The 121,896-nt window shown below is 37.0% G+C and overlaps 3 protein-coding genes across 13 annotated transcripts in view; 1 reads left to right on the top strand and 2 right to left on the bottom strand.

The window, feature by feature from the left end:
* The first annotated feature begins 4,047 nt into the window (after window positions 1-4,047).
* Window positions 4,048-70,773, top strand: fam131bb (family with sequence similarity 131 member Bb). Of its 9 annotated transcripts, XM_051866263.1 has the most exons (10): window positions 4,100-4,204; window positions 35,646-35,683; window positions 36,281-36,361; window positions 38,844-38,879; window positions 39,302-39,407; window positions 42,586-42,810; window positions 45,257-45,397; window positions 51,589-51,902; window positions 54,027-54,284; window positions 63,092-70,773. In XM_051866263.1, the coding sequence occupies exons 5-10, from the start codon at window positions 39,308-39,310 to the stop codon at window positions 63,320-63,322; spliced, it is 1,269 nt and encodes a 422-aa protein (XP_051722223.1). In that variant the 5' UTR covers window positions 4,100-4,204; window positions 35,646-35,683; window positions 36,281-36,361; window positions 38,844-38,879; window positions 39,302-39,307; the 3' UTR covers window positions 63,323-70,773. The 9 variants fall into 9 exon arrangements, with proteins under 9 accessions (XP_051722218.1, XP_051722216.1, XP_051722222.1 ...); XM_051866258.1 differs by lacking the exon at window positions 36,281-36,361 and having other exon boundaries at window positions 4,048-4,204; window positions 39,302-39,398; XM_051866256.1 differs by lacking the exon at window positions 36,281-36,361 and having other exon boundaries at window positions 4,048-4,204.
* A 647-nt stretch (window positions 70,774-71,420) lies between these two features.
* clcn1b (chloride channel, voltage-sensitive 1b) lies at window positions 71,421-112,045 on the bottom strand. The gene is made up of 23 exons (XM_051866524.1): window positions 111,947-112,045; window positions 97,588-97,807; window positions 97,354-97,485; window positions 94,137-94,265; window positions 93,517-93,650; window positions 91,606-91,683; window positions 90,540-90,618; window positions 86,484-86,609; window positions 85,630-85,714; window positions 85,328-85,429; window positions 85,049-85,133; window positions 83,380-83,535; window positions 83,211-83,280; window positions 82,825-82,935; window positions 82,459-82,672; window positions 82,121-82,254; window positions 80,916-81,097; window positions 80,652-80,733; window positions 80,371-80,447; window positions 77,451-77,495; window positions 77,206-77,310; window positions 74,174-74,260; window positions 71,421-74,068 (listed from the first exon to the last, which is right to left on the bottom strand). Exons 1-23 carry the CDS (start codon window positions 112,022-112,024, stop codon window positions 73,694-73,696), a joined length of 2,886 nt encoding a protein of 961 aa, XP_051722484.1. The 5' UTR covers window positions 112,025-112,045; the 3' UTR covers window positions 71,421-73,693.
* Window positions 112,046-117,416: 5,371 nt separating this feature from the next.
* The window catches only part of casp2 (caspase 2, apoptosis-related cysteine peptidase), an 18,478-nt gene continuing 13,998 nt past the window's right edge, over window positions 117,417-121,896 (bottom strand). For all 3 annotated transcript variants that reach the window (XM_051865835.1, XM_051865837.1, XM_051865836.1), the window contains one exon: window positions 117,417-120,005. In XM_051865835.1, coding sequence (XP_051721795.1) covers window positions 119,871-120,005 — 135 coding nt within the window. In that variant the 3' untranslated portion in view covers window positions 117,417-119,870. The remainder of the gene's footprint in view (window positions 120,006-121,896) is intronic.

Below are 121,896 nucleotides of genomic sequence, written 5' to 3'. Positions count from 1 at the left end.
GTCTGACCTCACTGATGCTCTTGTGTCTTGTTGAACATTTAATTTCAAAAGCGTGGCGAAAAGCATTAATCCATCCCTTTCGCTGCTATAACAGTTTCCACTCCTCTGGGAAGGTTTTCTACACCATGTTGGAACATGGTGGCTGTGGGGACTTGCTCCCATTCAGACACGAGAGCATCAGGGAGGTCAGGCACTATTGTCGAGCGATGTGGCTTGGCTCGCAGTCAGCAGTAAAATTAATTCCATAGGTGTGTCAGGTCAAGTTCTTCCACAATGGACTCAGTAAACTTTTTCAATATGGATCTCACTTGCGAATTAAAAGGACCCTGTTGCAAATCTTTGAAATCACATACTTTCATAACGATGTTGTTTAAAGATGTCCTCATCCAAATGAATCAAATTTAACTTAATTAAACTTCAAAGGGGGTGTTCACATATTTTTGGCTATGCAGTTCTGTGCAATGTCTGCTGGGCCACATCACTGACTAAGACTGGTTATAAGAAGAATATTAATAGGATATTACTTTAATAAGAATAAAGTATAGCTATATTATGAGTTCATGGTTCTGTGTACATTTGAAATGAAATTGGTTTGCTCATCCTTAGAATGGGCCCATTGGGTGGCCATGTTAGCATGAGATTACACACAGTGTGGGTCTCCCGCTCTCTGCCCTCAGCTCCTTGCTTTTCTGTGCTCTGACAGAGAACAGACATTAATCATAGCACACTGAGAGACTGTATGTGTTAGGGTACTGACATATTGTATGTTTGTACTGTATGACAGGCACTAGGAAATTTGGAAAGAATACTAGCAGATAAGATTAGCAGATAAGCAGATAATGGGGCTGGATCCCAAAATGTAGGTTGTTTTTTTTTATTTTTATTTTTTACTAATAGATTGATGCCTTATAGGTCAGTGTGTACTCTCCTAGACCTGTGTGGTGAAGGTTGTAAATCTGTGTAGTGTTAACATTTCCATTTTTATGAGTGTCATTCAAAGTGTCAAGCGAACATGCACTACATAACACACGTGAAACACATGTTTGTTGTTCTGTCATTGTAAGGACTTCCCATTAATTTGGTTATCTGTTTTTTCAACACTTTACAATAATTTTCTATTTGTTAACATTAGTTAATGTATTAATGACATTATGAATTATCAATGGACAATACTTTTACAGCATTTATCATTCTTTATTTCCACATATACTACATTTTTAAAGGGTTAGTTCACCCAAAAATGAAAATTCTGTCATTAATTACTCACCCTCATGTCTTTCCACACCCGTAAGACCTTCGTTCATCTTCGGAACACAAATTAAGATATTTTTGATAAAATCCAATGGCTCAGTGAGGCCTCCATTGACAGCAAGATAATTAACACTTTCAGATCCCAGAAAGCTACTAAAGACATGTTTAAAACAGTTCATGTGACTAAAGTGGTTCTACCTTAATATTATAAAGTGACAAGAATACTTTTTGTGCGCCAGAAAAACAAAATAATGACTTTATTCAACAATATCTAGTGATGGGTGATTTCAAATCACTGCTTCATGAAGCCTCGAAGCTTTACGAATCTTTTGTTTCGAATCAGTGGTTCGGAGCATGTATCAAACTGCCAAAATGATTTCAGTAAAGTGTGACTTTGGCAGTTTGATACGCGCTCCGAACCACTGATTCGTAAAGCTTCGAAGCTTCATGAAGCAGTGTTTTGAAATCGCCCATCACTAGATATTGTTGAATAAAGTCATTATTATGTTTTTTTTTGGTGCACAAAAATTATTCTCGTCGCTTCATAACATTAAGGTTTAACCACTGTAGTCACATGAACTGTTTTAAATATGGGCATCTTTCTGGGCACACTCTGAAAGTGTTAATTATCTTGCTGTCAATAGAGGCCTCACTGAGCCATCGGATTTGATCAAAAATATCTTAATTTGTGTTAGAACAAAGATGAACGAAGGTCTTACAGGTGTGGAACGACATGAGGGTGAGTAATTAATGACATAATTTTCATTTTTGGGTGAACTAACCCTTTAATATATCAAGCTGTATAAATTTATATTAAGTATATGTATTGTAAACAAAAACAAACTAACAATAAACAATATTTATTTTAATATTTATTAATTATTAATCACATTGATCATTAACTAGTATATTGTTTTATAATATTTATTAATTAACGTTTACTTAGATTAACAAATGCTAAAAATGTGTTTATTGTTAGTTCATTATACTATGTTAATGATTTAAAGCTACTGTAAAAGATTAGATTTTCTGTTTAGATTTGTTATTAATTAGTTTTCTTATTCTTTAGGGGGTATTTGGTCCTCACAATGTAGGTAACATCTGACACACACACACACACACACACACACAGAGAGAGAGAGAGAGAGAGAGAGAGAGAGAGAGAGAGAGAAAGAGAGAGAGAGAGAGAGACAGAGAGAGAGCAAGAGAGAGAGAGAGGTTGAAGAGATCCTGCTTTCACAGTCTAGCAATTAACATATATTATTGTCTACAGATCCAATAGAAAATTCTAATTAATTCGATCAGGACTAATTCATTGGCTCATACAATAGGGCATGCTGATTTTCAAAGCCATACTGCATCACATTAGAACACACACACAGATAGTATAAGAGATGATAATCTATAAATAGCCAGGGCACAGTCAACTCTCCAGGATTGGGTAGATTACAGCTGGACTGCTGCGTCTAGCCGTCTTTTTGTGTACATACAGAATTAACCATCCCCCTCCCTCCCTCCCTCCCTCCCTTCATCCCTCCATTCATCCCTCCATTCATCCCTCCATTCATCCCTCCATCTCTCCATCTCTCTCCCTTTCTCACTCTCTCTCTGCTTAAATTTCCTCTTATGCCTCAACTCCCTCCCCCACCTCTCATTCTCTCCTCCTTTGTCCCTTTCTCTTACTCTCTTCTACTTTTAGTCTCATTGTTTCACTTTGAATACTAATTTACTCATCTCATCGTTAAACAGTTCGGTTTGAAATCCTCAATCCCTCCATCTCTCCCTGGCTGAACTCAAGGAAAAAAGGATTGACCCTCCATATTTATACCCAGTCTGCATCACTGAGCTTATGACAAATACACAGAGAAACAGCCCAGAACATGTATTATACATGAGAAAGAGAGAAGCAAAGATAAAGACATCACCTCATGGTAATTAAACGAATATGCCGGTCAGGATGGAAAGAAGGACAGGAAAAAGCAGAGTGAAAGAGATAGAGTGGGCGGCAGTGATCTCCAGATAACAAAGCCACTCCTCCTGTGTGTGTTTTTGCCACCAAGACAGAGGGAGGGACCAGAATGAACAGAATGACAGGAGAGAGAGAGAGCTTTCAAGTTTTGAGAGCCTTACAGGAATATCCTGTGGCGAGATCTCATGATTTTCCAGTATTGTGGTAATGAGTGTTTGTGCGGGTTTGGTTCAGTGGTCAGGGAAAGAGAGAGAGAGAGACATCTGTACTGCATTGTGAGAGCTCTAGTAATACAAGACAAAGAATCCCAGCCAAACAGGAGCGCACAGTTGCGGCAATAACAATGGAAACCTGCGCAACACACACGCATAATACATACAAATAAAAAAAACTTTCTTGCCATTTCCAGTTCTCTGTGAGGTTATATAATAAGATTTTATAGCATTATCTATTACAATGCAAAATTTATTTTTTCAAAGTTGTAAATAAAAGCTTACTGGACTATGTTTTAGAAGAAAATACTATTTCTGTCCTTCTGCTTCAAAATTTCATGTATAATTCAATGATTCTTTGTAATTATTTGTGAAATTTACTAGCATTTTTTTTTCAGTGTACAAATACACCTAGATAAAATGTTTACACATTTTCCAAACCTTATTAATTGAATAAAATGATTATGATACCCATAATCTGTGATTATAACTACATCAGTGTCGTAATAAGTGATAATATCGTTCATTTCTGATACATTGACTCACAGGCTAAAAGGTAAAACTGCACAAACAGAGAGAGAATGAGAGGAGGAGAGAGAGAGAGGGAGAGAGAGAGGGAGGGAGGGAGCAGCATGAGTGGAGAGAATCAGCAGCCAGAAAAGAGAAAGGAGAGAGAGGAGGAGAGAATGTATGGTGAAAGGCTAGCGCTTCCTTGCTTGTATCCAGGGCCTTTGTGAATAAACCATGGGATGTATCGGCTCCCGAACCCTCAGTAAGACCCTCTTTTTTTCTTCTACTTTCTGGCAGGGTGCACGTGAATGGGTGTATCAAGTGTTAGGGGTAATTATCGTGCCGGGAAGGGGGTTGCTGGTGTGTGGCTGGCGATTTTCGCTGCACGTTTAAGATGTGTGAAACGAATTTGGTGGAGGGAAACGTCAAACATCCAAGCTGTCACATTGTGCGTTTGCTGGCGTGTGCGGGCTTGCATGTGTGTTTGTGTGTGAGGATTCCAACCCACATCTCTTGATTTATGCTACTGCAAGGTCTCTGTGTGTGGGAGGCAGAGATGATGGAGGGATGAAATGCAGTGATAGAGCTTGTTTACGGCAATTACAGAGAGTGAAAATTTCTATTGTTGGAGATGCTCTTGTGGTATCGTGTTGCACATTGAAATCAGCTGGAAAGTGAGAGGGAGAGATAGGAAACATGCTGAATTTCATTGCAGTGAGAGGGAGATGGAGAGAGGTGTGGAGGGAGGGGTGGTACATGCAGGAGAACTGAGAGAAATGTGTGAGGGAGAAGAGGGAATCAGGTTGGGACCATCCTGAATCCGAAACACACTTGACGAGTAGTTCAGATGAATTATCAGTCCTAGCTCAATCGGTGGTACGTTAAAGGGGTAGTTTACAAAGAAATTAAAATTCTGTCATCATTTACTAACCCTTATGTCATTCCATAACATAAAAGAAGGTATTTTGAAAAATATCTTAAATATTTGTTTTTTTGTCCATTCAATGGAAGTCAATTGTTACCAAAACTGTTTAGCTTCAAAGTATCTTCTTTTGTGTTCTGCAGAAGACAGAAAGTCATACAGGTTTTGAACAACATGAGAGTGAGTAAATGATGACAGAATTTTCATTTTTGGGTGAACTATCCCTTTAAATACAGTTTAAAGTCAAATATAATCTTATTTAGAAAGAAATAAAGTACTTTAAAAATACGTTAGGGGATTCTTGAGGAGAATGGTTGGTAAATGTAGGCGAGACATTAATAGAATCATTTATTTTCCACTTAGTATTTCCTACAGCCTGCAATAAATCTGCTTTTAAACCAGATCACAGCATTCATTTGGTGCTTTTCCTTAAAAGGTTTGTGGCATCAGATTCTATATTCTATAGGTCTAATAGAAAATGTTTCAACAGCAACCATCCGTTTTTTGCTGTCCAAGAAATATGATCTAATATATGCTTCAACTTTTCATCTAATATATACCTCAACTTTAATTCTTGTTATGTAAGTTTTTTTTACTAAAACTTTTACTTGGTCAGACTTATTGATGAGAGAAGGTGAGCAATATAGCAGCTAAATTCTTCCTAAATTTGTTTAAAAGTTTACATTAGAGAATATGAAAATGTATTTTATATATATATATATATATATATATATATATATATATAGATATTAGTATTTTTCCAGTTCCTTTTAATGTGGGTAATGTGTACACGCAAGAGAACACTCATAACTATGTTGTTTATGAATAAACTGAGTGTTAATATTATTGTACATTTAATTTATAATATTTTAGAATACTGTATCATAATAATAATATTGTCTAATATTAATTGATTATTAAGGATAATGATTAATGATATCCATATAAGTAAGCAATAAGGGAAGAGAGGCTGTGCTGTATCGTGAATAAGTCACGGCTGAAGGGCATTGTTAGGCTTTGCGTCGTGCCTAACAACACCCTTCAGCCGTGACTTATTCACGATACAGCACCAGCCTCTCGTACCTTATTGCTTTTATAAAACGGTTACCACACAATACAAATATTAAAGACAAAAAATATATGTATCAATGCAACTTTCATGAAGTAAAATCACTAAAAGCTTTCCTTCCGCCGAAAAAAATAGTCCCTGACCGTGAACAGCAACAGAAGTTACATTATTACGCCATTAGATGGCAACAAAGACTGTCTTTATGAGTGTGTCAGTCAGAAGCGAAGACTTTTAAATTGAAAAGACTGAATTGTTGTGAACACGGAACAAGACGCAACTGACAAATGCTTTGACTAGCGCTGTCAGTCACGGGAAAACCCCTTAACTGTTAAAAGAACAAGATATTGCAGCGGACATTTAAACAGATTTTTTTTATTATGAACATAGGACCTAATGGAAAATGCTAAATCTGAATGCAGGTAATAAACTCGCTCACTCAATCTCTTTCTCACAATACTCTTCTACATAATACAGTAAGGTTCAATAAACAATATCAATTGAGAACAAACAGTTTACATTGCTAAGAGTGGTTGTTAGGATGTTGTGTAGTGATACACAGAACCGTTGAGTGAAGCGGTCACAGCCGTGTTTTATTGTGAATAAAACACAGCTATTGACCAATCAGAATCAAGGACAAGAACTAACCGTTTTATAATATGATTTCAAAGTGACATATTTCCCATTAGATGTTGACGAAGGGGTACTTAAGCCTTATTGATGGAGCTGTGGATGGGAAGCACTGCTTTAGACACTTTTTGGCACAGTTTGAGTTTCAGATGCGTTGTATCATGAGAAGTGGTGCAGAACAAACTAACTTTGTCCCAGAACAGTCACGCACATGTTCAACATCAGCACTATAGTACATTAAACCTCAGATGCAGAAACTGTGTCAAACTTCTCTTGCTGGGCCACCTGCCTCACATCCATGCAGAGAGAAGGAAAGAGAGCGAGAGAGAGGCAGAGGGAGGAACGGAAGAGAGGTGGGAGGGTTTGATAAATAGTGTTTATAACGCAGCGCAGCACTAAAATGGAGGTCAACACGCTGTGCGGGAACGGTACACATTCTGTTTTGAGGTACATAATCAAGAGCCGGAATCAATTCAGTCACACTACTTATGACATACTGTGAACCTCATTTAAATATGTGTTTCTGTACTGTTACATAAAAATGCTTTTTCCACAAACATTAATGGGTCTAAGTTTGCAAAAGAGGCTTCTGCATTAAATTTCACTAAAAATCATAATCTAAACAACAAATCGGTCATCATAACTTTTAAAATAAAATAACGAATAAAAAATATTATACACACAGTTATGTCACAATGCCTTGGCGAGTTTTCACATACAGTAAACACAGTCGGTTGTCTTAAATAAATGTTAAAATAGTTGTGAGAAACACAGATGTGCATCAATGTATTGGATCCATGGGTCTTAAAGTGACAGCAGCCTAATATACAGTATCTGCTGCTGTCTTGTTAATGTTAATCAAACAACAAAAGACAAAGATAAATTCATTCGCTGCTCTTGGCTGAATAACTTTTGTAGCTTTAAAAAAGATCAATGTATATTAATTCATACAGTGAAGTGTTTTATTTTACATTTGATTTTTCAATTGAATCTTTACTAAATACTTAAAACACCTAAAACATTAACATAAAACACTTTTTATTGCATTTGTATTTTTGACCTATTGTTTGCAATTTGCTTCTTTGGTCATATTTTGATTAAAAAAAAATAAAATAAAAGTTGTGTAAGACAAAAATAAACAAGATTTCGCCATTTTTTTTCTTCTGTCATGTACAGTGGCAAGAAAAAGTATGTGAACCACTTGCAGAATCTGTGAAAATGTGCAAAATTTCAACAAAATAAGAGAGATCATACAAAATGCATGTTATTTTTTATTTAGTACTGTCCTGAGTAAGATATTTTACATAAAAGATGTTCACATATAATCCATAAGACAAAAAAATAGCTGAATTTATTAAAATGACCCAGTTCAAGTTTGTGAACCATTGATTCTTAATACTGTGTGGTTACCTGGATGATCTACGGCTGTTTTTTGTTTTGTGATGGTTGTTCATGAGTCCCTTGTTTATTCTGAGCAGTTAAACTGAGCTCTGTTCTTCAGAAAAAATCTCCAGGTCCTGCAGATTCTTTAGTTTTCCACCATCTTTTGCATATTTGAACCTTTTACAGCAGTGACTGAATGATTTTAAAAATCCATCTTTTCACGCTGAGGACAACTGAGGGACTCAAACACAACTATTAAAAAAAGGTTCAAACATTCACTGATGCTTCAGAAGGAAACACGATGCATTAAGAGTCGGGGGGTGAAAACTTTTGAACAGGATGAAGAGGTCCAAATTTTTCTTATTTCACTTGAATATCAGTTTTTTTCATTTAGTACTGCCCTTCGGAAGCAACAGAAGATACTTGCATGTTTCCCGGAAGACAAATTAAATACAATTTACCTTGATCTTCAAATTTCAAATGTTTTCACACCCCATCTATTAATGCATCATGTTTTTGTAAATGAAAAGCATCAGTAAATGTTTGAACCTTTTTTAAAAGTTGTGTTTGAGTCCCTCAGTTGTCCTCAGTGTGAAAAGACGGATCTCAAAATCATTCAGTCACTGCTGTAAAGGGTTCAAATATACAAAAAATCCTTGAAAACTGAAGAATCTGCAGGACCTGGAGATTTTTTCTGAAGAACAGAGCTCAGTTTAACTGCTCAGGACAAACAAGGGACTCATGAAGAACCATCACAAAAAAAAACAGTTGTAGATCATCCAGGTAACCACACACAGTATTAAGAATCAAGGGTTCACATACTTATGAATGGGGTTATTTTAATAAATTCAGCTATTTTTTTTGTCTTGTCGATTATATGTAAACATCTTTTATGTAAAATATCTTACTCAGGACAGTACTAAATAAAAAATAACATGCATTTTGTATTATCTCCCTTATTTTGTTAAAATTATTAACATTTTCACAGATTCTGCAAGTGGTTCACATACTTTTTCTTGCCACTGTATATCCAGTGTCATACATAATATGGTAAATATGGAATCCTAATTATTAAAAAACATTGCAAATTTTCTGCAAAATTCTGGAAAAATCAGTCATTTTAATGGCAAGGGAAAAAAGAGAGATCCTGGTGGGATTGACTGTATAAAACAGGGAAATTACAGGTTATGGAGAGAATTCTGGGTCTAATTACATTTGGACACTTGGACAAAAGTTCAAGATCGAGTACTCTTTGGCCAGAAATATGTCATATGTGTGTATGTCAGTTAAAGGTGAAGTATTTTTTCTTTTTTCAGTGTTAAAATACTTCATCTTGTCCTAGCTTAATATGCTGACTTAACGTTAACTAGCCTGACAGAAGCACTGGCTCACAAACCCTGGGGGTTTGTAGGGGAACTGCAGGGGATTTGATATTTGATGAAAAGCTAATAATTAATTAAATCATTAAAAATGCTAAATTTAAATAATTTTTAAAAAATTAAACAATTTGTTTTAATTAATAAACTATTAAAACAAAACACATACTAAAAAAGATTCAATATTTTATTGTCATGTGACCAAGGCATTTGGTCCTAGAAATATGGTCCTGAAACTTCAGCCTCCAGTACTCAACATAAACATACAAGACCAGACAAGAGTATCAAACACCCGAATCATGTACTCAAGACACAACATAGAGCATGAGTATCCGGATCCCGACACTGAACCAAAAACCACTCAAAGCCGCAAAACGCACACAAAGACAGTAGAAGGCATGAGTGTCAGGATCCTGTCACCAAACTAAGAATCAAGACCAACCGAAACACTGTCCAACAGCGACACCACAGCGGGAGTCTGCGTCTTTCTTGCCTCCCCTGATCCCATTGATTTTAACAGACCCCCTAAAGTGTGTGTGGTGCGTTTGATGGCGAGTAATTGAGAATGAATGGGGGAAAGTTACGTGAGATGGGGTAATGCCTCCATCTTGCTATGATTGGATGTGATTGGTTATGATTGGTGAAATTAAAGGTATATCTTCATGTCTTTGACCAGTGTTTACCGAGCTTGATGACTGATCAGAAAATAAGTTGACTATTAAAAAGAATAGTTGAATATCAGTTCACAAATAAAATATATTGTTTAAATTGTTACTGCCTTTAGTTATTGTTTTGGAATAAATGTAAAAATACTTAAAAACACTAACTTGATGAGATTGATACTTGGTTTTAATAAATAGAACATTGTTCATGTAAAAAACTAAATAGATTTTTTTTTTTTTGATGTAATGTAAATTAATGTTTATTTAACCAGGAAAATATACATAGAAATATATAATATATATAAACAAACATTTAAAAAACTGAGGACTTTGCCTCATTTTAGAACACCTACATGAATAACTACATAAATGTTTACACAGGTACTTTAGTAATAATGAGGTAAAATCTGAACAGAGTCAACAGAGTGTGTGGCTCTTCATACACTATTACCGGGTAGAGTAAAGCAGACAGAATAGTATGAGACATCATCATCTGTATCAGTGAGTGCAGTGTAGGATTCTGGGTGTTTACCACTTTCTCTGTCCAGCTCTATAGCCGAATATCGATTTGTAAAGTGAAGCCTTATGATATGAAGCCAGTGGACGCCATAAAAGACTGGACACACTCTCATCCCGGATCCTGCTGAGATCACTATAGTAAATGATTCAAAACAAACAAGCAAATACAGCTTAGTACTGCGATAATGCAAATAATGCTTCATAATTTTGTTGCAGTAACAGATTTGGAGCAGAAATGTGTGGGCTTATAAACTGCCTTGAAAAGAAGTGCTTTTGGTTTTTTTGCGTCTATTATCACAGTCTCATCACAAAGGCTCAAAAGCAAAAATCACTATTCATCTTGGTACCAATAAATTAGGTTCTCACTTATTTATAAGATATGTGATCACAAAAAAACATTGTCCTGGATGCTTATTGATTTCATCATTTAATAGCACAGCAGTATTTCAAACATGCAATTATCTGTGTAACAGAGAGAAATAACTTTTCATTACTTTGAAAGCTTGTTCAATGGCCATTTTTGCATTAGTTTCTGCATCATCTCTGGTTCTAGTTTATTGTTATGTCAAAAATCACTCGACAGTATGTCTGTCTCACGGTTACGTTAGTTTCTTCGTGTTTTACTTTGGCTTCCCCTGTTTCTGTTCGCCTCTTCTTATTTCTTTTGTTTCTATGGACACTGATTATGTTATACACCTGTTTCGAATTCTGTTCATTAGCTTTCTTGTGTATTTAAGTCCTTAGTTTCCTCTGTTCATTGTTCCGTGTCATCTTTGTATTACGTGGTTATTTATATTATTCCTGGCATTCTTCTACGTGTTCCCTTTGTGGATTTATTATTAAAGACTTTTCTTGAATCTCCATCGCACTCAATACTACATCCACAACACGTTACAGAACATGGAACCCCACAACAAAACTTAAAATGGACTTACCAGCAGTCCGCCTGCTCTGCCTAGAGCAGGAGCAGCATAACCTCGAGGACCACACAAGGGACTTCTTAGACCTGGCGTGCTTCACACACAACCCAGATCACTCATTTTGTGTGTTCTACTTCACCAGCCTCAGCGAGCGCCTACCTGGTGATGGTCCTCGGGGGAATTTCACCGCATTTGTGGAGTGGGTGCTGGTGAACAACAGATCTCCTTTACCATCTGCCCCACTGAGGAGGACATCACCAGACCCACTCCAGACCCAGAGCCCAGCCAGACTTCAGCCACGCCCACCATGAAGACAGCACCAGAGCCGAATACTGACGCCATCTTTGTCCCACATAGTGTCTGACCAGGTGTGTGATCATTTTAGTGGAGTACAAAGGGCATAGGATGGAGCCTCGCCCATACTCCCACCGCTAAGGTTAAGCTACATTTGGCTTCTGGGAATTATTTGGAGGATTTGGAATAGGATATTCTCCAAAGTCTCCCGTCGCAGATGGTCCTGCATCTCTGCTGGTCCCGCCCAGCTCCAAGTCTCCTGCTGGTCCAGCCCAGCTCCAAGTCTCCTGCATCTCTGCTTGTCCCACCCAGCTCCAAGTCTCTTGTGTCTCTGCTGGTCCTGCCCAGCTCCATGTCTCCTGTGTCTCCATTGGTCCTGCTCAACTCTAAGTCTCCTATGTCTCTGATGATCCCACCCAGCCTCCCTCTCCCACTTCCTCTACCAAAGACAGCAAGTCTTTCGGCCCTGGCTCTGCTAGCTCTGTTGACTCAACTCTGCTGCATTGATTTGCCTCGGGTCTTCCAGTCTGCAGCTCCTCCTTGGCAAAGGGATCCCTTGGCTCCACCACCAGGTGCTGATTTCATCACTCCACCTCGGACCGTCAACCAGTCAGCTCAACTTTAGCTCCTCCCTCCCTTGGCTCCACCTTGGACCATTGTCCTCACGGTTCCACCGGGCTCCCTTGTCTCTCCGGCTGCACCTTGGTCAGTCACCGCTCTGTCTACTATGCCATTGACTTCCAAGCCTTTAACTGCACTTCGTTCCTCCACCCCTTTAGCTATGTCTTCCCTCCAGCTTGGTCCCCAGTCCCTCTGGCTCCGAATCAGTCCTCTAGCACCAGGGCTCCACCTCAGATGCTCCTCGCTGTGGCTTACCGATCAATCACTTGCTCCCATCAGCTCTTTGGCTCTGCCTCCACCTCCATTAGCTCTTTCTCAGTCTGTCATCCTCCTGGCTCCGTCTGCCAAGTCTCCACCATAACTCCTTCTTCCCTCGACTCCACCATGGGCCTGGCTGTCTTTTGGGTCACATGCATCCTTCCTCTGTCATCGCCTCCCTGGCTCCTCCCTTCATCATCTCCGCATTTCCCTCTGCGAGCCCCTCCTTGGTTTCATCCTTCACCAGCTCCGTGTCCTCCACTGGAATCCCCTCTGTACTCTGCTGAAGTATTATCAGTAGCACGAGGACACGCCTTCCAGGAGTTTGTTTCTATAGACACTGATTATGATTCCTTGTTTATTTCTACGGACACTGATTATGTTATGCACCTGTTTCAAATTCCATTCTTTAGGCTTCTTGTGTATTTAAGTCCTTAGTTTCCTCTGTTTATTGTTCTGTGTTGTCTTTGTATCACATGGTTGTTTTTTATAATATTCTTGGTGTTCTTCTACGTGTTCCCTTTGTGTATTTATTATTAAAGACTGTTTCTTGAAACTCCATCGTCATGCTCTCATTACTACAGCCACAACATATTACAGTCTGGTTTGTTCTTTGGCATCAAATAAGTGTGCTTTCTACAATATCTGCTAAATAATTCTGCACATCCTCAGTTGTGACCCAGATGTCAGACCGTAAGGCTGGAATCACACTGGAAAGGTGCTTTATAAAACAACCGAATCAGGCTGAAAAAACACATTCCTCCCTCTGTGAAATAACTCGCTCTGATACTCAAAATCTTTTAGTCAAAAGCCATTTAAGTTAGTGCCAAAAAGTGAAATCGCATAGCATAGTAAAATCGTATTGCATGCTACACGATAGTTAGAGACATCTTGAATCAAAGGCATGGGAATTCTTCTCAATTTCTATTTGCGCTATGGATGATTTTAGGGTAAACATTAATAAAATTATATTACTGAGTGAGCGAACAGTGTTCAAAGTTCACCAAGGCCAAAAATAATTATTTATATTTTGAGGTCAGGTCATCCTTCCATGTTTGTCATGTCCAAGAGTAAAGAAAAGAAGTTCTGGCTGCAAATGTTTTTTGTCTTGTATGACTTTCGCTCTAAGCTGCAGCAAAAGCACTGGAGTTCTGATGATTTGTGCTACCTGCTCAGATTGTTAAGTTAGAGTTAAAACAGTAGGTAGCACATTTTGACAAGGAAAAATGCTACCTATCAGATCTGGTTTCAGGAAACCATTCAGGCTCGGAGTCAGCATGGCGAGTACCCCTGTAAGTACACAGAGACCTATCATAAACTACAGGAAAGTTGCTGACCGCTAAAATTAACTTCTGCACTACAGGATAGTGACAGATCATATGCGCTTCCTTGACTTTATTCCTATTGGCTGTCGCTCCCAAAAGTTGCTCTTCATTTGCATAAAGTTAAACATATAGTATCTCAACTTTGTCACATCGCTGGACACGCTATCATCCTGTCTCCAACTGTCACTGTCACTTGTGTTGCCTGAAATCACCAGCTCTCCATTGAAATTAATGGAATCATGTCGCTTTGTCACTGTGATGCTGGTAGTGTAGTGTAGTGTAGTAGTGCAACATCAAAGTGATTGAGAAACATCATTCGCAACCAATTTTACTTTTGTAATGTGGAGTGAAACTGGGTATTTAGCAAGAAATAATGAGTGGGGCTTGGTTTTATTCATGAGGAACTGATTCAGAATCAGAGTTAGAATGTGGATTTGATAAAGCAGTACTTTGGCTATTGGTTCAGACAAAAATGAAAACTTACCCTCGTGTCATTCCAAACCTGTATGACAGTCTTTCTTCTGAGGAACAAAAAAAGAAGAAATTTTGAACAAATAAGATTGGAACCCATGTGCAAGTGACATCAGTGGACAAGGATTTATTTCAGAGGAAGGTGTATCAATGAATCACACAATAATATTAAGAAAATAAATCATGTTAACTTAAACATGCACAAAAAACTTGTACATATATCTTAAACAAAGCGTGGAAACAATTAACTGCATTAACACAAATTCCTTTATACATTGCCAATTTAAACAACAGAAGCCTGCACAGAACTAATACGTTTTAACCACATTAGATGATACCTGAGACTTTAATGTATGGATGAGCAGGGCTGAGTGAGTGAGTGAGGCCTGTTGTGCATCTGGCAGGTAAGCTCAGCACTTTCTGAACTCAGTGCAGCATGCCGTGGGCTTTGGCATGAGTCCGCAGCGAGAGCTTCATAATGATCCCCTTGCTGCTGTGTCTCCAGCTGCCTGACTCAGCAAATAATAAAGCAAATAACACACGCACACATTCAAAACCCAGACTGGAAATATGTTTTGTAAAATGTTCACTATAGTAAATAAGTGAATGAGTGTGACTCGGGCATGGAGCTTAAGTGACTTGTAGTAATGTTGTACTTGACATGCAGAGTGTGGTTTATTCCCAGGACTAAACTCTTTGCAAGAGTGGCATTGTTCCTCAGGGAGTGTTATGACTCCTGACTGGGTTTGCATGTGTGTAGAGCAGGTTTTTATATTAACCCTGTAATGTCTGCCAATAGTCAGAAAAATCAAAATGGTCTTTTCTTCTTCTTCTTCTTCTTCTTCTTTTTTTTAAATTTTAGACAAAAAAAATTTAAAATTCAATTTATAAAAGTTCTGTTTGTTTAAGTATCATATTTGATACATCAGGCTTTTGGCTCATATAGTGAGAATATGGACCTCATTCTCAGGGAGGAAAAAGCACAGTTTAGTTTTATTCAGCAAAAATATGCAATTTAGCAATTGCTGATATATATATATATATATATATATATATATATATATATTGCCAAAAAGTAAGATGAAATCGATAAGATCTTTATAACAACTACCTATTTACATAAAATGCATATAATTTGTTACTCTATATCTTCCAATAATATGTAATCTAAGCTGATATTTAAATGCTTAGCCAAAGCTCTGTAGTTTGTATTATAGGGCAAGAGACATTTCTCAAAGGCCTGAGTTTATCTTAATCTATAGTTAATCTTATTCTATACTTTATAAGGTGTGCATATTTACAATTATACTAAAAGGCCTTTTACTTGCTAAAAAAGTATAGACTATCAAATCACAGGACAGAAGGCATGTATACTGTAGTAGATTGTTTCAGCAAAGTTTGTAACATATGGCTTTGCTGAATTTAGAGACCTTAGAATTTGTATAGGGTTAATTACAGGAGCTTTCTAAGCCATTAATTATTAATTGATTAATTTTTGCCTGTTTTTTTTGAGTTATTATTGCTGACTTCTTCACTTTATGGTAACATATAGCTTTAGAGGCATTCTACAGTTGTGAGTGCACCTCAGGAAATAAAAAAAAAAAAACTTTTGTCATGTCCAGATGAAGCCATAAAAAGTTAACATGAAACGCCCTTCACCGCTTAATTAGCTTCTGCCACGTGGATTTTCAACTAGAAAAAAAATATTTATATTGGGCAGAATTTTTATCCATTGTGAATTGATTGGATTGTGAAAAGTGAACAATGCGTGAATAGAGCCAGGTGGCTGGAGGGGAGGGGGTGGAAAATAAGATGGATTCTTAATGTTATCCGAACAGGAGAATTAAGCTGAATAAGATTAACAAAACACTCAATTTTTAATTAATTAGTGATTTTTACACTCAAACCGCCCTGCAGCTGCTTCTAAAGATTTAACTGGTCATCATGCTATTCAGTGCTGATTGCCTGCACAATGTTGAAACAAATACTAACCCCGAACCCTGACTTACACTATAACTTTAACCTTAGCAGAGTAGGTTGCACATCCTGATAAATAGTTTAATAATTTGTGACGCCTCTGATCCATCCAAAATTTTTCTGAACTGAATCCATGAAGTATGACCTTTTCTTTACTGGTGACTGCTTGATTTAGTTGACCAATAAAATTGGCTGTGGAATGGATGCGCTTAACTGCTTTGGGGGTGTAAAACGTGGTTACTGAAATAAAGTGCGTAGTCTAGTATTTGGCTGTGACGTCGCCCATCACCTTGAGGGGCAACCAGTCACCCTTATATAGTATGAAATTGATTTTTTTTTTCTCTAGGCCACTGATCTCCATGTGAGAGCAAATATTTAGCACAACAATTGTAAACTAAAGCAATAAGCCCTGAGAAGCAGTGGTTTACAGTGAATTTAGAAGAGCTAAGGGGCCTTGTTCGGAGTGGATTGCCTAAACCCCCCTTTAGCTGTTCTAAATTCACTGTTAATCACGGCTTCACGGGGCTTATTGCTTTTATAAAATGGTTATTCCACATACCTGGCAAGGTTCATTTTCTTAAACCTTGCAGTGACGCAGTAATACTGATGTAATGCGGTCACAGGTGTATGTTTTTAGAGTAATTTACAACGTCTTCGAACACACCTCAACCAATCATAATCAAGGACCAGAACTATCCGTTTTATAAATTGTGTTTTACAAACACTATACTTTAAAGGATTAGTTCACTTTCAAATAAAAATTTCCTGATAATTTACTTACCCCCATGTCATCCAAGATGTCCATGTCCTTCTTTCTTCAGTCCAAAAGAAATTAAGGTTTTTGATGAAAACGAACGCGGCACCAGTTCCATTTTTTCCGTAAGTTGAAAAGGGAAGGCGTAGGACATTTAGCGTAAGCTTTTTGAAGAATACGGAATCGCGTTCTGGTGGAAGCACTTGTGATGCGATCATTTGTGCCTATATAAAGCATATACATTTTTATTTTTTTTTTATAAAATGACCAATCGTTTCGCTAGATAAGACCCTTATTCCTCGTCTGGTGTCGTTTAAAGCCCTTTGAAGCTGCACTAAAACTGTAATTTTGACCTTCAACCGTTTGGAGACCATTGAAGTCCACTATAAGGAGAAAAATCCTGGAATGTTTTTATCAAAAACCTTAATTTCTTTTCGACTGAAGAAAGAACGACATGGACATCTTGGATGACATGGGGGGTGAATAAATTACCAAGAAATTTTTATTTGAAAGTGAACTAATCCTTTAAGTAGCATCTAAATTTACATCATAAATCTATTTGAACTAAGATAACACATATCTGAATTGTTTGAAGGTTTTATCTTCTTATTTCTTCTATAATTATGACAAAGCTGTTGTTTCAACAGTTATTGAGCGGAGGAAATATAAACATGATTTCTTAAATTTATCTATAATTTTAGTTTGATTTGTTTAATGTATTAATAATAATATATTATTTTGAATAATTTTAAGTCATCGTAGCTTTTTGTGAAAGTAAAAGGTCTGCAAATGTTCAAAGATCAAAGTGCACAACAGATGTTATTAAAGTTATTGTCTCCCAAAAGAAAGAACCGATTCTGAACTGCCTGAAAAGAGTAGTCAGTAATTCCCGTCTAACTTCCTACACAAACCTATAGGTCTGTAACAAATTTGCATAATGCCAGCATATGGTTTTCATTTGCTGCCTGTGATCGTCTATTTTGACCAGCCCTCAAACACTGTAGTTGTAGATGAGACTGGAAGAGTTTGGTTTGTGTTGTCAGCATGTCGAGAAGACACTGTTTTCTGCACTTTCAAAGGATGAGGACTCTGATACGGCAAAACCACCGCCATATACTGTTCATATCACTGTGTATACAAGCGATGAGGAAGCCTCCGGAGCTGAAAATTCAGATGTGTTAATGGGAGTTTTGTTTATCTCAGAAAGGAGGGGCTTGGAGAGACTGAATCGTTTATTGAGCCATTTCAGACTCTGTGGGAAAAGAGGTGCTGTATATAATGATAAAATTAGTGTTTTTTGACCTTGAATGCATGTAAACCTATTGTAGGGGACCTCCAAAACAAAATTAAGAACCTTTAAAATGGCTAATAGGGGTAGCCTACTTTAAGACTATAATTTTTTTTAAATATTTACCTAAATCATAAAATATATATAAAAATGCTTGTTTGAACTAAGTCAAGCACTCATTTAACATTCAGAAAAATAACAGGCAGCAGTGAGTGGCCTTTAACACATCTCTCGCCTCCATTTGGTTCGACTGTATGGCATCTGTGATATTATGTTACTAAGGGACACCCACTTAATGATATATGATTACTAAGAGCACTTTCTCTCATAGACACACAAAACTAGCCCATCTTTTCTATTGTTGTCAGCATTGAATAACAACGCCCTTACAAAAGAAGCTTGACTTAAACCGAGAGCCTTGAGGATTGAGGCAATACAAAGAATAAGTTCCTCAAAAGGAGACTCCAGTATTCCCATCATTAAGAGCTGCAGTGCTCTTCTGCAGTCACACATACATCGCGTGAATAACCGCAATATGTTGTTTAAAGAAATAGATTAATCGTTGTGCTGCAGAAATAGAGCCTGCTGCAGGCAGACAGACGGACAGACATTAATTACACAGGGTCACACCCCTCGCACGGGTCGCGTGAGTTAGCTGATAATCATCAGCAGCAGCATCCAGTGCAGGAGCACAGCATACAGCAGCCATGAGCAGCTGGAACCGCCGCTTTCTCTCTCAAACACACACTTCAGTGTTGAAATGAGCTGACATTCACCGAACCGTCCTATGTTGAAGGAATTCCTCTCAGTCAAGGGATATTCATAGATTGGCAGAGGCGGATAGCGTCTTTCTTTGCGGCGGTTGTCATAATAGCTACAGCTGCAGGAGACGCGATGTGGCTGATGCGGGTCCTTCGTTCCGCACGGCCGCGCTTCTCTCTGTCTCACACACATTCTTCTTTTTCTCTCTCATCCCTTTCTCTCCTCTTCAGCTTTGCGTCGTTACTAGCAGAGCTGCGCCATGGTTTGGCCGCAGGGGAGGTATCAGAGAAAAAGAGAAGCGCTGGGGAAAACGAGCCGGCTCATTGTACAGGATCATATGCTCGCATGTTATTGCTCCATATGCAGCAACTTTCTGCAGATTTCATTGACAGATTTAATCCCAATTTTTTCGTAGGCGAGGATTAAACTTCACTAAAAGCAAAAACAAAGATTAGAGGGAAAATAATTCGTTTTGGATGTCATTTAATGCATGAGTGGGAATTTGTTGCAGTAATGATGCGGGGAATGCTTTAGATTGGATATCATTAGCCTCAAGCAGTGGTGTTGTTGATAATACTGGGAATCCCAGTGGAGGTTTGTAAAATTAGAATATAGAAAGCATATTACTAGTTTAACTGGTTTGTTTATGGTCTGGCTGTGGTTGTTATGGAAGAAAAGAATCCTGTATGTAGGTTATAAATGCGGTCACACGATCCATTCACTTTCTAACGCAGAAGAGTTGAAAATGCAAGTGTATGTGAAGTTATAGGTGTTATAGGTGAATATGTGAATGCTTTTCAGTCAGAATCTCATAATTACGGTGATTTCGGCATGGCACTCACCTTAACATTAATGACACAGACGGCAGCAGGTATCCATCTTATTCCAAATAGCCTAATGCGTTTCGAATTATGGGTTGCACTTCCGGTTTGGGGAACTTCCATTTAAAAAGACTGAAACGAATCGTTTCAAATCATAAGGTTGCCCTACAAATAAAGCTTATCCGTCAGTTTGACTGAATGAGCTGTCAATTTTTCTTTCATATTTTATTTTCAGACATCATGAGAATAACGCTTGGTATTTTATGTTGTAACAATGTTATAATCTTTTCAGTTGCTGCTTTCTATCCTCGTATTTATTTTCTTTTGTACCTTTGCATAACTGTAATAGAATGAAGGACAACATATACTGCACATTTGTGGTCTGTTCTCCCGACATAATTTATGATATGTCCCATTAATAATTCACTGGAATGCAAGAAGAATCTCTCGTTTTTCTCCTCAAAGCCTCACGTCTCTTTCCAGGTTTGTTTTCACAGGTAAATAAAATTTATTATCTGTAAAAATGATGGAAATCACTTTGAAATAGTATCACGCAATGCTGAAGTTCATGAACATTTTTTATTAAAGGTACAATATGTAATATTTTTGCAGTAAAATATCCAAAAACCACTAGGCCAGTGTTATATATGTTGTTCACTTGAATACTTACAATAGATGTTTCCAACTATTTGGAAATCGTGAGAAAATTGCAATTTTAACCAAGGCTCCGGGACGTGTGAGGAGTCGCCTGTCAATTGCGTCATACCCGCGTTACCCTCGGTTTCCGGTTTTATTTTGTAGAAACCATGGAAACACCAAAGACCCTTTAATAGACAAGGGAACAACTGTTTTGATATATTTATAGACAGAAAACGAATTGTTATATAGCTCAACACGTTTAGTCTTATTGTTTAAATCAATTTTCTTGATTTTTTTCGAGTACCATGATTTACCATGCCTCAGAGAAAAACACTATTTTGTCAAATAGCTAACATAGCATAATCAGATGCAGCTTTATTTTTATTAACAGTAATACATAATTTTCTCCGTCATACAATACGTTTTAAAATTAATTGCATGCCATTTATCAACACAAGACATCCAATATTTGATATGATATTCTAAAATCGATCTATCTTACTGCAGTGTGCAACAAGTGTCTCACAGCAGCTGCCGAGGGAACGCACAGAGTAACGTTATAACATCATTTTCAACACACACAAATGTATCTAATATGATACACAGAGCTTTGTTACCTCATACTCATGACCGGAGAAGCGGAAGCGGCGCCGGCGACTGTGTCATAATAAAAGTTCTGCTGCTCGTGAGGCGTGTGTTGCGCAATCACTAAAGCGGCCTCGTTCAGCTCCAACAATGCTCGGCCCTGCTCTGCTTCATACTACAGTAACGTTAATAATCTCATCCATGAACATGAGTTCTTCCTGACTCCAATCCCTATTCTTTTGCACCGTCCGTTGAGGTGGAGACCACATGTCCCAAGATTCCGCTCTAAAACCTGGCGTCATCAAGCTACGCCTTTGTTTTGAATAGGCTTCTAGCGATCTCTAGCGGACAAAATTATTACATATACATAATTATTACACCTTTAAGGCAACGTATATTACAATACAGATATATATCACTATAGTTATATTTAACCCGTCCGTTATTGCAGTGGAAAGAATCGGGCTTTTTCATGGCCTGTTGAAAGTCCTTTGTTGATGCTTTTGCACTTTTAATTGTCCTTTTAATGTTCTATGGTTGAAGGGTGAGTAGAATAATGTCATCTCATTGTACCCAGTTTAAAAAAAAAAAAAAACGTATTATTGCGTTCATAGAGCGAGCCTTTCACTGACTGTTTACAGCTTAACGGAAGTTACAACCATAATTCGTGCAAAGCGTCATGGGGCATAGGAATAAGGTGGATAGAGCTCCGGCAGTCACGTGACCCGTTCTGTTTACACCACCATGCTGCCAGGCAGGGACAGCCGGGAGCAAATATGAAATGAATGGCGCCAGCATCAGTTTCAAGGCAACAGAGTTCACTGTGCACTTTAATTAAAAAAATATAGACATGTACATAGCAAAACATAATAATAGATCCCTATAATGCCCCGGGGTGCTTTTAACGTGTATCGATAAAGGAACGGATAGCTTTTTTGACCTGCAGTATCCTGATATGTACAACTACCTAATCAACTTTCCCCCGTCCTACTCTGGAGACTCTTTAAAAGCATACAAAAACCTGGAGGGGTACAAATGGTCACAATCTAATTTTGTGATGGATGTTCAACTTTGGAGTCTGCCGGCTAAAACCTGCTTCGTCGTCATTGGAAGGGTCAACTGTGTTGTTAGGTAACGTAATCGGCCCTAGCTGTCCTTGTTTGTAGGTATAGCAGCATAGCTATATCACCGTGAGTACAGTAGACATCATAAATGTCATGAAATCTTAACCCGTTCAATCCCAAATTTTTCCTAGACATGAAAATATCCAAATGAGGTGCCCCCTTGAAATAATCAATAATTATTTTTTGAAATTTTTATGGAAATGTGTGTGAAAAATTGTGTTTTATGTTTGGCCACAATAGAATAATGTGTAATGTTACATTACACTGAAAATTCTTATATAGCCTCTCAGCACAGTTAACACATTTTAAACCCTTTCATATCATTTTAGGATTACTATTAAACATAAAAACCCTTATACAACACTTATAGGAATACTGAGATAAAAGACAAAAAAAATAAAAATACAAATACAACCATCTGTTGTTTTGGTGTTGGTTAGCGTTTTATTACTGTGAACCATTTCAGTCGTCTATGGGGATCCTTAGGAATACGATAAAATGATTTCCCCTTCGCTTTCCCATGCCTGTTCTGGCATCCTGGCGTACAGCAGCTGTCCACCATATTGAAATAGTAAGGTTTGTAAGGTCTAAACAGTCTGGTTTTAAATTATTGTTCGACCACTATCGATACCAATGCTACAGCTGCTCTAGCGCTCTCCTGATGGCCTGCCAAAATGGTGGAGTTTAAATTGCGTGACGTCAACCTCCGGAGCTCTTTATTAGGCTGCTGTCACTTTAAGTTCTGATGGACAGATCCAATAAACTGATACACATCCGATTTTCCACCAACTGTTTATGTGGATACTTCGTCCAGTGGACATTTTGACATGTGTGTGTCAGGCAGCGCAAGTACCACATCAAGTTATTTTTTATGGCCTACTTGTGCTTAATAATTCTTTTTAACATCATATTCGCAGTTTGGGAATCTGGTTGTTTGTGAATGGAATCTGTGTGTTGTCTTGGTCACATCAGCACTCCACACACTATAGGAACAAAACTGTTAAATATGATTTTTTATTATTATTATGTTAGTAGTCTCTCACATTTTGATAATCTGATAAGTGTGGGCCAACAAACTGGTGACAATGTACAACAAATCATTTATTATTTCACAGTTTTTTTAAACTTGTTTTTTGTTTGTGAAACAAGAATTTATCAAGTGATATCGGTTGATTTTCAAAAGGCAGCTCTATAATACTTTTTATGCATCAAAGATGGAATGTCTATGGCAGGAAAAACAAAATAAAATAAAATCTTCTGGATTGTTTCAGATCTGACTCATGACCCTTAACTCTATCTTGCAATGGCTGAAACAACATTCATTAGTATTTCTCCTATTAGCTCTGAAAACCTGTAGGCAGAGGCTGATATGTTTTTCTGTAACAAGAACAATACAGTATATGCCTGGAGAGGACATGAAGGATTCAATCCATTTATGTTTTTGTCAAATCCTTATAATTGCAAGTGAAATGTTTGCTGACAGGACCATTTGTGCATTTGAGCTGACCACACATAAGCTTTATTGAAAACATGTTTTTGAAAGGATGTTGCTAAGGGTGCTAATCTCTAAGTATTAACTTGTTTGCTGCCTACAGTAACTCATCCTGGACTGTTGCTAAGGACATGAATGACACATCAAATAATAAGTCTTGTTGAGGAGAGGTTGCTTTCATATAGGCTAGCTACAAGACTGTATACAAAAACTAAAGAAATTGAAAAAGAAAAAGAAACGGCCCATGCAAAATTAATAAGAGCTGGTTTGAGCTTGGTACGCACCTCTTACATGAGTGGCACGTGAATCACCATAGGCGCGTTCACCAGCGCGCTCCAAAAGTGTGATAAGATTTGCTCAAGCTGTCTCTATCGCGACACTAATGATAAAATGTGCACCCCATTTGAATTCTATTGTGAATGTAACACTTTACAACTCCATGGAGAAGTCAAACATGATCTAAAGCAGTCACATAAACTAAAAAGACTGAAGAAAAGAGGGGAAAACATCAGTACCAACATAAATTAGAATGCTTGTCCACCTTAACTATTATTTATTGCGTTATATTGTATTAACTGTGTTAAATTTTGACTAACTTGTTATAGCACTGTAAAAAAAAAAATCCTGTAAAATTTACAGTAAAAAACCAGCAGCTGTGGTTGCCAGAACTTTACCGTAAAAAATAAGGTAGCAACATTATAGGTTTTATGGGACAGCAGTTTACTGTCTATTTTACAGTTCAAAACCGTATAATTTAAAGGTTTATATTGTAATAATTACAGTTCATAACTGTTTATTTTACACACTGTAAAAAAAATTCCTTTAAAAAAGCCCGGTAGCTGTGGTTGCCAGAAATTTACTGTAAAAAAAAAAAAAAAAAACGGTAGCAACATTTTAGGTTTTACAGATTTAACTTAATATTAGAGTAAAAAAAGTATTCCATTAACTGATATAATGTTAATTTACCATCCTATTGAAGTACTAATATCTGTTTTGTACCTTTGTAATACACTGACAACCACCAAACACAGAGGTGATGAGAGTCACATGATGAATTATAGCTCATCACAAGCAGCTTTTCACACAAAATTCACAGTGTCATTCACACAAACACTAAGCACCATCATGGTAACACACATGCCATTTTAAAAATGCAATAAACATTAATTTAACAACATTAGATGTAACATAAAACCCTAATGTACATGAACTGATTAGAAAAAAACTAAGAAGAAATTTCAATGAAAATACATCAAATGTGAAGTGTCACGCAGGGAATTGTGGGAATGTCGATTTACTTTTTTTTTTTTTTTTTTTTTTTTTTACTTTTTATGATATCTAACTGTAAAATTACATTAAATGTACTGTTAGATCTATTACAATTATTCAGTGCATATAGTAGGGAAACTTTCTGTAAACCAATTAACTGTTTTTCACCACTCATACTTTTTCATTAACTGTTAGCATTTTTACAGTCTTTTACTGTTAAAATCACAATCATTTAGATAATCTGTTAAGGGAGCCGATTTTTCACTAAAGATTTATATTACAACTGTGGCATGTTGTAGCTATAATTTCTAAATGTGCAAGTTGTTATTTTTCATAACAAATGCTATAGATAAAAAAAAGAAAGAAAAAAGTTAACATTGGCCTATGCATGATGAGGAGTCATCAGTGGTCTTACCTGTAATTATATCCTTATTGTAACAAATGCTATAGTTAAACAATTACAAGAACTGTTACTTTTTCATAAAGCCAAGTACAAGTTAGAATCAAGAGCTTTAAATTCTGGACCTTCTTGAATTACTGACTAAACAATTGGTTTTCCCATGTGTAAAATGTGCTCTGCTAATCATGGCAGATATTCAGAAAAACACGGCTTTTAGATATTCCAAGAGATGACAGGAAATTAACATTTTCAGTATAAGAAAATTTGAAGTAAAGATAGTAAGACTTCCCATGGCACTTTGTAAACAAGTGATTTTTAAATCAAAAGTATGCCCTTGCAACAGAGGGAGGTTGAAGGAAAATGGGTAAATGAAAAGATCTGAGTGACTTTGGCAAGGGCCAAATAGTGATGGCTAGTCGACTGGGTTAAAGCATCTTAAAAAAAAAAAAAACTTGTGGGGTGTTCCCGGTATGAAGTGGTTACTTGGTACCTACCAAAAGTGGTGCAAGGAAGAACAACCGGTGAACCTGTTAACCTGGCAAATCCAGCTGTACAATGACCTTGTAAACATGACTTCAGAGGTTGCATAATGTCAGCCAATCAGATTAGAGCTTGCCAGATCAAGAAGTTGCTTTCCAGTTTTGTTTGCTTGGACAACCACACAAAAATCCCTTCAGAAAACCTTAGCAGACACCACTCAGGGTTCATTTCCATGATTTAATGGAATTTGAAGGAAGAGATGGAATGATTTCAATTGTTTTAGCCATACATATAAAAGAGAGTGGCGGCATGTTTCCCTACAGTACTGTTTATGTGATTGTATAATTTGTACCTTTGTTATCCTATTTCAGGATTCTCCGTTCAGCGCCGACATTCAGTAAAGCAGCTTACTAAAATACACATTGTGCCAGGAAACCTGAAAATTGCTCAGTAAGCTGCAAGTTCCAACTCTGTTTGGCATGATTAAAAAAAATCTAACACGGAAGCTTAGAGAGATTTACAAAACCTCAACCTGAACACAGTGAGAACAAAACAGAATGTTTCTAGCAACCGATGGATGTGATCGTGGAGGCAATATAAATCCACAACAAATTTATGGCATATGGTTGATATTATTGTGAGTAATTCAAATCCCAGTTTGCAATGCTCACAAATACAAAAGTGTGAATGCTGAGTAACACTATTAGGTGTGCAGTCACTTTTGTTTAGTCTTTATCCAGATAGCTGATCTTTAGGGCCATTAGACAGACAGTGTGTGTGAGAAAGATGTGTATAAAGTCTGGATAAATGAATCCCAAACGTGTGTTACTATGTGTGTGTGTGTGTGTGTGTGTGTGTGTGTGTGTGTCCATGCTTGTATTTTTATCCAGGGCACACACTGCCTTGGGCACCTTAAGATTTACGTCAAGAAAATATGTTTTATCTGGAAGAGGTTATTAATTCAATGCACAGGTGAAAGGTGAAAGGTCAGAAGTCAAGGAGGAACCAGAAAATCACAATCGCTATGTAATGAGGAAGAGATGAATAGGGATTAAGTGCTGAGAGAGGAGAAGAAAGAGAGCTACTACAGACAGCCCTGCAGAGTCAACAGGCTCATAATGAATATTAATGCTTATATTTCTGTGGTTTTGGTGAATGATAAACAGTCATCAGGACTGTAAGTACCATGGGAGTTTACCATCAGACATCCAGGTCACAAAAACAATGGGACAAAAAGTGATAGAATCATCAACCTGGTTCAGTGCAGGTTAGCTGAGTTCCTCCAAGGTCATTGAGGGCATCTGCCACATTCACAGCTTGAACTGAATTGGCTGCTGTATTCTAGGGTGCTGAGTGAACGGAGGCCATTAGATGCTGCAGGACCCTATTATTATTTCTTCAACTTCAGTGACATTTAATAATAATTGCCGGTCATTATCAAATCATATGGTCAGTTGCTTAGTGTGTTTATCTCCAAATAACGTTTGAGTTAGATCAATTAAAAGCATATAATCAGGGGTTAAATTATATTCTAAAAAGAAAAAAATCTATTTCGTTGTCAATTTATCCCATTTCCTGTATGCTAGAGTCTCTGTGTTTGATCCAGTACACACATTCCATTTTCATTTTGATGGAAGTCCATTCTGCCTCAGAGCTTAAAAAAAGGTAATGGTGACAATATTTCTCACAATTGGGACTTTATTTATCGTAACTGCGACTTCATATGATTTAATATTTTACAATTGCAACTCGGAGCTCGAGCCGACTTCGGGCTCGAGCCTCCTCCGCAGACAGCAAGCCAAGTTCGTTTTACTATTAACCGTCAAGACTGAATGGGCAGGCGAACTCATGAACTGTATATTGTTAAATTTTATCAGTATTTCTCATAATTGCAACTTCATATCTCCCAGTGTGTATTACTAGAATAATTAGTGCAACTAAAGATATGACTGATGTTTGTGTTATACAGAGACTATCGTCTCTGTCAAGGTTACGCTCACGTGAGGTTGCTATGCCGCGCGGTCACGAAAGATTATAATTTGCATGAGTTTTTAAGCATTGCGGTTTAAAAACAATTTGTTTTAAACCGTTTAAGTGCAATTAGCAGCGAAAGACAACTCATTTCAGCATAGGTATGCACGCGCTCTCTGAAGAGACTGTCTCTCAGCGCCGCCTGAAAGACATAATAAAGAAAACTGTCCTTAATGTGTTAAATGTTCCTTAATATATATATATATATATATATATATATATATATATATATATATATATATATATAAAGTAATTACATTCATTTGTGTATGAAGGTCTCATGCATTACTAGAATAATTAGTGCAACTAAAGATATGCCTGATGTTTGTGTTATACAATGAAGATGAAGAAACAGAAAGCAGTGCAGTTAGATATTTGAGAGGGGAACTGTTAGTTGATCTCTCTGTCTGGATGACAGAGTAGCTCTGTGGTCTCTGAAGTGATGGCTAACGTTGTGACACACTGACCTACTGATACACTAACGTCAGCCATTTTATTCTGTCCCTTTAGAGATCACTCACTGTCTTTGTCAACATCAGGAGCCAGACATTATGAAGTGATATATCTCTTTGTTAAGCATATAGGGACAATACTATAGAAAGGAAAACTGGATATACTTTAGAGTAGACAATGTGCAGCTTGTATAGCAGTACAGATTTACTGTCCTCTAAAAATAACTCAACATACGGCCATTATTGTCTAAGTAACTGGCAACAAAAGTGAGTACACCCTAAGTGAACATGTCAAAACTGTGTCCAAAGTGTCAATATTTTGTGTGAGCACCATTGATATTTAGCACTGCCTTGATCTGGAATTCACCAGAGTTGTTGCTGGGATCCTCTTCCACTCCTCCATAACATCACGGAGCTGCTGGATGTTAGACACATGGTGCTTCTCCACCTTCCGCTTGAGGATGCCCCACAGGTGCTCAATAGGGTTCAGGTCTGGAGACATACTTGGCCACTCCATCACCTTCACCTTCAGCTTCCTCAGCAAGGCAGTTGTCATCTTGGCGGTGTGTTTGGGGTCATTATCATGCCGTTCGGCCCAGTTTCTGCAGGGAGCATCATGTTCTACTTCAGAATGTCACAGTACATGTTGGAATCCATGTTTCCCTCAATGACGCAGAACTCCCCGGTACCAGCAGCAATCATGCAGACCCAGACCATGATGCTACCACCACCATGCTTGACTGTAGGCAAGACACAATCTTCTTGGTAATCCTCACCAGGGCATCGCCACACATGCTGGATACCATCTGAGCCAAACAAGTTTATCTTGGTCTCATCAGACCACAGGACATGGTTCCAGTAATTCATGCTCTTGGACAGGTTGTCTTCAGCAAACTGTTTGCAGGCTTTCTTGTGAGCCAGCTTCAGAAGAGGCTTCCTTCTGGGACGACGGCCATGCAAACCGACTTGTTGCAGTGTGCGGTGTATGGTCTGAGCACTGACAAGCTGACCTTCTGCTTCTGCAACCTCTAAAGCAATGCTGGCAGCACTCGTGCGTCTGTTTTTTGAAGCCAGCTTCTGCACCTGACGCACAGCACAAGGTCTCAACTTCTTTGATTCAACTTCTTTGGCCTGTTCCGTGTAGAACCCATCTTGGAAAACCTCTCTCTATGACCCTGGCCACTGTGTTGTAACTCAGTTTCAGGGTGTTACCGATCTTCTTATAGCCTACGGCATCTTTTTGGAGAGCAACAATTCTAATTCACAAATCCTCAGAGAGTTCTTTGCCATGAGGTGCCATGTTGAACATTCAGTGATCAGTATGAGAGAATTGTACTCAAAGCACCAAATTTTAACTGCTCTAATACAAGATCCACACATTTGTATGGTCCTGTCAAGCAGACAAAAACATGAACATGATGAATAGGACATGTGGCTTTGCCTGGTTAAACAACATACAACTGTTATCACTTAGGGTGTACTCACTTTTGTTGCCAGCTATTTTGACAATAATGGCTGTATGTTGAGTTATTTTCAGAGGACAGTAAATCTATACTGCTATACAAGCAGCACATTGACTACTCTAAAATATATCCAAGATTCATTTCTATAGTATTGTCCTTTGAGAAGATATACTAAAATGGTTGCTGAAATGTGAGGGGTGTACTCACTTTGTGAGATACTGTATATCGTCATATCGCACAGCCCTACGCATGTTTATAGGATGAAATTCCTGCCCTCAGTTCAATAAGTTTTTTTTTTTTTTGAGTGCATTTAGAGCAAAGATTTTTTTGAGTGCAATGTAGAGCAAATAGTTAATTAATAAGGTAAATTCACCTTACGTATTAAGTAAACTGCAAATATAAATTTTATGTAACAGTGACAAATTCAAATGATTTGTATTTACACAAGAAATTTTATCAGCTTTACTTGAATTTCTTTGTTTATACAACTACATTGTTATTTGTACAAATTACTCAATATACATTAGTCAACATTTGAAGTGGGCCATTAAAGTTAATTAAAGTTGTCTTAAGAACTAAGTTGTCCTAAGAAGAAGGTTTTAGGACAACTTTGATTAAAGGTTTTGATCCACTTCAAATGTTGTGGCAAAATGGCAAACTATAGTTGCATGGAACCACTTGACACTGCTTTTTTTAAGTAAATCCAGCAATTCTTTTTTTTTTTTTTTTAGTGATCTTAAAAGGTTAGTTCACACAAAAACGAAATTTTGTCATTAATTACTCACCCTCATGTCATTCAAAACCAGTAAAACTGACAGTCTACGCAACTACCACTTTCAAGGCCAAGAAAGGTAGTAAAGACATCATAAAAGTAATCCATGTGAATCCAGTGGTTCAACCTCAGTTTTATGAAGTGAGTTAATGAGCGTTTGTTTGCGCAAAAAAAACAAAAACAAAAAAAAAAAAACATTATTTACCCCTTTATTTACAATATATTTTATTTACGATGCATGCGTATTGTGTTACCAGAAGAGCGGATATTGTTAAGTGAATGAACATTAGAGATTAATATTTTGTAAATAAAGTGGTAAATTATGTTGTTGTTTTTTTTGTTTTGTTTTTTGCACAAACAAAGCACTCGCGTCACTTCATAAAATTGAGGTTAAACCACTGGAGTCACATGGATTACTTTAATGATGTCTTTACTACCTTTCTGGGGCTTGAAAGTGGTAGTTGTGTAGCTGTCAATGGAAGGACAGAAAGCTCTCAGATTTCATTAACAAGATCTTCATTTGTGTTCTGAAGCTGAATGAAAGTCTGTGGGGTTTGGAACGGCATGAGGGTGAGTAATTAATGACAGAATTTTCATTTTTGGGTGAACTAACCCTTTAAGTGTGTAATGTTGCTGTTTAAGCATGAAAAAGGTCTGCAAAGTTTGAAAATCCACTCCAAAAGGCAGTTATTCCTCTATCAACAAGACAGTAAGCACTGTTTCGGGACTCCCTGAAACGCCTTGGGAACTTACACCGCACAATAATTCCTGCCCAATATGCAAAAAAGGGGGCAAGGCTTTGCTTTACTAGTGAGTTGAAACTCATGATTATTTCCTAAACACAGAAAGACCAATTACAACACACTGGCCAGCCGACCAATCAGAGCACACTGCGCTTTTCGAAGGAGGGGCTTCATAGAGACTAGTACTAAACAGTGTCCCTGCATCATAATCTGCATACTATCCACCCTATCCGCCCTAAATAGTATTGAATATTACGTCACATACTATTTAGGATGGATAGTATACACATTGAGACGCAGGCTGTGTTTCAGACAAACTCGGAAGAGAGGTGCTGCAATAATGTAAAATATGTGAAAAAATAATGTGTTTTTTGAAAAATCAAGCATGCACATCTATTCTAGTAGACCCCCAAAACAAAATCAAGGCTTTCATTTTTTTAAGGGCATAATAGGTCCCCTTTTAGGAGAACATTAAAGGCTTTAAAGCTAACAGATATGGATCTCAATTTAAAAAAAAAAAAGGTCTGAAATCAGTTTAATAGCACTTATTTCAATCTCATATTTATCCACATTGTTTAATTAATTCAAATTAATTAGTGCAACAAGTGCATCTACAACCATTACACCATCTCTGAAAAAGAAAGGTCACCAACACCAAAATCCTTTGTAAATATCCCACATAATTAGCACAGTGTAAGGTTACACACTCTAGCCCATGTCAGGGCTGACTATGAAAGAATATTACTCATTTAATAATGTGAGAAATCACCCTGAGACCAAAGCTGTATTTAAGCTTAATTAGCACAGGGCCTTCAGTAATTAAGTTTCTGTGGAATCAGGATTAGTCTGTGTAAGGAAGGAGAAAAATAAATAAATAAAAGGATAGGATTCGTTAATCATTCAGAGAGAGGCCTGAATACAGGTGACCTGTTTTCCACTGTATCTGTTTTATCCCATCATTTTTTTTAGGTGATGGACTGCATAATTATTTAATTATGTTATTAGGACACTTATGAAGTTATCCAGTGCATGAGAACTAATGAAACCTATAACAATGTTATGCTGCAGTGGCTGGGGGATAGAAAAATTAGTTTGTCACTCTCTTTTCTGTTTACTTGAATTCCTGTTTAACTCTCCCTTGCCACCTCCACATGTAGTCTCCTTCTCTCTCTTTCTCTATTGTTGTAGTGTTTTACCAGTAGGTCAAGCTGTGCTTATAATGAAAGAACAGCATGAATGTAGGCAGGTGAATGGTGTTGGGATCTGATTCAATTATGCTTTCAATGCAGTCATTTTCTGCTGTTGATGGCTCTAACCATTTTCTCTCATTGCTAGTGTTTCTCTAAGTTGCCTTTCGATCACAATAATCTTCACAGTGCAGGAAATGACTTAGATGGAGCATAACGTCTTGTACCTATAGAGATTAACTGTAATAAGGTGATGTCCAGTGATATGTGGTTAGGTTCCCAGCATGCACTGCAGCAGGTTTTTTGTTTGTTTTTGTTTTATACTGTTCACTGGTTTAATTTGCTATTGCATATATACACTCACCGGCCACTTTATTAGGTACACCTTGCTAGTAATAGGTTGGACCCCCTTTTGCCTTCAGAGCTGCCTTAATTCTTAGTGGCATAGATTCAACAAGGTGCTGGAAACATTCCTCAGAGATTTTGGTCCATATTGATATGATAGCATTACGCAGTTGCTGCAGATTTGTTGGCTCCACATCCATGATGCGAATCTCCCATTCCACTACATCCCAAAGGTGATCTATTGGATTGAGATCTGGTGACTGTGGAGGCCATTTGAGTATAGTGAACTCATTGTCATGTTCAACTAACCAGTTTCAGATGACTTCAGCTATGGTGCATTATCCTGTTGGATAGATTGGTACACTGTGTCATAAAGAGATGGACATGGTCAGCAACAATACTCAGGTACGCTGTGGTGTTTAAACAATGCTCAGTTGGTACTAAGGGGCCCAAAGTGTTCAAAGAAAATTTTCCTCACACATTACACCACCAACAGCAAGGCAGGATGGATCAATGCTTTCATGTTGTTTACGTCAAATTCTGACGCAAATGTCACAGCAGAAATCGAGACTCGTCAGACCAGGCAATCTTCTATTGTCTAATTTTGGTGAGCCAGTGTGAATTGTAGGCTCAGTTTCCTGTTCTTAGCAGACAGTAATGTCACCCGGTGTGTCTTCTGCTGCTGTAGCCCATCTGTTTCAAGGTTCATTCTTCATCAAGGCATTTTCGCCCACAAAACTGCCGCTCACTGGATATTTTCTCTTTTAAACCCTAGATTGTTGTGAATGAAAATCCCAGTAGATCAGCAGTTTCTGAAATACTCAGACCAACCTGTCTGGCACCAACAACCATGTCACGTTCAAAGTCACTTAAATCACCTTTCTTTCCCATTCTGATGCTCAGTTTGAACGTCAGCAGATCATCTTGACCATGGCTGTGTTCGTAATTGCCCCCCTATATACTCATTCACTACTCCCTACATTACTCCACAATAGTCCACTTGAAGGAGTGAATTCAGATACTGAGTGCGCCGGAAGGGCTGCCGCTTTTGCATATAGTTTGTGCTTGCTGTTTAATAATCATCAAGATTTATCTTGAACTCTGTCATGGAAACTAGCATGTGTAAACCTTAATCAAACAATTTAATAACCAATTAAAAAGGAATTTATTCCTGTATGATATTACGCTGTGCCCACATTGCACCAGTGGTTTGGAAAATGGATGGGATGGATGATTCAGCTGCAGGCGCCATCTTCTGGTGAGATGCGAGAATTCATTTGGCGCGAACCTCACAGTGCATCATGGTTATTCTTTAGCAGTTGAGCATACGTTGGTTGTAGAAGCGTTATTGCGGTGCATTGTGGGATTGAATGAGTGCACTCGATAACGTCCACTATGGTTTCGGACACCACTACAAATGGCTGTCCCCACAAATTGTGCCCTATTTTAGGGTATAGGGGGCGATTTCGGACGCAGGCCATGTCTACATGCCTAAATGCAGCCATGTCATTGGCTGATTAGATATTTGCCTTAATGAGCAGTTGAACAGGTGTACCTAATAAAGTGGCCGGTGAGTGTAAATTAGATAGCAGTTGCTATATGTTATATATGAGGGTTATCAATCAATTAAAATATTTAAACTAATAATTAATTGCACTTAATGCTAAAATTCACAATCATATATGTTTACACATCGAACCCCCCAAATTAATGTAGACATCAACATAATCAACATAAAAAAAAAAGTATATTTGTTTAGTCTTTTTACCAAGTACTATCATGAATAATATTGTATATATTGACACCAATACTGATAGTGATACCTCAATTAAATGGATTTTCAAATTCTGTGAATAATTATAGCCATTCTACATTATATTTGACAACTATAATTTTAAAATTGAATAGGCCTAAACTGAAAATTATCAAATTATCAGAGCTCTGCTAATGTTTAATGTGAAATAATTGCTGAAGATGCTTTTCTGTTTTTGTCATTACTGTATTTGCTCTCTTTGTGTGAATGAGAGCTGTCTGTTTTTTCTTACATCAAAGCTTATATTGTGCATTCATTTTCAAGTTGTATATGTTACAGCATTACTGGTTAAACCCTTAGATAATTTCTCTATATGCAACATCAGTATTGAACGTTTTGTTACTTATTTCTGCATTCTGTTTAATGGGTTTCACAGTAACGGCTGTGTGCATTGTGTACCCACCTTCCTTAACTGTTTATAAAAGGTTATATTATTTCTGTACTATCACATATTAGATTGCCATATAGTGTAGATTGCATGTTATGATCATGTTTAGTCAATCTAATGATTAGCTTAGTTTCTCCTTGTACCACAGTGCAACCCATTATGTTCTGTAACACTGTTATATTGGCTTGGAAAAAGTTAATTAGAAGTAAACAAGATCCAAATTCTTAGCAACACTAATCACCATAATGGTGACTTCAAATTAAACTTTTTCCCCCAAGTAATTTAGGAAGTAGTCATAGACTGCATTAATTAAATTAGTAAATTCCTCAAATTATTTTTACATTTTATTTTTTTATTTATATTGTAACCACATACTCTTCCAATAACAACATGTATGCACTTCTTTTGCTTTTCCTATTTGAGTCTTAAGGCACCCTGCTATAATTTCCTTGTATCTCCTCCTCTCTCCAGCAGCAGATGGAGTTCCCGTGCAGAAGGATGGGGAACAGGTAAGAGAGCTGCCGATTACATTCATACTAAATTAACCAAATTTCTCAACAGCGCTTACACACTATGACACCCCACACCACAAATTTCTGTTTAGGGGAAAATAGCATCCTGCTCCAAGATGGAGGCCAAGGTGTCCAGAACAGGAAGAGATTATCTCAGTTAGGGAAGTGAGCCAGCTCTCCTCCGTAACCGCAGAAAAGCATTGCTAGCACATTAGCCTAGTTAACAGCATGTATGCTTACCAGAACTGGCTCGTAGTTTTTCTGTTCTAATCGTTAGCATTTATTTTTGCCTAAGTTTGTGTGTTCCAATGCCTCACAATCTTAAGAACTGACCCAGAAAGCAGGCTTATAGTATAGTATTTGCCTTCAGCTGCAGTGACACTGACTGATTCTGGGTCTGTGCTTAAGGGTAAGATAATGATTTTGTTCAATGGATGCTCAGTATCACAAATGACACATCACATTGCTTGCTTTTATTTCTTCGTCTACTCTTGTCTCTGTCTTCATACATACTATTTGAACGAGTAAGCACATTCATTTTATCTCACACAAAGCATACATATGAGATTTCCTCCCTCTCTCTTTTTTTCTAAGCTTTCAAGCTGATTCCATTATCAGACACGGGGTTTGCTACATGAAGACAGAAAATATGAAATTCAAAAGGTCTCGTCATGAGTACGTCCTTATCAATAAATAAATACACACACCTCTCTGTCATCTGTGTCACCCCTTTCTGGTTCTGAAGTACCTGACTGAATATAAAAATAAGAAAACAAGTGATATTAAGTGTGACAAGATTTGAGGTAGATATTACATACAGACTTAATGACAACAAACAAATGACTTTAGATACGTAATGTGACTTATTTCTGAATGAAACAGGATATTAATTTTATATCTACAATTATTGTTAAATACTTACATTGTATACACAATATTGGTGGTTACTTTGTCTAATTTTGCTCTATTAAAGGATGTTCAATTTCAAATAAAAATTAGCCCAAGCTTTACTCACCCTCGAGCCATCCTAGGTATACTGCATATGACTTTCCTAGGTGTATAAAGGCCTTCTGAAGCGAAGCGAAGCATTTGTGTAAAAAAAATCCATATTTAACAAGTTACGAAGTAAAATATCTCAATATCTCGTATTCAACTTATGAAGGTCTGCGAATGTTAAGAAAGTAAATAGTGTTCATTTTGATTTTGTGTTTTAAATTTGTTCTCACCAGGAGGTTCTCAAATTAATGTTTTTATTTCATATTACTCAGCATCTAATTCAGTCCACAAATACCATGACAGCACCGAGAGCAAATCACCCCCTAAGAATATCCTCCTGTCGAAAAGACAAAATATCCACAGGCTTTTGTGCAAGAAATACAAAACATCTCATCTGTAGCAAGTAAGCACAGCTCTCTGGGACTGATCTCAGCCCTTGAGCCTTCCTGCCTAGTGTATCTCTTTACCATTGACACTGGTAAAAATAGTAAGTTGACTGTACTCGACAGTCTATTACAGCATTCACTCTCTGCCCCACTATGTCTGCAACACAGACTGACATAAAGTGTTCTCTTTTTTATAAAAAAAAAACATACAACAGTTTCTTTTTTATAGGCTTTATAGTAATAGTCTTGCTCTCAGCATGCTCTGCTCATTTCTTTTATCTGTCGTCCCTTAGTCTGTCTATGCAATGGGTGTGAAGCTGTAGTTTTTCATGTAGAATTTTTTTCTAGAATGCTTCTGTGTCTGCCAAAGCAAATTTCACTATTACTATTGCTCATACTTATGGTTATGGATTTGAACAAACCCTAAACCTTAGGTATTAAACTTTGGCATGTAACTCATTCTGCACCATTTCTGCTACTACAAACATGAATGAAACGTCAAATCTTGCGGCTTGTTGAGGAGAGATGTGCTGTTACTTTTCTAAACAATCGGATGTTTGAATTTCACCTGGCAGACAATGAAACTGATAAAACTGTCATAGACTTATTCGAGGAGGGACCTGAGCTATATCTAGGGACCAGGATGTCATAAAGACTTTACGATAGGCTTTTCTGACTTGGACCACCTAACAACCATCCAGAGCATGCTACTAACTCCATAGCAATTTGATGAAACAATTCAGAATAACTTTGCAACCACATATAAACCCAGGCAGCACCTTTGTGGCTGTGATGTTTTAGCAGCTTTCATATTTTCATTAGCAAATGTTAAAATCTAGTTATTCTCTTGCCACTATCAATCTGCCATTGATAGTACAAAGACAAATTAAACTAAACATTCACCCAAAAATAAAAATTCTGTAATAATTTACTCACTCTCTTATTCCAATAGCTCTTTTTTTTTTAAACAAAAAGGAGAAATTTTAAAAAAATCTTCTGGTTGCTCTTTTTCATATGACAATAAACATGGACTGAAGCTTTCTTTTATCTTTGTGTGAACAGACCAAAATTTGTTAAAAAAAAAAAAAAAAAAAATTATTATTCTCTGAAAATCTTGACATTTGCTCTAGCTTTCTTTGGCGCCTCCGTGAAAGGTCATGAAAGAAGTTAGTAATGTCCATTTTATGTTTCTTTTGAGTCAGATCTTTTCGATGAATCAATTGACTCAGTTCACAAAACCATTTTGAATGAGACTGGTCCTGTTCTTGTTTGTCTCATTGACTCTGATTTGGTCTCTGGAAAGGAAGTTTATAAGTAAATACATTTTGGTCTAGCTATCATGCAAAAGACATTTTAGACAGTTGTGTGGACAACCTTTATGATACTTTAATGGTGATTGAAAGCTTTAGTTCCAGTTCATTGTAACTGCAGCTACCAGTACATTCTTCTGAATTTCTTGTTTTGTACTGTAAGGTTCGGATGAATCCGAAGATGAGTAAATAATGACTGAATTGCCTTTTTTGGCTGTACTATTCCTTTAATCACTGCTTTATTCCACCTCTAGTCCGGCCAAGTATTGGCTTCTCAAAATTCGATTTCCTCTCTGTTCTTTTTTATTTCTCTATTTCTCCTTCAACTTCACATGTTTTTAAAATGCCTTGTTCTGTCACGATCCCCCTCTCTCTCCTCCTTTCTCTGTGGCCGTCTCTCTTCTCCTCTTTCCCCAACTATCCCCATCCCTTTCTTTCCCCATCCCTCCTTCCTCTCTCTCTCAGCATGGCCGAACAGACTTTTCATGGGATGGAATCAATGTAAGTGTTGTGAATATCATTCCTCCATTCCTTTCCTTTTGTTATTTCCTCTGAATCACAGTAGATGTCTTCTATCTCACACCCCATTCCTTCGTTTGGTCTGTCTCTCTTTTGCGATGACTTGTCAATGTGCTGTAGTAGTTAGACTTTATTGCGGTCGTAAATGACTACACTTCCCATCATGCAAATGGACAGAGATTAAGGCTGTTGGGAAATGTAGTTTCACAACCTCTAGCAACCACTGTGCTAACTTTCTGCCTAACTTCTCTCGTCACCTCTTTCCTTCCCATAAAATGCCACACTCAAAATTTTGCATTTCATTTCTGCTCTGGGCACCTCCTGCTCCACCAAAACCATCTTTTTCTTCACCTTTCCTGTTTTCTGTCCCATTTTTCTCTCTTGAATGCCTTCCTTCATTTCAGTTGTCCATGGAGGACACAACTTCAATCCTCCCTCGGCTGAAGAAGCGGAACTCCAACGCCTATGGAATCGGCGCTCTGGCTAAGTCCTCTCTGACAGGTGTGTCAGGTGTGTGTCTGTCCTGTGAAATGGTAAACTGACCCCATGTTGACTCCAGACTGAGCTGGAGGAGTTGGAGCCAACATGGACCCTTGTGGGTTTCCCTTTTCACCACCAGTTTCCATTTACAACACTCTCCAATGGCTCGTGCCATTGGTGAATTCCAAGCTCCAAATAAGAATAGATCCCTGACAAGTAAGCGATATGCTTCCCACAATGCATTGTCACATGGCTTTCCATTTTATCCTAAGCGGTGGTTGATGGGAGAGGCAGGTTTTTATATGTAAAGTGTTTGTGGAGTGAAGTGCGGAGATTCAGTCAGTGTGTTGTCTTTTTATATTGTCGTTCATAGACTCTTGTATCTGTGTTTTTGTACTGTTATGTGCAGTGCAGTAGACTTCTCTGAAAGATCCTGTTTTTGAACATTAATAATTCATGTTCATCATTTCATTAGACGTTACCTAAGAGGTTAAGAGATCTCTGAATTAGCTCTGTATGTTTGCAGTAATGCACTGGTTAAAAATATGTATACATAGTAGCAAAGAGCAATTGATATTTTTTTTTTTTTCTCTCAGTATCCTATATAAGGTCTCCACACAGAATTTACTGGTTATCAAACAGATCATTACAGCCCAGGTTTAGTCTATTACAGATGTAGCTTCATTTAATAAGCTGGAACTAATAAAAGAGAAAACGCAGGAGAGAGTGTAGGCTATTATTGTGTGTATCTTCATTAGTGTGGAAAGATGTCTTTTCCAATTTCCATTCCTGTCCATTGTCACTAAAACTTGATTATGTATTTTTTCCATACCATAACCATCTACATCTCATTATGGAAGTCATTTTCATTTCCTTACCTCAAACAAAATTCTACACATACTTTATCATCAGCAGAAATTTTATAACGATTATATACAGATTCATAAAGATTATGACACAGCACACTGAGAGACTGCATTGGACATAAAAATGTCTGCCATTTAGATCATTAAACTCATAATTAAAAATGCTTTTCATAATTTTAAAAGAAAAAAGAACAATTTTAAATGTAGCAAGTCGATTTTCATTTTACAATTAATATCTTTACATATTTTCGTAGTTTTAAAAGTGAGATTTCTAGAAAATTCATGCAAATTAATAAAATCTTAGAGCGCCATTTGAACATTTTTATAATTAATATACATTTTTCTAAAATATTTTAGGGTATAAATTGTGAATGAAAATATTTTCTGAAATTCTTATCCTTAATCCTTATCCAGTAAATCATAAGACTGGAAAGCCATGCAAACTCATGGGTTAAAAAAGTGGCATACCTGATGAATGGTCTTTGCCTTTGAAATGTAATTTTTAATTACTGAAAATATTAATATTGGTTAGCCTATATCTGCGGTTTTCAATCCTGATCCTGGGGGCCCATCGCTCTGCACATTTTGCATGTATCTTTTATTGATAATCAGTTCATTAGGTGACAGCTTCATGAACTGAACTAAGGAGCCGTTTACACTACACCATTTTCAACTAAAAACTGAATTTTTTTTTGAAAACAATATCGTCTCCATGTAAACTACAAAAACTCGAATTTGTGAAAAAAGTGACATGCACATGTTTATTACATTTTCAGTTTATAGGCACGTAGTGTTTCTTTACAAAGTGACATTGCCAACTACTGGCCTGGCAGCATAATACAGTGTTTTTTTAAGGGCCCTATTTGAGGATCTAAGCACATGGTTTAAAGCACACGGCGCAAATGCACTTAGGGCGTGTCCGAATCCACTTTTGCTAGTTTAACTACGGAAAAAATGGTCGGCGCGCCCGGCACATGGTCTAAAAGGGTTGTCCCTATTCTATTAATGAGTCATGGGTGTGTTTTGGGCGTAACGTGCAATAAACCAATCAGAGTCTCATCTCCCATTCCCTTTAAAAGCCAGTTGCGCTCGCGCCATGGTGGTTTCCCTATTTACATGGCGGAATTTGCAAGCGAGAAAACTGAACGCTTGTCTAGCAAGGAAACGCGACATCTACGGGACAAGCCAGATTCCACCAAAGCATTTGGAAGCCCTTCTTCCATTTTATTCTATCTAATCATTTGTAAGTGTGAACTCCTGAAAGCGCTCTTTAAATAACAAAATAAATATTGTGCCATTGACTTTAGACCATGTTTCAGTTGGTTAATGGCGCAGTCTATTTTAGTAGCCTCAAAATAGCAACACGCCAACAATGCGCCTGAACACACCTCATTTTCAGACCAGCACTCCAATGGGCGCACAAATTTGCTATTTAAACAACGTGACGCAGGATGTGAAAATGATAACTGCATCTGGCTGAAACTAGCAAAAAACACTTTGCTGGTGTCGCATTGATAGGGCCCAAACTGTTTTCTCGGATCCGAGTAAACGGGGATCATTTTGACAACGTTGTTGTCTGACCAGGATTGAAAACCACTGGGCAAGTGGATGACATACTTCTATATAATAATCAGCGAAACTAAAACAATCACGACAGATAAAAATAATAGATAATGACAGGCACTTTATAACTCAGTCCTTAAGAGTGGCTAACAGATCATGATTATTTGTAGTGCAACCTCTGAGCACCCTAATCTATTCCCAATTTCCATGTTACATCAACCCAGATACCTACGCAGCGTCCGAATATGCCTACTTCCATACTATATAGTAGGTGAAAAACAGTATGTGACCTGAGTAGTATGGCGAATTTACAGTACTCATAAAAAAGTAGGTAAAAAGTATCTACTACTGACCTACTACTTCCGGCAAGATTCTGAAGTGCGCATTCGATGGACACTTTACTATCCCATGAGGCCACAGGAGAGGATTTGTGAATGGAGATGAAGTGACGCAACCGATGCCGTAGGTCACATGACAATGACAACATGGCACATGTAGTACATCCGAATTTCATTCATACTACACACATTCATACTATATAAAAAGTACTTTTTTAACAGTTGCGAAGTACGTTTCAAATTAAATGTAGTAGCTACTATACAGTATGCGATTTTGGACGCAGCACTAGTCTCTGAGCAGGTGCGATCTTGTACTGTAAAGCTACTTCACTTAATTTCCTCTATCTTTTTTTTCCCCTCCTTCTCTCCCTAATCTAAAAAAACTTCCTCTCACTGTCTTTTTATCCCATCATCCACCCTCTGTCTATTCGTCCACTTCAGGAGTGTCTCGCTCCATGAAGGACAAGGTGACAAAGCCAACAGCGATGGCCCAGGGGCGTGTGGCTCACATGATTGAGTGGCAGAGCTGGGGCATGCAGACGGTGGGCGCAGGGGGTACAGGAACGGGACGCACCTCCAGTCTGCACCTCCAACAAGAGCGCAAGCTGGAGAATGACGCATACAGCGACCTCAGTGACGGAGAGAAGGAGGCTCGCTTCGCTGCAGGTGAGAGACAGACATAGTTTAATTGAGAGAATTAAGGCCCACACAAAATCTAGTGCTCAGAAGTAACAATGAAAGTCAAAGGTAACCAAAACTGTTTTATTACCAACATTCTTCAAAATTTATGTTTAACGAAAGCAAGAAAATAATACATGTTTGGACTGACATGGGAGTGAGTAATTGATGACAAAGCTTTCATTTTTAGGGGACTATCATTTTAAGGGGGTTTAATCAATATATACAGTATATTGAAAGTAATTTAGAGAGTTGAATGGTAGTCCTTTTTTTTCAGCTGCTTTAGGGATAGAAATAAAATTTTCACATCATTTTATTGAGCAATTTTAACAAATATACATTTGTGTATACACAGTGTCACTATAAGTCCCTGACAACTGCCATGTTGGCTATCAACATAAATATACAAAAATACTGAGTGCACCTTTTACAAATAATCTGTTGTAAACCTTTACGCTTCTTTTGACATTGCTATAAAAGGATGCTGTGTTGAATATGCAGTCTTGTTATTTCATACAGCATCAGGTGTGAGAGGCACTATCCACATTAAGCTCACCTGCTCCCATCTGCTGCTGAATGCAGTAAATCAGCCTGAATGTTTCATCATACCTTATTTATGACTATGAGAATGCCAGGAATGTGGCTGGGATGTTTGCCGCTATCTCTTATTCATGACACCATATCTGAGATGACAGAGTTTCCCTATAGTAGCCTATTTCCACCATCAGGTGACAGAGATTAAGGCTTAGGTGTGAGAATAACTGATGGAATCCAATTATCATCTAATTATGTTAAGATGTATTCACCTATAGGATATAGTAGTAAGATATCTTTTAAAAACATCTTTTATACAAATTTATATTTATTGTTTTTCTTAGGTTTAATGTAATAGTTTGGGGTTGGTAAGATTGGGGAAGTCTCTTTTATGCTCACCCAGGCTGAATTTATTTGATTAAAAAAAACAGTAATATTGTGAAAAATTACAACAATTTAAAATAACTGTTTTCTATTTTAATATATTTTAAAATGTAATTAATTCCTGTGATGGCAAATCATTACTCAAGTCTTCAGTGTCACATGATCCTTCAGAAATCATTCTAATATGATGGGTTTTTTTGCTCAAGAATTTTTTTAAAGTATCGAAGTTGAAAACAATTGTGCTTCTTAATATATATATATATATATATATATATATATTATGTGAAAACCATTTTTCTCAGGATTCTTGGATGAACGAGTTCAAAAGAACAGAATTTATTTGAAATAGAATTTTTATGTAACAATGTAAAAGTCACTTTAAAAAAAAAAAAAAAAAAAAGTGTCTTTACTGTCACTTTTCATCAATTTAATGTGTCCTTACTAAATAAAAGTATTGATTTCCTTAAAAAACATGACCCCAAACTTTTGAACAGTAGTGTATATTTTAATTTATATAAATTAAATGGCTTAAAGGGTTAGTTCACCCAAAAATGAAAATAATGTCATTTATTACTCACCCTCATGCCGTTCCACACCCATAAGACCTTCGTTAATCTTCGGAACACAAATTGAGATATTTTTGTTGAAATCCGATGGCTCCGTGAGGCCTACATAGGGAGCAATGACATTTCCTCTCTCAAGATCCATAAAGGTACTAAAAACATATTTAAATCAGTTCATGTGAGTACAGTGGTTCAATATTAATATTATAAAGCGACGAGAATATTTTTGGTGCGCCAAAAAACAAAATAACGACTTATTTCGTGACGGCTGATTTCAAAACACTGCTTCAGGAAGCTTTGGAGCATAATGAATCAGCGTATCGAATCATGATTCGGATCGCGTGTCAAACCGCCAAACTGCTGAAATCACGTGACTTTGGCGCTCCGAACCGCTGATTCATTATGCTCCGAAGCTTCCTGAAGCAGTGTTTTGAAATCGGCCATCACTATATAGGTCGTTATTTTGTTTTTTTGGCACACCAAAAATATTCTCGTCGCTTTATAATATTAATATTGAACCACTGTACTCACATGAACTGATTTAAATATGTTTTTAGTACATTTATGGATCTTGAGAGAGGAAATGTCATTGCTCCCTATGTAGGGCTCACAGAGCCATCGGATTTCAACAAAAATATCTTAATTTGTGTTCCGAAGATTAACGAAGGTCTTACGGGTGTAGAACAGCATGAGGGTGAGTAATAAATGACAGAATTTTCATTTTTGGGTGAACTAACCCTTTAAGTATAGGTGGTTTTAGGGGCTAAGGGTCAAATTAATATTAGTAAAAAAAAATAGTAATTAGCCTAAAATACATAGCTGAATAGCAGTAGCATCATTAGCATCTGCAAGACACAAACAACAAGTATCAATACACAAAATTTATTCAACAATTTAACTGTTGTATTCTCACTTATTCTTACTTTAAAACCTTAAATTTTGAATTCTGTCAGGTGTGCTTCAGCAGTTTGCAATCTCTGAGGCGACGTTGCTGGCCTGGAGCTCTATGGATGGGGAAAGCACAAGCGTCGGATCTAATCAAGGGAGTGTAGCCCACCTGAGTGAGGCCAACCAGGAAAGCATCACCAGCCGAGGTACTCACTACATTTCCCAGCATGCACTGTAAGCTCAGGGAATAATTGTACCACTTCCTACTGGGCTTTAGGCTGGAAACTTAGGAATAAAATCAATTTAGTAACAAAACTTCCATGTCACATTGTGAGCCCTGATGAGTGTTGTAATTATTCAAGCAACTTGCTGTCATAAACTGCAGTTAAACACTTTCTTTCAACAACTTTGCCTATCTTTCCATCTCAGCTCAAAGAATATGTTAGAGGATATGGTTGAAATCCCTGACTAATTCCTTAACAACTAAAAAATTAGACATTTTCTTTTGTTTTCTTTTATTTAGGCCTATGCTAAAAGGTTTCTATAAGAAGAAAGCTTTCCATTGAAAGCCCCCTAGAGTGAGGGTGGGATTATTATATTGCAGCTTATTTGGAATGCAGTGCACTTTGGGTTTTGAATAAATGAATAACTAAAGGTCAGGGACCCGTGACTCTCAGGAGAACAAGAACTAATCCACTGAATAGTTCAGTACAGCCGTACAGACTCACACGAGAGCTCAGAACAATGAAATCCATCTGCATGCCAAATGACAAAATGTTACAGACAGATAATGTGATAATTATGTCATATGCTAAGGCAGAGGTGTAACATAACTGTAACTATTTCACAGCCCTGGAGGTTTTGAACATATAACAATAAATAACCAGTAAAGAACCAGTCATAAAAAGGCTTGAGTAAAAAGGTGAGTCTTGAGAAGAGATTTAAAAGTATGGAGTCTATCACTATTGCGAATATCAAGGGGGAAACATTGTGAATATCGATAAGTTCTAGATCCCATGGTGGTCAGGCATATATGTGGTAAGACAGGAGAAAATGAGAGCGTGCGAAGGGATGTAGATGTGAAGAAGATATGTGAGAGATGGACGAAGCGATTAATATTATGTAGATGAAAGTATGCAGCACGCATGATGTTATTAACATGGGCTTCGAAGGATAGAGTGCTATCGAGCATGAAAGACTCTTAACCTGCGGGGAAGGAAGAATTGTAAAGCTTTCAATAGCCACAGAAAAGCAATCAGATTTTGTCAGAATAGATTTTGTGCCTACAAGGAGGGCTTCAGTTTTACCGCTATTAAGTTTTAGAAAATTACCTGAAAGTCAATCTTTAATTTCAGCTAAACAGCTGGACAGAGAAAGTGGAGGATAGGAACCTGAGGGCTTGGAAGACAGATAGAGCTGGGTGTCATCAGCATAGCAATGAAAATGGATACCATATTTCCTAAAAATATAACCAAGAGGAAGTAAGTAAATAATGAATAGAAGAGGGCCCAAGACAGAACCCTGAGGAATACCACTGGTGATTTTAGATGATTTTGATCTGAAATTTTTAAGTTGAACGAACTGAGTGTGACCAGAGAGATATGATCTAAACCAAGGCAGGGGGTGCCAGTAATTCCAGCGGAAACTAACCTGTCAAGGGCTGCTTCTAAAAACTTAGGCAGCTGACTTGTTGCCTCGCTGCCCTATCAGGCAATGACTTTGCAGGCAGCGTTTGCGCTCAAAGGCAATTCACGAAACCGATTTCAGACAGGCAGTGTAATGGTTTTCAGATGCCTTCAACTTTTAGATGCCATCTTTATTTTTTAGCTCAACTGTCACAGAATGGAAAGCATAGGATTGTGGGAAATCAAAGGCAGTGAAGGATACATCTATGCTGCCTTCAAAAATTGATCAGATGAAGGCATCTTGTGAGACAGGAAGTGAAGCTAACTTTGGATTCGGGTGTGCCTTGATGCCTTTCTACCTTGGAATGTGTCCTCCAAAGGCAGCATTTTTCAGTTTTCGGATGCAGCCAAGGAGTATATTATGTGAGATGTTTCAAAGGCCGCACTCAGATCAAGAAGGACAAGTTTAATTAATAAACCTGAGTCAGCTGCCAGCAACAGGTCATTGGTGATTTTAACAAGACTCTGTGCTGTGGTGGGGATGAAATAGTAGAGAAAATAGTAGGGATTGCCCCACTGATTTTTAGAGCATATACTGAGTAATCCAAAAGAGAGATTGTTTTTACCAGCATTGTTGCAAGCCAATCTGACACAAATCAGTCTGTAAATTTTAAAATACACTGTCAGTCAAATGTTTGGACACACCCTCTCATTTAATGTTTTTTTTTTTTTTTTCATGAATATTTACATTGTAGATTCTCACTGAAGACATCAAAACTATGAATGAACACATATGGAATTATGTAGTAAACAAAAAAGTGTGAAATAACTCTAGATATGTTTCATATTTTAGATTCCTCAAAGTAGCCACCCTTTGCTTTGTTGACAGCGCTGCAAACCCTTGGCCTTCTCTCAATGAGCTTCATGATGTAGTCACCTGAAATGATTTTCACTTCACTCATTTATGGAATTTCTTGCCTTCTTAATGGGGTTGGGACCATCAGTTGTGTTGTGCAGAAGTCAGGTTGGTACACAGATGACAGCCCTATTTGACAACTGTTAGAATTCATATTATGGCAAGAACCAATCAGCTAAGTAAAGAGAAACGACAGTCCATCATTACTTTAAGAACTGAAGGTCAGTCAGTCCAGAAAATTGCAAAAATTTTAAATGTGTCCCCAAGTGCAGTTGCAAAAATCATCAAGTGCTACAACAAAACTGGCTCACATGAGGACCGCCCCAGGAAAGGAAGACCAAGAGTCACCTCTGCTGCTGAGGATAAGTTCATTCAAGTCATCAGCCTCAGAAATCGCAAGTTAACAGCACCTCAGATTAGAGCCACACAGTTCTAGTAGCAGACACATCTCTACATCTCTACACATCAACTGTTCAGAAGAGACTGCGCGAATCAGGCCTTTATGGTCAAATAGCTGCTAAAAAAAAAAACACTACTAAAGAAAAGCAACAAGCAGAAGAGATTTGTTTGGGCCAAGAAACACAAGGAATGGACATTAGACCAGTGGAAATCTGTGCTTTGGTCTGATGAGTCCAAATTTGAGATCTTTGGTTCCACCCTCCGTGTCTTTGTGGGATGCAGAAAAGGTGAACGGATGGTCTCTACATGCATGGTTGCCACCGTGAAGCATGGAGGAGGAGGTGTGATGGTGTGGGGGTGCTTTGCTGGTGACACTGTTGGGGATTTATTCAAAATTGAAGGCACACTGAACCAGCATCGCTACCACAGCATCCTGCAGCGACATGCCATCCCATCCGGTTTGCATTTAGTTGGACCATCATGGACCACAATGACCCCAAACACACCTTTAGGCTGTGTAAGGGCTATTTGACCAAGAGAGTGATGGAGTGCTGCGCCAGATGACCTGGCCTCCACAGTCACCTGACCTAAACCCAATCGAGATGGTTTGGGATGAGATGGACCGCAGAGTGAAGGCAAAAGGGCCAACAAGTGCTTAGCATCTCTGGGAACTCCTTCAAGACTGTTGGAAAACCATTTCAGGTGACGACCTCATGAAGCTCATCAAGAGAATGCCAAGAGTGTGCAAAGCAGTAATCAAAGCAAAGGGTGGCTATTTTGAAGAATCTAAAATATAAAACATGTTTTCAGTTATTTCACGCTTTTTTTGTTTACTACATAATTTCATATGTGTTCATTCATAGTTTTGATGTCTTCAGTGAGAATCTACAATGTAAATAGTCATGAAAATAAAGAAAAACATTAAATGAGAGGGTGTCCAAACTTTTGACTGGTAGTGTATATTTTAAAGAAATCTCTAATTCTAACCAAGGCTTACTTATTTAAATTTATTTAAACAGTTATTATTAAATATTATTAAACAGTAAACATCTGTGAAATATGATTATAATAATACGTTTCTTATTATTATGTATGTTGAAAACAGTTGAAACTGTGATACATTTTTTTCAAAAATGTTTAGAAATGGAAATCTTTTGTAATATTATAAATGTGTTTACTGTTACTTTTGGTAACAGTATTAAAGGGTTTAAAAGTATTAAAGGGTTATTTCACCCAAAATGAAAATAATGTCATTTATTAGTAGGCCTCTATTGAGAGCAAAGCCACTGAACCTTTCAAGATCCATAAAGGTACTAAAAACATATTTAAACCAGTTCTTGTGAGTTCATTGGTTCTACCTTAATATTATAAAGAGGCGAGAATACTTTTTGTGTGCCAAAAATAAATAAATAAAAATAACGATTTTTTTAACAATATCTAGGGATGGCCGATTTCAGAACACTGCTTCAGAGCTTTACGAATCGAATCAGTGGTTCGGAGCGCCAAAGTCACGTTTAGCCGTTTGATAGGAGATCCAAATCAATAATTCGAAACAAAAGATTCGTAAAGCTCAGAAGCAGTGTTATGAAATCGGCCATCACAAGATATTGCTGAAAAGTCGTTTTTTTTTTTGTTTTTTTGTTTTTTTGGTGCGCAAAAGTATTATCGTCGCTTTATAATATTAAGGTAGAACCACTGTACTCACTCTTAATTTGTGTTCTGAAGATGAACGAAGGTCTTACGGGTGTAGAACGACATGAGGGTGAGTAATAAATTACATAATTTTCATTTTTGGGTGAACTAACCCTTTAATTTCTTCAAAAAACTTTATATATTATATTATATTATATTATATTATATTGTATTATATTCACAAAACAGTGTGGCTTTACAACACCCATGGCACATGACAAACTCAACGATCACTCAGAAAAACCACAGGAGATATAAACAAGTCTTACCACACTTAAACATAAACATAAACAAGACCAAACCAAGAACTGAGGAAACTAAGGGCTTAAATACACTGAGAGATAATTAACTAGAACAGAAACAGGTGTGGGATTAATTAACAACCAGGAAAACCAACAAGGGAGCTGAACTCAGGCAAAGCAGAACAGGGAACAGAGTGAAAATGAAATCAAAGGTCACATGTATTGAAATCAGTGCTGCCAATTTAGTGATTTTGTTCGTAAAATTAGCGACTTCCCAGCCGCTTTTGAAACTTTTTTTCAAAAGCCTAGCGACAAATCTAGCAACTTCTTGGACAAACCTTATCTAGATTCCGTGACTCGACCACAGATCTATATTTATATTAATATAGATCAGTTGACTCACCAGTATGACGTCATAGCAAAATTTAGAGACCAGTTTTAGCTACTTTCAACTGAAAGTAATTGGCAACACTGATTGAAATCATTTGTGAGTGAAGTTGTTTGCTGTTGAGCACAAATCATTTATGTCATTTATGAGTTACCATTCCAGTTAGGATGCTGCTATAGAAGGTCCTATAGAGAGAAAAAGGGCAAGAGAAGAATAAACTCAGTGGGCAGTCTGTGTACGAGTGAGTGTTGCTATGATACATTACAAAAGCCATTTCCTCGGTAAATAGAGAACCTCATTTCTGGTGAAATGAGTGAACACTCATTTTAATTTCACAATGATGGCCATGGGGTATGCTAAAGCCAGAGATTTCAATGACAGAAATAGAATGTGCAGTTATTATTATTCAACATTGTTTTATAATCAGACATGATTTAGATAAAATATCTTGCTGTTGTATGCAGATGAGGCTGAAAAGTCACAGAATCTGACTCAAAAAAAAAGGAAATTTCAAGGGTTTGTTATGGGCTCAAATATATTAACATCTGCACATTGTGTCCTATCGAAGCATCATAAAAGTTCTGAAGTGCTTTGACTATAATATTATAGTGAATCTTAAAGCAGCCAAATGATGAAACTTAAAACAATATAATAGATTTTACATCTTCGGTGTACTTTGACAAAACCTTTATTACTGAAGAATATATTACTTTCCTTTGTATATATTCATAAGTAATCTATTTGTAAGACACTCATCAATAATAATGATTATAACACAGCTTTCTGGAATACTTGATTCTGATTGGTCAGTCGTGACCAGTCATGGAAATATTTTTGTGTAATGGCCACTAAACCTCGGCAACTCATTTCCTTCATATTGTAGCTGTGCTATAGTCTCATTTCTCTCATGTCACTCTGGGTTCTCTTTCTTCTAACATAATAAAAGAATTTCAACTCAATATTTCATGTCCATTTATTTATTTATTTATTTATTTATAAGTACCCGTGTAATAATCACCAGATGACAACTCAAATCAGCACAGGCTGTGTGAAAAATGATTTTGTTTGTGAAAAATGGTGTGAAAAGTTTTCATTTGTAATTTTTTCTCTCTCTTTCTTTTATATGTTCTTACAGACCAGATAATGCACCATTCCTCTGCAGAGGTTTGGCCCCACAACTACGTCTCCCAGGGTCTTTACTGCCTTTCTTCCTCTGATGCTTGGGAGCCAATTAGTAATGAACAGTCAGGTGTCGCCTCTCCTGCCACTGGTTCATATGTCATGGCAGTCGGGACTGAGGGTGGATACGACCCAAATACAGCTGCTCACTACCTGTCCCAACAGCAACAGCAACAGCAGCAGTATCAGAACCAGTTACATCAGTTCCAGCAACTGCAGCAGATGCAGCAATACCAGCAGCAACAGCTCCTGCAGTATCAACAGCAACAGGTGAGTGAGAAAACTACAACTGCCATAAGCCTCTGGAACAACTGCAGGCGCAGTACAGGTGAGTCATCAAACTACAAATCCCATGAGGCCTGTTTCACACTGCACATGTAAGCGGTGCTGTGCATATTTATTTCATCATCCACATTAACAGGTCCAGAAGTGTTGGTAGGTCAAAATCATGACACTATTTTTGTCCGGATCTATTAATTTATTAAAATAAAAATATGTCAAAATTTTTTACGAGGCATAAAGCCAAAAATATTAGAGTGATGCAACTCTCTTATAAAAATACAACTTGTTAATTCATGTTAGCTCATGTTAATTAAATAATATTTACAGATGCAACGTTTGATTTTAATAACGTATTAGTTAATAAAACTAAGATTAATAAATGCTTTAGAAGTTTTTTCTTTTATCACTTTTTCATGTTAAAGGGATAGTTCACCCAAAAGTGAAAATCCTGTCATCAATTACTCACCCTCATGTCGTTCCACACCCGTAAGACCTTCGTTCATCTTCAGAACACAAAGTAAGATATTTTTGATAAAATCTGATGGCTCAGTGAGGCCTCCATTGCCAGCAAAATCATTTCCTTTTTCAATGCCCAGAAAGCTATTAAACATATTTAAAACAGTTCATGTGACTACAGTGGTTCAACCTTAATATTATAAAGCGACGAGAATACTTTTTGTGTGCCAAAAAAAAAACAAAATAGCGACTTTATTCATCAATATCTAGTGATGGGCAATTTCAAAACACTGCTTCATGGAGCTTCGAAGCTTTACAAATCTTTTGTTTTGAATCAGTGGTTCGGAGCGTGTATCAAACTGCCAAAGTCACGTGAACTATTGAAGTTTCGAAACACTCATGATGTAACAAATCCTTGTTTACTGAAATCATGTGATTTTGGCGCTCTGAACCACTGATTCGAAACAAAAGATTCGTAAAGCTTCGAAGCTTCATGAAGCAGTGTTTTGAAATAGCCCATCACTAGATATTGTTGAATAAAGTCACTGTTTTGTTTTGTTTTTTGGCACACAAAAAGTATTCTCGTCACTTCAAAACATTAAGGTTGAACCACTGTAGTCACATGAACTGTTTTCAAAAATATCTTAATTTGTGTTCCGAAGATGAACAAAGGTCTTACGGGTGTAGAACGACATGAGGTTGAGTAATTAATGACAGAATTTTCATTTTTGGGTGAACTAACCCTTTAACAAATGGAACCTTATAAAATGTTACCAAAAAAAATTAACAAAATGACCCTTTTAGAAATTATGGCCATGAAATTCTCAATATGGAAACCCAGAAATCACATTATTTTCTGTACAGAGCCATAGCTTTGTAGCAGAAACACTGTCAGTCTGAAAGTAAAATGTGAGGCTTCATCATTTACACACTGCTTATGCGTATGGCATAAAAGCAGAAATTAAATAAGTCTCTGCACCATCATCTGCTGTATTAGTGACAGAGGAATCATAAAATGAATCCTACATATTCCTCTGCAAAAACAGTTCTTGGCGCATTAACATAAGTCTCCCATAAGACTATATTAGTATCAACAGGTGAGTTACAAAATTACCATTCCAATTAGCTCATTTGCACGTTCTGCAACAACATCTCTTGCTCTGCTGGCTATAGCATCATGTTGGTGTTTAAATAGTACAGGTCCCAGTGGTCAGTTCAACAACGGCTTCGGTATCAGCAGCAAGAGCAGTAAAAACTTAATCAGGTTCCGTCATCCAGCCATTAACCAGAAGCCATTGATCGTTACAGTAATTGAGGTCTCACTGGAGCAAATGGGCAATCTAATACTACAAATCCCATCAGCCATTGCAGGGGGGTGGGTTGGGCATTGTTGTTTTAAACCACAATAGAGCACAAGTCGGGTTCTTAAAGTAAAATCTCTCAAGATCTACGCTTATCACTTTTTTGCTGTTATCAAAATTTGTAATTTTGGTTGCTGTTTGCTTTAGCTCTTGAATTAGAATTTATATATATAAAAAAAAAAAAATGAATTGGAGAAAATTATTGGGAAAACAGAGGGAGCTGAAAGAGTGGGCTGTCATTGTTGCGCTCTGTTACTGCAATGGAAACTTGAGAAGTTTTTCTCTCTATTTGCAGATGTTGGAGCAAAGACTACACAGTGCCACTCATTCTTTACAAGCTACTCCCAACAGCACCGTCCACAGCCTGCCTCCTCGTACTCACCCCCCATTAGTGGATCTGTGGGGGGCAGCACAGACAGAGACCTATCAGGCAGACTTGGTGGGCTACATGGGCATGCCTGTAGCAGTAGATGGAAATCTAACAGTCCCCACAGAGGAGGTGACGACAGATCACTCACCTTTACTGGAAGCCCAGGAGGAGGAAGAGATCAAAGTGAGTGGGAAAGAAGTGAAGTGGCCCTTAAATGACACTTAAGCCACACTAAAATATCTCTGAATGTCACTGCACCAAAAGTAAAATAGCAAGTGATATCTGCAAGCAATTGATGTTTGACCTTTTCTCAAAAATAACTTCATTTTCCTAGTTATTTGGAAATGACTTTTAACCAACTGGTCCCAACATTTAGTAGATGTATGAAGTCAAGTTCACACAGGTGCAGAGTAACCACAGGTGTGGTTCATCACATTAACTATGTGATCCACTTACAACTGACAATCACACAGCGTCTGAGGGTACATTTTCACAACAATGAAGTACTAAAAATGGAAAAGTTTTTCCTTTGCATTTTTCATGTACAGCCAACAATGTTGTCAAAATAATCCCCGTTCACATGGATCCGAAAAACGACTTAAACCATGTATTATTCACACCAGGCCAGTAGTTGGCGATGTCACTTTGTAAAGAAACACTACGCATCTATAGACTGAACACGTAATGCGCATGCGGATATTGTCATCATTTTCACAAAATTGTGTTTTTGCAGTTTACACAGAGATGATAACATTTTCAGAAACTTGCACTTTGAAATCTGTTTTCAAAAGTTTGCGTTTTTTCAGGCCCTCAAAACGCTGTTCTAGTTTTGGCCCCTAAACTGAAGGCATGATAAACAAACTCAACTGACTCAACTAGTGGAACAACGAGGACATATTGATACAAATGGACTAGTCCACATTACACACAAGAAGGGAAACAAAACACAAACTACAAAGTACAATAACAAAATAAACAAAATACTTAAATGATTGAAATACAGAAGCTCAGAAACCTCCGCTATTCTCCATACAGCCCACACCACTGTAACTTAAACTCAAAAGAAAACAATATTAACAGAAATATACAGCACAGCGAACTAAATTGTATGAATTCCAACTAATTAACATGTACTGATATTTAATAAATTCTGAATGAAAAATAAACTGAGACAGTTGGCTGTAGTCCTCTCGGTGTGTTGAAGTGCAGCTTTTTTGCCCTGATGTCGCTAGTTTCTTGGTGACGGTTTGGTGTGCCCCAACCTTTAGACTAATGGTTGATTCAATGTTGCTGCAGGCTGGGTTATGTTTGTTACTTAAATATGTTTGCAAATTCCGTCATCACCAGCATAGTTTCTGAATTTTCTGAAACCATGATTCCATGAAATTTGTGTGGCTGGAATGACAACTCCCGACCTGTACATTATATATCATTCATTCAATTTAAATATACAGTGCATCTGGAAAGTATTCACAGTGCTTCACTTTTTCCACATTTTGTTATGTTACAGCCTTATTCCAAAAGGGATTAAATTCATTTTTCTCCCCCTCAAAATTCTACAAACAATACCCCATAATGACAATGTGAATTTTTTTTTTTTTTGAAATCTTTGCAAATTTTTTAAAAATAAAAAATCAAAAAAAGTATTCACAGCTTTTGACATGACACTCAAAATTGAGCTCAGGTGCATCCTGTTTCCACTGATCATCCTTGAGATGTTTCTACAACTTGATTGGAGTCCGCCTATGGTAAATTCATTTGATTGGACATGATTTGGAAAGGCACACACCTGTCTACATTAAGGTCCCACAGTTAACAGTGCATGTCAGAGCACAAACCATGAAGTCCAAGGAATTGTCTGTAGACCTCCGAGACAGGATTGTATTGAGGCACAGATCTGGGGAAGGGTACAGAAAAATTTCTTCAGCATTGAAGGTCCCAATGAGCACAGTGGCCTCCATCATCCGTAAATGGAAGAAGTTTGGAACCACCAGGACTCTTCCTAGAGCGGGCCGCCCGGCCAAACTGAGCAATCGGGGGAGAAAGGCCTTAGTCAGGGAGGTGACCAAGAACCCGATGGTCACTCTGACAGAGCTCCAGCGTTTCTCTGTGGAGAGAGGAGAACCTTCCAGAAGAACAACCATCTCTGCAGCACTCCACCAATCAGGCCTGTATGGTAGAGTGGCCAGACGGAAGCCACTCCTCAGTAAAAGGCACATGACAGCCCACCTGAAGTTTGCCAAAAGGCACCTGAAGGAATCTCAGACCATGAGATCAACAAAGATTGAACTCTTTGGCCTGAATAGCAAGCGTCATGTCAGGAGGAAACCAGGCACCGCTCATCACCTGGCCAATACCATCCCTACAGTGAAGCATGGTGGTGGCAGCATCATGCTGTGGGGATGTTTTTCAGCGGCAGGAACTGGGAGACTAGTCAGGATCGAGGGAAAGATGAATGCAGCAATGTACAGAGACATCCTTGATGAAAACCTGCTCCAGAGCGCTCTGGACCTCAGACTGGGGCGAAGGTTCATCTTCCAACAGGACAACGACCCTAAGCACATAGCCAAGATCACAAAGGATTGGCTACGGGACAACTATGTGAATGTCCTTGAGTGGCCCAGCCAGAGCCCAGACTTAAACCTGATTGAACATCTCTGGAGAGATATGAAAATGGCTGTGCATAGACGCTCCCCATCCAACCTGATGGAGCTTGGGTGGTCCTCCAAAGAAGAATGGGAGAAACTGCCCCAAAATAGGTGTGCCAAGCTTGTAGCATCATACTCAAAAAGACTTGAGGCTGTAATTGGTGCCAAAGGTGCTTCAACAAAGTATTGAGCAAAGGCTGTGAATACTTATGTACATGTGATTTTTTTACTATTTATTTTCAATATATTTGCTATTTATTTTCAATATATTTGCAAAGATTTCAAACAAAATTCTGTTACGTTGTCATTATATACAACACTGTACACACTGTACATACATTTCAATCTATATATTTTAGCATATCAAACAGCGCTATTTTTGAAGAGTGTGCATAAATGTGAAAGGCAACCCTGGAGTGTGAGGTAGGAGGGAACCTGCGCAGATCCAACATCAAATAAATCCAAACAACGTGGATGAAAAATAGTGAAATAATCTTCACCGCATTCATATGGGAGTAAAGTCTACGCCAAATACATATTGCTTGCTAACATGATAAAAAAATGAACAGCTTTCTGTTGTTTGTGTACATTAACTAGAATAATTTGACATTATTTGTGACCTTGAATCGATTAATAAAGCAGAAGTTATTTTTCCACCACCTTCGCATGACGTCATTAACGTCAGTCCTATATTGGTGCCATGGATGATCCTATAGTTACTCTTCTACAATCAGCTTCACCAGGGACGAACTGCTGAACATCTTTTACCGGTTTTTGATTATTCTGACATTTTGCTGGACATTGTAGTTGGAGGGGCAGCGGTGCTGCACAAGCACTTTAAGACGCAAAAGCATGGGAATGAGCCGGCGCGCTAGTCAAGCCCCAACAGCGCGGCTTTATAATGAATGAATGAATGAATGAATGAGGCATTTATATAGCGCTTTCATATGTACTACTGTACACCCAAAGCGCTTTACAATCATATCAGGGGTCTCTCCTTATCCAGCACCAGTGTGCAGCATCCACTTGGATGATGCGACGACAGCCACAGTACAACGGCGCCAGTGCGCTCACCACACACCAGCTGTAGGTGGAGAGGAGAGAGAGTGATAGAGCCAATTCAATGGATGGGGATTATTAGGAGGCCATGATTGGTAAGGGCCAATGGAGGGAATTTGGCCAGGACACTGGGGTTACACCCCTACTCTTTACGAGAAGTGCCATGGGATTTTTAATGACCACAGAGAGTCAGGACCTCGGTTTAACGTCTCATCCGAAGGACGGTGCTCGTTACAGTGTCCCCGTCACTATACTGGGGCATTAGGACCCACACATACCATAGGTTGAGCACCCCCTGCTGGCCTCACTAGCACCTCTTCCAACAGCAACCTAGTTTTACCAGGAGGTCTCCCATACAGGTACTAACCAGGCTCAGCCCTGCTTAGCTTCAGTGGGCAACCAGTCTTGGGCTACAGGGTGATATGGCTGCTGGCTTATAACCGCGTTGCTTAGCATCCATCTGGCAAACCTCCTCTCCCTCCCCAACAAAACGGACAAACTTCTTCTCCTGTCCCGAACAAATAAGGACTTTTCAAACTCTGCTGCTCTGTGTTTCACGGAAACCTGGCTGAATGATGCCATTCCGGACAGCACGCTACATCTGCCAGGCTACCAGATGTTCAGCTGGCGACGCAGAATGAGCAGGGAAATCGTGAGGCGGTGGGACATGTTTCTACATCAATGAAAAGTGGTTCACAGATGTAACAGCATTGAAGAAGATGTGCTTTCCCGATCTAGAAGTGCTCTTCATCAACTGTAAGCCTTTCTACTCACTGTTGGACTGTCGGACTACTCACATTCCTCTGTGAGTGTGTGAACGCAGCACTGCAACAGCTGGCTGATCAGATCACAGACACGGAGCAACAACACACGGACTCTGTTATAATCACTCTCAGGGACTTTAATAAAGAAAATCTCTCCCGTGAACTGCCAAAATACAGACGGCATGTTACATGTCCTACCAAATACAGTAATATACTGGACCACTGCTTGTCAGGGTTCTGTCACTTTGGTCTGTTTATTCTTGGTTTGGTGACACTGCTATTGTCTTGTCTCGTCATGGTGAGCGTGCAGTTCCGAGTTCGCTCAGATCATTCGCTCTTCTATCCACGTGAGTTGTTTTGTGTGCGGAGCGTGGTGTTCAGATCCCGGCACTTCGGTCTAGTTTTGTTTCGCTTCTGTGTCGGTATATGGACATTCATGTTCTGTGTGTCTGTCTTCTGTTGTGAGTGCACGGGATAAGCATTTGCTCATTCTCCATGCGCTGTCTTGTTGTGTGAGCATGCAGTCTCAAGTTTTCTCAAATGCTCCACCATCATCCCCATCCCAAAGAACCCCAAATTCACAGGACTGAATGACTACAGACCTGTTGCTTTAACGTCTGTGGTCATGAAGTCATTTTAAAGACTGGTGCTGGACCACCTGAAGGATATCACTGGACCCTCGCTGGACCCCCTGCAATTTGCTTATCAAGCAAACAAGTCTGTGGATGATGCAGTCAATGTGGGACTGCACTACATCCTGCAACATCTCGACAGACCTGGAACTTATGTGAGGATCCTGTTTGTGGACTTCAGCTTGGCTTTCAACACCATCATTCCAACACTCTTCCAGACCAAACTAACCCAGCTCTCTGTTCCTAACTCCATTTGTCAATGGATCACCAGCTTTCTGACAGCTAGGCAACAGCTAGTGAGACTGGGAAAATTGACGTCCTACACCTGTACAATCAGCACTGGCGCCCCCCAGGGATGTGCTCTTCTCTCTCTACACCAACGACTGCATTGCAAAAGACTCCTATGTTAAGCTCCTGAAGTTTGCAGATGACACTACACTCATTGGCCTCATCCAGGACGGTGACAAGTCTGCTTAGCTGGCTGTTTGGTGCAGTCACAACAACCTGGAGCTCAAAATAGTGGAGATGATTGATGACTTTAGGAGAAACCCCCCAGCACTCCCCCCACTCACCATCATGAACAGCACTATGGCAACAGTGGATCCATTCAGGATTCTGGGCTCTACCATCTCTCAGGACCTAAGATGGGACACTCAGGCTACATTAATGACAGCCCTATATTGGCGCCACGGATGATCCTGTCTTTAGTTATTCTTCTACAATCAGCTTCTCCAAGGAAGAACTGCTGAACGTTCAGCAGTACACACCACCCAATCTTTTACCAGTTTTTGATTATTCGGACGCTTTACTGGACATTGTAGATGGCTTTAGAACCGAGTTGCTTAGTATCCATCTGGCAAACCTCCGCTCCCTCCCCAACAAAACAGACAAACTTCTTCTCCTGTCCTGAACAAATAAGGACTTTTCAAGCTCTGGTGCTATGGAAACGTGGCTGAATGATGCCATTCTGGAAAGCACGTTACATCTGCCGGGCTACCAGCTGTTCAGAGTGGAACGCGATGCAGAATGAGCAGGGCTCTGACACTGCTATTGTCTCGTCTTGGTGAGCATGTGGTTCTGAGCACTTGGGTCGTGCGCACTTCTGTCCACATGAGTTGCTTTGTGTGAGGAGCATGGTCTGTCTTCTGTTGTGAGCGCACTGGATGAGCATTTGCTCATTCTCTGTGCACTCTGTCTTGTTGTGTGAGCGTGCAGTCTTGAATTCACTTGGGCCGTACGCTCTTCTGTCCACTTGTGTTGTTGTGGACATTGTTTCTGCATCCTCGAGTCCTCGCCTCATCCTTTCACCCAACTCTGATGCTGCTACATCACAATAAAGGATGCATATCACTCTGTTCCATGTGCAGCTTTGGGGCTCTCTAATAACTGTCTGGTTCATCTTATACTTACCTACAGGCAGAAATTTAAATTATCTAAAGCTGTAGTAAAGACTGTAAAGAGATGGACATTGGATGGAGTGGGCATTACAAACTTGTTTCAAATGCACGACTTGCAGTATTTTTGAAGCTGCTGCCACCAATCTGGACAAGCTCACTGATACTGTAACATCATATATCAGTTTCTGTGAGGATATGTGCATTCCTCCAGGACTCATTTAACATACAACAATAACAAACCATGGATCACAGCTAAACTCAGAAAGCTTTATCGCACCAAAGAAGATGCCTACAGAGGTGGGGACAGAATCTTGTATAATCAGGCCAAAAACACACTGACAAAGGAGATAAGAGTGGCTAAGAGAAGCTACTCTAAAAAAAGCTGAAAAAACAGTTTTCAGCCAACGACCATGCATCAGTGAGGAAAGGCCTAAATAAGACATCACCAATTACAAGACACCATCCCCCAGTACTGTGTCAAATCAACAACTGGCTGATGACCTGAATGAGTTTTATTGCAGGTTTTAAAAACCCCGTCTCCCACCCCACACCCATTCTGACCTTCTCTCCATGCATTCATCAACACCTCCAGCAACCCCCTCTCCCTCCCTCCTGCACTTACCATCTGTGAAGAGGATGTGTGTCGGGTCTTCCCAAAACTAAACACAAGGAAAGCACAGGCCCAGACAGCGTTTCAACAGCCTGTCTGAAATCCTGTGCTGACCAGCTGGTCCCTATCTTCACAAAGATCTTCAACAGATCACTAGAGCTATGCGAAGTCCCTTCCTGCTTCAAAAGCTCCACCATCATCCTCATCCCAAAGAACCCCAAAATCACAGGACTGAATGACTACAGACCTGTTGCTTTAAAGTCTGTGGTCATGAATTCGTTTGAAAGACTGGTGCCAGCCCACCTGAAGGACATCATTGGACCCTTGCTGGACCCCCTGCAGTTTGCTTATCGAGCAAAGAGGTTTTTGGATGATGCAGTCAATGTGGGACTGCACTACATCCTGCAACATCTCAACAGACCTGGAACTTATGTGAGGATCCTGTTTGTGGACTTCAGCTTGGCTTTCAACACCATCATTCCAACACTCCTCCAGACCAAACTAACCGAGCTCTCTGTTCCTAGCTCCATTTGTCAATGGATCACCAGCTTTCTGACAGCTAGGCAACAGCTAGTGAGACTGGGAAAATTGACGTCCTACACCTGTACGATCAGCACTGGCGCCCCCCATGGATGCGTGCTTTCCTCACTACTCTTCTCCTTCTACACCAATGACTATATTGCAAAAGACCCCTCTGTCAAGCTCCTGAAGTTTGCAGATGACACTACACTCATTGGCCTCATCCAGGATGGTGACAAGTCTGCTTAAATACAGGAGGTTAAAGAACTGGCTGTCTGGTGTAGTCACAACCTCCCAGCACTCCCTTCACTCACCATCATGGACAGTACTTTGGTAACAGTGGAGTCATTCAGGTTTCTGGGCTCTACCATCTCTTAGGACCTAAAATGGGACACTCAGGCTCCATTGTGAAAAAGGCCCAGCAGAAGTTGTATTTCCTTCATCAGCTGAGGAAGTTCAACCTGCCACAGGAGCTGCTTCAGCAGTTCTACTCAGCAGTCTGAGTCTGTTCTCTGCAGGTCTGTAACTGTCTGGTTTGGCTCAGCTACAAATCAGACCTCAGAAGACTACAGAGCATAGTCCGGACTGCTGAGCGAATCAGTGGAACACCCCTTTCCCACTCTCCAAGAACTGTACTCATCCAAAGTGAGCAAAAAGACTGGCAAAAAGACCTCTCACATCCAGGCCATTTCCTCTTTGAACTGTTGCCATCTGGTCGGCGATACAGCGCACTGAGCATCAGAACAGCCAGACACAAGAAAAGTTTCTATCCTCAGTTCATCTACCTCTTGAACAGTTAAATGCCCCAACTGGGCAATAAACGTGTACAATACACAACACTATTTATACTCATATTTATTTAGCATACCATACCTCTTGTTCACATTCCCTTGCATTGTGTATAACATATGTATATTGTGTATTTTTTATATATTTATTTTTATTTACTTATTTTACTTTTTATTATCTGTACTGTCGCTGTTATTCTTTCTGTGCACTGGAAGTTTCTGTCACCAAGACAAATTCCTTGTATTTGTAAGCATACTTGGCAATAAAGCTCATTCTGATTCATTCTGATTCTGACTGTTGAACAATGTAGTTCAAACCATGTAGTGCAACCATGTTACTTCTTTTTCAGGAACCAGTCACTAGTTAATTTCTCCAACAATGCATCAAACTATGGAGGTTAAACACTTTTCATGAACTTAAAAATGACTTAACTGAACTACTACAAGTAATAATAAAACAACTTTTAACATTGGGCTGTTTATTTGAGTGTCACAAAACAAAAAACAACATTTGTTTTGCAATTTCGTTTAGTGAAATGACATACCCAGACTAATGTCCAGCCTCTTTTCCAGGAGGAAGACATAACGTTATGTATGGAACCAGAACAAGTGACATTAATTCCATCTCCAGTGACGCAGAGAGAGGAAGTGACCTCAATGGGAGGAAGCAGTCCAGGTCAAGCCCCTGGAGAATTTATCACAGAGCGGAAGGCGTCTGATGTCTCACCGTCTGTAATTGAAGAGCTTGAAGAAAAGGAGGAGGAGTCAGAATCCTCAACTGTAGACATCAAGGCACCCAATTAAGTGGCCGGCGAGAGACTTGAGCTGGTTTTGACAGACATTTCAATCAGCATAATCAAACAATAACAACTCCTATTTCAGGAATCAAACACTATTGTGATGGAATTCAAGTGACTGCTCGAACCCAAAGTGGAAAAGCAGAACTGAAAGTTACTGCACTGCGTACGTGAACACTATGATTTTTTTGTTTGTTTGTTTTCTTTTTGTTTTTTGTAAGCCTTATATTATGGATGTCTGAAAAAGGAAGGCACAGAATGAAGTTGGGAAGTCCTTGGGACTGAGAAAGGAGAGAATGAGGAAAACAAGTTTGGAACGGAGCGATAGAGATGGAGGTATATGTAATTCAGGAAGATGAATATGAAGAACATTCGGTTAAATATGTGCATGCTTTTACAAGGAGTGATGGCACTCGTTATTCAAAATAAAGACAATAAACTATAGTTAATAAACCATAATGATGCTAATAATACCATTATTTTCTAAGAAAACCACAAAAGAACTAAACATATAATTGTAAAATAGGCAGTAACACAAGCTTTTTCATGCCCTTCATGCCCTCAAGAACTTCAGTTCCCACACAGACACTTACCATTAGCTATCAAAAACACTCAAGTGTGCTTTGACAACAAATTCTCTCTTTTCCTCTTCAACTAAATTTGGCCTATTTTGAAAGTGTTCGGTTTATGATGGTATTAGGAGGAGCACAAGATCAGTGTTTCTGTGCTGTGAAATGTGGAAGTCCATCAATTGAAACAAGCCACAGCACAATCCACACAATTCTGCTGTTTATATTATAAGGTATTCAAGCCCTCATAGACTCAAATACACATACAGACAAGTGCATAGAGTTCAAAAGTTTGGGGTCGGTAATATTTTTTTGTTTTTGTTTTTGAAAGAACCCTCTTTTAGTCACCAAGGCTGCATTTATTTGATAAAAAAAAATACAATAAAAACAGTAATATTGTGGAATATTATAACAATTTAAATAACCTTTTTCTATTTTTATATATTTTAAAATGTAATTTATTCCTGTGATGGGAAAAGTTGAATTTTCAGCATCAGTACTCCAGTCTTCAGTGTCACATGATCCTTCAGAAATCATTCTAGCTGATTTGTCTGCTAAACTGTTGAAAAGAGACAATATTTTTGTGGAAACGGTAATAGATTTTTTTTTTTTTTTTTTCAGGATTCTTTGATGAATATCAAGTTAAAAACAGCATTTGTTTGAAATAGAAATCTCATTTACAGTCACTTTTTTCAATTTATTTACTTTAAATTGAACAAAGAACATGATATATTGTAGTAGCTTATACAATAGAAGGAACTATAGACACATACAAGAGAAGAAAAGAAAAAGAAAGTCGGCAAAATGCATAAATATAGTAATGTGTTACATAGATGAATTTAAGACTATTTAGTGTAATATAATAGTGATTATTATTATTTACATTTTTCTGGTACATTTATTACTGGTTATGTTATGGAGAGAAAAAAAATGGATATAGATATAAAAAAAAATCTTACTGACCCCAAACTTTTGAACGGTAGTATATATACACAACTATACTTGTGCTGTACGAAGGCCAAAATGCAGTAACTACACCAACACTTGAACCGAGAAAAATGAAATTGACAGATTGATTTGATTTTCAATTTTAATACTGTTTTGCCTTTGTATGGCGGCAGACTATCCTATTGTTCTTAAGCTAATTATAATTATTAAATCATATCCCAACCCCATTTTGATTCAAGTAGTACGAACTGTCACAAGTTGGTTTTTAGGAGATTTTACTATATGTTATGAAGATTAATGTTTTGCCTTCACAAGTGTAATGAAACAAGCTTTTTCATCCGCGTACATACACACAGATATATTTCATACTGGATTGTAACATAGCGTGCTTCCTTCTCTGTGTGTCGTTAGGCATGCATGATGTCTGTCGTTGTACTCTGGAGTCCTATACAACACTGTATAGATATTTGCACTGGACCTCAGTACTCTGAGCTGAGCCTGAGACTTACTCTGTGAGCTCTGTGAATTTAACGATTTGATTTGCGTTTGAAAAACCTTTTTGCACTTGCATTGGTTGTTGGGTGAAGGACAGATGCCTTTTTAGATTGGAAACTAATTGTTTTATGAGAAACAAAGTCACACTTTCCATTGTATTTGCAGAATCCTGATACCAAATTTCTCATTTTCTTTTACTCACATGGATTTTTTTTTTCTTTGGTATAGTCAAACCTTGGCTTTAGGATGGTTTTGAATTATCTAAAGGTGCAATATGTAAGTTTTTTGCAGTAAAATATCCAAAAACCACTAGGCCAGTGTTATATATTTTGTTCACTTGAGTACTTACAATATCCCAAACGTTTCCAACTATTTGTAAATCGTGAGAAAATTGCAATTTTAACCAAGGCTCCCAGACATGTGAGGAGTCGCCTGTCAATTGCGTCATACCCGCGTTACCCTCGGTTTCCGGTTTTATTTTGTAGAAACCATGGAAACACCAAAGACGCTTTAATATATTACATGTTTTAATAGACAAGAGAACAACTGTTTGGTTATGTTTATAGACAGAAAACTAATTATTGTTATATAGCTCAACACGTTTAGTCTTATTGTTTAAATCTAATTTTCTTGATTTTTTTGCGAGTATCATGCTTTACCATACCTCAGAGAAAAACACTTTTTTGTCAAATAGCTAACATAGCATAATCAGATGCAGCTTTATTTTTAGTAACAGTAATACCGCATTTTCTCCATCATACAATACGTTTTAAAATTAATTGCATGCCATTTATCAACACAAGCCACCCAGCATTTAATATGATATTCTAAAATCGATCTATCTTACTGCAGCGTGTCTCAAACAAGTGTCTCACAGCAGCCGCCAAGTGAACGCACAGAGTAACGTTATAACAACATTTTCAACACGCTCAAATGTATCTAATATGATAAACAGAGCTGCGTTACCTCATACTCATGACCGGAAAAGCGGAAGCAGCGCCGGCGACTGTGGCATAATAAAAGTTCTGCTGCTTGTGAGGCATGTGTTGCGCAATCGCTCCAGCGGCCGCGTTCAGCTCCCACAACACTCGGTCCTGCTCTGCTTCATACTACAGTAACATTAATAATCACGCCCATGAATATGATTTCTGCCCAAGTCCTATCCCGATTGTTTCCACCGGCTGTGATGTGAAGACCACATGTCCCAAGATTCCGCGCTCAAACTTGCCGTCATCAAGCTACGCCTTTGTTTTGAATAGGCCTCTAGCGACCTCTAGCGGACATAAATCCTACATATTGCACCTTTAAATGAACGTAAATCAAATTATTTGTTAACCTTAGCTTGTTTTCATAACAAATGACACTGAGATTAGAAATATGGATAGGTAATGCCTCATAACCTCAAAATAATAATTAGAAAAACACTACAGTCAAGGTTTTCCAGAACAGTCCTGCTGGCGACTCATACGCGTATTTTTTTTTTTTTTTGATAAGTTCTTGATGATTATTTTCTTTATAATAAAGCATGTCATAATTTCTTATTTAAAATATGTATTCCATTGCCTACAATTCTTTTCACTATATATCAAGGGGAGAATAGAACAGGACCTGGATCCACATACTGTAAATATCCTTTATCAAGATATCAAGGAAAATTGTCTCCGCAGAATGAGAATGGAAATGGACGTTGATCCGAGTTGAAAGTGACTTTATGAACAACTCAGGCCATTTGGAATTTTGAACTGCACAGGCGTCTTCCTGTTTGTCATGGTCACTGATTATTACAGTCACTATGACGCTACAAACTTTGTGTTGACTGTGTGTTTGTATGTAAACGGACGTGAAGCATATGCATCCCAAAGTCGGAGCAGTCCGGTTTCAGAAACAGAAGCTCATTCTGCATTGTGATGTCATGCATGATTCACCAAGGATTAAAAAAAAAAAAAAAAAAAAAAAAGACAACTAAGTCTACTGGTTATTATGACCGTTTCTTTGAAGGATGCGGTACACCTTTGATGATTGTGTGTAATACAAACTTGGTGGCGAGAATAGCGTTAATAGCTATATGAAGTGTATTGACTTGAATGAATTTATTTATTGACTGATTATTTATGCAATGTTGGGACAATGTTTATTTTTCTACAGAATTGTGTGCGCTCCCTCCTGTATATGTTGGGGTACATATTATTTCATTGCTGGGCTCTAGAGGAAGATCTGACCGATTTTTGTGTACAGTATAAAAAATTTCTTAAACATCTCATTGTATGTCATAAGGTTAATGTTTTTTTGTTATATAACATCACACAGTCATTACGTGTCGGAGTCCAAGCATAAAACAGCAGCATAACTGCTGAATTTTTATTCAGTGTCATAAGTTCTTATATTACGTGAAACATACAGAACTCCAAAAGTTGCTCACATGAAATAATATGTGCCCATTTATTTATTTAAGAATTACATAGGGGAGGGATTTAACTTTGAAGCCTGTATGATATCTATTTGTTATTTTGAGATAAATGCACCTTTTGTTGTAATGGTATCACTCTGGTTTGGTGAGAATATGTCATACATATTTTTTTTGTGACTCATGAAGCAAAATGATAGTCACACCTAAACGTTTCCATCTCTCACAGTTGTTTGCTAGTATACGGTTCCAAATTGAGGACGATTCTTTTCCACGAACTGGTTATTTAGGACAGTTCAGTTCAATGAACCGATTAAAAAATTGTTTGTTTACACAATATATCAAATATCCATGTGTAAGTGCATATAGCTAAATTACATTTTATTTAATTTATTAAGAATACCAGTACGTTTCCTGCATTGAGTTTGAGAATGATGTGCAAAACATGGAAGTTTTGCATGTCTAAAGAATAAAATGAATAAACTAGTCAATCAACTCATCTTTTTACAAAGAAACTTAAAGGGTTAGTTCACCCAAAAATGAAAATTCTGTCATTAATTACTCAACCTCACGTCGTTCCAAACCCGCAACACCGTGTCTACACCAGACGTGATGTTTTTCGCATTGCATCGCACCGCAACAGCTAAAAGCTGTCTACATTGAACGCGACAGACCGACTGTTACAAAGCACTTGGACTACGTCAAAAATTGAACGGGGAATCCGTTTACTATCAGGAATTTGTCGCGCTGCACGCATGCGTCATTCTGTTCTTGTGAACAGCGTCGGCCAATACCGAGCCGGCGTTCTGACGTAGAAAGTTAACAGCGTTGGAGAATGACACAGAAGAGAACATATTATTAAATAAAGTCATTATTTTTGTTTTGTTTTTGTGCAAAAAAAGTATTCTCGTCGCTTCATAAAATTTAGGTTGAACCACTGTAGTCACATGAACTGTTTTAACGATGTCTTTACTACCTTTTTGGACCTTAAAAGTGGTGGTTAAATTGCTGTCTATGGATGAGAAAAATATCTTAATTTGTGTTTTGAAGATGAATGAAGGTGTTACGGATGTGGAACGACATGAGGGTTAGTAATTAATGACAGAAGTTTACAATTCAGATTTTTTTCCCCTCGAAATTCTGAGTTTAGCCTATATCTAAATTTTTTTTTTTTAAATTGTGAAAAAAGTGCAAGAAAACATCAGAATTGTGAGATAAATGTTGCAATTAACTTTTTAATTTTTTTCCATGATGGAAACAAGATTCCGTTGATTTGGCATCATTATATAGAATATTAATCAAAATCCTGAGATATAAACTCTCATGTCAGAATTGTGAGATAAGTATAGTTTTTTTAGCTTCTGTAGTCTTGCCATCGATGTAGGCTAGACAGTTTATACGGATAACTAAAACTGGCGTTACTTTTGTGTATCTTTATCGCATCACAGACTCGCTCTTTCTCATTTCATACAAACACAGCTGGTGCCATCTTGCATTTCAGTTATCGATTGTATTGAAAATAACCTCAGAGGACTTCAGTTTTACTGATTAGTTGTTGCAGTGTTTGTCTTATTGCTGCACAGCAAAATCCCCAGAGTTAAATCAACTCTGCTCAGATTACATATGGTTTCTCTCTACATAGTGTTAAAGTAACACTGAAGCAGAGTTAAAGTTAATGAGATAAATAAGTGATTAATTAAGTTATGATTGAGCATTAGTGATGAACACCTGCTGTTAACAAGCAGAATCTCTGAAGAGAAATACAATAACTACAAATGACTTCCAGCCACAGCCTTAGATGAAATCAACTGAAGATAAAAGACATTAAATCTCTGATTAAACAACTCCACAAACAGCATATTATCTCATTAACTTTAACTCTGCTTCAGTGTTATTTTAACTCTATGTAGAGAGGGACCATATGTTCTCTGAGCAGAGCTGATTTAACTCTGAGGATTCTGCTGTGTAGACCGGTTGTTTTTTACGTTGTAGTGGAGGATTAGATAAGATTGTAAAATCATTTCAGAATCAAATTAATATTCAGTCAGCTGGACAACAAATAACAAAACCCCAACGCCCTGACTGTACATTATTAAGCATACATAGACGTTCAGTATGTCACCTGAGGGATTTTAAATGAACTTTACGTTCCTCGTTTATGATTCTGGATGATCTGACAACTGATTAATTCATTGTCAATTCAAGAGCGATTTCTTTATTTACTCGGTTGTGCCTGTAATCCCACTACCATATTTTCACCATTCCATCTGAAAAATGCCTCAAAAATTTCAACCATAATCACCCTATTAAACCAACATACCAATCACACGAAGCCAGGTAATACTACTGCAACCAAAGGAGTGATGTCATGTCCTCTTTTATTGCTTTTTATGTAAGATAAGGTATATACGAATGAATAAATAATAACAAAGCCAAATGTACTTAGTTGGATGTAGTTGTTTATCATTTGTGTTTACAGACTAATTTCAAATGGATTTTTTGTACGATTCTACTGCCATCTTTCACTACAAAACTGTCTGTTGGCATGATGCTGTAACCGGTCCTTTCTTCTACCTCTCTCCTTCTTTCTGTGAACTTGTCTACTTGTCTTTCTCTCCTCTCTCTTTCCCTTTGTATGTTATCTGTCTATTACTCAAACCCTGTGTTGTCTGGTGGAAGAATCATATTCAGAAAAAGTAATACTTTGGATAAGAAACAGTGTCATGATAAAATTTGTTTAACACTGAAATACATGGATTCAACATGTTCAACAAGCTATACAGACACAAATCTATTCATGTGGGACTGACTGAGCTATAAAAGGTGTGATATAAGAAGTGCTCTGTGACACGTATATCTATGCATGCTTTACTGAAGGTTATAAGATGGTTCTTCCAATGTGCTCTTCCTCCATCGAACTCTCTCTCTTACCCATCTCTTTTTCCTGCACGAACAAAACACCTACCTGACCTTCAAGAATATTGCTATTTGTTTATTTTTCCCAAAAAATAATGAAGAAACAAATAAATGAAGCAAACAAAGCATTGTTGCGCACTTTGTGTATTTTTAAGACGTGGCAAAAAAGTCTGCATGCTATTGAGACCATTAAAACACAATTATAGACAAATAAAATTCATCAGATATTCATCAATAATCAGAATAATCAAACAAAGATTCAACAATAAAAGTAATGACTTTGCAGCTAAAAGGGATAGTTCACCCAAAAATGAAAATTATTCCATGATTTACTTACCCTCAATGTGTGTATGTGTGTGACTATCTTCTTTCGGACCAACACAATCAGAGATTTAAAAATATCCTTAGTCTTCCAAGGTTTATAATGGTTGTGAATGGCAGCCCAAATTTTGAAGACAAAAAAATGCATCCATCCATAAAAAAATGAATCCATACGACTCCAGGGGGTTAATAAAGGCCTTCTGAAGTGAATCGATGCATTTGTATAAGACAAATATCCTTATTTAAAACTTAAAGTAAACGTAAAATAAAAAGGTTAATATAAAGTAATATAAAGTCAAATAAGCTTCCGGCGGGACAGTCACACGCATTCGACGTACGTCCAAAAAGCGTTAACTTCCGCAACGCAGTACACGTTGTTTTACTTTATAAAGTTTTAAATAAGGATATTTGTCTTACACAAACGCATTGATTCGCTTCAGAATTCGCCTTTATTAACCCCCTGGAGTTGAATGGATTGTTTTTTTTTTTTTATGGATGGATGCATTTTTTTGTCTTCAAAATTTGGGCTACCATTCACAACCATTATAATCCTTGGAGGACTAAGGATATTTTTTAAATATACCTCTGATTGTGTTCGTCTGAAAGAAGATAGTCATATACACCTAGGATGGCTTTAGGGTGAGTAAATCTTGGGATAATTTTCATTTTTGAGTGAACTATCCCTTTAAATTATGTAGTAAACAAAACAGTTTTATAATGAATGACTAGTGATTAAAGGAATATTCCAGGTTCAGCACAAGACCAATGGACACAATTTGTGGCATAATGTTGATAACCCCCAAAATAATTGAACTTTTTCTTAAATAATAATAATAATAATATTATAATAATAATCTGTGTTACAGTAAGGCACTTACAATGGAAGTGAAGGGGGGCAATGCATTTAAGGGATAGTTCACCAAAAAATGAAAGTTCTGTCATCATTTACTCACCCTCAAGTTGTTCAAAACCTGTATGAATTTATTTGTTCTGCTGAACACAAAGGGAGAAATTTGGAATTTTTTTTAGTAACCAAGCAGATCTTGCCCCCCATTTACTACCATGGTAGAAAAAAAAATACTATGGTAGTCAAATAGGGGGCGAGATGTGTTTGGTTACAAACGTTCTTCCAAATATCTTCCTGATGACAGAATTTTCATTTTTGGGTGAACTATCCCTTTAATGTTAATATATTCACTATTATAATATTATAGCCATATGGTGTAAAAACTATGCATTAACATGATTTTAGTGTGGACAAAAATCACCTATTACAGCTGTAACGATTATTTAAACAACTTTACAGCTCAAAAAGTACACAAGCTTAAAGAGACAAATTAATGTTAGTGCTTTTATAAAAGTACAAGCTACATATTTCTACTTTTAAATCCAAACATTACAGTACCTCACTGTAACACTGATTTTTACTTTTTATTTAAAGAAAATGGACAAATTTGCTTTTTGCAGTAATTAATATTGTCACAAATTCTGTTCATTAAACCAGCGTTATTTTAGTATTATACTATTATTATATATAATAGTATGTACATAATACTAAAATAACACTACGGCATTTATTAACATTTTGAATTAGCTTTTATATTTATATTATCAGTTTTAATTTTAATAAAAAAAATTTAAAAAAAATCTGTTTTTTTATTTTTTTTTATTTCAGTTTTAATTTGACTCATTTTAGTACTTCAACTTAAACATATCTGAACTTAACTTTTTCTTTTATTTTATTTCATCTTCATTTCAATTACCAAAAACAATATATAATAGATTTAGTCATAGTTAACAATAACAACATTGTATTGAACCTGGAATATTCCTTTAAATTTCACATCTACAATGTAAAAAAAAAAAAAAAAAAAAAAGGAAAAGGAAAAGGAAACCTACATGCTAATGCTGGGTTAAACCTAAATGCTGGGTTAAAAACAATACAAGTTGGGTTGAAAATGGACAGGTTGGGTTAAATGTTTGCCCAACCTGCTGGGCAGTTTTATTTAACTCAACTATTGTTTAAAAACATTTATTAATAAGCAATTTGATAATATTGTTTAATTATTATTAATTACACTTATTAAATATATATTAATAAATGTTCATTTCCAACATACTTTGGGTTCATTTTAAGAAAGCAGTACAGTAATTTTTAAACAGTAGTTGAGTTAAATAAAACTACCCAATGGTTGGGCACACATTTAACCCAACCGCTGGGTTTGTCCATTTTCAACCCAACTTGGGTTGTTTTTAACCCAACATTTTTTAGAGTGTAAAATGTGCTTCATGTGGCAACATTTAAATGAGCAAGACAAAATATTTAGTATGAATGAATTAACCTGAATGCATTGGGTTACACACCAAGATAAGAAGTTTTTAAGGGTCAGGTCAGGTATAAATAGCTTAAGGTAATAAATCTTTCATTTTTACAAACATTTTCACTTTTTTACAGAGATATAATATGAAGTACAGCAGACAAACACTGGGATGGATTGTCAATATTCAGTGAAATGTGTCAGACCGACTGTCCATATGTACAAATGTAATAGACAGCAAAAGAAACTTAACTGAATAAAAACATCTAGAAAGAAAGAGTCCTGTCCAGGAGAGTAGAAAATCAGCCAACAAGTCCGACGGCCCATGCTGGGCTCAAAGGCAGCACCATAATTTGGTTTGCCTCCCCCTGGAGGGCTGAATTTGAGTAAATTACAAAACAATAGACCTATAAAGGCTCCTCATCACTCTCTCTATCAGCATCCACCTCTGCTTCAGGCACAGAATGAAGAGAGGACAGAGGAAGTGTGGAAGAAGAAGGGGAAGGCAATTGCTCCTGAGAGGTGCTGACGGTACTTCTGTTGCTGTTGCCCATGGCGATATCACACTCTTTCTCTGCTGTCTGGATACAACTACCAGCTGACTCGTCTTTAGTCTCTCTTTTCACTCCCTCGCTCCACAGCTCTCTGTCCCGTGTGGGAGAGGACTGGATGGAAGGGGAATGAGAAGGCTTTTTGGCCTTGCGTCTGGCGTCTCTGAAACTGGCCAGAGGGGGACGCAGTCGCACTCCGCTACGAGTCGAACCCTCGATTGCTTTCTGGAGCTGGGTGTGAAAAAGAGAGAGGAGCAGAATTATTTACACAAACACCAGAATATGACAGAAAGAATGGAAATATACATATAGACACAGGCGGTAAATCATCTTTACCTCTTTTAGTGCGACCACCCCAATCAGTTTACCAATACTGGTTACATATGCATGACTGAGACCCAGCAGAGAGAACAGGGTGTGAGTCTGAAACAAACAAGCGAACACATAATTGTGTGTGTGTGTGTGTATATATATATATATATATATATATATACACATTTTTCTCTATTTCTGGGGATGAAATGAGTAGGCTAATTATAGCCATTCAACATTACAGTATGATTGAGATCCATCATTTTTAACATTTAAAGGCTTTAAAAAGCAGTGCCTTTAATATAGCAGTTATGAATCAGCGTGTCGAATCATGATTCGGATCATGTGTCAAACCGCCAAACTTCTGAAATCACGTGACTTTGGCGCTCCGAACCGCTGATTCGACGCGCCGATTCATAACGCTCCGAAGCTTCATGAAGCAGTGTTTTACAATCGGCCATCACTATATAAGTCGTTATTTTGTTTTTTTTTGGCACACCAAAAATATTCTCGTCGCTTTATAATATTAATATTGAACCACTGTACTCACATGAACTGATTTAAATATGTTTTTAGTACATTAATGGATCTTGAGAGAGGAAATGTCATTGCTGGCTATGCAGGCCTCACTGAGCCATCGGATTTCAACAAAAATATCTTAATTTGTGTTCCGAAGATGAACGAAGGTCTTACGGGTGTGGAACGGCAATAAATGACATTACTTTCATTTTTGGGTGAAATAACCCTTTAAGCCTGATTTTTTTGAAAACATTCACAATTGCATTTCATTGCATTTCAGTGTTTCTCATTGCTCTGTCCTCTTTTTCTTGTGTAATAATGACAAACAGGCTGCGCCAATGAATAACGGTCCAAGCCATTAGATAAATCAGCTTATAAGTTTAAAAATGATCATCTAGTCGGGTCATATTAGGCTCAAATAGACTATTTGTGATTTGTGAAATATTTCACAATACATTTTTTGTCAGTTCCTTGAGTGCTTAACTTCACTATTCTGATTTGTGAAATCTTTCACAATATAGTTTTTGTCAGTTAACCCTTCTCTGAGTCCCTAACATCACTATTCAGATTTGTGAAAACTTTCACAGTACAACTTTACAACTTACAGTTTCAACTTTCTCCGCTCTAATTCATCCCAAAGGTGTTCTATTGGGTTGAGGTCAGGACTCTGTGCAGGCCAGTCAAGTTCCCCCACACCAAACTCGCTCATCCATGTCTTTATGGACCTTGCTTTGTGCACTGGTGCGCAGTCATGTTGAAACAGGAAGGGGCCATCCCCAAACTGTTCCCATAAAGTTGGGAGCATGAAATTGTCCAAAAAGAGTTCCTTTCACTGGAACTAAGGGGCCAAGCCCAACCCCTGAAAAACAACCCCACACCATAATCCGCCTCCACCAAACTTTACACTTGGCACAATGCAGTCAGGCAAGTACCGTTCTCCTGGCAACCGCCAAACCCAGACTCGTCCATCGGATTGCCAGACAGAGAAGCGTGATTCGTCACTCCAGAGAACACGTCTCCACTGCTCTAGAGTCCAGTGGCGGCGTGCTTTACACCACTGTATCTGACGCTTTGCATTGCACTTGGTGATGTAAGGCTTGGATGCAGCTGCTCGGCCATGGAAACCCATTCCATGAAGCTCTCCACGCACTGTTCTTGAGCTAATCTGAAGGCCACACGAAGTTTGGAGGTCTGTAGCTATTGACTCTGCAGAAAGTTGGCGACTTCTGAGTACTGTGCGCCTCAGCATGCGCTGACCCCGCTCTGTGATTTTACCCCGCAACCTATCACGGTACCACTCTTGAATTCACTGAGCTCCTAAGAGCGACTCATTCTTTCACAAATGTTTGTAGAAGCAGTCTGCTTGCCTAGGTGCTTGATTTTATACACCTGTGGCCATGGAAGTGATTGGAACACCTGAATTCAATGATTTGGAGGGGTGTCCCAATACTTTTGGCAATATAGTGTATGTTAATAACGACGGAACTTGCGATCTTAGTTGGCTAACGATGCTTTTGGGAAACGCACCCCTGATTTGTGAAAGCTTTCAGTGTACAGTTTTAGTCAGTTAACCCTTCCAGGAGTACTTAACTTCTCTATTCTGATTTGTGAAAGGTTTCACAGTACAGTTTTGTTCCATTAACCCTTAGCTGCATCTTTAACCATTCTGATTTGTGAAATCTTTCACAGTGCAGTTTTGGTCAGTTAACCCTTCCTTGAGTCCCTAACATCACTATTCTGATCTGTGGAAACTTTCACAGTACAGTTTTAGTCAGTTAATTCTCCACTGAGTGCTTAACCTCACTAGTGTGATTTGTGAAAGGTTTCACAGTACAGTTTTAGTCAGTTAACCCTTCATTCATTCATTTGTGCAGAATAAAAGTAATAAAAGTATCCATTTATTTTTTTTAAATCTTACTGACCCCAACATAGTTATATATTTTATATTATATTTTATTAATTTTAACATTACTTTTAAAAATGTTTTATTTATATACACGTGTGTGATTTTATACTGTATATATAAATAAAAATGTTTTGAAAATCATGTTAAAATAATACTTAACATTTATATACATTTATAGTATAACATATACTAAATGTTATACTATAACATTTAACAACTAAACTAAACATTAACAATTAACAATAAATAAAGATAATAAAATATGTAAATAAAATTTCATTATATTTACAGAATTGTCATTCTAATGGAATCCTTAATAGAATCCTGTATTCTAAAAGAATACAGAATCCTTATTCTAATAATGCAGAATATAATACTGTTGTTTTTTTTAAATTGGAAAAAATATATTAACACTTTTTAAATGTCTTTTGGGGCCTATATATGTATGCAGGATATAATGAAGTTGTTTTTTAATGAAAAACACATTTCCCTGAGGGCATGAAATAATGAGAGCTTTCGACTGACATTCACATACAGATAAAAGACTAATTCATGATTCACTTGAAAAGACATAAATCCTCAGCATAATACACAGTATTTCATATGCGATCTCAATCGGATTGTGGATTACCTTATGCAAAGATGTTCTCTCAACAAGCTGAAAAGGTGAGGGGTCAACACGGATCTGATCAATGTCAATCGGCTTATCCAGCTCTTCCTCTTCCCAGGCTTTGATCTGAACAGCCCAATACAACATAATCAGGGTCAAGATGTCACTACGAGTGACTGACAGCTCACAGATCGCTCTGGAATTGATGTGCTAATTGTGGCCGTCTGTCTGAACTGCAGTGGTAATAAATCAATTCATCACTCTACCTCTTCAGGAGTCATGTTATCAGCTACAGGAGGAGCTGCAGGGCTCTACAGAGAGACAGAAAATACAGAGGAATGAGAGGTAGACGGAGTATCAGAAGTAGTACATGAATGTTTGGAGGATAACATCATAATTCACAGTAAAAATAACCCCTTAAATTTTTCATCCTGTTTTGCGACTCCAAATGCCCCACACAGCAAATTTGACGCCACCTGCCGGCGAGAGCTGATAACTGCTGATGTGAAACTGTCTTCTCAGTGAAGTGAAAAAGACAAAATGTGTCACAACCAGCTTTTAAAACGCAAGAATATAAAGATGCGAGATTTGTCTCCATCTACATTTAAAATGTGTTCAAATTTATTTAAAAAAATTAAAATCAATTAATTTTAAATACTAGGAGAGATGAATATTGTATGAAAATATAGATGATAATTAAATATCATGACTCTATAATGTTAGGCAATTATGTAATTGCTCTTTTTTGTTTGCTGGTTTGATTATTATTATTTATTTTTAACTATATTCCAGTGGTTTTATATATATATATATATATATATATATATGTGTGTGTGTGTGTGTGTGTGTGTGTTATTTAGGGCTGTCAATTTAACGTGTTAAGTTAATTAATTAGTTATAGGGGGAAAAAAGCGTTAAAATTATTAACGGATTTAACGCACCCGGTCTGCCCCAGACCTACGTAGTTCATCTTACATTTCATAAAATTGATTGGTGACGAACATAAAGAGAGGGGCAACAACTCACCTCATTACGATGCCGATAAAATGCAGTTAGAATGACACTAAAATTCAAGATATCCATTGTATGAGTTTTTGTTGCATATTTCTATCATGATATACACAAGTAATGAGTGCAATATCACATGAGTGCAAAATACATAGGAAGTTAATATGGTGTTATATTTTAGACACAATATTGTCTGCTCAATTTTGCCACCGAAATATTACCTATAAAGCCAGAGCAGAACTGTTGTGCGTTGTTGAGCGTTGCTTAATTTCTGAATGAATGCGTGTTTTGAGCGAATCAATCAGGTGAACCAATGATTCAATGGCCCATTCATAAAGAAAGCAGTTTACTTCATCCCTGAATTAAACAGCCATTGAATCATTAGGCTTGTTCGACTTGCGACGGTGCACAAACTGATCAGTGTATGATATCAAAGAACCGCGAGAGCTATTAGAGAGCAGATGGCTCCATATGCTTTTGAATCGCTATCGCGGTACTTCAATGTCATACACCGATTGGTCTGTGCAGCGCTGCTTTAAGTTGAACAAGCCTAATGACTCAGTGACTTAAAGGGATAGTTCACCCAAAAATAACAATTCTGTCATCATTTATTCACCCTCAGGTTGTTCCAAACCTGTATAAATTTCTTTGTTCTGTTGAACACAAAGGAAGATATTTTGAAGAATGTGGGAAACTGAACAGTTCTGGGGCACCATTGACTTCCATAGTATTTTTTTTCTGCTATGGAAGTCAATGGTGCCCCAAAGCAGCCTGGTTACAAATGTTCTTCAAACTATCTTCCTTTGTGTCCAACAGAACAAAGAAATTTATACAGGTTTGGAACTTGAGGGTGAGTATATGATGACAGAATTTTAATTTTTGGGTGAACTATCCCTTTAAGGGGCGGTCACACTGCACTTTTCGTTCCTTTGACTTCCATTCATACGCATGCGACTGCATCAGACCGGAAACGCAAGCTCATGCGAAAAAATTTGCATTTCGCTGTGTTCCAAAGTTCTAGTTTAGTGAACTTTGACCTGTGAATTCGCATCACGTGAAGACGTGACCAGTAGAAGATCGATACGTCAAGGCGTGACCCCTTGGCTGAATTAAAAGAACAATATTTTTTGCAGTAAAGTAGACTAGATTGTATATTTTTACATTTTGAATGTATTACTATTTTTTTATATATTGAATTCATGTTTATAAAAGAAGATGCTGCAGAGCGTGACGTCATATCATGACCGTTACAGTGTCCAAAGAAATTTCGGATGCTCAAAGTTTAGTGTGACTGCGGCTTTACTCATTTAGACATTTACCACCACCTACTGGTAGTTTTTGTTTCTTATTTAGAGTATCATTTCATTTTTTTCCTCATATTTCCGTATTAATAAAAAACCCCATTAAAGGTATAGTTCACCCAAAAATGGAAAATGGAAAATTCTGTCATCACACCCGTCATGGCCGTTGAAGCCTAAAAGTTTATGTGTAATAAATTCTACGTTGAATCAAATAAAATATTTTTTTCTAAAGCTACTTTTTGTAATGTCTATTTGATGCTTTTCTCATTTAACACAATAATGAATTTAACTTATCTTTTGGGGCTAATTTCTCAGCCAAATTTGATGTGCAATTAATTTGCGATTAATTAGATGAATTAATTAGCACATCATGCAATTAATTACGTTAAAAAATGTTAATCGCTTGACAGCCCCAATATATATATATATATATATATATATAAAAGCTCATCTCAACTGCTTGGTTTGTTTTGTCACAAAATGTAAACTATGTTATCGCCCAACTCTAATCTGCTAAATGCGACTATAAGGTATGCAGACATTAGGATATTATAAATATTAACATCATGATTGCCTGGAAAGCTGCTTTGAAACAATGTGTATTGTGCGCTATAAAAATAAATGTATGTACAACATAAACCCGATAAACCTGTGATGCGTTAACAGACTTCTATTGTAGGTCCATCACTGTACACAAGAGTTTGTTTGTTTAATGAGAGATAAAAAAGGGATCAGATTATTGTCTGAGGTAATAAACAACATATCATAGATGATTTTCTGCTTTAAAATGCACTCATGTTAACTTCATGTTTTCAGTAAGAGACACATCTCTAGGCTGTGCTGTCTTGGTAAGTGACAATCATGTTAAAAGACACACCTCTGGCTCAGTCTGCCCTGATGAGGAAGATGAGGAGAAAAGACGATGAAGTGTCCTCCTCATGGACTGCAGAGCACCTGTTATGAATCAAAGAACTAATCAATCAACTTAAACAGGCCAGTGTTGATATCACAAACCTCTTTTGGTAAACATTTAGCTGGAATGAATTAGCTCCATGAATGCGTTCTAACACAAAGTATGGCGAGTTGGTGTAGAGTTGGGTGTTGATTAGCTAAAACCTTTGAGAACTTGTTGCCAGGTAACAATGGGTATAAACTCACCGGATGTGGTGTGATTAGTGGAGATGTCTGTGGTTTTAGAGGACCCCAGTGGGCCGTTACACTCTTCAGAGACTGTGTTACCCTGTTAATCATTTTAGTAACAGTGTAAGATTAGTACACTCAGATAATTTGCTCAATTTCAATTTAGATCAGAGAACTTAAAATCCACCTCTGAGCAAAACAAAAACAAAAAAACAAAGACATTCTCTTAGGCGGCCTTCTAGGAACAGCAGTGTGTGAGAATACTTCTGGAGCTCCTCTCACCTTGTCTCCATTCTCCTCTCCAACCTCCTCATCCACGAAGGCGAAGGACTGCCAGCTGACCGGTGACCCCGGGCTCGGCACGCCCTCACCTCGGGTATAAACCCGCCTCTCGGCTGAGAGCCACCAATCGAAGGCGGCCTGAAGTTCACATCTCTCAATTGAGCCCAACAGAATCATTGACTCTGGGCATGGGAAAAGAATTGACATTTTTTCAACAATTTCAAATATTCGCAGGAATCATCACACCCCTACACATTACAAAATCCTGTTAAAAAGTCTAGCTTAGTTGGTAATCAGCATATATTAACTAGCTTTTTAATTAGGTAAACCAGCAAGGCATCTTTGGTCAACCGCTTCACCAGAAAGACGATGAGAAACAAAAAGGTAACTGCAACTTTATTTCTCACAATGTGACATCACATCTTGCAAGGTGACTTTATAACTCACAATTGACTCATTTTTTACGATTGCAAATATGACAATATGACTATTATTTTTAACTTAATCTCACTTTAACTTTATCTCGCAATATTTTTTATTTGTTACTTTGCGGCGAAAATGGGTTTCTCAACAAGGTGTTGTTGGACTCGATCTACTCAATCTATGTTTTGATCATCATTTTGAATCTGATTTTCGACAACCACACGATTTTCTCAGCTTTTTGTTCAAAATGTTGCTTTTTATTAAACTTGCCACATAAATGTTGATAAAAAAAGAATGCATGAAGCTAGAATAATTTTTTTCTGTGTTCTGTCTTTTGATATATTGGATGTTAAAATATTCATACAACAAAATATTCTGGGGGCCATGAAAATTTTCTGAAAATGATAAAAACAATAAAATTAAAATACTGGCGCTGGTGCAGGGAACAAGTTAATTGTAACTTTAAATTTGATAATGTGACTTTATATATCATAACTGAGAATGTATTTTTTTCTTGTAACTGACTTTATTTTTCATAATCTTCAGAGTGACTTTACATCTGTTTCTCCTGACTGCGACTATTTCTCCTAATATCGCACAATGTGACTTTGTATTTCACAACTGCAACTATTTCTTATAACTGCGACTTTATTTTTCGTACAATGTGACATATATATATATATATATATATATATATATATATATATACACACACACACATACATATAAAATATAATAATGATTTTTTTCCACATAATTGTTTTTGTTCACCCAACACAGACCTTTGGAGTCAACGAGCGGGATGGTTTTGAGAGACGTGGACTCCAGGAGTTCTTTCAGCTCTCTGTAAGTGGACTGAGGTGATAGAAACTTTATTTTCTTCACCATGATGTCTTCCACAAAGATATTATATTTACTGCCATGCAGAAAAAGAGAGAGACACATATTTTATGTCAAGAGCCAGGGTAGTTTCTGTCCATCATGAAAAGCAAAGTCATCCAATAAACCGCTAAAGAAATTATACTGTTTGAAAGGGAAACAAAGGTCAAAGATACTATCATCAATTCAGATCCAATATCGTATCTAAATATGCCAGTCTCCAGAGGTCTAGTAGCAGTACCTGATGTGGCCAATGCCGAGCTCTGGGAGATAGGGCAGCTTTTTGACCTGAATGATGGAGTCATAAAGAGAAGGCTGTAGACCCTGTGCCACCATGTTGGCGAGAATCACGGCCACCATCATGGGCAGGATGTGTGAGATTTGACCCGTCAGTTCAAAACAGATCACTGCAGTTGAAACAGTGTGTGTGACAGCTCCTGTCATAGCTGCTGCCCCTACACACACATACACACACACAGACAAGCAAAGGGTCCAATTTCGAAAATTTGAAAGGAGAAGCATATGAGAAGTATAAATCTGCTACTATAAGAGTAAAAACGGATTTTAGGGGTGTGAAGGATTGGCTGGAAGGGGAATATTTGCAGACCTATCACTGCGTAGCCTCCAGGCAGGATTTGGTACACGATCCCATCAAACAGAATTCCGTTCGGGAAAAGCGTGGCCATGATCTCACCCACCAAACGGCCGAATGCTGCTCCTGCTTGTTTCAGAACCATTATCATATTATCTCAGTCACATTACAATTAAAATTATGATATGTATTCTCATTATGTAATTATTTTAAACCTATACACAAATTTGACAAAAATGTCTAAAATCTGAGAAACCTGTCGTAACACAATCATCTACATGCCTTCTGTCCTCTGATTGATAGTTCATACTTTTTTAGCAAGTAAAAGGCCTTTTAGTATCATTCAAAAAACATCAAAAAGTTACATTTTTTGCTTTAAAAAAGAGAAAAGAATGACTGACCCAATATAAAAACAGGCATGAAAGCTCCAGAAGGGACCGGCATTGTTGTAGAGACTGCAGACATCCAGAACTATGTGTGAACGGGGGAGGAAAAGGAAATTAGCACAGCATACGTTATGCAATTTGGTTATAGAAATCTTTCCCTAGCAGTCAAACAATGGATAAGCACCTTCATGACAAAGAAGAGGAGTAGGATAACGAAGACGCTGACTTGTGGGTGGAGCCAAGCAGCAGAGCGACCCAATCCAGGAGGAGCCGGTGAACCCCAGATCTTTGTCCAAGTGAAGTTATCAAATAGTGAATTAATGCACTCTCTGGGCATCAGCTGTGTGGAAAAAGAGAAACCTTAAACAGAGACTCCACATACGAAAGACTACCTAAGGACTCTTTCATGATGAAGATGCAGATGTTTTCTTGCTCTATTGTGGCTCTTTAATGGCAGTGTTAACTGCCATTAAAGAGCTTATCTAGGCTAAATTTAGTTAAAATGAAGTTGACATATTCAGAAAGTAAAAATTTTTTCTCTTATAGAATGGTGTTGGAACTGCGCAAGGATGTACAGTAATCTCAAATTAAAGGTGCGCTCAGTAATTTTAAATTACTAGTTTTACACAAAAATATGATGAATACTCCAAATGAGATGAAGAATCTAGTGTTAAGCATAAAAGTAAATCTAAGTGAAGAAACAAACCAAACAATTTAACAAGCACAATATTCAGTACATACAACATAGCAACTAAGTAAGAGTCAACTTCAAGTGCCAAGCGCATACAAATCCATGAAAATGAACAAAACGGAGACCTATCACAAACAGGTTCGGTGTTAAAGGGTTAGTTCACCCAAAAATGAAAATTCTGTCATTAATTACTCACCCTCATGTCGTTCCACACCCATAAGACCTTCGTTCATCTTCGGAACACAAATTAAGATATTTTTGATAAAATCCAAAGGCTCAGTGAGGCCTCCATTGACAGCAAGATAATTAACACTATCAATGCCCAGAAAGCTACCAAAGACATAATTAAAACAGTTCATGTGACTACAGTGGTTCAATCGTAATGTTATGAAGTAACAAGAATACTTTTTGTGCGCCAAAAACACAAAATAACTGCCAAAGTCACGTGATTTCAGTAAACGAGGCTTCATTACATCATAAGTGTTTCGAAATTTCAATGGTTCACCACTTTGGCAGTTCGTTACACGCTCCGAACCACTGATTCAAAACAAAAGATTCGTAAAGCTTCGAAGCTTCATGAAGCAGTGTTTTAAAATCACCCATCACTATATATTTTTGAATAAAGTCGTTATTTTGTTTTTTTGCGCACAAAAAGTATTCTTGTCGCTTCATAACATTATGATTGAACCACTGTAGTCACATGAACTGTTTTAAACATGTCTTTGGTAGCTTTCTGGGCATTGAAAGTGTTAATTATCTTGCTGGCAATGCAGGCCTCACTGAGCCATCGAATTTTATCAAAAATATCTTAATTTGTGTTCTGAAGATGAATGAAGGTCTTACGGGTGTGGAACGACATGAGGGTGAGTAATTAATGACAGAATTTTTTTTTTTTTTTTTTGGGTGAACTAACCCTTTAAGTTCAGCAATCAAACTTGGTCTCAATATAAAAACAAACTACAAAGATGAACAAGCAAAGTAAAATATAAGAAAACCTTACTGAGAGCACATTTAAAATCTCAATTCTAAAGCAACACTATTACATCAATAATTTGGTGCATGTTCAAAAGCTGTTTTTAAAAAATTGTCTCTTGCAAACAAAAACTGGTTAAATTTGAGTAACACTGCTCTATGGATGTCTACTTAAAAATTAAATACACACCTCTCCAGCCATGAACTGGCCGAAGCCCGGAGGAAATGTGAAGGAGGATATAATTAGTGTCACGGCACCAGGGTAAATCAACCGGCTACAACAAACAAACAAACACACACAGATGTAATTAATTACTACTGTGATGGTGTGTTATAATGATGTTTTGAAGTTAATGTTGTTTTTAATGTCATATGCAATAAAAGTGAAATAGTGGAATAATAAGTAAGTATAGAACAATAAAAACATTTGATTAAAAAATAGTTTATTCATGTGCAATTGGTGACTTGCTGTTTTGTGAGAAAGCGCGTAAGAGCCGTTGGTCTCCTCATGATCAGAACAACTTGTCTGTTCAGATAGACAAAGAACGCCCCTAGAAACCCACATGAGATCCTATATACACACACACACATTTTGAAATATATCAGCTAGGGAACATAAATGGAAACATCTACAGTATTTGAAGATACAACATTTTTATAAAACATTTTCTATCAATGATATTTATGTTAAAGAGTTTTTTTAGGAGGGCAAGTACGCATATATGATATATAAACAAACATATATACATGCACATAAACTAACCCACACACCCGATTATTGCAAAAGCTGGCAGTTCCTGCAGGTCAAAAGGGAAGTCCATACGGAAGTTTGTACGAAACAGTGCTGTTATCGTGACTGTGGAAAAGAAAACGATTTCATATTCATATCCAATCCATATTTAAGCAAAATCACATAAGTGCTGATCAGTGCTGATATTAAAGGGTTAGTTCACCCAAAAATGAAAATTCTGTCATTAATTACTCACCCTCATGTCGTTCCACACCCATAAGACCTCCGTTCATCTTCAGAACACAAATTTTTTTTAAATTTAATTTGTGTTCTGAAGATGAACGAAGGTCTTACGGGCGTGAAACGACATGAGGGTGAGTAATAAATGACATTATTTTCATTTTTGGGTGAACTGACCCTTTCAGAACAACACTAAGATTGAATGTATGATATTGCTTTTACACATGAAATAGTTAAAAAAGTAATTTACATTTTAAACACAATATTGCCAGTTACTTTGTCTATTTTTGCTCCTCAAATGAAAACCATTCCAAATGAAGATAAAGTAGGATAATGATTAGAGTAGAGTGAATGATTCAGTGACTCACTCATCTACTGGTGTAACAAAGTAACCTGCAAATATTCCCCACCACTAATACACAGACTACAAACAGAGAGTGATACAAACGTCCCAGTGCTGCTGGATTGTACATCAGCACTTTTGAAACACTCCTTGGCTTATCAAAATTGAGGACCGAAACTAAATGTTGTATAATGTATTTAATTTATAGAGATCAGTAAGCAGTGGACAGCTTGACATATACCATGAAATTAATTTATTATTCATTTATCATATCTGCTTGTGTGTGTGTGTGTGTGTGTGTGTGTGTCTCACCGGAATCTTTGTTCCACACTGACAGCACTCGGAAAATGAAGGCACTGAATGTGGCAGCAAAATATCCTCTCCAGTAATTCCTCACTGCAAAATATGTTGACGTGACCTCAATACTGAACAACACACCTGGGAGACAGAGCAAGAATAAATATAAATAAAACAAAAGGAAGTTAAATAAAAGCAGAGAAAGCAATTTAGAGAACAGAAGGGTCCAAAAGAGGTGAAAGGTAATAACAACAACAATTCACAAATAATATTTAATACTTATTATAATAATTAATAATAATAAACCAATAAATAATAAATAGATTGTTAAATAACAATAATTCAAAAATATAACTGCAAGCAGCAACGGGGGCCAAGCTCCGAAGGCACCTCAAGCACAGCAACTGCAAGCAATGCAAGTATTTTAAGCACAGCAAGTACAGCAACCATAACAATCACAGCAAGCACATCAAAGTGGATCACACTAAACAGTCAAAGGCTCTACAATGTGAATCTCAAAAGCACAAAACACTATTAAGATTTTGTGTATAAATGCACTGCTTTTATTTTAAGCAATGTCTGAAACAGAAGCAACTTTTGTACAATTTCTGGCAACAGAACCTCTTGTGGTCTGGGCATGTTCCACACAGCATTCGAACCCATGACCTGAAAGGTTTTGGGCTTGACGCTTATCACAGTGCGCCACAGAGGACACACATTTTCCATATTACCGAAAAGAGGTTTCAAGGCAAGAATGGCATCAGTTAGCATGTTAACTGGTTAGCATGCTAAGCTAATTTAACCACTAATGCAGCTTATGGCCACATTATAAAGAATTTGCATGCTAAGCTATTTAGAAAAGGACAACAAACGCAGTGATGGTCGACTTCAGAAAGGTATTTATTGGAAACGAAAGCAAATATCAAAAATCTGTCCAGTCATTTCTGTGCGGCTCGGTCCAAAGATCATCTTGGTCAGATTTTGGGCAAAATTTGTAGGAGTAGCAAAAAAACAGTTTTCAATTACTTCAATATGGCGGACAGGCAAATTGATGGAAAATGACAAATGAGATATCGTTGGAATTGCCATAAACCAAAAACAAAAAACAAACAAAACAAAATTTCGACAATGTTTTCAGAAGTTATAAGCATTTTTGCAAAAAAACAAAAAAAAAAACAAAAAAAAAAACAAAACCATATCTCTGAAAAGCTAGGTGTGGTGCTGTATTCAAACTTCTCAGGTACCTTAAGGACATGCTGTCTACTGTATGATTGTGCCAATATATCAAATAGTTTAAATGATATTGCAATTTATGGGAAAATTCAAAATGGCGGACCGCTAGTTCGTCCGGTCCTGACAAAATCCATATCCACAGATTTGGCATGACACAAGGAATCCATAGAGACCAAGATTGTTCAAGACAAACTGTTCAAAAGTTATGAGCAAACATAGCAGTTTTTTTCAGATCTCATGACCTGTAGGTGGTGCTGTTCCCCAATTTGGCACTGACCATCAGAACATGGTTCAGATGAAGCAGACCGAGTTTTGTTTCGATTGATCAAAGACAGCCTTTGAACCAATTTTGGATCGACATCGTTAAGTTTATGACATCGTAACTTTTGAACAAAGATTAATAAAAAAAATTCTGTTCAGTCTTTGTGTGTGTGTGTGTGGCTCGGTCCAAACATTATCTGAGCCAATTTCCGTAAGAACTGGACAAAATTTGAAGGAGTAGCAAAAAAATGAATAAAAAAAAAGGCAACTACTGTAATGGGCAGAGTCTTAATAAGATGTTGAATATAATCAGCATGTTGAGAGGAATCAGGTGTCCTAGGTTTCATTTTTATAGAACAAAGGGTTCAAAACCATTTGAAAAGTGAATTTTTGAACTGGCTGCTGTGTCAGGCTGGTCAAGATGCATAAACAAACCACTATAGTAATAGACCTTAGTCAGGGTAGACGCCATTTTATGCGGATGAAAACAAGGCTGTGAGGGACAGACTTACAGTCTTTTACAATAGCATGCAATGTACAAAGGTACACAATCACTTGTCATTTTCAAAACTTTCAAAACTGTTTTATGGAGTGTTCCTCTACTGAAAGTCTTTTGGAAAGATGTTTCATCAGCTGAACAATTATGTAATTAAACAACAGTACAATCCATTGAACACACTTCTACACTTTAGTCTTGTTTTCATTTTTGTCAAAAATAAAAAATGGCACTACCCTGACTAAGGTCTAAAGAGTGCAATACATTCGGGTTCAGAAAGTAAAAATCCCATTCATTTTCTTAATCTTTTTTAACAATAACTTATAATCCTTTAAAGACAGACCTTCTATGAGCTACGAGGTTGTTAATCGATGGTATTTGCTTCTGTTGAAGCCACTAGTCTGCATTATTTCAACTTCTTTTATTCTTTTCATATCATGTTTTAAGTTTTATATTTTTCCGTTTTCAGTTAGAGTGTCTTTTGCAATGCTTCACGAGACTCTGGTTCTCTCATTAAAGCTGTTAAAAACATTCCTGTACATTTGTGTTTTGTCTGATTTTCAAATACTTTGCTGTGATTCACCTAACAGCTGATTGGTCTGGTTCATGTCTTTCAGCTCTTTAACAGATTTTTTTTTAAATCTCTATGGGAAAAATACTTCTGGAACCAAGGCCACTGAAAAATGAAAATATGGATGGTCACTGTTGCACTCTGTGATAATATTATAATAGTAATAATAAGAGTAATATTGCCGCCACAGTGTTTACACTGTTTTGGGAAATTCACCTACCAATTGTTTATAGATCTTTCTGGATGTTAAAGGGGTCATGAAATGGAAAATCAAAATGTCCTTGATATTTGCACGTATAAGAGGTTACGCTACAATAAATACATACTGCAATAAATACATACTGCCAAGTATCATACCTCAAAGCTAACTCCCCGTTTTAAAATATGAATTTTTGTTTTCCACCCTTCTGAAATGCCAGGAACACGATTTTCTCTCAGACACTCAGATACAGTTGTGAAATGTCGAAAAAGACCATCCAAAGTCATTCTGTCCCTGGATGTAGACAAACTGCACCTCCAAAAACTGGATACACTCTTCCAAAAGAACAAAGTATTAGAAATAGATGGCTGAAGTTTATTTTTTGTTTGTGTCATTTCACACCAGACTGCTTTCTTAATTATGCTCTATGTGCTGCCGGTTTTTCAAAATATTTTGTGCTGAAATCTCCGGCAGTGCCAAGTATTTTGTCCTCTGAGGCAATGCCGGTAGGTACATTTTTTATAATCTATAAGTGTGTTTGTAATAAATGTTTAGCAGCGTTTAACGCTATTATGAGACCAAGTGTGTCATTGAGTGTTGCTAATCAAATCAGTACATACATGAAAATAACAATGTTTTCTTTAGTTGAATTTTAATATATTGTGTGAAGAAAGCGTAGTCAAGTTGAATATATGTCGTAGTGTGTAGTTTATGCAGTATGTATATATACACATAGTTACATGGATACTGTGCAATTACAATCAACAATCATGGCAGTGGCCGTTTAAATGCATTTCTGGAAAATGTAAAATCCAGAGAGTGAAAATGAGGATAGAAAAAGATCATTTTTTACAAACATTTGAATTGTTGGCGCTAAAAACTTTGCTAACGTCATAAGCTAACCTCTAGAAACATAGTATAAAGACCTGAAAATGTATTTTATCATCATCAGAAAAAAGAAAAAAAAAAAAGAAAAAAGAAATTACACTTCACCTCAAAATTTTAACGAGAAAAAACAAATTGAGAGTTATGCAAGCTCAGAAGGAATTTACATTCACACATACACTTATAAAAATCCACATGCACTCTCTAAAGTACTTAAAATATTTTAGCACCCTCTTTATCATGCTCTCCTCTGAGTATACACACTGTTTAAGATACATAAAACATGCACAGCATATGAATTTATAACACACGGGTGCTTTTAACTGTGAAGAGTTGATGAGGTTAATTATTCAGCAGGCATCAAGCTGAAAGAGAATGAAGAGGAACTGAAATCAACAGGGACAGAAAGAAGGGGAGATTTTTTACCTCCAAGGGGAGTCCCAAAACAGCAGCCCACCCCAACAGCACATCCTACTGTCAGTATGTCTGTGTAACCATAGGGGTTCTACTGACACCAAGACAGAAGAGAGAGAAAGAGGAAAAAGAGAGAGGGAGTTTGAGGTGAAAGCAAAAAGGAGAACGAGGGTGTTAGAGGGGAGGGAGATGAAGGGATGTAAAGAGAAGAATAGATTTGGAATGTCAGCGGGTACATTGCGTAGGAGGGAGAGAGAAGTAAAGATGAAAGAGAAATAAGAAGACAGAGTAGAGCCGAATGTAAGGAGAAATAAAGGGAATGATGGATAAAAGGAAGCAAAGGGAAAAACAAAAGGATTAAGTGAATAAACAATTTTGTGGATTTGTTCAATGTGGCGAGGAAAGGCAAACCAAAGCTTTACACACATACCAACTAAGCACAAATACACTAAACAAGAGAAAGGAGATGAGAGTGAGATGAACATTATGTTTTGAATATACATATACATGGTACAATGCAATGCATGCTGGGTAAAAGTGGGCGTGACTTGCCTCCCACTGGGGCTGCGAAACAGGTGGCCACTCCCACCGCACAGGCACACACCAGCAGATCCTGAACATGGGCACTATTCTGGGTGATTTGGGTGGGGTTAAAATAACAGCATCAGGACACACAAATTCAAGACACATGCCAAAAAAACCAACACTATTATTACAGACAGACGAAAATAATGAGGTGTTAAGGGAGAGACAATGAGACAGGGATAAGATGAGGATACAGGGAATGGGAGCAGAGAAATATGCAATTAGTATGTCTCTAGAATATATTTAAATTCATGAACATTAATCACGCACACAGATTGTAATATTAAACCGAGTATAACTGTTGATCAGAGACCGGTTTTGGCATTTGTCAACTCACCTGTGATGGCTGTGGTGTGGAGTGGTAATTTATATGCCAATGAAAGGTAACTTGATCTTAGATCAGCGATTAAGGTCAGCAGCTTCTGAAGCTCACACATTCATGCCACACAAACACACACACACAGACAAAGAACTCACAGGGGCTGATTTTTACCTCATACACACCGGTGAAGATGGACATGACCCTGCTCAGCACTGCCGCACAAATACTGGCAATATGCACAAAAGGACCCTGAGGATTCAATGGAGGTTATTAATCAATAAAACTGCAGCAGATGAATAATGTACTGTATCTATGAAGAGAATTTATGTAACAAAATTAATTTCTCTGAATTCAACAAAGAGCTGCAATTAGTGATGCAACCAGTTAGCAAGATGTCTGAACTAATAGATGAAAAGGAGAATATGAGAATTAGAATATGGATGGATGGATGCACAGACAGACAGAGAGACAGACAGAGAGATAGACAGATAAACTATAGATAGATAGATAGATAGATAGATAGATAGATAGATAGATAGATAGATAGATAGAGATGCAGACAACAAAAATGAAAAAATAAAGTTCTGTCATTAATTACTCACCCTCATGTCGTTGCACACCCGTAAGACTTTCGTTCATCTTCAGAACACAAATTAAGATATTTTTGATGAAATCTGAGAGCTTTCTGTCCCTCCATAGACTGCCTATGCAACTGACACTTTGATGCTTCAAAAAGTTCATAAAGAGATCCTAAAACTAATCCATATGAATCAAGTGGTTTACTAATTTTCTGAAGAGACTCGATCGCTTTAAATGATGAACAGATTGAATGTAGGCTTTTATTCAAATATAAACACTGATCAGCAAACATAAACAGAAGCTCAACTGAAACTGCTTGACACACAAGAACAAACCTCTTCCGGACACTCAATGGTGCTGCGAAACACACAAGAATGAACCTCACTGGTTCTCGCACGCGTCAAGCAAACATTCTTGAGCTTTTGTTTACCACAACTGATGTGTGAGTTGATGAATGTTTATGTAAGGAATTATTGATGACGGGCTGTTGAATTATTAGAAAATAATGCACACCCGAGGTGGTAACGTGGCCACGATACGAAGCGAGGTGTGCATTATTTTCTAACAATTCAACAGCCCGGAGTCAATTATTCCGCTTATACTACAGTTACCACATCTCACTGTTCTGATGTTGTATTTCAAGACATTTGTCAGGTTTTTGCCCTTAAAACACTCTTGTGTGTGGGACTAATTTCTTACGCATTCCAACCCCAGCCTCCATTGCTAATTCCAAAACGTCATTTCAGAACTAGTAACGGAGGCTTGAGCCACTGATATCAGTGTTTTCAGGACATAATAAAACATATTTTGTGGCAAAAACCATTTAAGTTTTTATCCTATTGTTTACTATATTTATTTGCTTGTCAGTGTCGTTGTGGGTTTTTTTTTTTTTTGCTTTTGTAGTTTATAAGGACCTTTGAAATAACTGAAATCATTTGGCGAAATGATATGGAACTGTAATGCGGTCAAGACCTGCCTGGAACTACTTTTCCCTGAAAATAATTGCCTTAGAACCTTAGAGCGTTCGTCAACCAATCAGCATTCAACAGCCCTGTAGTATAAATGTGAATAAAAGCCTAAATTCAATCTCTTCATCATATAAAGTGATTGTGTCTCTTCAGAAAATTTGGACTAAACCACTCAATTCCTATGGATTAGTTTTACAATCTCTTTATGAACTTTTTGAAGCGTCAAAGTGTCAGTTACATAGGCAGTCTATGGAGGGACAGAAAGCTCTCAGATTTCAACAAAAAGATCTTCATTTGAGGTCCGAAGATAAACTAAAGTCAGGTTTGAATCAACATTAGGGTGAGTAATTAATGACAGAATTTTAATTATTGGGTGAACTAACCCTTTAACAGCAAGACAGACAGACAAAATCTTCATTAAGTTAATCTTTGTTACAGTAAAATAGGTAAATTAATTAACTTATAAAACAATTTCAAATTCAATAAAATGTTATACATTTATATTTAAAATAAAACAGAAGTAGAAGAAGTCCACCTCCTTTCCGATGGGCATACCACTGCCTAGACCAGCTGTAAGACCAATGACTTTAGCCACAAATGCTTTGAGCGTCAGATACTCCTTTAACACCACACCTCTGAGGATGGTCTTGAGCTCAGGGATCCCAGAGCCTGAGGGACAGATAAAAGATTTAAAGAGAGAGGGAACGAGGAGCGTGAAATTAATCTATAAAAACACAAACATAATTTTACACAGTGTAGATCCAGTCACGGTGATTATTAAAGATGAAAAAAGACTGCCGTGTATCCTCTAGTCTGATGCGGGGCACATGAAAAAGCTATCAAAACAATTGTGGCGTGGAGAGGTGAAAGGAAGCAAGAGAAAACGAGACCACGATGATCAAATTTTGGAAAGAGGGTAGGAAGATTTGATGTATTGTGGGTGGTTGAGGTGGATTGAGGACAAAATCTAGACAAAGACTGAATATAAAGTATAATAGCTATGAACAGATGACAGAACAGAGAAAAAGGCCTGATGGATTTGTGACACTGAACAGAGAACCAAAATAGAAGAGTACAAGTGAAAAGGACAGAGACAAAAAGAAAGAATATAGAGAAATAAAAGCAGGAATGAGAGGATGATGAAATGGTACATACCTATAGCTTGTGGAGCGACCAAATGGCAGAAGAGGGATGCAAAGACGACGAGGATGATAGGATATGAGACCCAGGCCAGATACTGCAGAGCCACATTCCCTTTCAGCTCTCCGTACATCCACTTATATGCTGTTAGAGAGAGGAAAAAGAGAGAGGTAGAAGAAAAGTTCTAGGACACTTTTTATTTTCTCACAAATAAGCAGGTCCCACTATAAGTGGGGAAGGAAAGAAGTTTAATGTTTAAAAAAAACAAAAAACGTTTTGACCAATATTTGTTATCTGATAGACAGAGTTACAAGTACAACTGAAAGTTATCATTTCATTCAATTAGCATCTCAGTTAAAAGTCATGAAAGACTTTCATTGCTAACTCCTAACCCGATAAAGCCTACTGTATCATATTTGATACACATATTTCTAAGGCCTAAATTATCATTAACATGATCAAAAACAATCTTGTACTACTGTACATGCCTTCTGTCATCTAATTGATAGTTTATACTTTTTTTTAGCAAGTAAAAAGCCATTAATATAATTCTAAAACTGTCAATCTTCAAGTCATGTTACATGCGTTCTTTTGCTGTGAAATCTTTACTGATTTTTATAAAGTAAACATAAGAATATATTTTATATTGTTAATAATATTCTAAGATGAATACTTACTGGACTAAAGCACTTAGGTTTACTTGATCATCCATACAATTTAGAAAAATCATGTTAAATGCGAGTATCAAATATGATACATCAGGATTTTGAGGAACATTTATTTGTTCATCTCTCAATCGTTTTGCCCCCACAATAAAATACTAAGAAATATTGGTAACACTTTACAATAAGGTTCATTAGTTAACTACATTAGTAGTAGCACTAATAATGAACTACACTTCTACAGCATTTATTAATCTTTGTCAATGTTAATTTCAACATTTACTAATACACTATTGAAATCTTGTTAACATTAGTTAATGCACTGTGAACTATCATGAACAAACAATGAACAACTGTATTTTCATTACCTAACGTTAATGAAGATTAGTAAATACAGTAACAAATGTATTGCTCATGGTTAGTTCATGTTGGTTAATATATTAACTAATGTTTAACTAATGAACCTTATTGTAAAGTGTTACCGAAATATTGTTTGGAGATATTGAGTGACAACTGATATTTATATGCATTTTGCAAGTAGTCTGCTATACTGTTATAGATCTCATTGATTTACATTACAAGCTATCAGAATTTCATTTTAAATTTTGGCCATATAAATATCAGTAACTGCATACAGTATTTTTGCTCAGTTTGGGCCTCTGAATAAAATTGAGCTGTTTTTTTCATCCATATTCTCCTATATCATACTATATGAGCCATACATCTTTTTAGATTTTGTTGAAAGGTTCAATAAACTGTCCCATTTCAAAAATTGTGACTATTATTAAAACTATTTTAGAAATTTGGACTATTATTTCACATGTCAGGCTTTACAGGGTAATTCTTTCATTTCCTTCAAACATGGTAACATTTCATGCCTGTAAATATAGGTATTCATAATGTAATATGTAATGCAAATTGTCATCTAAGATATTTCATTGTTTGTTCACGTTAGTTCACAGTGCATTAACTAATGTTAACAAGATTTTAATAATGTATTAGTAAATGTTAAAATTAACTAACAAAGATTAATAAATGGTGTAGAAGTGTAGTTCATTATTAGTTCATGTTAACTAATGTAGTTAACTAATGAACCTTATTGTAAAGTGTTACCGATATTTTTTAACATTTGCAATATAACAGTATTATAAGACATGATAACATATGACACAACAAATTAAAGTGGGTGTTGATTAAATTAAATTAATTATACTTCATTCAGTCGAAAACATTTTACTTCTAGGGTACAAATATGCAAGGAATAATTATGCATAATTAAGGCACATTGGCACCTTTGCGTACTTGATGTATTCAACCCTGTGACAAGGTGTTGCACCCTTAAAGATACAATTTTTGTATATTTTTCTGACAGATTTTAATGCATAAATATACCTTAATAATTAATATAATGTTTAACTTGTATAACTATTCATATTTTTCTTATTATTCCTGATTATTCAGATCATAGCAAGATTATGTGTATAGTACAAGTACACTGTAAAACATTTTCAGCTGTTAAACTTAGAAATTAAAGTTCACCTGCTGCCTTAAAAATGTGAGTTAACTCAACTAAACATAAGTTAACTCAGCTTGAAGATAATCTTTGTTTCAACTCACAAATAGTCAAGACAATGCATTATTTTAAGTTTAAATTTTAACTTAAAGTAATGCGTTGTCTTGACTATTTTTGAGTTGAAACAAAGCTAATTTTCAAGTTGAGTTAACTCACATTTTTAAGGCAGCAGGTGAACTTACATTTCTAAGTTTAACCAGCTGAAAATGTTTTACAGTGTACAAATCACTGTGAATTGTGAAGGGTACCTTTATTATTTCATTTTGGCAAGACAATTGCCAAGAGAATTATCCTTAAGAGATGGAACTCCGTCTCTGTTCCCAGTATCAGTAATTGGCTCTCTGAGGTGGTGTCCTTCCTTCAGCTACAGTGAATAGTTTTTCTTAGAAGTAGTGGTCTTTCAAAATCAGAGATGCCCAAACCAGGGCCCCTGGGCCACAGTTGGCCAGTGATGACCTTTGATTTGGACCACCATGCCATATCACAAGATCCTTGAACACTTATCCAAGAGTGAATGTGTGGTGTATATCCCTTATTGTGCATATACTTCATTTTCTTTGTTCATAGTGTATCACTGAAGTGTAACTTCGGCAATTTTCAAAATGCTTTGTATTATTACAATGTCTGTAGTATATGTAAATTAACTATGTTTACTCAATTGTGTTACCTGGAACAAGAAATTCATGTTTATTTATCAGCAAAAGTAATTGGCAATGACCGTAATTTTAGCTTAATTTTTCTACAGTGGAAGGAAGTGGAGACGCGTTGTCCGTCTATGGTTCATATCTATGGTTCTTGTGGTTCATATCAATACCCCAGACCACCCTTTTTAGGCAGGCTTGGACACGGTTCTTGAGTGCTCACCCGAGTTTGGAAAGCAGGGTTCACATCATCCGAACGAACCGAACTCTGACGTCAATCGAACCCGGGTGCGCACCAAAAGTGCTAGTGTGAAAGCACCCTAAGTGTCACCAAATAGGCACATACTGTGATATACCTTGTAGACTCTTGGCACTGGCATAGTCCATGCTCCAGCTAACCAGAGCCATAGTGAGACCCAAAAGAACCAAGAAGATCCAGTCCTCCCCCAGCTTTGTCACAATATACCTCTGGATTCGGGCTAAACAGTCTGCAAAACAAACACATTCTAATGACTATTCACACTAGACATTGCATTTTATCTGCACTTTAGAACAGTGCATGTGATTTTTAGTTTTCTTCAATCACTCACCCTGGCATTTGGAATAGGGCCGTGGCTTCTTTATAGACGAGGAGGGGCTTAAACCTGGTGTCATGGGCCCCACATCCAGGTTGGCATGATGTGCTCGGCCATGGCCTCTCCTGGTTGCCTTGGCATTGCTGGCATGCCTCTTCCGTTGCCTTTCAGTCAACAGACGTGTGGCCTCCCGTCTGGCAACATTACCCAGCTGCTCCCGATATTCCCCATACAGCTGAAAGAGACAGAACGCGGTTTTCTAACAAGAACAGAAATAACAACATGACACCTACATTGATCAGCAAAGTGAAGAAAATGGAGGTAAAATCTGCTGTTACTGCAGTGAAAATGCAAAACAGAGTATGTGTAAATATTCTTGATGATGTAGATAATTGCAATTCAGTAGTGAGAAATCCTTTGACGTCCTGATTTCACGTAAATTTCAGAGTTCAGAGTGCTCAATGGTTCAGTGTGATTGCGTGCATGTGAATACTTGTGGGAATGTGAAGTGAATCACTGTAAGTGTGTGGTGGTGAGTTACAATCATTTGTATATGTCAGACAGAAATAGTCAGGCTGTCTAACAGGGCAGAATGGAAAAAGCGCTCCCCCGAGATACTCTCAATCATACAGTAGACCGACACACACAAGATTCACCTTGAAAATCAAGCCCTCAAACTGCAAAGTATATTGCACGAACCAAAAAAAAGCCAAACACCCCAAAAGAAAGAAAGAACAGATTAAAGTCGCCATGAACCGGAAACTGCGTTCAACTTTTCTTTCCTATTGTGATGTATATCCGTGTGGCATACTGAACGAGAAAAAATATAGTACGAGACTTGATTTTTTCCATCAGAAATGGACTGGAACATAGAAAACGTTGCAAACTAAATGGAGGCCATATATAAAAAAATAATGGTCAATTCTGATTTCTTACTACACAAGTATACAAATGCAAAAATAATGAGATGTCCATCAGGATAGACAATACTCTGGCTATTGGCCAGTAAAGGAGGAAGTGATCCACAAAGAGATTCTTCACCTTCCTTCCATTACACCTAATACACACGCCTACATACACACATTTTCGAGCAGCACAGACCCCACATGGTGCGAGACTGAAGGGATCAGATTCAGCCACCTCATGCCCACTCAAAAACAAGAAATGCTCAATGTATACAGTATGTATGACTCAAAATATTCAGTGTTTGTATTTGATGTATTTAGTTCAATATGTAAAGTGTGAAATAAATATATAAATAAATAAAAGCATGCTAGAATTAAAATAAGATAAAATGACATCATGAATGGCCAACAAATTTGGGGGATTTAATTATTAGCTTTATCAGTCAGCGAAACATTTATATTATCATTAAGACCTAATCACTAAATTATATAAATAAGTTACATTTAAAATACAGTGTTCCAAATGCAAAACCCAAGAACAAATTCTGAACTTTTCTGGAAGTTGTGATAAGACAGCAAAATGTAGGCCAAAATTTACACTGCCATTCAAAAGTTTGGGATCGGTAAGATTTTTATGTTTGTAAAATTAGTCTCTTATGCTACATTAATTTGATTACACATACAGTAAAAACAGTAATATTGTGAAATATTATTACAATTTAAAATAACTGTGTTTTCTCTTTTAATACATTTTAAAACAGAATTTATTCCTGTGATGGTAAAGCTGAATTTTCAGCATCATTATTCCAGTCTTCAGTGTCACATGATCCTTCAGAAATCATTCTAATATGCTGATTTGCTGTTCAAGAATCATTTATTATTATTACCAATGTTAAAAACAGTTGTGTACATTTTTTTTTTTCAGGATTATCTGATGAATAGAAAGTTCAAAAGAACAGCATTTATTTGAAATAGAATATTTTGTAACATTATAAATGTATTTATTGTTACTTTTGATCAATTTAATGCATACTTGCTGAATAAAAGTATTCATTTCTTTAAAAAAAAAAAATCTTACTGACCCCAAACTTTTCATATAAATAATATAAACTGTTCATATAAACGGTTTCATATAAATGCTGTTCTTTTGAACTTTCTGTTCATCAAAAAAACCTGAAAAAAAAAAAAAAAAAAAAATGTACACAACTGTTTTCAATATTGATAATAATCAGAAATGTTTCTAGAGCATCAAATCGGCATATTAGAATGATTTCTGAAGGATCATGTGACTCTGAAGACTGGAGTAATGATGCTGAAAATTCAGCTTTGACATCACAGAAAAAAAAATTACATTTCATAATATATTCAAATAGAAAACAGTGATTTTAAATTGTAATACTTCACAATATTACTGTTTTTTTTAAGTCAAATAATGAGAATAAGAGACTTATTTTAAAAACATTTTAAAAAATCGTACCGATCCCAAACGTTTGAACGGTAGTGTATATTAATTTCAACTCAACTAATTTCAGCACACAAATTAAAATCATTCTCTTTTACTAACAATTGACAGTGATTAAAAAAAATCTAATTATTAACATTGTTATATAGTAAACCAGTAGTCAGTACATTCAATGTTAATGGCAGGGTAAAACAAGGATATTAATAACTAAGGACATATTAATTACTAATGGTATGAACATATAATTAAATAAGTACATTAAATAATGATCTGTTAAGTGTATGTATGCGTGTATGTATGTATGTGTGTGTATATATATATATATGTGTGTGTGTGTGTGCGTGTGTGTTTATTAAAGTAAATGTCATCTTAATTATTAATAAGTAATTACTGAAAGTAATACTAATTAGTAATAATAAGAATTAAGCTTTCTTGTTCACTTTCATTCTTATTAGTAATACTTTCAAAATGTGCTCTATGACATGCATCCATAATAGAGACTAATGCAAACCCACCTCTTGTGTAGCTGCAGTCCTGAACATACTGTATAGAGATTTTACATTCTTCCACAGAGCATATCACACTATGAGACATCCAGCTATACAGCAGCATTTATACACTACACTTGAATTCACACACACACACACACACACCCTCGAACAACCGATGATTTTAACAAAAACCCTGAGAGTGAAAAAACCTGACAGAATAAGTATGCTGAACAAAATATTTTACAAACTTTGTCTTTTAATTCCTCTCTCATCCATTACATTACCGTGATAAGATACTAGAGTTTGCGTCATATATTGAGAAGACCCAAGGCTGACTCTATCATTGCCTCTTCAATTTTCTGAAATCAGTACACTGATACAGGATGACAGCGTGCGAGAGACTGTCCCGCAACAGAAAAACATTTACTTTAGGACAACATATTCTCTCTCACTCTCTTTCTCTCTCAAACACCTGTTTTCCTCATTCCTCTAACTGATTTTCACAGTGAAGGCTTAACTTTACAACCGTGGCCTAAAACTCATTGGGCCTGACAAAACTCACAGCTCAGTTCTGAAAGATCAGACGGTGTCTTCGCCAAACAACTGAAATCAATGAAACTATTTGAATTTAACCACATAATAGGATTCGAGACCAAAAAAACCCCCCCAAAAACAAGAGAGAGGAACAAAGACAGGAAGACAGACAGAGCAGAGAGAGTGAAAGTTGCTAACAGACGTAAGCATTGAAGGACAAAGTGACTTTGAGAGTTAATTAAAACACAGTTATGCTGGTCAGTGTGTGTATAAGTGTGTGTGTAAGTATAATAATACAATCTGATCCATTCACTGACAGACTGATCAGGAGATCAAGACAGACTGGTCATATCTTTCTCTAAATAATAATTAACACAAACACACACATAGGCACTGATTTACGTTTCTGGCGGTGGAAGCCCACACTTCATACCCAAACCCATCCCCCCCCCCACCCACGCAATGAGAAACCCACGTACGTCTTCTATTTTTTTGTATTGGAAATTTTCAAATGTGCAAATACATTACCAACCAAATACAGCCAAATACTCAAAAACGTGCTCCCTTAATAATCACTAAAAAGCTGGCACTCATCTCAGTTAATCACAATCTCAGAAAGTTCCGTTATAATCAATAAAGTTGTCTACACTGCACAATAAATCTCTTACTTACATTATGTCTACACTTTGTCTGCGAAAATGCAGAACTCAGCTCTGGAAAAACGCGGCAAATGGATTCTGACTAAATTAAACACCTCTTGGTGTTTGTGATTGGCTACATTGCTCACCACTGCAAAAGCACATTGTAAAAAGAAACATTTGATGTTCTCCAGCAGATTGCAAGCACAAATACGCACTGGAAAGTTTGTCAAATCAGTTTCGGCAATATGATATTATTATAGTATCAACTGAATCAATTTCTTGATTGGTTAAAATGTCTTTCCGCGTCCACAGGATCGGCGCCAATGCAAACACACATAAACTTAATAACACATATTATTGGTATATTAATAGAATTACATTCATATTAATTAGTAATAAGGTTAATTACTATAATTTAATGTTTATATATTTAAATTTGGTATTAGTTAACATAATGAGCAACTGAACTTATACATATTAGGGGTGTAACAATATATTGTGTCACAATATTTTTCAATATAAAAATGCAACAATATGTATTGTGTATAGTTCACCCAAAATGAAATTACTGTGTAAGAAAAAATTCAGTTTACAGAGTTTTACTACATTAAACTACTGTATATAATGTATAATATAATGTATAATAATGCAATGGGCGAATATTTGTGGGTCCTGAAAATACCAAATGTCTTCTGTTACCAGTAAAAAGTGGCCTACATTATTTTAAATATATCTGGTCAGTGACAGAGTGCAAACATATTCATCTAAAATAAATCTTTGTTTCAGCGTTAGAATCATGAATATTTTTATTCTGGTGTCACCATTGTCCTGTGCATTGGGTTACCAGCACCAAGTCCAATATTCATTTCCACCCCCAATGTAATACCAGATTTAGCATTTTAATCAAGTTAATTTTTTGTTAACCTTTTACCATATGTCTTGGGGTTTTGCAAAAATATCGTATCGTGAGTTTAGTATTGTGATATTATCGAATCGTGATGAGGGTGTCGTTACACCCCTAATACATACACATATGGTAGCACTTTACAATAAGGTTCATTAGTTAAACATTAGTTAATGCATTAACTAACATGAACTAACCATGAGTAATACATTTGTTACTGTATTTACTAATCTTCGTTAACGTTAGTTAATTAAAATACAGTTGTTCATTGTTAGTTCACAGTGCATTAACTAATGTTAACAAGATTTTAATAATGTATTAGTAAATGTTGAAATTAACATTAACAAAGATTAATAAATGCTGTAGAAGTGCAGTTCATTATTAGTTCACGTTAACTAACGTAGTTAACTAATGTTAACTAATGAACCTTATTGTAAAGTGTTACCACATATATATACACATATGTATTGCTGTTTTTTTCTTTAAGCAGAAACTTCAACTGAAACTTCCAAGAAAAACACAACAAAAAAAGTAATTTAACTGTGACACTGCTAGAATATAGATTAACCCTCATCCCAAGTTTCCATTTAAGAGATAGGAAATAGAACATTATCAACATCCATTAGTCCCTGTTAATGAAATACCATACAGTATTTGGTAACAAATATTTTGGTACCAAAATGTTTACGCCGAGAAAAAGTTAAAAGAAATATAATAATGTTTAACCTCACCAGAATCTGATCAAAATTCAGAACAGTCTCAAAAGTGTTGATGGGCTCCCTTATCATCTTGCTCTTTTTCCTGTCAGTATGTTCCTATCTTCCTTTTATTTCGTCTGCTATGTACCTCGGTTCCTCCTTTCCTTCTCCTTTTCACCTTCACAAAATATTCAAATATTAGTAACTGTATCTGCCTTATAGGAGGTGTCCTGTAGGTTAACACACAAGTAAACCACATTACCCATAATGCAGAGCACATTCATTTACAGACTGTGGTTGACAGTGGGCTGTCAGCAGCTGTTAATTCACAGGACTGTGGTTTCCTAATCCTGTCTGACGGTCAGTCCACTGCAGGTATCTGGATGTGGAAGCGTTTTCTGCGTCATTTCATTTGTTGTCATCTGTGCTTAAGCTGAATTCAGTTAAACCTGCATTAATAGTGTTGATTGATGTGTGCGGTTTTATGCTGCTCATCAAAGTGACATCCCCAGCATTGCCTTTCACCTCTACACTGTCCTTTCATTAACATGGACTGCTCTAATCTAACTGGGCGATTTAAGATGTAAAGTTTTGCCAGTCCCTCTGGAAACAAATTCATGTTTACAAGGTACTGGGTTCAGATTATAAGTGCTTTTGATGAAGAAATAATGACTGAATTTGCCAAAACTTGTCAGGTTACCAGCCAAGGTACTGAATCAGAAAGATATTAGAAGAAAAAAAATTGCACAGAATTGCATATTTGGATTTGTCATTAAAATAATCAGTTTTATTACTTTTGGACAGTTAGAAATTCTGATTATGAACTTACACACATTCAGGCACATCTATTTGTGTGTGTTTTCTGTAAAGCAGACAGTACTGTGCAAGTTTAAGACGGCCTATCAACAAGTTACCCACCCTTAAAAACAGCACATAAAAAAGTGGACAAAACTTTATGTCGATGGTCAAAAATCTGGCTATGCAAGCCTATATTATTCTGAACAGTAGTGTTGTCACGATACTGGATTGTCCAACTTCGATACGATATCTTGAAAAACAGATATTTGATACCACGGGGAAAACTGCCATATATACCACCATACAGAAAAGTTATCATATCATAATTTTTAAATAATATGGGTAATTTTGTAACACAGGGAGGCTTTATTTGAATTGTTGAACTACATTTACAAAAAAAGACAGGTAAACCGTCAGTAAAAAAATAAGAACAAATAAACAAACTGCAAACAATAGCACAAATAAATACACTAGAATAAAAAGACAAATGAAATAGACATGGCTTTTTTTTTTTCTTTTTTTTTTTCCAGGTGGGTCTACCATTAGAATTCAGGTAAAAAAAAAAATACTACAGAAATTAAAGTAATCAAATGTAAAATAACACTAGATAGTTTTCATTGTAAAATTAAATACAGATTAATGTTTACAATTAAAGTTACAAAAGTTATTCAGTCATGAGCAGCGAGTGATTCTGTCTTTTGTTCTTTGATTAAGAGGACAGATGGCAGCAGGTTTATTAGGCTGCTGTCACTTTAAGAGCTTGTGCAAGGATCCAATATAGTTATACAACATGTGTTTTCTCTCAACTATTTGCGTTCCAAAACTGACTGTATTCACCTGAATACTCGGCACGATGGGTATTTTGTATTTGACCGTTTAAGCGCAATAACTAAGCCACAAAAAAATAAGTAAATTTGGTACTCGCAAGCTGTTTTTAGAGTGCCACTTATACAGATCAGTGGTGCGCCAGCTTTTGGTGTGAGCTTGAAACCTGCGGGAATAACAAAAATTATGCGCAATACAAGCACTACTTAACCGGAACGAATGAGACGAGTGAGTGAGAGGAGGCAGGTGTGTGTCAATTCGCCTTCATAAGGGAGAGTGAGAACGCGCAGCTGGTATTGGTATATCGATACTGCAGAAAAGGAGTATTGGAACCATTTCAGATATTTCAGGATCGATACATTTCGAAATATCGATATTTTGACAACAAGAAATTAAGCTTTTCATGTGTATTTTCACACAACATGTCCCTTTTTAGAAAGTATTTGAACTACTGCTCAGTTAAGCGTTTATTAATTATCAACAATTAAAAAGTGCTACCAAGAAAAAGAGTTCACAAAACCTTAAGCAAAAGAAGTTGGTTAAAAAACTTGTTTGGATTTAGATATTGCACAAGTCTGTAGCCTGCAATTCTCAGAACCTCGGGAATATGCTAATTCATCATCAAAACATTATTATTTGCATTTCTGCCCAATAATGAAGTGAAAGTTCAAACACAACAACCCTTTTATCTCCTGCACACTTCCTCTACTCTCACCATTTCACTCTCAGTCTGTTCATTGCTGTCATTCAGCAGTCAGACTCCCAGAGGCCTCTGTGCTAAAGAAGAGGTCATCAGCAGCTGTGTGACCTGGAAGTGAAATCACATAACTGTGACCATTAAAAACAACACGTAGTGCTGTTAACATTAGTACTATAAGCAAACACTGCTGTAAACGAATACACCAATCATCTAAGAACATTAGTTCATACAAGCATTAGTTTTTCCATCGTAATGGAAACTTTCCATTCACTACTTCTCTTTTACGCCAAGCAAATTATATTTTCCATCCTCCAACTCTAAACCTGACCCTCACAGAAACTGTTCAGTACAGAGCCCCTAAAGGGACATGGTGATGGTGGAAAAAAAGAGATGGGAGGAAAATTATATTTCACTCCTTTTGCATTCTCTTGCTAAACTTTTGCGTTCACTTTTGTGATGGAAATGAGGTAGGAGGAAAAGTTATATTTCAGTTTATCAGTGAAATGCAACAGTTTTGCGAGAGAATGCAAATGTTCTCGGAAACGCAATAGTTTTGTGAGAGAATACAAATGTTTTACAAGACGCCGCAAAGTTTCTGAGGAGAACACAATACTTTAGTGTGAAAACGCAAAAGGTTTTCAGAAGAATGAAACTGTTTTGTGAGCGAACGCAAAGTTTCTCAGGGAAACGCAATAATTTCGCAAGAAAACAAATGTTTTTTTACGAGATACCGCAAAGTTTCTCAAGCAAATGCAAATGTTTTGCGAGAGTAGGGGACTGTTTTGCAAGTGAACGCAAAGTTTCTCAGGGAAACGCAAAATGTTTTGCAAGAGAAGGGGACTGTTTTGCGAGTGAACGCAAAGTTTCTCAAGGAAACGCAAATGTTTTACGAGAGAAGGGACTGTTTTGCAAGTGAACGCAAAGTTTCTCAGGGAAACGCAAAATGTTTTGCAAGAGAAGGGGACTGTTTTGTGAGTGAACGCAAAGTTTCTCAGGGAAACGCGATAGTTTTGCGAGAGAAGGGGACTGTTTTGTGAGTAAACGCAAAGTTTCCCAGGGAAACGCAAAGGGACTGTTTTGCGAGTGCACGCAAAGTTTCTCAAGGAAACGCGACAGTTTTGCGAGAGAGGGGACTGTTTTGTGAGCGATTGCAAAGTTTCTCAGGGAAACGCGACAGTTTTGCAAGAAGGGACTGTTTTGCAAGTGAACGCAAAGTTTCTCAGGGAAACGCAAAGGTTTTGAGGGAGAATGCGACTGTTTTGCGAGCGAACGCAAAGTTTCTCAAGGAAACGCAAATGTTTTACGAGAGAAGGGACTGTTTTGCAAGTGAACGCAAAGTTTCTCAGGGAAACGCAAATGTTTTGCGAGAGTAGGGGACTGTTTTGCGAGTGAACGCAAAGTTTCAAGGAAACTCAACAGTTTTGCGAGAGAAGGGGACTGTTTTGCGAGTAAACGCAAAGTTTCTCAGGGAAACGCAAATGTTTTGCAAGAAGGGACTGTTTTGCGAGTGAACGCAAAGTTTCTCAAAAGAAACAATAGTTTTGCGAGAGAGGGGACTGTTTTGTGAGTGAACGCAAAGTTTCTCAGGGAAACGTAAATGTTTTGTGAGAGAAGAGGACTGTTTTGCGAATAAACGCAAAGTTTCTTAGGAAAACACGATAGTTTTACGAGAGAAGGGACTGTTTTGCGAGTGAACGCAAAGTTTCTCAGGGAAACGCAAATGTTTTGAGGGAGAATGTGACTGTTTTGCGAGCGAACGCAAAGTTTCTCAAGGAAACGCAAATGTTTTACGAGAGAAGGGACTGTTTTGCAAGTGAACGCAAAGTTTCTCAGGGAAACGCAAATGTTTTGCGAGAGTAGGGGACTGTTTTGCGAGTGAACGCAAAGTTTCAAGGAAACTCAACAGTTTTGCGAGAGAGGGGACTGTTTTGTGAGTGAACGCAAAGTTTCTCAGGGAAACGCAAATGTTTTGCGAGAGAAGGGGACTGTTTTGCGAATAAACGCAAAGTTTCTTAGGAAAACACGATAGTTTTACGAGAGAAGGGGACTGTTTTGCGAGTAAACGCAAAGTTTCTCAGGGAAACGCAAATGTTTTGCAAGAGAAGGGGACTGTTTTGCGAGTAAATGCAAAATTTCTCAAGGAAACAATAGTTTTGCGAGAGAAGGGGACTGTTTTGCAAGTGAATGCAAAGTTTCTCAGGGAAACGCAGTAGATTTGCAAGAGAACACAAATGTTTTTCGAGAGAGTGGGGTTTTTTCGAGTTTCTGGAGGAACACAACACTTTAGTGAGAAAACGCAAAAGTTTTGCAAGAGAATGCAAAGTTTCTCAGGGAAATGTAACAGTTTTGAAATATAGCTTTTCCTCCCACCTCATTTCCTTCACAAAATTGAATGTAAAAGCTTAGCGAGTGAACGCAAAGATTCTCGGGTTAACACAAACGCTAAAGTATTGAAATAATTTTCCTTCAATCTCAAATTTCTTTTCCATCACAATTTCCCTTTAGTTGCTCAGTAGTTCTTAATTTTTACATAAAAAAATGAAAACTCTGTCATAATTTACTCACCCATTTGTTCCAAACCTGTATCTGAAAAGTGTTTTCCACATAATGAACATAATGGGGACGGTGGGGTCCAATGTCTTTTCTGTTCTACAGAAGAAAGACATACAGATTTGCAACGACATTAGGACGAGTAAAGAATAATAGAATTTTCATTTTGGGTGAACTATCCCTTCATTCCCTAATTAAAGAGATAGTTAACCCAAAAACTTTAAATTCTGTCATTATTTACTCATGTTTCAAAACTGTGTGACTTTCTTTCTTTCTTTCTTTCTTTCTTTCTCTTTCTTTCTTTCTTTCTTTCTTTCTTTTTCTTTCTTTCTGTAGAAATGTCTTAATCTTTTTTGTCCATACAATGTAAGTCAATACAATGGTAACCAAAACTGTTTGGTTACCAACATTCTTAAAAATATCTTCTTTTGTGTTCTGCATGAGAAATAAAACATACAGTTTTGGAATGGCATGAGCAGAATTTTTTTTTTTTTTTAGGAATTATCCCTTAGAGTTGGCAAAATCCGACTACACACACACTTGTAATTTCTTGGGTGGAAAAAATACTCTTCCAGCAGCAACATAGTAATAGCATATTAAATCTGATTATACAGAGGTAAACATTCACATAAAGCCTATGAATAGGTCTACTGATCAAGTTTTTCTCTGACTGGATCATCTTCCCTACAGGAATCTCCTGCGTGTGTGAAACAGACAGAAAGGGGACGGCAGGGGCAGTAATGCGTTTATGCGTAAAATTTACAGAGGTTAAAAAAAGCTCTCGGCTCTGGCGATCTTCCCATATTGTACGGCAGAAGAGGAAAATCGATGTGGGAACTCACGAGCGAGAGAAGAGAGGAAGACAGGTGGAGAAATGGAAGGTTGAGGGGAGGGTTGTGTGTGGGAACTTAATGACTTGTGACAGTGCAAAACTGACAGCTAAAGAATTGACACTCTTTCGCCCCCTCGTCTTACTTTCTCACACACCAAATTTACGACTATTCTCTCGCCCTTGCTTTTAACACTTGACCTTTTGTGTTCAATCTATTTCCTTTTACTTTAATACAACCTTTAGGCCTTCCTAATAAGCTGTCCAATGGAACCAAACTCTAACAAACAGCTTAATGCACCTGACCAGCTGACTATACGTTCCTCTTGACTGTATAGCAGCCACCAAGAGCAGCTCAACGGAGAGGGCAAGGCGTATATTTAACCTGCATGCTCAGGTTTCTGCTAGCATATAGCAGCAGAGATGTACTGCGTAGGTTAGCACGAATACGCACAAATCACGAGGTTTGGTCCACATATCTGCTTAGTTAAGCAAGTCTACGACATTGCAAATAAGCCTCAAGGGCATTCGAGATATTTTACAGAATCTTCAGAAACCTGAGACCTTTTCCCACCCCAAATGACCTGTAGAAATCCAGTGAACAGATTTTGGACAGAATATGTTCCAACTGGAAGCTGCCTAAAGTAATCATAAAATTGCAGAGAAGCATTAAAAAGGCAAAAAGGTGGAAAGTAGAACACACAAGCATGGCTCTCTGCCAATAAACATCTGATAAGGAAGCACAAATCCACAGTATTGACGCTAATGGAAGTTTACGAGACACATTGCCTTTAATCAGCAGGGTGTTGACACAGGTTACGACAATTCTCATACCTATTCATGAGTTGTGCTAGAACAGCCCAGTGAGCTCCATGTGTGTGTCGCCACTAAGAATAGAATGGAAAATCAATTAAAGCCGAGGCTAGTGAAGTGAAAGACTTTGAGACCCATTATTTAAAGAGTCATATTTTGGGCAGACAAGCGTTTCTAGGTTAGAACAGACCAGCCTGACCACGACAAACCTCAGCAAGCCACCCACCAACAGCAAGACAGCGAAACGCCTTGGCGTAAGACAACAAAACAACGGGAGAGAGAAAGAGGCACAGAAAGACAGTGACTGACCAGGGTTTGCTGGTATCTCAGAGCTTTCCTTTGCGACGCATCGGCAGCCATCGACACGCTCGCACTGAGCCAAAAATAAACACACACAGTCTCACTCCTGTGTTACAGCATATGAAACACATACACTGACCGACTCTTACCCGTTTATTCAGTTACACACACACACCACCCTGCTCAAAGCGCGAGATACACACGCTGTCTCACTCTTATGTTACAGGACCTGCAACACACACATGCAAGAAAAATGCTGAGACGTGTGATTCTTCAATTAGATACTCTGGAACACTAATGCACACCATCCTCAAACTGTCAAAGTGTCGGCCTACCTGTAAAACACTGCACCGACAGCACACATGAAGGTGCAGAGAACGCAAACACATCACAAACAAGCAGACAATCATAACTCTTACAAAACTTTACCATGGTAACCATAGTTTCTGTCTAATACTTGGTTTTAGTAAATTTGGTATTAGCTAGAACTGCATTTAGGGAAACTAGTAGCACAAAGTCAGGGTTCTCAATCATTTTGAGCTATAAGTTTCCATAACTTTTTCAATCCTACAATATGGGATAAGGATTTTAAAAATTGTTTTACAGAGATTGAAATCACTTCACAGTCAAGCATATTTAGAAATCAGACTGAAATGTCCATGAAGTTGTAATATTTTTTAATGTTTTAAACAGACCGATTGGGAGAAATAATATGGACATTTACATGACTTTTCTTTGACCCTTTAAGATTATATTAATTAAATTATAAATTCCCCGATATTTCCAAGACCACGGGAAACCTAAACGCACTACAAACAGATAAAAGTTTTGCTTTGGATAAAAGTTTGTTAAATGCATAAAAATTACCTGAATGACAGAAAAGTTTCAAAGTTTCAATGATTTCATTCTTAGATTGAATTAATCTTCATTACTTTTCCAGTGCTGTAAATCTAGAATTGGTAAATATTGGTAAATATTGTATTTATTTTTAAAACAGGCCAGGAAATCACAATTTTAGAATTTCATTTTTTTTTTTTTTTTTTTTTTTTTTACCTAACGTGTTCAATAACCATGGAAACCTTGTCAAATGTATACCTTAAATACACCATAATTATCATAAAAATATCAAAATTATTGTGGAAGCTTCTTATGTTCGGGGAGCTTCTTATATTCTGGGCTCCCACACTTTCTCAGCACTGGATTTATGATTTTTTCAGTGGTGTGTAAAATAAATAACTAAATAAAGAGAGATTAAATATAAAATAATATGGACATTTACTTTTGAAATTTTAAGACTGTATTAATTTAATTCATTATGATTCATTCCTCGATATTTCCAAGACCATGGGAAACCTAAACCTAAAATATATTCTTTAAATCCACTATAAATGGATAAAAGTTTTGCTTTGGATAAAAGTTTGTCAAATTCATAAAAAAAGACCCAAATGACAGAAAAGTTTCAAAGTTTCAATGATTTTATTCTTAGATTTTATTTCCGTTACTTTTCCAGTGCTGTAAACCACACACTTTTGAAATTCCCCAATTACCCAGTCTTGGAAAACCTGGAAATATTAGGGATTTTTTAAATAGTTTTACAATGTTAATAACTCACAACTGCAGTATTCTGGAGGAATCTACGGTTACCATGGTAAATTCTTGTTAGGGAACAATCAATTTTATCTACACAAACACATTCTGTGGTCAATAGTAAACATATAATCCAAATCCTAGAATAAACACTTTCAGGATACAGGAAATAGATGAAAAAGAAGGATCAATCAAAGAGGGCAAGAGAAAAAACAGATAAAAATCACTATAAAGACAGATAAGTGGATGAGTAACATCAGTGAGAGAAAAACAGCAAGACTCAAACAGAGAGCTGGTGAAGAGAGTGATTGAAACAGATGAGCGCAAATAAGAGTACTTGTGTTAAACAGATAATGCAAATCCAGATCTGCTTGTCTTTTATTAGCCGCGACACACGGCTAATCGCACGCCTCATCTCACATTAGCGACATCCCCGCTCTCAGCCGTTACTAGCGGCAACATGCCTCCCCATCTATCTGCAGGCCTGAACCCCTCCCAACTGGATTTCCGTTTTGCTTCTACCTCTTCTTGTTTTCGTTCCTTCTGGCAAGCATGGGTGTTTTTTGACAGGACACCACCCTCTCGGGGGCACCCGTGTAACATGATGAGTGAGTATGCGTTTTGGAAGGCGGTAGGGGGGAGCAACGTGACTCAATACAAGAGCATTTAATTCAGCAGCGAGGAAACTCAGATGCCCCGCACAGACTTAAAATACAACACACTCTTGCTGTGATTCACCAACGACTCTGATTAACAAGCTGACGAATATGTAAACTCTCTGCCAACTCCCTCGACATTCTGGATGGCTTCTAGAGACTGAAATGTTTACAGACAATACCCCAGGGCAGGGGTTCCCAAACTTTTATGTCAGCCAAACTCTTTAGATGTAAAATATTTACTATATTTAAAATATTTACTATATATATTGAATATTTAAGGACACATCCGCATGTTCATGGTTCTCTCTGATGTTGGTTAATGGTCACATGACATGCAAGTAAACAGATAAAATATTTAATCTCTTTTTTAGCAAGCTTTTTATTTTGATTGCTTTTATTTTTAAATTATTTATATATGGGCTGCATGTATATATGGCATATTATTAGTAGTATTTTTTTTAACTTAATGGAACTTTACATAGTATTCTTTTAATATTATTTTATTATTTTAAAGAACATTTGTAATTTACAACAGAAATATTTGACAATTATAATAACTGTATTTTACACTGCACGTGACAATACTAATATTTATGTCTTGAATTCTTCGCTTTCAAACATTCAAATCCTAAAGCTTTTATTTTGGTGGAATACTAGTGAAATGCTGTAAACTTCTATCTACAGAAATGTTGGAAATTATGCAAAAGTATAAAGTGAACCCAAAATGCACGTTAAACTTACTGCACATACAGAGATAGAGAGTTGGTGAGAAAAATATTTAAAAATGTTTTTATTTCAGCTAGTTGCCAAAGCAACATTTCTCATTTTCATTTAGTTTAAAGGGGACCTATAATGCTCCTTTTCACAAGATGTAATATTAGTTTCTGGTGTCCCCAGAATGTGTCTGTGAAGTTTCAGCTCAAAATACCCCACAGATCATTTATTATAGCTTGTCAAATTTGCCACTATTTTGGTGTGATCAAAAACACGCCTTTTTGTCTGTCCCTTTTAATGCAAATGAGCTGCTGCTCCCGGCCCCCTTTCCAGAAGAGGGCAGAGCTTTAACAGCTCACGCTTCAGTTGCTCAACAACAACAACAAAGCTGGAGAATCTCACACAGCCAAACTGAGGATTGTCAGTAACGGTGTTCAGCCTTACATTGTTCAAACCGGAGTCAGACACTGATGTAGAGACTCGGAAAGAAGTCTGGACATTTCTGAATGGTTAGTGGATAAATTTATGTAGTTGCTGTGGAGTTGATTCAATTTTGATCTTTTGTGCTAAACCGGTATAACCACCAATATACATAGCGTACCTGTTTGTCAAACAGAGCCATACACACCAGGCTATCATTTATGATTGCTATAAAATGCTGTGAATGGTCTAATATTTTTTCAAAAATATCGCTTGGACAGAAATGCTTCTTTTTTTAGCAATCGAGCTTGCCAGGGTCAACTTGCAGGCCATCCAAGCTAACGAGACTCTAAATAGTGTTCTGTGCTCGTCTGTGCAGCCAACGACAGAACAATTAGCATGCTTTGCTCGAACTTTTTCCATGGCCTTAGAACTGGTACACGGTTTTCTCTTGTGAAAACAAAATGATGGCACCATGGGTGAAAACGTGCAGATTAAGGGGCGATAATAAGATCCCGTTCCTACATCACAAGGGGAGCGAAATCTGAGCGGCTATTCTTTTCACATGCTTGCAGAGAAAGGCTTGCCAAAACAAAGTTATTGGGTTCAGTCCATCCCTTCTTCATATCATCGTTTTATGAAATTTAAATAAGGAGACCGAGCTGTAGCGTTAGGGGCGGTGCCATGCTCGGTGCGTCAGGCGGGGCCGTGCTCGGGGGCTCCAGTGCGTCATCGAACCCCCGTTTTAGCTCCGCCCAAAAAATCCTGAACAGAGAATTGGTGAAAAACTGTTTAACGCTCTAACTTCACAATTCAGCACTACACAACTCACAGTCTTTGTAATGTGTTTCAGCAATACATTTGTAACATTTATGTGTTTAGAAACAATTCTCAGAATTGACTTTACAGGGACTTTAAGAGAGCAAGAGAGAATGAGAATAAATAAAGGTGTGCGTTTGTGTGTTGTAAAGTTAAATGGGTGTATGTGCGCATGGGTGGGCGTGGGCGATATGGATGAAAAGAAATGTGATTGGCTAGTTTACTTTAAAAACAGGCTCAAAATGAGTAAACGCTCTCTAAAACAGCTAAATTCGACTGAAATATTTGCAAAAAGGCCTAAAACTATTGAGTAGGGCTGGAGAAATGAAGCCTCTTAAATCTTTGAAGCTTTTCTCTAAATGTTTCGGGAAAGGTTTCAAAGCATCAAGAGTGTCGAAAACAGTGCCATCTTGTGGGAGGTAAAATTTACAGCAGCCATAAACCTGAGTTTGGCAATAAATAAAATGGATCAACAAAAACAATAATTATAATAAAACTAATAATACAAACTGAGTTGTGTGAGGCAAGTAAACTGTACTATTATTTTATTGTTTTTATACTGTTTATATGACAGAACATATGATAATGTAATATAGGCTACAGGCTTATATATTTACAATGTTTAAATAAAACTTCCATATAGTAGTGGTCTTGGTTCAAACATTCTGACATGAAAAGTGAAGCATTCACGTGACTGGAAACAATGTGAGGCTTCGTTTTTCATTAATCACATGTTTCTCTAAAAACAATATGCACATTTTGGGACAAAGCCGCTCAGAGATATAAAAAAAAAAAAAACATGAAGCATCTATCTACACGAGCACATCAGAGTGCAGTTACATTCATCAGATTTTCTAAGTGGGGAACAGGAAAGAGACAGTCGATCAGTCCATTTGTACAGCATTAAATCGTTCTTACCAATGCAACAATTTAGAGGGTGCTAGTTCTGTGCGTGCCCTGAGATAAAATCTTGCAGGCGCCCCTGACTGGGTTGTCCTTTTTTTCATTTTCTGGGTTGGTAGATGCATCGGGGACCTGATTATAGCACTTAAACATGAAAAAAAGTCAGATTTTTATTCAAACAGTATGTCCCCTTTAATTTGATGTACTAAAATGACTAAAACTGAAATAAAAATGACTACAACCAGTGTTGGGTAAGTTACTCTAAAAAAGTAATTAATTACTAGCTACTAATTACATTTTCAACAGTGTAATTACATTACTGTACTAATTACTCTCTCTAAAAAGTATTGGATTACTTATTACTAATTACTTTCTAAATCCCATATCAACCTTAAACAGTTGAACTATACAAGGATAGACACGAAACTGCACTTTTTATTAAAAAATAAATAAATAAATAAATAAAATATATATATATATATATACACACACAATTGCATAAATTATTTTTTAACTGACCAAAGTGTGTAAAGGGAGGTTACATTAAAAACATACATTTTAACATTAGATATTACATTTTGATGTTAAATACACTATTGTTTTATGTAGATTTGTTCTATAGTCTATACGGTATTTAATGCAGTTACATCAGAAGTAACTGTAATTAAATTACATAAATTAAGAGTAATCCCTTACTTTACTTTTTCAAGGGAAAAGTAATTAAATTATAGTAATTAGTTACACCCAATTAATTACACCCAACACTGCTAACAACTAAAAGAAACTAAATAAATGACAAAAACACATCAAAATTACTAAAACTAAAATGAAAAAAGTGTAATACAAAAACTAATTCAAAATATTTTTAAAAAATAATGTGTTTCATACTAAAACACTGCTGTGAGATGCTAAAACACTGCACATTTGTAACACAGTGCCACTCTTCACTCTGATACACGCATTGCAACAGACTATATACTTCTTTAATTAAAGTGCAGCCTTTGAATTGATAATAACCCTAAGTTATATTGCAATTTCAGTTTTATTTCAATCAATTGTGCAGTTATTTACTGATTTTAATGGTAACACTTTAACTAATGTTTAACCAATGAACCTTATTGTAATGTATTAACTAACATGAACTAACCATGAGCAATACATTTGTTACTGTATTTACTAATCTTCGTTAACGTTAGTTAATGAAAATACAGTTGTTCATTGTTTGTTCATGTTAGTTCAAAGTGCATTAACTAATGTTAACAAGATTTTAATAATGTATTAGTAAATGTTGAAATTAACATTAACAAAGATTAATAAATGCTGTATAAGTGGAGTTCATTATTAGTTCATGTTAACTACTAATGTTAACTAATGAACCTTATTGTAAAGTGTTTTAATCATTTTAATTTTACCTTTGGTTTAATTATTAGCTGTTCATCAACTCAAACTCAAAGCCCCATTTGGGAATCTCTGCCCTAGGGGGACGTCCGGGTGAAGCATCCACTGATCTGACAAGCTAAACGGCAAAAAAAAAAAGTGCAGCAAAACCTAGTCTGGACTCATATATGACCCTTTGTGCCTTCAAGTGAATCTGAAATGCATTGTGTAGGTTTTCATTTTTAATATCACAACTGGGCCTGTAAACTGATTTGTCAGGATGTACCTGGAAAAACAGCTAAATAAAGCTTAAAAACAAAGTGATTAAAATAATCCTCCACACATTACATACCATCTGATCCTGGCGGCAAAGACTTCATGGTGTCACGCTAACAGGTCGGGTGGGTAGGTGTTATGGGATAGGCACAATGACGGCCGATCCTGCAGCCACGGCAGGACAGAGAAACCCGAGCGTGCGGATAAAAATGCATCACCACGGAAGCCGAGGACAACTCTGAAAAACAGAGAGGGAGAGGGAGTGCGAGACATCTAATACTAAACAAGTCAATACTTAAATACAGGACATCCAACACGGCTATGACACTTACACACTCATTATAACCAACCAGACAATACAAAGTGTTACTCAAACACAAAACAACTGAAACATTTATACATGCAAATGACCAGTGTTGGGGGTAACGTACTACAAGTAATGTGAATTAAGTAATCAGATTACTTTTTAAGTAACAAGTAACGCATTTTAATTTTTCAAACAAGTAACAAGTTACATTGTTTTGCTATTTACTGACTGACAGATTTGCTGTAGTACTAAGTAACACAATATTGTAATGTATTACTAAAATTAACTTTCCCCAACACTGCAAATGACAGAAAGAAACAACACAAATCAAGTGGCTTTATAACAGTATTTTTTTATTATATGGTCGCTTTTGCATTACAAAAATACAAAAATGACAATTTCTCTATAGTTGATTTAAGCACCCTTCATAGCTGGTTAGTACACATGACAACGGCAGTGAATAAAACATTAGTATCAAGTTTACTAGGCACTCATCTGGCACAGTCAGGCTGGGAGGGACTTAACTGGAATATATAATATGTACCTATGTAGGTTTTAACACTTTCATAGGGGAACTATTTTAAACATGTTACCACAACAAGAACCTGTAGGGCTCAGTGTCACAATTCTGAACACACATTCAAAACTAGGTGAACAAAGCCTGAGAAAAAATACAGTTACCGGAGATATTTAAAATGAACCCAACTTTCCTTTCATTTTAAACCGATTATGGAGAACATACATGTGCTGGCGTTGTTTCAATATAATGACTGCAGCATCAAATACTGCTATACTACTACTAAATAGAAATTTATACACATTTTCTATTTTCACTTGTTTTTCATTTAAAAATAATCATGACTTCTGAAAATTACTTCTAGATTTCATCAAATAGCCAGTAATTTGTTTAAATACTTTTTTTTTAAAATCATGGCACCATTTCAATTATGAAAGTAATCTTTTATAAATTATGTATCTGCACCAATCCTTCATTTTTAAATTTAGGAATTTAATATATTTTAAAATGTACATATGCCCATATTATTCTCCCAGTTCAAAGAAGTTTATCAAGATAAAACCAAACAAAGCAACAGCTGATTGAAAGTGATGAACAGTGTAAATCTACAGAGAACATTTTGGCGGCTAAAACAGTAAATATAAAATAAAACAGTAAAATAAAATAATCATATTGAGTGATAACTAATGCTAAAGGTGACGAGTATGAAACGTAGAAGAGGGTTTGAGGGATGCCATGGCAATGTCAAAAGGTCAAAGGTCATGACCTTTAACCTAAAAGTCATGCCTACTGGATAAGGAAGACGCACACAGAGGGAAAATGGCACACTCAATTTACAGTCTGATTTCCCAGGAGGAATAATGTTGTGTGTACAGAACAGGAAGACTGTGTGTCTAAACACTGGAACCGCTATGACACGAGGTGTGTTGATGAAGTGCAAAAGCTCTCTACTGCCACCTGCAGGTTTTTTCAGTCTTTTTGCATACTTTCAATCTTCATAATGTGCGTTCATTGGCACACAGAATGTTTAAAGTGAAAAGGAATGTGCAAGAGTGAGGGGCAAAAACTGCAGCATATATACAGGCACAATTACAAAACACATCATGAGAATATATAGATTTCATTTTGGCAATACCCCACATGAAGCGCCCTTAGAAAAATGAGCAGAAACACCATTTGGAATGCAACTTCAATCTGGAAGTTTTGGAATAACAGAAATATCTGTAGAATGATCAAGTGTATTGATATGCATCATATTAAAGGTCTGACAATTAACTATTATATGCCAAACAAATGGTGAAATAGTCACTTTGAGTCAGGAAGCCCTATTAAAGTTCAAAAACAGCTGCCATGGTGCAAACAGAATAACTGAATTAAGTTAATTAACATGCCATGCAAAGTACTTACAGAAAACATGTTGATACAATGTATGTAAAGTTGCATTAAGGAAACCGAAGATAAGTAAGAACAGATCTGCTCTGCTCGAATCCACTGAGTGAAATGTAAGGAGGAGTATTGTATGGTACTGGCACAATGTTAATATGCATGTTTATGCAATGCAACTGTCTGTGTGACATGTGGAGGGTGTCATTAAGCTGCTTTGAATGTACCATTGATGGTTTGGCTTTAAATTACAAAAAAATACAGAACAAGAACTACTGAGGGGGAAAAAAACTGTACAATTAAAAAACTATAAAAATAAATCTATGCAAAAAAAAAATAATAATAAAAATAAAAGATTAAAAATCAGTTGGATTTGTTAAAAAAAGAAAAAAATTTATGTTGTGCCAAACTTTATACAACTGCTGAATATAAAAAAAAAACTGAAATATATATAAAAAAAAAAAATCAAATAGATATTTTTTCACATTTTTTTTTTTTTTCACGCAAATGGCATCTTTACTCTTTCCTAATTTCATGGATTAAAAAAAAAGAGAAAGAGCAAGGCAAACAAAGATATGGAGAATGAACTCTTAATATTTTCTAGTGCACACTAGAAGATGAAGTTCTTACGATTAAAAACTGATCTTAGCAAATCCATGGTAAATAGTGTACACACGCATCATAATGAACCTGTCATTGTGCTGAGGAATGTGAAACAGATGACACATGGAATGGGTCTAAGCAGATTTACATGACTCTGTGTTTGTCTTAGAGCGGGAGATGGATGTACACACGTGTGCACTGAGCTCCCGCTACTGCATCAAAATCAGTTCTGAGGACAGTGTGTTCTGCATGCGCTTTGTGCATGGGGAGTGCGTGCACGTGTCTAGTTGCTGGGATAGTACTTAGGGAAGAGGTAGAGGTCTTTACAGAGGGAGCTGGTGAACTCCGACATCTCTTTACAGCGATGATGGGCTGAACCAGGTGCATATCCCTCTCTGCTTTTAATTCGACCGTTCACCTATAGAGAACAGAGTGAACAAAATCCATTTAACCCTATAAAGCCTACTCGAACATATTAAATGAGCACATTTCTAAAGGGATAGTTCACCCAAAAATGAAAATTATCCCATGATTTACCCACCCTCATGACATCCTAGGTGTAAATGACTATCTTCTTTCAGACGAATACAATCGGAGATATATTAAAAAAAATATCCTGACTCTTCCGAACTTTATAATGGTAATGAACGGGGGGCGTTTTAAAACGCATCCATCCATCATAAATGTAATCCACACGGCTCCGGGGTGTTAATAAAGGCCTTTTGAAGTGAAGCGATGGGTTTTTGTAAGAAAAATATACATATTTAAAACTTAACTAGCTAGCTTCTTTAAATAACTAGCTTCTGCCAGATGACTGTATGCATACTACAGCGCAAGTCAACTTGCGCCAAATGAGTAACCCCTGAAGCGATGTATGACACAGAATGTAGGAGTATTGTAAGCTTAAACAAATATGGCTGGACAACAAACTCAAGCTCCTCTTCTCTTATATCGGAATCCTCCGACATTTCTCTTTAAAATTTCTCGTTTTAGACTAATTCATGACCAGTGTTTTGGTTTGCTCTATCCTTTGAGCTTCCGCATTCATCATTGCGTCATGCGTCGGGTCAGGGGTTACTCTTCCACTACAAATCGAGGCGTACGGCAGTCTGCTGAAAGCTAGCTGTTATAGTTAAAGTTTTAAATATGGGTGTTTTTCTTAAAAAACCCATCGCTTCGCTTCAGAAGGCCTTTATTGACACCCGGAGCCGTATGGATTATATTTATGAAGGATGGATGCATTTTTTGGGCTTCAAAACACGCCCCCCATTCACTACCATTATAAAGCTTGGTAGAGCCAGGGTATTCTTAAATATATCTCCGATTGTGTTCGTCTGAAAGAAGATAGTCATATACACATAGGATGGCTTGAGGGTGAGTAAATCAAGTTATAATTTTCAATTATGGTGAACTATCCCTCCCTTAAGGCCTCTAAATTATCAACATGATCAAAACTTATGATAGTTTATACTTTTTTAGTAAGTAAAAGGCCTTGTAGCATAATTCTAAAAATGTCCACCTTCAGGTTGTGGTATACATGTCTTTTAGCTATGAAATCTTTACTGATTTTCATCAAGTAAATATGAGATTAATATTTATATTGTTGGTAATATTTCAAAATGACCACTTATTGGACTAAAGCAATTATCCATGCATCAGTTTTTTTTTTTTTAAATATACTAAAATACTAAAATGTGAATATCAAATATGATACATCAGGCTTTTGAGGAACATATATTTGTACATATTTCAATCATAACTGTATTGCACTGCATAATATGTTTTGCACCCACAATAAAAACTACAGAAGCTTTGATCATAAAACTAAGCATTTAAAAATTATATTACTTAGGCATTATTGGGAGATATCAACTGATCAACTGATATGTATAAATCAAGCAGTCTGCTATACCGCTATAAAGATCTCATTGATTTACATTACAAGCTATCAGAAGTCCATGTTGCTTTTTGCCACATATATATATGCATCTGCACCAAATTGCATATTTTTGCTTATTTTGGGTCTCTGAATAACATTTAAGATGTTTTTGTCCTCCTCATGTATGAGCTTCATATTCTTCTATATCATACTACATGAGACATAAAAGACCGTTAGTGGCATGAAACTTACACACAGAAGCCACTAGCACATGCCGCTGTGCTTAGTGGCACATCTGGCTTTCACTAGCACGTCTGGTTTTCACTTGCATGTGCCAGCGGATAGTGGCACGTGCCACTAAAACTTGGGACATGTGCCAGTGCATAGTGACAAGTGCCGATGGATTGCGTCATGTGCCACTAACAATGTT

The sequence above is a fragment of the Ctenopharyngodon idella genome, chromosome 16 (assembly GCF_019924925.1).
Source record: "Ctenopharyngodon idella isolate HZGC_01 chromosome 16, HZGC01, whole genome shotgun sequence".
Classification (NCBI taxonomy): Eukaryota; Metazoa; Chordata; class Actinopteri; order Cypriniformes; family Xenocyprididae; genus Ctenopharyngodon; species Ctenopharyngodon idella.
The sequence above is the reverse complement of the archived record's forward strand: the minus strand, read 5'-3'. Positions and strand labels throughout refer to the sequence as shown.

Coding starts and splice junctions, on each gene's coding strand:
- fam131bb (XM_051866256.1), top strand. CDS start 4,177: ATGGGATGTATCGGCTCCCGAACCCTCA. Junction 4,205..35,645: donor TATCGGCTCCCGAACCCTCA/GTAAGACCCTCT, acceptor TCCTCTCTCCAG/CAGCAGATGGAGTTCCCGTG. Junction 51,903..54,026: donor TGCAGTATCAACAGCAACAG/GTGAGTGAGAAA, acceptor CTCTATTTGCAG/ATGTTGGAGCAAAGACTACA.
- clcn1b (XM_051866524.1), bottom strand. CDS start 112,024: ATGAGGCGTGCGATTAGCCGTGTGTCGCGGCTAATAAAAGACAAGCAG. Junction 93,651..94,136: donor GGTCGCTCCACAAGCTATAG/GTATGTACCATT, acceptor TCTGTCCCTCAG/GCTCTGGGATCCCTGAGCTC. Junction 85,715..86,483: donor AGTGTGGAACAAAGATTCCG/GTGAGACACACA, acceptor TCTTTTCCACAG/TCACGATAACAGCACTGTTT.